General features: G+C 44.5%; 3 protein-coding genes and 2 long non-coding RNA genes across 8 annotated transcripts in view; 2 read left to right on the top strand and 3 right to left on the bottom strand.

The window, feature by feature from the left end:
• Positions 1 to 23381: 23381 nt before the first annotated feature.
• Positions 23382 to 27741, top strand: PEX10 (peroxisomal biogenesis factor 10). Of its 2 annotated transcripts, none has more exons than XM_026688149.2 (6): positions 23382 to 23584; positions 24732 to 24812; positions 24908 to 25314; positions 26103 to 26278; positions 27000 to 27135; positions 27577 to 27741. In XM_026688149.2, the coding sequence occupies exons 1-6, from the start codon at positions 23476 to 23478 to the stop codon at positions 27643 to 27645; spliced, it is 978 nt and encodes a 325-aa protein (XP_026543934.2). In that variant the 5' UTR covers positions 23382 to 23475; the 3' UTR covers positions 27646 to 27741. The 2 variants fall into 2 exon arrangements, with proteins under 2 accessions (XP_026543934.2, XP_087800556.1); XM_087944430.1 differs by lacking the exon at positions 23382 to 23584 and adding an exon at positions 24137 to 24224.
• Positions 27742 to 30590: 2849 nt separating this feature from the next.
• RER1 (retention in endoplasmic reticulum sorting receptor 1) lies at positions 30591 to 41333 on the bottom strand. Of its 3 annotated transcripts, none has more exons than XM_087944432.1 (7): positions 40862 to 41333; positions 36865 to 36950; positions 35809 to 35913; positions 34238 to 34337; positions 32740 to 32818; positions 31660 to 31795; positions 30591 to 30776 (listed from the first exon to the last, which is right to left on the bottom strand). In XM_087944432.1, exons 2-7 carry the CDS (start codon positions 36943 to 36945, stop codon positions 30687 to 30689), a joined length of 591 nt encoding a protein of 196 aa, XP_087800558.1. In that variant the 5' UTR covers positions 36946 to 36950; positions 40862 to 41333; the 3' UTR covers positions 30591 to 30686. The 3 variants fall into 3 exon arrangements, with proteins under 3 accessions (XP_087800558.1, XP_087800559.1, XP_087800557.1); XM_087944433.1 differs by lacking the exon at positions 40862 to 41333 and adding an exon at positions 37632 to 37766; XM_087944431.1 differs by lacking the exon at positions 40862 to 41333 and adding an exon at positions 37646 to 37755.
• A 570-nt stretch (positions 41334 to 41903) lies between these two features.
• MORN1 (MORN repeat containing 1) lies at positions 41904 to 107051 on the top strand. The gene is made up of 15 exons (XM_087944434.1): positions 41904 to 42232; positions 43501 to 43572; positions 44910 to 45008; positions 47123 to 47233; positions 48170 to 48260; positions 49375 to 49462; positions 63225 to 63321; positions 65098 to 65208; positions 67159 to 67273; positions 70607 to 70735; positions 81918 to 81925; positions 89508 to 89635; positions 90330 to 90409; positions 103061 to 103134; positions 106789 to 107051. Exons 1-15 carry the CDS (start codon positions 42010 to 42012, stop codon positions 106935 to 106937), a joined length of 1575 nt encoding a protein of 524 aa, XP_087800560.1. The 5' UTR covers positions 41904 to 42009; the 3' UTR covers positions 106938 to 107051.
• Positions 107052 to 115183: 8132 nt separating this feature from the next.
• LOC148129384 (uncharacterized) lies at positions 115184 to 120613 on the bottom strand. Its single transcript, XR_015745472.1, has 2 exons — positions 119851 to 120613; positions 115184 to 117652 (listed from the first exon to the last, which is right to left on the bottom strand). It is a non-coding gene; the product is annotated as an uncharacterized LOC148129384 (long non-coding RNA).
• A 16106-nt stretch (positions 120614 to 136719) lies between these two features.
• LOC148129385 (uncharacterized) overlaps positions 136720 to 142213 on the bottom strand; it is a 7423-nt gene continuing 1929 nt past the window's right edge. The window contains exons 2-3 of the long non-coding RNA XR_015745483.1: positions 139436 to 139518; positions 136720 to 136943 (exon numbers count right to left, since the gene is read on the bottom strand). This is a non-coding gene — a long non-coding RNA (uncharacterized LOC148129385). The remainder of the gene's footprint in view (positions 136944 to 139435; positions 139519 to 142213) is intronic.

Genomic DNA, 142213 nt, shown 5'->3' on the forward strand with positions numbered 1-142213 from the left:
AGGTAAGTTCAAATGCCTTTAGCCAGCGGCTTCTAGAAGTTGTGTCAATGCTTTTTTCTTGGAGTGTGCAAGACCTCAATAAAGAAAGGTTAGCCGCCATAAAAATGGATTAAAGTTGCTGGATCATAAACAAGAGTGTCCATTTCTTCCCACGTGGCCAGTGCCCTATTTGAGCCTGGATAGGTCTAACCAGAACAAGCCAGTTTCTGAGGTTACAGTCAGAGGGCAACTCCGGGAAGTTAAATTAGGTATGTCTCTAAAACCAGACCTAACAATATTGGGATCAGCTGCCACGCTGGATGAGAAAATTATGGAATAAATCCCTCAACTGCACAGATAGACTTATTATTATTGCTCGCTGTGTTATTTGCCAACCAGAATTCTTTGCCAAGCCCAGCCGGGTCTATCAGGAGACGAAAACAAAACCTTGAACTATCATCCAGAGATTCTCAGCTATTAAGAAGTGTGAGATTAAAATAATAATAATAATAATAATAATAATAATAATAATAATAATAATAATAATAATAATAATAATAATATGGATTATACAGATTTACCTGAGTGTAAACTCCAATATAAATTGAATAAATATACCTGGCATAGGATTATATTATTAAAATTATACATTGTAAAACCAAGGTTCAAGAAATTACAAACATGTGCAGAAGACAATAAATATGCAATAATTGGGAGAAGCAAGTTAAGAACCATTCGCCGTGACTAAGCTGTGGAAGTATAGTAAATAACACTCTGGTAAAATACCCTTGCTGAGTTAGGCCCAAAGTCTATTATAATGTCTAAATCTACACCCAACTAGCCTCCAGTGATGTACAAGTCTAACAGCATCTTGCTTGTTACTGGTTTATAGGGACTCTGATAGCTTTATCTACCATGAAAAATATTGCCTTAAGGGCTTTCTCGGAGCATGATATGATATATAGAGCAAGAAAGCTGTCCAACGTAGAGATTTATTTTCTAGAATTTACTTTAGCAAAAGTTGGCTCAGGAGCTAACTGAAGCGAGATGAGAGAGAATGTAACTAGGAAACACAGCCAAAATGTAGACCTTAATTATTTCTAATGTCATAATAAAACATCCAAAATTACACAGTATAAATTAATGGGATATTGGTTAAGACATCCCTTCACTTTCCCACATTCAAGGGATAAAAATATGCTGTACATAACCAAAATGGCATCATATACACCTTAGAGGAAGATTTATTTCCTATTTACTGCATTTTCATCTCATTTTTTTTTCTCCTTCAAGGTTCCCTTTAAGTTGAGGGAGCTTTGCAAAGTGATTGAGGCTGAGAGAAAAGGCCCACCCATCGTGTGATTTTGAAGAGAAGGAAGAACAGAAGGGAGGGATGTGAAGGATTTTTTTTTAAAAAAGGATGTTTCTACGTTATTCTTACTTTTAAAAAGAAATTAAGGCTGCCATAAATATAAACCCACTCACCGACTCAGATTTTACTCAATGAATTCTGACTGCAAAAAGAACTAAAAGAAAGTAAATGAGGAAACGGAATGGAGTATTCTGCAAAGGGCACAGTGAATAATGTTTGTTGATTTATATACCAGTTTTTGGCCCTGAAAAGTAGCTGATGATGAAACCTATTGTAAATACACAATTCGTAACACACACACACACACACACACACGCACGCACGTATCTCACACAGGCACACCTATAAACCAGAAGCGAGATGGAATTCATCTCCAGGAAATTAAATGGCGAAAGGGGGGGGAAACGTTAGTCACACATTAGAGCAAAACTTAGGAGAAACAACAGATACCACAGATATTTGCACAGCTGGCTGGGGAATTCTGGGTGTTGAAGTCCACTCATCTTACAAACTGTCAAGTGTGAGAAACAACTGCTAAAAGAATAGTTGTAAGAGAGGATCTTCTCCGCGCTAAGTGACACCGCTGGGAAGACTCTGCTTAATGTCCCAGGTAAGTACACCTGGATGCTACGTTATAGTGATGAATAACCCTGAGTGTGCATGAAAAAAATATTTTCAGATCCTGCACAGAGTAAGCTCCTTTTAACCTGCTTCTGAGCTTGTAGAATCTCTTGAGGAATTACACAAACCATGATAAATTACGGGCTGTTGAGAACTAGCAGGAGGAAGCCGTTCTGTTCCCCTCACCGGTTTTTTTTTGGGGGGGGGGAATGCAATCCTATACCCCAGGATCTCATAGCCTGCCGTGGAATGCAGGAAAAAGGGGTATTAATTCACACATATGGGTAGCCCTTGACTTACGACCATGATGGAGCCCCGAATTTCTGTGGCCAAGCGGGGTTCTTAAGTGAATTTTGCTCCGCTGTTAAGTTAGCAATAGAGCCATTTGGTGAATCTGGCTTCCTGCACTGAATTTGCTGGCCAGCAGGTCGTAAAAAAGGGGACCAAGTGATCCCAGAACACTGCGTCCATCATAAACACGAGCCGGTGGTCCGAATTTCCATCGTGTGACCGTGGGGAGGCTCCAATAATTGTTAAGTATGATAAATTGTCTACTTGCATTTTTTTACATGCTTTTGAACTGCTAGGTTGGCAGAAGCTGGGACAAGTAACGGGAGTTCGCTCCGTTCCGCGGCGCTAGGGATTCGAACCGCTGAAACTTTTTGATCGATAAGCTCAGCGTCCCTTAGCCGCAGAACCACCGCGTCTCATAATGAGAGGTAAAAAGAAGCCAATTGATTTACACCAGAAATGCTTCCTCCTGTTTTCCCCACCCGGATTTTTTATTTAAAAAAACAGTTAATATGTGCGTAAGATCGAATCGATTTACCTATTGTAATGACGTTTGTGGAAAGGAAGGAGCAGGGTTGTCCTGAATCAGGAAGCATCTTGTCCAAAGCCATCCCACGTCCCGCCTTACGATTTTGTGCCTCTTGGGTTTTGGAAAATGGAAGGGTTTATAGAAGGATCTTCAAATTCTGCCGGTCTTTATGTCACGGTCAAAAGGTAGACACCAAGTCTGTTCTTTGACCCATATTTGTCCGGTACTTTTCCTTCAGTTTGATAACAGCTGACCAAGTGACCAATCTTTTCTCAGATCTGGTCTGTAAAAGTCTTTAATAACAATTCAAGAGGTGGGATTCAAGGTTTTTCTGCCCAGAAAGTACATGTTCTACAATCACTGAATTAAGTTGCCTTTATGTAGTTCCCATTCAACCTCTGGATTCAGGCTTCTCTCTCCTTTTTAGCCAAAAGACTGCTCAGGATTCCCAAGAGATTCGATCGGTGCCTTGGTCACAATCTGTACCAGTCCCGGCGAAGAATCAAGTTTATATCCATACCATCTTTCAAAGCAGGAAACTTAGGTCGTGGTGTTGCATTGGCGGTCCCTGGATCTTTAGAAGCTCCAGGATTTCTTTCTTTAGGAGTTGGTAAAATAGCTGAGGAGGAAAACAACGTAAGATTAGCATGTTTACTTTCTTCTTCAATCCCGTGACATTCAGCAGAAAAATATCTATGTTGATTAGTTAAAAAAAATACATGAATGCGCTGAGATGGATAGCCTAACCAAACTATTCAAAAATAAACAAGATAGTGACTATTACAAAATATGGATCATTTGGTATGAGTGGTTAAAGAAAAGGTAATATTTGATATTTGGATAAGTTATGGAAATGGCAGAACATGTGCATTTAATCACAAACTATATAGAGACAATAAAACATTAAAAGAACGAAGGAGTTATTGTAACAAGGCAGATCACGTCAATGATAAAGATAAAGGAAAAAAAATTAACCATTGTTCAATATATGCTGTAAAATGTATGTATGTATGTATATATATTTATATTTATATTTGTCTGTTTTAAATGTATGTCAAATAAATGTTTTTTGTAGAATAAAAAAAATATCTATTTTGACAGCAGCTAAGATTCAGATACAGATAATCAGAGTTGGAAGGGACCTTGTAGGTCATCTAGTCCAACCCCCCGCCCAAGCGGGAGACCCTACACCATTTCTGACAAATGGCAGTCCAATCTCTTCTTGAAAGTCTCAACTAATGGCGCTCCCACAACTTCCGAGGGCAACTTCTGTTCCATTGGTTGATTGTTCTCACTGTCAGAAAGTTTCTCCTTGTTTCCAGGTTAAATCTCTCCTTGTTCACTTTCCATCCATTCTTCCTTGTCTGGCCTACAGGAGCTTTAGAAAATAGCTTGACCCCTTCCTGATTCAATGCGTGATTTGCTGTCTGGACATGAAACACATGATTGCTGTATCATCCTGAGAAATTTTGATCTAATTTTTTTTTCCAGCCTGCTTCTATGATGAAGTTATGTAATTACTTGGCTGGTTATTCGAACTTCCGAACTAGTTTTAGAGGGAAGAAGTTGATCAGAATTGATTCATCTCTAATCTAACTCATCCATTCAGTCTGGTTCCTTGACCGAATGACTCCATGACTCAATGAATTCCCTTTTAAAATGGTTCCCTTTTAAAACTGAACCTCTTGAGTTGAGGAGTCATGCGTTCCTTTGATGGATGACATTCTGAAGTCCCTGGAATGGGAACAGGGTTAGTTTGAAATGAAAACCACGATAAATAATTTCCTGCCCTGAATTTGACTATCCTTATGCGTCCGTGTAAGGATATTCTATTTTTTCAAATGACAAAATTTTCCCTTCCCTCTGCTACCTCCCACAAATATACCATAAATAAAGTTGCTATTATCATCTAAGCAAAATACTTTTCTTGATTACTCACCGAGCCCTAAGTATTCCTTCATATAACTTTTTTTAAGGGGGGGTGGAGAGACAGACATTACTGGTAGTCCTCGACCTATAACTGCAATGGAGCCCAATTTTTTTTGTTGCTGTGAGTTCATTTGCTAAGTTAGTTTCACCCCATTTTGCCACCTTTCTTGCCATGGCTGCTAAGTGAATCACTGCAATTGTTAAGCTAGTCACACGGTTGTTAAGTGAAAATGGCTTCCCCGGTGACTGGCTGCAAAAGATGATCACATGACCCTGGTACGCTGAAACCGTCGTAAGTGTGGGTCAGTTGCCAAGCGTCTGGCTTTTGATCCTGGGGATTCTGCAAATGGTCGGAAGTGTGAAAAAATAGCACTAGTAATAGCTCATAGACTTACTATACCGCTTCACAGTGCTTTCCAGCCCTCTCTAAGCGGTTTACAGAGTCAGCCTCTTGCCCCCAGCAATTTTGGGTCCTCATTTAACCGACCTCGGAAGGACAGAAGGCTGAGTCAACCTTGAGCCTGGTGAGATTCGAACTGGCAAATTGCAGCAGACAGCTGGCAGTCAGCAGAAGTTGCCCGCAGTACTGCACTCTAACCACTGCGCCACCCCGGCTCATGGTTGCAAGTCACTTTTTTCAGGGCTGCTATAACTTTGATCAGTCACTAAATGAATTGTTATAAAGCGAGGACTTGCTGAACTGTCCTACACTGCTGCATTTGTTGAAATACACAGCCTAGAATAGAATAGAATAGAATAGAATAGAATAGAATAGAATAGAATAGAATAGAATAGAATAGAATAGAATAGGAATATGGAATATGGAATAAGAATAGAATAGAATAGAATAGCAATTAGAATGGAATAGAATTAGAATTAGAATTAGAATTAGAATTAGAATAGAATAGAATAGAATAGAATAGAATAGAATAGAATAGATTTCTTTATTGGCCAAGTGTGATTGGACACACAAGGAATTTGTCTTTGGTGCATAAGCTCTCAGTGTACATAAAAGAAAAGATACATTCATCAAGAATCATCAGGTCCAACACTTAATATAGTCATAGGGTACAGTAAGCAATCCAATCATACTAGGAAACAGTCAATATAAATCGTAAGGATACAAGCGACAAAGTTACAGTCCTACAGTCACAAGTGGGAGGGAATGGGTGATAAGGAGTGAGGAGAAGATTAATAGTAATAGCAGTGCAGACTTTGTAAATAGTTGGACAGTGTTGAGGGAATTATTTGTTTAGCAGAGTGATGGCGTTCAGGGAAAAACACCCTTGTGTCTAGTTGTTCTGGTGTGCAGTGCTATAGTGTCGTTTTGAGGGTGGGAGTTGAAAGTTTATGTCCAGGATGTGAGGGGTCTGTAGATATTTTCCCGACCCTCTTTTTGACTCATGCAGGATACAGATCCTCCATGGAAGGCAGGTTGGTAGCAATTGCTATTTTCTGCAGTCCTATTATACAGATGCATTTTTATATCGATATGCAGAGAGATTGTACCCAAAAACCAGATCCTATTAATCAATTGCAATATGTTTTATTGATTTATGTTCTTTCTCCACGAGAAAATGTTGCTCCGCTTAACGATTGTTCAAGGGTCACGAGACAAGCCAATAAGGAAGTAGCTAAGGAAGAAAATGGCAACCGATTTAAACGTTTAATGTCATTTACATAATAAATGTGCAGTGATTGATTTTTGGCACGCCCTTCTTCCTGGAGAAAGTCTATCCAGTGGCTCATGCTTGGCACCAACTTTATGGCTTAACTGATCAACACATCGATAAATTTTCTTCTTTTCTCTGTTTTACTGGAATCTCTATGAGACAGGGAACGGTTTATAGCAGAGGGGAAGCTGGGATACCTTCAAAAATGGTGTGTGTGTGTGTGTGACACCAGTTCTCAGACTTCTCTTGGAAAGGCTGCAATTTCCCTGTTCGTGCTGCGTTTCTTTGTTTTAAAAAAAACAACTGCCAAGACATTTGAGCTGGTGTAAAAAAACAAACAAACAATCCCGTTGGAAGATATGAAGAACCGATGGACTGTTGCACAACTGGCACTCCCTTCTGCAACTTTTGTAAGTGCCATAAAAAAGAAGGACACATGAATAAAAATTGCACCAGTATTCTTGATAGAACGTAGAATAACAGGGTTGGAAGGGAGTTTGGAAACCCTATACTATCCCAGACATATGGCTATCCAGCTTCTTCTTGAAAATATATTCTTATACGTTTATAGAGAACAGAATAGAATAGCAGAGCTGTTATTTCGTTTCTTCTGGTTTGAAGCAATCAATTCAATCAGCCAGAGATTTAATTTGGAAGTAAGGAGAAACTTTCTGACAATGAAAACAATCAACCCCATGGAACAGAAGTTGCCTTTGGAAGTTGTGGGAGCTTCATCATTGGAGGCTTTCAAGGACTCCCATCTGTCAGAAATGGTGTAGGGTCTCCTGCTTGGGCAGGGGGTTGGACTAGACGACCTACAAGGTCCCTTCCGACTCTGATTATCTGTAATCTGTAATCATTCAAGGCAGCTGCTTTTCATTACGTCCTCCTCCTTAATTATGATATAGTGATGGTTCTTTCAACCAGCGCTCCTTTGTGAATATGGGGGATATGGGGAATACCCCCTCCCATGTCAATCCTGTCAGTCTTTTTAAAATAAATTATACGAATGTACAATCAAACGAGGAAACTGACATTTGCAATTAACACAAGACAAGACGCTGGGCCTAAAATGATAACGCTGGATTGTGGGGAAAGATTGCGTTCACTCAACGTTGTCAAAACTCAAACCAATGGCAGGATCCCGCCCTAACGTGCAGAGTTTCCCAACAAACACAAGGTTTAAAAAAAAAGAGGGGGGGGGGGAAATGAGTTACTGTGCCACACGTGTTTTCAAAGAAAAGTTATGCTAAGCTGGCATCACTCCTGTTTCTGCCCCCGCTATCCAGAGTTGACTGGAAAGGTAATTAAATCATAAAAACATTATATATATTATAACTCACTGTGCTATTCGTGGGGTGTTTTTTCCCCCCAGCAATTGTGTTCTGAATGAACACCTGACACAATTTCTTTTTGAAAATGCCATATGAGCATTTCAGTTGCCATTTGTTCTCCCCAAATGAAATTTATCTGGTGCAGCATTGAGGGCAAAGAAGAGGGAAGAGACTGCAGGTAGGAAATATTATAATATTTGCATTGCATTGGAACCCACGCCTGGATCAAAAATTGGTCTATAATACTATAATATTAGGCATAACAGCTGAATTACTGGCTGGTTCTTAATTTTACTGCTTTGCTTAGCCGTGCAAGCATTTCTTCTGATTGCTTGGTGGTTTCTTTTTTGGCCAGCCAGCAAAATATCTTTATTCCTTCCTGCATTTCGCAATGCAGCCCCATTACATATTTTACAAGCCACAGTTACAGGAAAGTCACCGTGATATTTATCTGTCCATATAATTTTAGTTATCCATCAGGGGAACAGGGAGAAATGATAGTGGCTGGCAAAAACGGGAGCTGAAGGTAAGTGTACAAAGCAACGTAAGGTTTTAAAGTACACATTTAAATAATGTTAGGTTTATTTCCCTGCTTAGATTACTAGCCTTCTGGCCATGGCAAAGGCCATGTTAAATATCTGTTGGTCTGATCCCCCCAAATATGGGTCAGACAACACAATAAACAGACAGGGAAATACATATTTTCTTCCGAATGTTTTTCCCCACAAATGTAGGATCTAATTTTTTTTTTCCAGATCAAGTGTTGTTCCATTGGTTGCGTCCGAAAAGCTTGTTGTTCAAGAGAGAGTCACTGACCCAAAGTCACCCAGCAGGCTTTCATGCTTAAGGCAAGCAAAACATTTATTTTTCTTCTGTTTCTCTTCTCTGACTCCCAATTCGGACAATTCCCAGACAGCCAGGTTGAAAAAAACAAGGGAGGAACCGCATGATGCATGGTAGCTCTGTAGCTCTGTCTTCTTTTTTTTCTGTTCATTTTTCCACTTTTAATTCAACATCTTTGGAGAACGAATCTGTTGAACTCAACACGTGGTGCTTTAACAAAAGGGACCTGGATTTTCTTATGGTTCCACCCCCCCCTTAAAGACGTTTCGCTTCTCATCCAAAGAAGCTTCTTCGGTTCCGACTGAATGATGAGGGAACACGAGGGTTTAAATTAAGTTTAATGAAACTGATTACAATGGATGAAATTGAATTTAAATTTAAGGATCCACCCTGCAGTCAGAAGTGAGGAAACTTCTTGGATGAGAAGTAAAACGTCTTCAAGGAAGAAGAAGAAGAAAAAAAACCCAAGAAAGTCCAGCTGCCTTTTGGGACAACTATGAATGATGGAGAATCTCCATCAGAGAGAACAAATCAAGAGTTGACATAGTGCAATATTAGTTCCATATTATTATTTTTTGAAACTCACTGTAGGCAAGAGATTAGAGACAAGGCTCTTCAACTTTTGCTAAACTTTTGAAACTTTCAGGGTAAAATTTGTGGACGTGGAAGATGGATGGCTTTCTAGTTTATTCGCAAGCTGTGAGTGCACAATCTTGGTCACCAGGCCAACACAGCTATTTTGCTCCATTGTGTTGTTTTCCTTCACACTCACCATCCTTGCAGCGCCCAGAACTCTTGTTATGAAAAGGGGGATACATTCCTCTGGTAAATTCCTTATCCAATTCGGTTCCAAGCTTCCAGCATTATCTTATCGTGGCCGTTCCCAGCTGTGAGGGCACCGGGGCGCTGTGGCAATTTGGCCTGAAGGCCACCGGAATTCTTTTAAGCCACCAGAATAACGTTCTCCAGTTTGCAAGGCCAACAATTGGATGGACGGCGTCTTTCAACATCACCCTCCCATCACTGATTTGACAGGAAGCTGCTCCATGGAAGAGGGAATCCTGGGGTTTGAAGTTCGCACGGGTTGATGTTTCCAAGGTTGAGAGGAAAAAAAAGAGTATTTTTCTCAAGACCTACTTACACCCCTTCAGAAGTTGTGGGAGCTTCATCCCTGGAGGCTTTCAAGAAGAGACTGGACTGCCACCTGTCAGAAATGGGGTAGGGTCTGCTGCTTGGGCAGAGGAGGGTTGGACTAGATGACCTACAAGGTCCCTTCCAACTCGGTTAATCTAATCTAAAATGGCTAGATACTTAGAGAATATTCCCTTTCCCCTTAGGAAGCTTTTCCAGTAGCCGAATTCCCAGATTTGAACCGTAAGCCTTTTGCATTACCTTTCTTACCTTTCGATTTTGCGCTGCCGCCCGAGAAAGAAATTTTGGGGTGTGGAAGACTCATAATCACTAACTGCCTCTTAGGATCTATTAGAAAGTTCATTAGGTTGCCTTCAGAAGTTGTGGGAGCTTCATCCCTGGAGGCTTTCAAGAAGAGACTGGACTGCCACCTGTCAGAAATGGTGTAGGGTCTCCTGCTAGGGTGGAGGGGTGGGTTGGACTAGATGACCTACAAGGTCCCTTCCGACTCGGTTCATCTACCTATCTATCTCTTCCTGCTGGGCTCCACTGTCAGTGCCACGATTGCTCTTTTCTTGCCCCTGCCAGTTTCAGCAGACAACACCCCCTTTTTTGCCCAATTCTAGTGTGGTAGGAGAGGGAAGAGAAGGAAAACAAAACCAAAAACCGGATCTGATTCTTCCTGGATGGCGTGAGCTGATAAAAGAACTTGGTTCGAGTTCCGCTATCATCAAAGCTTGTGCCCCAGACTGCATCTTGTGGCGGGAGGGAAGGGGGGGGCTGTTTCTGCTGACCCAAGAAATATTCCCCAGGCCCGGTTCTGCAAAGCCCAGCGTCAACCTGAGCCAAGAGCAGCTGCCCAACAGCCCCTTCTGCGATCGGGGGGAGTGAGGAGAGGGATGGACCTGCATTACTTGTGACTCGGTTTAGACAGATAATACAGATCGACAGAGTTGGAAGGGACCTTGGAGGTCATCTAGTCCAACTTCCTCCCCACCCTACACCATTTCTGACAGAGGGCAGTCCAGTCTCTTCTGGAAAGCGCCCACAATTTCTGAAGGCAACTTCTGTCCCACTGGCTGAGGGTTCTCACTGTCAAGGAAAATTCTCCTTATTTCCAGGTTGAGATCTCTCCTTGTATTATTATTTATGTATTATTTATGTACGGTTTGGGAGCTTTGCGGGCAAGAGGCACTTTGGGTTAGGGTTAGCCACACAAATTAAGGCCGAAATAGAAGTAAAAAGACCCAGAGAAGGGGTTTTGAAAGTGAATCCAGGGAAAGCTGAGGATCTAATAAGGGGAGGATGTCCTCACAACACTAGGATTTGGTTCCAGAGACGATTATAGGATACTAGACAGACTTTAAAGGGAATAAAAGACAGCAGGGAATGCCATAAAATCAACAGATTGTTCATTTATATCAAGAGAAGATCAAGAGAGTGTTACTTTTTTCTATGTCAAGGACCATATCCCAGCGTGAAAAGAGTATGCAGGAAGCTGTTACCCCCCAAATTATGTGTGGGGGGCCAGGACCAAAATTATTACTCTTCCTTCCAATTCACCTACACCTGTTATTAAAATTAAGAAAATGCAATTACTCTGGCTGTGGATTTAAGTCATTTCCCTCTCCCTGCCACAGTAAATATTGTTATTTGGACAATAACTTAGGGGCGTCTTCATCGTAAGTATGAACCAGTTGCCAACCGGCCAAATTTTGATAACGGGGATGCTGCAAAGGCTGTAAGTGTGAAAACGGTCATAAGTCACTTTTTACAATGCCGTTGCAACATTGAGCGGCCACTAAGTGAACCTTTGTCGATCGAGGAATGCCTGTAATTTCCCCGTTATTGTGAACCTCGTGCGAGAAAGCTTCCTTTCCACCCCCCCAGGAGTCTGCAGTCCTTTCCTAATTCTCCTCCTTCTTTGGATCCCTGAAGACAAGATCCTTAAAACTTAAAAAAAAAAAATGAAAAGTTTATCAGAAGCCGGGCCAAGAAAAAAAACACGTTATCGCCTTACCTCATCTCAAAACCTTGCTCTCTCTCTCTCCTTCTTGGGTTTCAAGGCTCTCCCAAGGAAGACAAGACTTCAAAAGGGCTGGCTTCTCAGAAGGAAAAAAGAGAAGAAGGAGAAGGAGAAGGAGAAGGAGGGGGTGGTAAGCCTGCCCTCTTCCCTGCAAAGAGAAAGAAGACAATACAGGGTTTTAAAAACGAAAGATTCTCGAGCTTCCTCGTGTTCCCAGCTAAAGTGAACGGGTTAGGCAAGCAAGAAACGGCATGCGAGAAATACCGAATGGACAAGGCATCTCAGCGGGGATGCTGTCTTCACAGTCTCATTTGCTATCAGATCTGGAGCAGAGGAAGAGAGAGAGAGGGAGACAGAGAGAGAGAGAGAGACTGAGAGAGAGAGACAGAGAGGCACAAGGTAAAAGCTGTTGCAACCTTCAAAGCTGCAGAACCGTTCCTGTAGGAGCTTGTTGGAAGTTGCCCAACTCGCTTTGGCTTCAAAGCCAGGAAGGAGCCCTACGAGACTTCGGAGACTGAGGAAGAGGAGTGGGAAAAGGAAGGAAGGAGCGTACCTCAACTCTCTTCGCTCTTCCCTTTGGACAGCTGCGACGTCTCGCGTTCCCCCCGCACCCTTCTCGCCGTCGGCGTGCCCGGTTTCTCCCATGCAGGAATCTCAAAGGCACGGGGCCCCTCCCACGTACACGCTTTACATAATGACGGGGCCCGGAGATTACAGAGCGGTGAAGGGGAGGGCGGGGGGGGGGGGGCTGTTTCAGCCTCCTTGTCCCAGCTCCAAGGTAACAAGTTCAAAGGGAGGAGGGCCCAAAGTGTGCTGGGAAGCCCGCTGGCCTAAGACGGAGGACTTTCCTGCTGCTGCTGGTTGTTGTTGTTGCTGTTGTTGTTGTTGAAACCACAGACACACGCACACACACGCACACATGCCAAAGAAACGGAAGGGAACTTGTTCTTCAGGTTGGAAACGGGAAAGAAATCGGTTGACGGCTGTGTTTGTACACTCCCTGTTTCTCTTGAAGGGACCGCTGATAGGGAAAGGTAGGCTGGACGAAACGTACCTGCGGAACATAGGTGAGTCTGGTTAATGATTAGCAAGCGAGTGAGTGGATCTCTACTGGCTTCTGGGATGCACTCATCCTGAAGAACACTGATTACCTGGGGCAGGTAATGACGAAGGTCTCCGAATCTGTCAGAGGGAGAAGAGGATGCAGTAAGAGAAGGGGGGTTGGTCTAGAAGACCTCCCAGCTCCCTCCCAGCTCTAGGAGTCTAGGATTCCATGCCAAGGTTTAGTCTGTGATGCCTGCAAAGGGTATCTTTGGCGGGTCTGAGCACAGAGGCGGTAGGGACCTCAACTTTTGATCACCTCTGGCCAGCACCCAGCCAACGTCCTCCACAGCGATGGGAATTATAACACTCCAAGGTCAAATTTCTCAACTGTAATGGGTGCAAGCCTTGGTGCAAATGCTCTCGGTGTATATACTTATATGTTTATACGTCATGTTCATACTTACACTTGTTTTCTCATACCTGCTTGACAAACCAAATTAAATAAATAAATAAATAAAATAAATAAACAATTTAAAGAAAAAGGACCACCTGGATAAAAGAAAAGTACACGAAGCACACCCAAGTTTAGGTCTTTCCTCCCGAGTTCCCTGTGCAACACGTATTCAAGATACAAAGAGGGGCAGAATGGTGAGTGGAGAGAAGAAGAAGAAGAAGAAGAAGAAGAAGAAGAAGAAGAAGAAGAAGAAGAAGAAGAAGAAGAAGAAGAAGAAGAAGAAGAAGAAGAAGAGAAGGAGGAAGAGGAAGGAGGAAGAGGAAGAGGAAGAGGAAGAGGAAAGAGGAAGAGGAAGAGGAAGAGGAAGAGGAAGAAGAAGAAGAAGAAGAAGAAGAAGAAGAAGAAGAAGAAGAAGAAGAAGAAAGAAGAAGAAGAAGAAGAAGAAGAAGAAGAAGAAGAATGCTCTTTTATCCCTAAGAGTTTTCCCCACACACTTTCTTCGGCAGGCAGCGTCTTGTCTACCACACGCCGGCTGCAAATTCTTAGAATTTCATTCCAAATTCCAACTTAAAACCCCGGAGCAGTTGAGGGGGAATACCGTGTGTGGAAGAAGGTACTGTATGTATGCTTTCTCAGAACTGAATACAAAATACAGTGATACCTCGGTACTCCTCGTGAATTGGTTGCGGGATCTGCGATGAGGAGCAAAAACGGCGAGTACACAAGCGAATTTTTCCCACGAGGAATAATGAGAGTGAATTGCGAGGCAGGCGACAGAGACAAGTTCTAGCTTGCGCGTCGACTACTAAACAAACGAGGAGTAGATAGGAGTAGATAGATAGAGATAGAGAGATAGAGAGTTATAGATACAGAGATATATAGAGAGATATAGATATAGGTAGATATAGATATAAAGATATAGAGATAGAGATAGATAGAGATATATAGATAGATAGAAATAGATATAGATATAAAGATAGATATATAGAGATAGAGATAGATAAATATAAATAGATAGATAGAGATAGAGCTATATAGATAGATAGAAATAGAAATAGAGAGAGAGAGAGAGATAAAGATAGAGATATAGATAGATAGATAGATAGATAGACAGATAGATAGATAGACAGATAGAGAGAGAGAGATGCAGATATATATATATATATATATATATATATATATATATATATATATATATATACACATATATATATATGCAGATGAGAGAGAGAGAGAGAGAGAGAAAATAATAACACTCCTTGGAGGTGATAAAATTAAAAGAGGAGGAGACGTTTCGCAGAGTGTCCTCTGTGACAAGAGCACATCCCTAAACTGGTTAAAAAGATATTATTTTCTCAGGAAATAACTCATGCTAGTGGAATGGATCATGTCAAAAGTCTTCCTCCTGGGCTAATTTCACTATTTGGAAATAGGAAATCAAGTTCCAGACACAATGATGGATCCAGCCAATTTTTTTTTTTAAATCTTAATCAACTCCAAGCTCAACAAAGCTTAACAGCTCATAAGAATTTGGCAAGGCTAATCCTAATAAATTGGTTCTTACGCTGTGCCTCTGTCACTTGAGGGAGAGAGAGAGAGGAAGAGAAAAAGAAAAAAAAAGAAAAAAACCCTATCAGCTTCAGTTTCTCTCGCTTTCTAATTTTTTCAGTCTGGAATCGTATTCCCTTTCACCCACTTTTCACATCTGGTTGCACATTTTTAAGGCCGCACAAAAATGAGTCTGTCTTCGGAGCATGGTTTTTTTTATGCGCTGGGTTTTTTTTTTTTTGCAAGCAACTTTCTCTAACGTTACACCTCTTGGGTTTTGATGTGCATTAATATGTTACGGTGGTGTTACATTTTTCTCTAACTTAAGCTCTTTTCTACACATCCTTTTCATCTGGCATGCTGAGCCTCCAAAGCCCACTTGTCAAAGGCCCCGTTTTTCTCCACATCTTGGTTCAAGGAGAAGGAAGAAGATCAGCGGGAAGGTTCAAACAATGTACCCCAAAACCTCCATCCATCAACCTGGCATCCCCCTGTCTTTGACTCTACTGCCATCACAAAGATACCAACCGTGGGTTGTTAAGACACAACAGCTTATTCACACACAGGGAAAAAAAACAAAACTAAGTCAAATCAACAAGAAGCACCCTTAAGGCTTGCTCCCATGTTATGAAGCCAGATGCAGCCACAATTGCAGGCTGCAACTGACAATGATTAGATGGTGGACAAAACATTTAAACTTGTCTGCCATTTAGAAATGACCTGGAAATTGGCAGCCCAGGTCAAGCAACGTCAGTTATCGTTGTCGATTTTTTTTCCTCACTTCTTTTATGAAATCCAGCTTGGAGGAATTGGGACTCATATATATGACAGGGAGTCTCTTCCTGCTCCTGGCCAATTCTGAAGCTCTGAAACAGCCACGCGGTTGGCCCCTCTGGCTCCGTTTCAAACTCTGCCAAATGGGGCCAGTGAAAAATTACTCACTTGCTTTTGTAGGAGACGTGGAGCCTGTGGTTAAGGAACACGCTCAGCCCTAAACCTGTTCTCTTGGAAGCAGGTCCTTAAAAACGTAACTTTTAATCACAGGCACTTGGCTGAAAACCGTGCAAGGATCAACATCTGCAGTGCCCAAGTAGGCTTCCTGTTCCAATCCCTGGGCCTAATCTGGATTTACCAGTGATGGAGCAAGCCACAACTTCTGCAGGTGAGTCATTCCACTGATGGAATTGTTCTCACCCTCAAGAAGTTTCTCCTTAGTTCCAGGATGGAGCCCTCTCTGACTTAACTCCTAGGATTCCCCAGCCAGCGTGCTTTAAGGTTGCTGAATAGACAATCCTAGGGCTAGAAGGGATCTTGGAGGTCTTCTAGTCCAACCTCCTGCTTAGGTAGGAGACCCTATCCCATTTTCAGACAAACGGCTGTCCAGCCTCTTCTTAAAAACTCCCAGTGATGGAGCACCTACACCTTCTGAAGGAAAGCCATTCCACTGGTTAATCCTTCTCACTGTCAGGAAATTTCTTAGTTCAAGGTTGGTTCTCTCCTTGATTAGTTTCCATCCATTGCTTCTTCTCCTGCCTTCAGGTGTTTTGGAGAGTAGCTTGACTCCCTCTTCTTTGGGGCAGCCCCACAAATATTAGAAGACTGCTGTCCTGTCCATCCCGGTCCTTCTTTTCACCAAATTAGACATCCCCAATTCCAGCCACCGTTCTTTATAATACTGCATTTTAGCCTCCAGTCTCCTAATAATATTTGCTGTCCTTCTCTGCACTCCTTTTTAAATGCTGGATTAAGAGACTTACATTCTAGTTTGCCCCTCGGCCATGGAAGCTCCCCAGGTGACTTTGGGACTGCCAGTCGCTCCTTCTCGGTCCAGCCTGCTAATAAAAGTAGAAGGAAGCTACGTTGTGCACTTCACCTGGACCTCAGGTACAAGAGGCAGAATACAAATCCAACAAACAACACCTCTTATTTTAATGCTGCTGTCTCAAGGATGGCTGTATTTGTGCTGTGGAGCACAAATTTTAGACTAAGCCAGCAATTAACAGGAGGGATTCTCACAGTGGGTCTTGAGAAACGCGTGTGTGTGTGTGTGTGTATGCGCCACAGATAATTAAAGTGAGAGCACTGTTAAAACATGCTACAGGCTACAGGCTCCTCGTTTTGGCTGCACAAGCCCTGGGGCCAGGGTTTGAGAACTGCATCAATATCTTGTCTTTGTGATTAAAAAATCTGTGCTGTTTTTCTTTCTTGTCCGGCCCCAAAGCCATCCAGATTGGCAGTGGAATACTCCACGCCTGGTTCTCAGAAAACGAAGCGGTTCAGAAGTTGGGATTTGAGGCAGGCCTGCCACCTAGTGAAATTTTTATTTTATTTTATTTTTGGGGAAGGAAGGAAGCAAATTGTCCGCGGAGATTCTCAATCCTCCAAATCATGGTGGTCTCAAAGGTGTTTTTCCCCCCACCAAGCTTTCGATATATTGGTGGTTTTGAGGGTTTCAAATGAAAAGAAAATGCTGCTAGCCATAGCAGACTTATATACCGCTTCACAGTTACAGTTCTCTCTTAAAACGGTTTATAGAGTCAGCCTATTGCTCCTCCTCATTTTACAGACTTCAGAAAGATGGAAAGGGCTGAGTCCACCTTGAGCCGGTCAAGATCGAATTCCAGGCTGTGGGCATAGTCAACCTGCAAGACTGGATTCTAACCACCGAGCCACCACTGATCGTATTCAACTCAGTTCAAATTAAATTAAATTAAATTGTTTACCTGGCTTCACCCTTTTTTTTCCCCCCTTATAATACACCCAACTACTTGGCTTCCAAGTTCCAGGATGTTCACTGGGACAAAATAAGTGGAACTTGCCTCCTGTTTCTTGTTGTTATGGTAGTCCTTTAGAGAGCGTTTTTCAACTTGGTAACTTTAAGACGCCTTCAGAAATCGTGGGCACTCCAACACTGGCGGTGTTTAAGAAGAGACTAGACAGTCACTTCTCTGAAATGGCAACAGCCCTTAAGACTTATATGCCGCTTCACGGTGCTTTTACAGCCCCCTCTCTAAGCGGTTTACAGAGTCAGCCTCTTTCCCCCAACAATCTGGGTCCTCATTTTACCCACCTCGGAAGGACGGAAGGCGGAGTCAAGCGAGAGCTGGCGAGATTCGAACTGCCAAATTGCAGGCAGCCGGTAGTCAGCAGAAGGAGCCTGCAGTACTGCACTCTCACCACTGCGCCATTGTGGCTCATAAATGGTATAGTTCTCCTGCCTGAGCAGGGCCCTCAAGACCTCTAAGGTCCCTTCCAACTATTCTATTCCATTCCATTCCATTCCATTCCTTTCCATTCCATATTTTCTATTCTATTCTATTCTATTCTATTCTATTCTATTCTATTCTATTCTATTCTATTCTATTCTATTCCATTCCATTCCATTCCATTCCATTCCATTCTATATTCTGTTCTATATTCTGTTCTATTCCTGAATTCTATTCCATTCTATATTTGTCCTATTCTATTCTATTCTATTCTATTCTATTCTATTCTATTCTATTCTATTCTATTTCTATTCTATTCTATTCTTATTCCTATTCTATTCCTATTTTCTATTCTATTCTATTCTATTCTATTCTATTCTATTCTATTCTATTCTATTCTGTTCTGTTCTGTTCTGTTCTATTCTGTTCTATTCTATTCTAATTCTATGACGTGCTGGCTGAGGAATTCTGGGAGTTGAAGTCCACACACCTTAAAAGTTGCCAAGGTCAAGAAACACCGCTTTGGAGTTTCAAAATAAGCTATTTTTACAAAGAGGAAGCGTTAAATCTGAGAGTGGTGCGGTGGCCTAAAGGTGGAGCTCTCACCTCAAAATCAGGAGGCTGTGAGTTCAATCCTAAGTAGAGGCAGGGCACAATGAGAATATATTTGCTGAACAAAAGCTCCACACTGGCGACAGGAAGGGCATCCGGCCAGGAAACACTCAGCTCCATTCAGTTGCCCAGACTCTACCCTGGAAAGGATTATGGGACCGTTGAAAGAAGACGATGATGAAGTGCTAAATCTGCTGCTTGATCACTTGATAGCAGAACAGAGACTTTGGTACCTCCTATCTGGCAGCGTGAATTCTAGCTTCCCCTCCAATATCACAGATATATCCAGTGTCACCAGTCTGGGACCATAATGGAGAGAGACTGGCCTTTAATTGTTTCAATGAGCCCTTCTGGCCTCACATCACATCGAGGGGGGGAGAAGGGTTTTTAAATCACTTTCCCGGAAGGCAGGTGTGTCCCTTCCTATCAGGTCAAAAGGGAGCTTACCCAAAGCCAGTAAATCACCAACATTTTTGATTTAGTGGCTTCGCTCTAACTGGGACTCTGAATTCAGCCCTCCACATGACACGAGAACCGAAGGGTTTAAGGTGTGTGTGAGAAAGGTAATTTGTCAGGAACAGGGCTATTTGCGGATTATGCTGCTGACATAACAATCATTTTCCTCTTTTGTGACTTTTGCCAGTGAGTCACAGGCAGTGACAAACTGTTCTTTTCCCAAGTTCCAGATGGATGCCAAAATGTATACATAGAACAAATTTCAGACAAGGGTTGTCTGAGGGGAAAATGGTACATCCACAGGCTGGCAAAGGCCTTTATTAAGTCTGACAGCATTACTGTATGTATAAAACTAGGGGTGACAGGATAGCAGTGTTCCCATATCTCAGGGGCTGCCCCAAAGAAGAGGGAGTCAAGCTATTCTCCAAAGCACCTGAAGGCAGGACAAGAAGCAACGGGTGGAAACTAACCAAGGAGAGAAGCAACCTGGAATTAAGGAGAAATTTCCTGACTGTGAGAATAATTAACCAGTGGAACAACCTGTCTCCAGAAGTTGTGAATGCTCCAACACTGGAAGTTTTTAAAAAGAAGTTGGATAACCATTTGTCTGGAGTGGTGTAAGGTTTCCTGCCTAAGCAGGGGGTTGGACTAGAAGACCTCCAAAGTCCCTTCCAACTATTCTATTCTATTCTATTCTATTCTATTCTATTCTATTCTATTCAACTCTCTGTCGGATGAGGAGCTGGCAGGAGATGCCACTGGCTTGAATTGCCCTGGATAAAGTGCTGAGTTTCTAAGAAGGTAGCACAGAAGCACCCCTGAGTGCAAATTCTAACTGCCACATTGTGGTCCTGATGGAAAACCCTCCCAGCAACCTTGTTCCATGTTTAATTATCTGGCAATCCTTTTCCCCCCCAGTGACACGAGCTTTGTCAATGCAAGCGCTTTGCCTTGTATCCCCTGTTGGACTTCTCACTTTTATGTGAGGCTGAATAAAATCCTTTGGCATTTTATGAGAGAGGAGAGGAGGGGGGGTGTAAAAAAAAAACAACCACCACCACTCCATTCACTGGGACTTAATTTCCATCTAATAAACATGCTGAGGGCTGCAGCCTAAAACATAAAAGGAATCCTACCCAAAGCCTGAGAGCACTTAGCAAGTCTATTTACCGAGAGCGGTCCTGTCATTTGGTCTATTCTTTTCTCAGCTTCAGGAACAAGTTGTGCCTGGTGGGGTTTTTCTCCTTTGTCAAGTGTTCCTTGCATTCTAATTCTATGGACAGGCACTCGGAGGTCTTACGGAGCTGAAGCGAGCCGGCCTCGGCTACCTGGCCTGAAACGATTTTTCGCTTGGTACGGTTCCATTTTGCCCTTCAGCCAGGAATGCTAAGGCGGGCAGCTTTTCAACGCTTAAGCGGGGCCCTTCAGATTCCTGCAACTTCCCCTGTATTGCTTCACAAACCTCCTGAGGTCGAATTACTCATCTCGTATGTGAGAGTGATTTAACAGCTTGCTTTTTTTTTTCTTCTCCTTCGCCCCTTTCGCTCTCGCTGAATAAAAAGGTAGAAGAATGGAGGAGGAGAACATAATGGCGAAGTGTGAATCAGCTGGGAAGGATAATTAATTCAGACTTGGGAAGAAACCCGCAGCATTAACTAACCTACCCCCAAATATAGTAAACTTTCTGAGACAGGTAGGGAGAAAGTCAGAAATTCTGCAGACCGTCATTTCTGTCCATTCAAGAAATCTGACTTCCATGGTTGACTTGCAATGGTTGTAAGTGTGAGGACTGACACTTCGTCACTTTTTTCAGGGTTTAACGATGAAAGATTGTTCAAAGAATATTTGTAAGGCAAAGATTACTTGTAAGTCAAGGATGCCTAAGATTCCCTTGGTTATCTAATGTATTTATGGATAAATGTAGAAAGAATACAACTTGCGGATCTGGAAGCCCATTCAAATGCTGCATTGTTGTCAGCTAAGAATCCAATGTTTCTGCTATACTTTATGATGAACAGTTCAGGTATGTCTAGTCTAATGAAGCGAAGGATTGGGGAGGCACGACAGCTGTCTCTGCTATTTGAGGGACTGTCTCACAAGGTAGAGTGGGGTCAACCTCGTTTCCAAAGCACCTAAAGGCAGGACAAGAAGTAATGGGTGGAAAATCATTAAAGACCCAAACCAAATCTAGTCTAGTAAGTAAAGAGAAGTTTCCTGAATAATCTGTGGAACTGCTTGCCTCCAGAAATTGTGGGTGCTCCATCCCTGGATGTTTTCCAGAAGAGATTGGAAAGCCATTTGTCTGGAATGGTTAATTGAGTCTCCTGCTTGAGCAGGGGTTGGACTAGAAGACCTCCACGATCCCTTCCAACCCTATTGCTCTATGTTCTATTTGCCATAAATGCTAGATGGGGGATAGGCTGCAACAAAGAATGTGGTTCTAAAAATCTTCGCTGCCATCTAGTGACTGCCAGCTTCTTGCCCTCAGACCTGGTAAGGCAAAATCCTCCAGAAATGTCCAAATTCAATCTCCAAGCCGGCATGGGCTTTCCGTAAAATACCAAGCAGAAATCTTACCCCAAATTTGGAATAAAACAGGTTGCTCCTCGGGCATTCACCTTGCTTCGTATCTCAGGGCAATCAAGGATGTGCTTTTGTTATTTTGGGGTTTGTTTCTCCCTCCTGCTGCTGCTGATTGTGTGTTCCTGTTCCATCACTGTGTAGGCTTAATTATGCTGAGATGAGGAAAAAGAAAGGCAAGCATGTTTCCCAAATTAATTATTATTGTGAAAAGGCGAGAGGAGCTCAGTTGTGCAATTAATTGGGGGGAATATAAATAGGTTTCTGTAAACTATTTTGTACAGGAAGTCCTCGACTTACAACAGTTCATTTAGAGACCGTTTCAAAGTTATAGCGGCACTGAAAAAAGTGACTCATGACCAGTTTTCATACGTAAGTCACTTTTTCGAGTGCCGTTGTAACTTCGGTCACTAAACGAACGAGGATTACCTGCATGACCTAATCAGTCAATAATAAGTAATTAATAATTAAATAATAACGTAATAAAGGCAGGAAAACGTGAAATACAAATAAGTATTTGAGCTCAAGGTAGCTTCCATGGGGGTTTTAGCCCCCACAAAGGACCCCATGAAGTCAGCATAACTTCCAGAGAGCAATAATGCACCTCCACGGAAATTCTCTTTTTTATGACCTTCCATAGACGTGGTTGAACTCGAATCCAAGCCTCCCTATTCCTAAATTAGCCCTTACGCCAAACTGGCTCTCCAACTGACCCAACTAACCTCATTTTGCAGGCTTCCCGAGGCCCTAAACCCCAGATAAGCACCAATCAACAAGCCTGCATTCCAATTAACCAGGGTTAGTTAACCCAATTTAAAGCCTTCCACAAGCCCAGCTCCAGGGAAAGGAGATAAAAGCCCTTCTGCTTCCACCTGCCTCTTCCTAGTTACCCAAAACAGGGGGGGGGGAAATGGCAGGGGGCCCCCTCGGCAGCCATTTTTTTGCAGGCCTTAAATGAATAAACACTTAAAATAAAACACTTCAATAAGTAAGAATTTGGCGGGGAAAGGACAGCATATATTTTTGCAGTGCTGGTGAAACTTCACCACCTTGTTGCTCTTAAATTTCCTTCCTTTCTAATTTTATTTCATTCACATTGACCAAAGTCGCACCTCCTTCGCCTCGCATAGGCTCTCAATTGGCGGGAAATTTTCAGGTTGCCATGGCAATGAGGCGACCGCGCGAGTGCGCAGGCGCCTCGCGGTGGTCACGGCGGCCAAGCTATTAAGGGAATCGTTTCGTGAGTTACCCCGAAGAGGGCGCTCTTTTTTTTTTAAAGCGATGGCTGCGCGTTTTGATTACGTCACTCAGCACCATAGAAGTACGAAATTCAATAGATAGGAGACTTTACATAATCACATTCCGAGGTCACTCGGAGAATATTGTTTTGTTACCACCGCAGAGTTTTCGCGCTGGGATTTGTATAATGGTCTGCATAATTTGAAGATTTTATATAGCTTAAAGCTTTAAAGGTTTTAAAGGTTGAAGTCATTTGAATGCGAGGCCCAATTATTCGAATTTAGCGGGCATCTTAAGGAATGCATCTATCTATGGGGTCGTGATAAGTCGACACCGGTTTGATGGGGCATAACCAATCAATTAATTTTCTAATAAAAATCCCTGCAGTTGATTTGCATTAGAAGAACGCTAAAAACGACATTCTTTTGTTCATAGAATGAAATTGATTCTTACACCCGGAAGTCATGTCTCTGAGCACCTCTCTACTTTCGTCACTCTACAAAGGAAAACCGTTTCTGACGTCAAGGGCCGCGCCGACAGCGGATGACGTTTGAATTCAGCGACGATGACAGAGGCGAAGAGGCGTCGGGCCGCTTTTTCATTTCGCGATGCCGCTGGAAGCCGGGCCGGCTCGCCTGGTCCGCTCGGCCCAGAAGGACGAGCTCTACCGGGGAGCGCTGAAAAGCAGGGCCGGCGCCGTCTTCTCCGGCCTGGCGGGTGAGGCGCCTCCGCCTTTTCTCCTTCCCCGAAGCCTTTTCTGGGCGTTTTGCCTCAAATTCGAATTTAAATTGAAATAAATACATATTTATACCTATTTTAATAGAATGCCAGGCGGGCTTAAGAAACAAAATTCAGGATCTTCGTGTGAGAAGGAAGAAGCAAGCCGAGTTTCACATTTTGCCATTCATCAGCAACGCCTAAAATGCATATTTATTTATATCCCTTTATTTTTATTTAAGTAATTCAAGGGGGCGAAACATACCTTCCTTCTTTTTCTTACCCACAACAACAGCCCTGTGAGGTGGGTTGAGAGTGTGTGACTGGCCCAAAATCTGGCTTTCATGGCTAAGGCAGGACTGGAACTCGCAGCCTCCTGTTTTCCAGTTAACCATTTAGAACAAACTGGCTCCATTATTTGTTATTGTTATATTATTTTGGCTCCATATTTTACTTATATAATTTACCTGTTATCAGCCAACGGATAAAAAAATTGTATAACAACAAATGAAAAGTTGAATGAAAAGTTGCATAAGCCCCACTAAGCTTAATTATACTTATATTCTTATGATTCTTGATGAATGTATTTTATTTTATTCTTTATGTACACTGACGGCTTCTGCACTGAAGACAAATTGGGGTGTGTGTGTGTTTGTATTTATTTTCATAGTTATAAATTGTACACTGAAGATGGTATTTAATTTTGTTGTACGAGGTGTGATGACAATACAGTAAACTAAATTCCTTGTGTGTCCAATCACACTTGGCCAATAAAGAATTCCATTCCGTTCCATATTTTCTATTCTATTCCATTCCATTCTATTCTTCCCTATTCCTATTCTATTCTTTCCTATTCTATTCTATTCTATTCTATTCTATTCTATTCTATTCTTTCCCATTCCTACTCTACTCTACTCTACTCTATTTAGTCCAATCAGAATAGAGCTGGAAGGGACCCTATGCTATTCTATTCCATTCCCATTCCATTCTTACATGCAGTCATACATACATATTTCTGCAGGGATGGTGGCAGTCATTTTAATGATAGAAATACGCCACCTGACTCCCCTTTCAAATGTCGGTCGGATAAAAATGGAACAGTGTTGCTTTTTCTTGTGCTTTAATTCCATATATTCTGGCTCCTTAGGTGCTAAAATTTGGCTGGGATGGCAGAAAGAGATCGAACTCCTCGCCGACGTCGCCTATTTCACCCTTACTACCCTTTCAGGTAATTGATTCCATCTGTTTATTTCTGCTGCATTTGTAATCACCTCTTCGGAGTTTCTGTCATTGGTTGCCTTTTTTTTCACCCCCCCATTTCAGGATATCAAACCCTTGGTGAAGAATACGTCAATGTCATCCAAGTCGACCCATCCAAGAGGAAGGTCCCTTCGTTGAGACGCCGGGCCGTTTTGGTCGCTCTGCACACTGTCTTGCCTTACTTGTTAGACAAGGGACTGTCCCTGTTGGAGCAGGAGCTCGAGGCGGCCTCCAGCGGGTTACAGATTCTGCACAGCCGGAATCTGAGCGTGTTCCATAGTCGGGCGCTCCTCCGAAGCTGGTTGCAGAAACGAGCCAGGCGATTAACCGAGGGGCAGAGAACGTTCCTCGCTCGGGCGGTTCATATCGTCAAGCAAAGCATCCCATTGCTGCAGAGGTTGCATTTAGCTGTCTTTTACATGAAGGGCATCTTCTACCATTTCTCTAAAAGGACAACAGGGATCACCTATGTGAGTGGCTTCCCCTGTGCTTCAGTTTCTCAATTTGGGCACCGTCACAGACGTAGAGAATCAACTTAGTCAAGGGTGCCATCATTGTTTTTTTCCTGGAAGGTTTGGTGTAGTGGTTAAGAAGGTGCTTGCTGGTCTAGAAACCAGGACACTTGTGAATTCTAGTTGCGCTTTACAAGTGAGAGCTAGCTAGGTAACTTTGGGAAAGTCTCTTTTGCCTCAACCCACCTCACAAGGGTGATGGTTGTATGGAAATGAGGAGAACGGAAGACTATTAGGTATGTTTCATCATCTTCATTTCATGACTCCTTGCGGGGTGGAGACTGGGCAACTGAATGGAGCCAGCAGAGTGTTCTAAATGGCCAGATGCCCTTCCCTGTCGCCAATGAGGAGTTTTGTTCAGCAGATAATATTCTCATTGTTCCCAGAGAGAAATAGCTGCCTCTACCTAGGATTGAACTCATAGCCTGCTGATTGTGAGGCAAGAGCTCCCCCTCTAAGGCCACCGCAACACTCTCTACTATTAGGGTCTGTTTGCTGCCTATTTAAAAAATAAAGGGACAAAATTCTAATAAATAAAAAAATAAAAATTTCCTTGATCGGGAGACATTCCACAACGCCTCAAAACATTAATCTATTTGCAGGCAGCTCGTGATTTTAAAAAGGATAGCCTTTCTCACACACAAAACATTTGGACGGAGCTCCTTCTGTAACAAAATCCTTCTTCAAGCATTTAAGTATGAATTAACCTTCCGCTGATGGTTTTACTTGATTTTTCTGCTCTCCAGTTACGCTCTGTGGGTTCCACCGAAGACGACCGAAGCATTCGATCAAGTTACAGGCTGCTTGGAATCGTTTCATTCCTGCATCTGGGGCTGACCCTTGGCATCTACGCGTACAACCTCCAACATCGGCAGAGGGCACAAAAAGAGTGGAAGCTACACCGTAACCTCTCCCATCAGATGTATAAAGTCTGGATTATTATTATTTTTTTAATGTCCAGGGAATGTAGAGAATTGATATCAACAAGTAGCACCTCACCAGCATTTGAAATTTAGCTTTTAACTAAATTAAAATTAACTCCCACCTGGGAGTTAAACGGTACAGTAGAACCTCTGGTCATGAACGTTTGTGACTACGACCAAATCGGGTTCCGACCAAAAAATTCACAATTTTTTTTTTCACAGCCAATTTTCCCTTCCGCACCATTTTTCTTTTCTTTTCTTTTTTTTGGAAGCGTCAAATTTTTAAAATTAGGTTCGGGTCATGACCAAATCAGTGTACGACCAAAGTTATGGAACAAATTATGGTCACGACCAGAGGTTCTACTGTATCAAGTTAAAAATGACTTTAAAACTACACCCCAGAAATATAGGTTTGTAGGTAATTCTACTTTAAAATGTATTATTCTAATAAGGCTTTTTATCGTAGTGCACAACCTGGACTTTTGGCCTATGGAATATTGAGTTTTAAAGTAGTAAAAATACATGACCGAAGCACATAATATTGTAAGACCGGGGAAAAAAAGTAGATCAAAGAAATGGCTATATTTATATATGACCATGTTTGTAGATTCTGTGCAGAGGGAGATTTGTAGTTTCCTAAAACTTACTTCTTGCAGAGATCTCTTTTTGGAATTGCCTTTCTCGCCGTAGAATAATGGTGTCTAATGTCATTTCCTTCAGAAGCCAACCCGAAGAGAAGATCCTTAGCCGCAATTCGCGTTGCTCGCTGTGCTTAGAAGAACGTCGACATGCCACAGCCACACCGTGTGGGCACCTCTTCTGCTGGGAGTGCATCACTGCGTGGTGTCACACCAAGGTGTGTGTTGCCTCCCTGAAACTTTGCCCCAAAGCATGCGGCTTTTTCTTCCTGTTGTAAATGTCTACAGCCATGTATACACCGGCGTTGAGGTTCTGCTTTTTCCTTGGAGGTTAGAAATTCTCTAGGATCAAAAGTCTTTGCTACAGGGGGGAAAAAAATTAATAGGTGATATTTTTTTTACATGCAGTTTTGATCCTCCCATACCTACAGCTCCAAGTTGCAAAGTTTATCTGTAGTTCTGAGCAGACTAATTGGCTGCAAGACCAGTTTTATAATTTATAATGCTTGAAACTTGAGAGCTACTTTGGTTTATACGTTAAATCATGTCAAAAAAAGGGGAATTATTTTATGCAAGGAGGCTGCCTTAAAGACAAGGATAGTTTTTAAAGCAATTTGAAGGGTTTACATTTCCTAATCCCTTTTTTTTCCTTCCCACAGGCTGAGTGTCCTCTGTGTAGAGAGAAATTTCATTCCCAGAAGTTGATTTATCTTCGACACTTCCGGTGAATGGGTGCAAACTGCGAAGAGACAACGGAAATGCAAGCTTTGAACGTGTAATGAGATTTTTATTTTGATAAATAAATTGCCGTGATCAAATGGAAAGTCAAAACATTCTGACTTTCACTGCCTCTACAAGAAGATGCAAATCTGTATCGGTTTAAAACAAACTGCTGCTTGTCCACTTTTATCTGAGAGGTTATGAGGTCAGGAAGGAGGGTCATCTTAAAAGCAGTTTGAAGTTCTAAAGACTTTTACCCATCCTAGTGAATTTTGAATTCTGCAGTTTTCTTTTAAGCATACCTTTGGCATTAATAGCAATCTCTACCCACCCCCCGCTTCCCAACTTACCTGACACACAACTGCATCACCCCACTTATGGCGGACCTGGTTTTTTAAAATGCTCCAGAAGGATTTAGTTATTGTTAATTTAGTCAATAACTAGATTATAACTAATCTAGTTCTTGTGGGATGCCGGGCTTGTAAAACAGGTTATACGGTGCTTTGGATTCAATTCTATTCAAGACTTGGCTGGTTTCAAAATCCAGCCAAGCCTTCCATCAGCACCTCTGAAGCACCTCTTAAAGTGTCTCTTGGCAAACCTCAAATAGCAGATTCAACAAGTGGTAACGAAGTTTACACGTCCATCCGTCTTTTTTTTTTGTATTACCAACTTTTTTAATGCACTTTAAAGCTGGGTGGAGCTTGAGAGGGAAATGCAAGTATTAAGAGAGTGCAGCTTTCTAGATACTTGTGATATCCTGCCCTGCACTCTTAAGGAGCTACCTTGAACATTCAGAAATGGCTGGAAGGCCACACCTGATGTTGCAACACAGCCAAGCCCAATAGAAAAACCCCACAACCTTGGTGAATTACGCTCGAATGTGCTGAGCATATACCCATATCATCAACCTAAGATCCATTGTGTGTTTGTCTGGTTTCAATAGTCTTTTCTTCCAAAAGCTTTTCAAGATCCTACTTTTAAATGGGGGAGGGGGGCAATGGCACTTAGTCCCTTGTCATCAAGCTGGAATAAAAGACCACTTTAAAAGGAAGCAGAATTTCCTATTCCCACAAAGAGCCCACGTCCCCTTCCTTTAAAAAAAAAAATGGTGTAAAGGAGAAATGGAGTTATTTGGCACAGAATATTTGAGTATGTTATCACTCTGCCAAATTTACTAGTCAATAGCTATTTGTCTTTCAAGATAATGTGTGTAACAATATGCAAAGGGCTGTTTTTTATTGAGACAGCTAAAATACAATATATGCCACAAGATTAAAATATACATATTTTAAGAGAACAGGGCAGAGAGAAAACTTTGAAGCATAATACATAGCTCTTTACATTTGTTTTATAAAGATGGCTGGACCCAAGAATGGCACAAGGTCTTCCTTTTAATAAACTTTTTTGGGAATTTAAAAAGTCACTTACTAAAACTGTCCGTAGCTATTTCACATCAAAAATGCTTTACATGCAGGTTGTTTTAGATTTCTCTCCATAGAAAATTAAGTTTGGGTGAAAGCTCCATAAAGTTCAGTCTGCCAGTCCAATCTAGTTGCATCTTGGAAAGGGCAATGAAGCAAACTTTTTTTAAAAAAACCCTTTATCAAAGAAATGTGTCAGAATACTCTTTACCTAATGTCATTCACACACACACACACACACACGTAATTTTTTTCCCAGGCTTTTTCCAAAATTTAGAGAAAAAAAAATCATGGAATAATTGGCATAATTACAAAATACGCTGATGACTAAACAAAAACCTTAACAAACAAAATTACCACGCAGCCCATCCTACAACCTCTTCATTCTAAAAGCCAAGCTTGATTCCGTCGGTCAATCTAGACAGGTTTTATCTGAAATGCCCAAGTTAAGTTAAAACTAGCACAGAGGTATTAATTACTTTCTGCATCCCATTTTATTACAATTCGTTCGTTTCAGCAAGCTACAGTGCGCAGATTGAGTGGAGGGGGGTGGGGGTGGAATTATCTATATTCTCCCTTCCCATACTAGCTGTTGGCCTCCCAAAGAATATTCAGATTCTACCGTGTTTCCCTGAATATAAGACCCTCTTATATATATATTTTTTCCACCAAAGGCACCGGGTCTTATTTTCAGGGGAAGTCATCCACTGAGTAACCTCAACTTGTGCATGTCACCCTCGGCCTCCTTTTCGCTATCAGAGAGGCCTTGAGGAACTTCTTCTGTGGCTGGCAAGGCTTTCCTGAAAGCCTCTGCGGCCAGCATCATAGCTGATATCAGTATCAGCTCCAGAGGCCTTCAGGGAAGCCTTAGCTGGCTGCAGAAGAAATGGGCTGGCGAGGCAGGTGTTGGGGTGTGCGAGGCCTGGCTACAACGGTCCAAAGGGAAATAGCAGGGAAGCTCCACCCTAGCTTAATTTTTACCCGTCCACTCTGGAGTGGGTGGGATCTTAATCAGGGCTTATTTTGGGAGTAAGGCTTATATTGGGCGCACGTGTAAAAAAAAAAAACAAGCTAGGCCTTACTTTCAGGGTAGGTCATATTTTCGGGGGAAACCGGGTAATTGCCTACCTACTTTGTTCTGCTTGGAATGCACGCAGGAGGCCTCCTTCCTGTGAAGCCACAGCCAGCCAAATTTGGAAAGCCAAAATCCCAGGGCCCTCGGATCCCAGAGAGACAGAAAGACACGTACCTATGTGTAAACGTGATAAATTCCAAAGAGGTGGTGGGGGAAAGAGAGAGAGAGAGAAGGGGGAAAGAAGCCGTGGACGGATAAAGCAGTTTGTTCCCAGAGCCACAAAATTCAAAAGATGTTTCTCCTGTGGACATGGAAAGGCATTTTAAGAGCCAGATACACACACACACACACACACACACACACACACACACACCCCTCTCCAATCCACAGAAGAGACAGAAACGAATCCTCTGGACCTCTTATGGATGACTGATTACCAAGAACAGAGGCATCGTTACAATGGTTCAAAACCGGTCTTTTTAATTATAACGCTGGGGGTAGGGGGGCAGTTGGTCAGCAAGGTTTTTTTTGGGGGGTGGGTGGGGGGTTTCTAGCTAGCAAAAGTCTTCCCTGGGTCTTCTTTTCCTTTATATCTCCTCTTGCCGTGGGTGAACGGTATATATCGGTATTTTATCATATGCTGGAACGACAAAAAAAAAAACACAGGTCTTAAAAAGGCGCCGCCTCCATTTTTTTTTCTCTCCTCCCCGTCTTCCAAACCGCGAGAAAAATGCCTGCAAAGGCCGATCTGTCAGACAAACAAGATTTAAGCCCTGTGTCTCCAACCTTGGCAAGTTGAAGACTTGGGGGACTTCCAAAACTCCCAGAATTCCTTGAGCTAACATGACTGGAGGAGGAATTCTGGGAGCTGAAATGCACAAGCCTTAAAAGCTGTCAGGTTTGAAGGCCCCTGCGTTTAAGCTATGGTTTTCCGAGCACCGAACGAGGCTCTTAAATTAAGCCACAATCGTTTGGCTTTACGTGCTCTAGGGACGCGGGCAAAGAAAGGCTCACCTGACAGATCGGGGTTACCACGATCTGCGGTTTGAAGAGCAGCTCCAAACAAGCCACCTTTTCGTGATCAAGGGTATTATCTCCCGTCACCCTTTCGGCAACGGGGGTGTAGCCGGCTCAATCTGCTCGGCGTTAAAACATAAATTTTATTACTTTGATATAATCCATCTCACCCTTAAAACGGGGCAGGAGCAATTGTGCTTCTTCTAGCGTGCCAAACCTGGTTAGTATTGTATTTATTTTGCTTCCCAGGGCTATGCTAGTACGGTTCCCCCCCCCCTCCCAAATGGGTGAGCATCTCAACTGTCTCGCCCCCTCATTTCACGGTCAAAAAGCAGGCTTGTCTAATCTTGTCCACTTTTTAAGACTGGTAGACTTCAATTCCCGGAATTCCCCAGCCAGGACATGATTATTGGTGATTGAATTCTGGGAGTTGAAGTCCACCAGTCTTGGAAGTGCCCAAGGTTGGACATTCTGGTCTCTGGAGTCACCTTGCACTCTGCACTCACCTTGATTTGCCTCTTCATCGTGATACAGAACAGCATAATGAAATACATCACCAGAATTGGCCAAAAAACTGGAACATTGAAAGCCTCAAAGAATGTACAGGTCATGGCAACCAGGATGCCTTTAGTGGCAGAATGCCTTTGGGGAAGAAAACGATGTCGGGGTTAAGAGATTTAACAGATTAACAGAGTTTGGAAGGGACCTTGTAGGTCATCTAGTCCAACCCCCGTACCCAAGCAAGAGACCCTACACCATTTCTGACAAATGGCTGTCCAATCTCTTCTTGAAGGTGATGAAGCTCCCACAACTTCTGAAGGAAACTTCTGTTCCATTGATTAATTGTTCTCACTGTCAGAAAGTTTCTCCTTTATTTCCAGGTTGTATCTCTTCCTGATCAGTTTCCATCCATTATTCCTTGTCTGGCCTTCAGGTGCTTTAGAAAACAGCTTGACCCCCTCCTCCTCTCTGGGGTAGCCCCTCAAATATTGGAAGACTGCTCTCCTGCCTCCCCTGGTCCTTCTCTTCCCTAGACTAGGCAGGCCCAGTTTCTGCAACTGTTCATCGTATGTTTTAGCCTCCAGTCCCCTCATCATCCTGATTCCTCTTCTCTGCTCTTTTTCTAGAGCCTCAACATCTCTTTTATAGTGTGGTGACCAAAACCGGACGCAGTACTCTAGGTGTAGCCTTACTAAGGCTTTACAGAGTAGTGTTAATCCCTCCATTGATCTCGACTGTATCCCTCTGTTAATGTAATTTAGGATTGCATTAGCTTTTTGGGCTGCTGCTGCACACAGTTGGCTCCTATTTAGCTGGTTGTGCATTAAGACTCCAAGATCCCCCTCCCAGTTCCTGCTATTGAGCCTGGTTTCACCCAGTCTATAGGTGTCCTTGTGGCTTTTCTTGCCTAAGGGTAGGACTTTACTTTTCCCTACACTGAATTTCATTTTGTTAGATAAATTAGCGGCTAGAGACAATTGCACTCCAGTCCCCGCCAGGGTTGAGAAAAACTGCTCTGCAGGAATGCCAGAAGAGCAAAGACGAGAAGGAAGGAAGGAAGCCCAATTTATTCGAAACCAACTCACCAAAATTTGAATTCTGGCAGCCTCCGGATAAAAGGCCGGAATTCTTCATTCTGTTTTGTCGGTAATGAAGGCCCTTCATCTAAAAAAATAGTAATTATTTGCTAATTTAGGAGCTGTTTAAAAAAACAAAACAAAAATTGCAGCTTGCTGACTCAGCCCATTCCGGCAGGCGAAGAGATGTTTTCAGGACTCGAATTTTTTTGCTTTCTTGCTTTGCACAACCGACGTTCCCTAGTCCCAGCTTCCAGGACCCCAAAGGGGTATCCGTGTCGCTTCGAAAGAACGACGCTCTAAAGGGCGTGAAGGGTAGTCCTTGACTTAACGACCACAACGCTGCGATTGTTAGCAGTTAGTAACATGGTTGCTAAGTTGGCTTGGCTTCTTGGTCGTTGTAAACGTGGGACATTGCAACCGTCATAAATACGAGACAGTTGCCAAGTGCATTTCGATCACGTGACCGTGCAACGGTCGTTAAGTATGAAAAACGGTCATAAGTCGCTTTTTTTTCAACGCTACTGTAACTAAATGATTGTAAGTCAAGGACTACACCTGTAGATTGTCCTGTAATCTATGGTTTACAGAATCAAGCACAAGTGGCTGTGATTGTACAGGACACTAAACCATGGTTTAAAATCCAAGGAGAGGGGTACGCACAAGATATTTAAACACAGTGCCAAAGGAAAAAAAATCACCTTAGATGAGGTGTATACCCCCAATCCACCCAGTCAAGGAACGAGCAAGATTTCTAAAAATGGAGACAATAACTTGGTCCTCAACACCAAAAAGACCAAGGAGCTGATAGTGAACTATATAGAAGGAACAGATCAGACCTCCAGCCCTTCCTTATCAAGGGAGACCGAGGGGAGCAAGTGGCCAGTTTTAAGTTTCTGGGTGTTACCCTAAAAGAGGACCTGACCTGGGGGGCTCACATTGCAGCCCTGGTCAAAAGGGCCCAGCAGAGATTATACTACCTGAGGCTTCTCAGGGAACAACAACTGAATGGGAAACTGCTGGTGACCTTCTACCGCTGCACCATAGAGAGCATTTTAACTTACTGCACCTCTGTATGGTTTGCCAATTGCACAGTGGCAGATAGGAAAGCACTCCAGAGGGTTTAACGTCATTGCCCAGAGGATCATGGGTTGCCCTCTCCCCTCTCTGGAAGAGCTTTATAGCTCCCGCTGCCTTAAGAAAGCTCAAAACATTCTCAAAGATCCATCTCATCCTGGGCACCCCCTTTTTTTTTGAACTATTACCATCTGGCAGACGGTACAGAATAATAAAAACGAGGACAAATAGGCTGAAAAAGAGCTTCTATCCCAGGGCAGGAGCTCTGCTGAATTCTGCTGTATAGTTCACTTGAAGATGGTATTTAATTTCCTTGTACGATGTGCAATGACAATACAGTACACTAAATTTAACCCAATCCATCCCTAAAGATCAACGGCCCCCTATAGCAAACGGCAGCACATTTGCCCAAATCCCAACTTGATCATACCTGAATCTTCCATGAGCGAGGGATCGACCTTTGGGGACAAGAAAGCTATGAACAGGTTTAGGTGGTAGATACCCAAGGCATACGTCACGATATACCAACCCTGGGAACGAGAAGAGATTGATTCAAGAACCGGGAGGTCAGAGGGGAACTTAAGTTTTAAAAAACAACAACCCAGAAGTTACAGACCCTGAGGGCCCATAATTAGCAACGCACAGGGGGGTTAGTCAGAAGTCAGGAGGAATCCTATAAGCAGCATGGTTGATAACAAGGGATTGCAGGAGTCGTACTCCCAAAATATCGGGAGCCCATGAACCAGGACAGGAGGATAACGGGTAGTAGTGTTGTGGCCTGTCGGCCCGCTGGAGGAGGAAGAGGAGGCATGGGAGTCAAGGTCAGCATCAGGATAACCTGGGGGCTCTGAGGGGGAAGAGGGAATGGAGCTGGCAGAGAGAGAGAGAGGAGAAAGAGAGAAAAAGAGAGAGAAAGAAAGAAAGAGAGAAAAGAGAGAGAGAGAAAGAGAGAGAGGGAAGGAGGGAAGGAAGGATCCTGGGCCATCCATCAGCCTTCAGATGGACTGTCAACAGCCCCCAAGTCTGTTGGCTAATGAGGTGGCTGATGAGAAAGAGAAGGAACAGCCAGGTCCAGTGGAGAGGAGAGGAGAGCCGTGGAAATCTATGGGCCGGTCCTTGGGACGGAAGTGCCACCACTGCTAGATAAAAGGCAGGGGGTGGGGATGAATAGATGTGGCAGGCAACTATTCATCTCCCAGCTGGATGGACTTGTTAGCCTGCGGTGAGAGAGAAACTGGTGCTGGTGCTCCTAATAAAGGAAGCATTGATTTAAACTTCAGAGGGTTTGTCGTGTTTGGGGAGCTGGGTCAGAACAAATAGCAGGAGATAACAGAAGAATCCACAGGGAAAATGTCTACGGAAATTCTCCATCATCCAGGTCATGGTTGTCCCAAAAGGGACTTTTTCCAAAAAAGCAACTGGTGTTTTTTCTTTTCTTTGAAGACGTTTCGCTTCTCATCCAAGAAGCTCCTTTGGTTCTATCTTCTCATTCAAGCTTCCTGGGTGAGAAACGAAATGCGTTTGATATCTTTAAAGGGGAAAAAAAAAAAAAAGAAGATAAGCCCAGTTGCCTTTTGGAAAACAACAACAACACATTTGGGACAACCCACAGAGCAGTGGTTTTCAGCCTTGGCAACTCGAAAATGCGTGGACTTCAACTCCCAGAATTCCCCCACCCAACAAAGCAAGGTGAGAATAAATGGCAGATGAAGAATGAGTGTGATTTACAAATCCATCTCCAAGCCAGCTGACAGAGGCAGTAGCAAGATAAACCAAGAAAATTCTTTGTGGATTATTTCTGGGCTAATTTTCCCCCCCAGCTTTAAATAGGTTATTGGGCTGGGAGGCCAGGCTAACGGGCAGAGAAATCCATCTTTTAACTGGCCAAAATAAAACAATAAACATTAATGGGGCTAATGAGAGGCTGCCAATAATTGGCAACGTGTGGATTCCTGGCGGGGGCTCCAGAGGAAAGCCAAGAGCCTCAGTTTCTTTCCTTACCTGCAGTAAATAAACTCTAATCATGTAGATAAAACTTAAACCCAATGTTGTGACCCATCGGATTGTTGTGTATGGAGTAGATTTGTCTAGCCAGGACTGGTAAATCTAAAGGAAACACAAGATTTTCAGCATATTAAGTGAGGGTTGAACATAACAAGCCTGCAGCATAGATTAGATAGATTGGATGGACGGATAAAGATTAGATAAATAAGATTAGATAGATAAGATGATAAGATAAGATAAGATAAGATAAGATAAGATAAGAAAGAAAGAAAGAAAGAAAGGAGGGAGGAGGGAGGGAGGAGGGAGGGAGAGGGAGAGGGAGAGGGAGAGGGAGAGGGAGAGGGAGAGGGAGAGAAAGAAAGAAAGAAAGAAAGAAAGAAAGAAAGAAAGAAAGAAAGAAAGAAAGAAAGGAGGGAGGGAGGGAGGAGGGAGGGAGGGAGAAGAGAAGAGAAAGAAAGAAAGAAAGAAAGAAAGAAAGAAAGAAAGAAAGAAAGAAAGAAAGAAAGAAAGAAAGAAAGAAAGAAAGAAAGAAAGAAAGAAAGAAAGAAAGAAAGAAAGAAAGAAAGAAAGAAAGAGGGAGGGAGAGGGAGGGAGGGAGGAGGGAGAGGGAGAGGGAGAGGGAGAGAAGAAAGAAAGAAAGAAAGAAAGAAAGAAAGAAAGAAAGAAAGAAAGAAAGAAAGAAAGAAAGAAAGAAGGGAGGGAGGGAGGGAGGGAGGGAGGGAGGGAGGGAGAGGGAGAGGGAGAGGGAGAGGGAGAGGGAGGGAGAGAAAGAAAGAAAGAAAGAAAGAAAGAAAGAAAGAAAGAAAGAAAGAAAGAAAGAAAGAAAGAAAGAAAGAAAGAAAATTTTTGTATTTGTATATTTAAATAAAATAAGCCATAGCTAGAGGGATTCATCCAACACACTCCTTCCCACAATCCAGCAGAGGCCGGAGAAATCCCTTCAATATCAACTGTTTTTCTCTTTCGGCTCTAATTGGACCAAATGCTAATTTAGTCATTCAGGCATGCACCACCCTGGAGCGGTTTATGGATCTGTACGTGCGTGAAACTCACCTGTCCAAGTCTCGTGAAAAATCTATAGACCACGGACGGTTTGCCATGGATAGACTCACCGCTACTGTCCCCTTCTGACATTGTGGCTGTGTGGGGGGAAAAAAACCCACAAAGAATTCAGCACATCATCCTTGCATATTACAAACTCCTAGGAAATCTCCTAGGCGACGTTACAACCATTCATTGAACAACCATTGGAAGTCACAATAGCATTGAAAACAGCGAGTTATGACCGGGTTTGTTTGTTTTTTGTTTTAAACATTTGCAACAATGGCAGCATCCCAGTGGCAAGAGCGGTTGTAAAATGGGACAGAACTCGCTTCACAACAGTCTCACTCAGCCGCGAAAATGTTGGGCCTGGCTGTGCTTGTTAAGTCAAGGATTAGCTATACAAAGCTTTCCCACTTTGGGTTGTACAATCGACGTGGGGAGGAAAATTGCCGAGGAGATGGGATTGCAAGGCCGGACAGAAAAGCCTTCGAAAAGCCCAATAAATCATGCACAATTCACACGGGGCTTTCGCAGACCAGATAAAACCCCAACTCAATATTCTATTGCTAGCTATATTTTACTCAGAGGTGGATTTGTAGAGTACTTCCTCTTTGGAGCACGATTGAAAGCCAAACCCCCTTTTCGTTCAAAAGGGAGATGACACTTAATCTACAACCTCTTTTCGGGGCTCTCATCTTCTCTTTAACAGAGAAAAAGAATCTTTTTTATAACTAGCCTTTGGACCGCAAATAAAGATTTAAAGACTTAAAAAGGACCTTCTGGTTTCTACCATGGTTCGTTTCGGTGAAAAGCTGCATGTTCTCTTTAAGCCACACACAGGGAATCGCTGGAGCTGCGGTGCCACATCAGCGAAAGCATGACATAATTTCCTGGTACATCAGGCTCGGAGGGCGGAGAAAATGGAAATTCAGTTTCGTTCCAGGAACAGGAAAGCAAGAGAGATTTTGCCAGGACAGCGTGAGAAGTGCTGCCTTCAAGGAAAAGGATGACTGGGAAATCAGAGAGGGAAAACAATCTTTGACCCGTAATTTGGAACTTGCTGGAAGATCAGCAAGAATACGAGTGATATTAGCCTAGGAAATCACATTTGGAAATGATAAGATTTTCAGCGAAGGTGAATTTGCGTCCAAGGGAAGAGAGCAAGTTTTATGATTGCTAAACCACCTCAAACAAATTCCCTCGCCAGCCATCGGTGAGAATATTCTCATAATAACAGCGATGAAGAACCACAACGCGGCAAAAAGGAGAGCATTCCAAAATGATAAACCGCACCAATATAACCAAGAATCGAATATAAAAGATCTTGGCTTGATATCCAGTGAAACAACCAAGCCTAAAGTTGCACATCACTCCAGATTACAATTTAACCGTGGCTCTTGGTCCATCAACCGCTCAATACCCCCCCAACAAACCGCGTTCGCAAACCAGAATAGCTGGGTTAAACTGAAGTTAAGCTTTAGCACAGCGGGAAATCACTAAGGATGAGAATAAAACATGCATGCTATTTGTTAGCCCGGGACAACGTTAAGTTTTAATTCGATCCTAAGGACTTTTCTGGATGTTACTTGGATTCCAAATTGGAAAACGCAACCATGCAGCTAGGTTGGGGGAAAAAGCAGGAAGGAAACGAAACAGTGTTTCGGTACACAAAGTTCCACTTTTAAAACAAACTGAACTAAAAGGTGGAAGGGCTACCACAGTGTTAGCTTTCAAGGAAGCTGTCGAGTAAACCCAATACTTGGCTTCACATGTGGTTCACTAAATACTTGTAGCAAGGATGCCCAATCTTGGCAACTTTAAAACCTATGGACTTCCATTCCATTCATTTCATGGCTGGTTGGGGAATTCTGGGAGTTGATGTCTATCTTAAAGTTGTCAAGATCGGACACTCCTTGGTCTTCACATAGCACGGCCTTTTCAGTCCAAGGGAAGTCTGGCTTTCCATATTAATTTGGAGGCCATTCAGGCCAGTGACTAACTATGTTTCAGTTTCATTCTCCTTTAACTCTTTATTATAAACGCACCAACCTTTTTCTTCTCTACCAGTCAAGCAAGCTGCAGAAATTGTAATTCGCCGACCATGCCGATTCTACAAAATCGAGGCTAGAATTACAAGTTCCTAACAGAATAGCAGAGACGGAAAGGACCTTGGAGGTCCTCTAGTCCAACCCACTGCTCAAGCAGGAAGCCCTGTGCCATTGCAGACAAATGGCTGTCCAGTCTCTTCAAGAAAACCTCTTGTGATGGAGCACCCACAATTTATGGAGGCAAGTTCTCAATAAAAGCATTCGAGCAAAGCATGAAGCAGAGCGACAAGAATCATAAATTTATGAACATTGCAGGAAAAAAAGATTCAGGTTGGCCTAGAGTTTCAGGTTGACGTTTGCTTCATACAACATCCAAAGCAATTATTTAAAATTTATGAACGCCAGTGGCTGCATTTTCACCTAAGGTGGATTAAAAAAAAAAACCTTAAACATGGCTGTTACATGAACACACGTTTCCTAAGGGGAGCAAAAGCAGAAAGCATGATTGACAATCTACTAGGCACGCCTCGAAGAAAAATTCAGGGGAAAAATAACCAAACCTCCACAGGGTGTGTAAACTAAAGAAATGTCTCCTGGCTAATGTCATTCATACCATTCAGTGACTTGATTCAAGGAGAGAATTTTTTAAAAAAATTATCCCCAAATTCAGCCAACCTCTGAATTGCTTCCATGAAACCAATGGCACACAACTGGTGGAAAAAATGAGGATTTTTCTCAAGAAATTTGTTATCACAGCTGAACACACGGTAGTAGTTACACCCCTAACCCTAACCTAATGGTTTATCTCATTCCTTTGAACCCTTTAATGTTGGCTGATTCCTTTTCTTTGGGCTAAGCCACGATTGGGGAGGGAAAAGGCACCACCAGGTGAGCTAAAGCTTCAGCTTTCACGGGCTAGAAGATTTGGACGTGAATGGGGATTATCTTGAATTAAAAGGACCAGAAGAAGAGACAGAGAAATCCACCCCCATTTCGGCTAGCATTTCGGCGGGATAATGATAAGCCTCCAATCTCCCTGTTAGACACTCAAGGGTGGATCTGGGTGCGAATCTTCATGCTCTCAACCTCACCGGGGTATTGTAGGGAAAAATGAGGGACAACACCCCCTTTCCCCCAAAATAGATTGCCTAGAGGTCTAAGGTGAATATGTGGCAATAATACAGGAAGTCCTTGCTTTACGACCTCAATGGAGCCCAGTGTTTCCGTTGCTAAGCGGGATGCTTGTTAAGCGAGTGTTGGCCCCATTTTGCGACCTCTCTCGCCTCTGTTAAGAAGTCGGTCGTGGCTTTCCCCCGTTGATTTTGCTTGGTCCAACCGTCGCAAAAAGGAGGAATCCTGCGACCACTGCCACCGTCGTAAGTCCGAGTCCGTTGCCGAGCGGCTCCAATTCTGATCACGTGACCAAGGGGATGCCCAAACATGTTTGTCCAATGTGGGGGGAAAAAGGGTCCCCAATCCCATCCTCCCCCCACTTTTTTCCACCAGCGCCACTGTACCCTTCGAACGGTCACTAAGTGAACTGCTGTAAGTCGAGGACTACCTGTACCCCGACCACAGCCAGCTCCCTAATTCAAACCCAGCACTCAAAATACCACCCCAACCCCCAACTCCTCCAGTTCCCATTGTCCCGGCTGGGAATGATGGAGGTCGGAGTCCAAGAGAATCAATGGAAACAACGCTTCTTTATCCCCAAAAGGAGGACGCAGAACCATCACCCGGCATCCCAAATGGCGGGACCCCATTGGGGGAAACTGAGGAGGGGACAGAAGAGGTTCCAGTGACGAACCCCCCGAACAGACACACCCGCCCTGAGGGGAGTAATTAAAGTTGGGGGCCTCCCAAGCACCACCACCCCATCTCTCCCCCGAACTGGAAGGCCTGGTTGCCAAGGCAACGGCCAGGCCGCGGCCTAGTCGGGCCCAAGGGGGGTAACTCACCAGGCCGCGCCGGGTGTCCCCTCCTTCCGCTTCCCGCCCCGCCTGAACAGGCAGAGGAGCCGCCGCCGCCGTTGCCGACTCCTCCTCCTTCTCCACCTTCCGAGATGGCGGAACCGCGCGGCCGGCAGGAGAGCTTCCGCTACCGGGGCGAAAAGGAGGAGGAGGAGGGAGAGTGGAAGGCCAAAGGGGTCGGGAAGCCCCCACACAAACTAGGCCTCTGTTCTGTGGGGAAAGAGGCCTGCTGGGTTGGAGGCAGCCTCGCCTCAGTTAGAAGGCCCTCACATTCGGGGAACTACAGCTCCCAGAATGCCTCAGCTACCCCCTCCAGCCGTAGGTGCGCTCGCCAAGGAGAAACTACCGCTCCCAGAATCCCTCAGCCTACCGCTCCCAGAGGCCTCAGGCAGCCAAGCCGCTTGAGGCCTTCTGGGAGCGGTAGTTTCCTCCCCTCCCCGCATAAGCGCTGTATTGAGCCCTAGGGATGGGCGCTCCCGGTGGATTGCAGACCTTTGGCCTAGCTGGCACGAGGGTGGGACGGCAGCAGGGTGATCCCCCGCCCGGCCTTCCTGCTGCGGCTTAGGGGATATGTAGTCCCCGGTTTGCCAGCAGCAGGTCCACTCTTACCGGGGTGGGGAGTTGGACAGGCAGATCAAAGGGTTTTTGATTGACAAGGGCTGCTTTCCTAGATCCAGGTCGCAGCCACAGCAGCCAGGATCGAGGAGATCCAGCCTCTCCGGCAGGGATGCATTTGGGGGGGGGATCTCCCCCTCCTCCCGGCCTACCTATCAGGGCTGTTGTGTCCATAAAGTGGCTAAAAGAAAAACACCAGCCACCTATACAGACATAACGGGTTTTTTTAAAGTACACTCGGGCCTCCAGCTAGCGCCACGGCCCAGCCTGGGTGGGTAGGTGGGGACTGCAGACTCCATCATCCCCAGCAGCCCCAATGGTTGGCTCAGCAAGGCATTATGTGGAAAACCCGTGCGGCGTTTTTTTCCCGGGTTCTCCTCCTCTAACTGTCCGGACCGTGCGGGGCTGGGGATCATGGAATCTGCAGTCCCTCCTCGACTCCTAAGTTAAGGAAAGCATTTAAAACCGCCCCTACGTACTTCCTTGTTTCTATTCCCTGGGAAACGCCACTTACTCCGCGCATGCGCCCCGCCGAGCGAAAGCCCGAACTTCTTACCCCCCTCCCCTCTGGGGGAGGAGGAAGGAAAAAAAAACAGCAAGAAGCCTCGTCTCCTAGCAACGCGGCAGCCAATCCGCGGCTGGGGTTTGATGGCGGCAAAACAGCGTCCCTTGAGGGAGACGGGAAAATGGCGGCTGAGGGAGCCGCTTCTTACTGTGGGGAGATGAAGGATCAGCGGAGGAATGGTGAGGGGGGGGAGGGGGGAAAGTCACGGCTTTGCTGGGGAGGAGACGGCGGGAAAAAAAAGGAGGCCAGGAGGGGCGATTCCCCGCGGAAAGGGGCTAGATCGGGTCCTAAGTGGAGCCTCCTGGGGCAGGAGCAGTCTACCAGAATGCACGTCCGAAAGCGGGAGAACCAAGGCCGCGGTTGGCAGGTGTCGCCCTGGAGGAATTGCATATTCTAAGAATTCCCTGACCTTATTATTATTATTATTATTATTATTATTATTATTATTATTATTATTATTATTATTATTATTATTATTATTATTATTATTATTATTATTAATTATTCATCGAAGAATTCCCTGACCCCACTTATTATTATACACAATAATAATTATAATTATTATTAATAATTATAATTATTATCTAGTATTCTATTATTATTATTATTATTATTATTATTATTATTATTATTATTATTATTATTATTCATCAAAGAATTCCCTGACCCCATTTATTATTATACACAATAATAATTATAATTATTATTAATAATTATTATTCAGTATTCTATTATTATTATTATTATTTAGTAATAGTAGCAGTAGTATTCACTGCAGAATTTCCTGACCCACTTTTTTATTATTATTACTATTATTATTACTATTATTGTTACTATTATTATTGTGTAGTATTCATTGCACATTATTATTGGTGTTATTATTATTATTATCATCATCATTATTCATCGAAGGATTCCCTGACCCAATTATTATTATTATACACAATAATAATTACAATTATTATTATTATTAATAATTATTATTATTTAGTATTCATCACTTACTATTATTCCTATTCCTATTATTATTACTATTATTATTGTGTCGTATTCATTGCACACTATTATTGGTATTATTATTATTATTATTATTATTATTATTATTATTATTATTATTATTATTATTATTATTAAACTGTCAACTGAACATTTAAAAATGTATCACAAATACCATTGACTGGTTCTAATCCAACATTTAACCATAAAACCACAATTTTTCTCTATTACAGTTCCTTGCGTACAATAAAACACTTTAGGTTACATCAAGGAATGTGAGGTTTTGTTACTTTTCTCCCACAAAAACATCATATATTGTAACCAAACTGGAGATCCAAAACATTCCCATCAGAAAAGTATTGGGAAACTTCCTAGGTTAGTTTTACTGAAGTGTCTATCCTAGTCTTTTCATTATTGTATTTTTAATATTTTTGACTTCTCTTGCCTTTAGGCTATGGACGTTATGTTTACCCCAATTCCTTTTTCAAGTATGAAGGACAATGGAAGCGAGGGAAAAAACATGGTAAGGAACCAGAAGTTTTCTTTCTTTGCAGGTATACTCAGCAGGTATTTTGTGACCACCTTTTTTAAATAAATAAGTTTATTTTTAAATAAATAAGTTTATTTTTAAATAAATAAGTTTATTTTTAAATAAATAAGTTTATTTTTATTTATTTTTTAAATAAATAAGTTTATTTCCCACCTTTATTATTTTTATAAAAAAAAAACCAAGGGAGCGGACATACCTATTACTCCTTCTTCCTCCTATTTTCCCCACAATACAAACAATGAAATGAATAGCATCTTATCTAAGATCAACCAATACGCTGATCGGTTAAACACATTTCTAGACTCCCAGGCAGGTTCTTTGAATATTAATTGGATGCACCTGCATTTTTACTATTGTTATTAAATACAGGTAGTCCTCGACTTACGACCACAATTGATTATGGGGATGCTGCAAAGGTAATAACTGAAAAACGGTCATAAGTCACTTCTTTCAGTGCCATGTAATTAATACATTTTAATTATTTAATAAAAAAATATGGAGAATGATCAGCAGGTTAAGAAAAACACTGACATATTGTGGTTTCTTTGTATAAATCTTTCATCTTTCATATAATCATTTTTTTGCAGTTGATCAAATTCCAAATGCCTGATTTGTCCTCAAAAGGAAGCAAAGAATGGCCCGGTCTTATCATTCAATATTTCCAAAACGAGATGTATTTGATGGAATATATTTATACATACTTTTGACCATTAGATGGCATCAGAGTGATAACTTTTCCTACAGTATTTCATAATCTACACTAAATGGGCTGATAGGATAGTTTTTAAAAGGCTATGAAACTTTTTTTTTTGCCCAATAGGGTAATTTGACTCCCTCGCTGGAAATTTGGAAAGCAGGTCCTTGCAGTATAAAGTAGGAAGTATCAACTCACTCCTCTCTGTGGCAGCCCCTCAAATATTGGAAGACTGCTATCGTGTCATTCCTAGTCTTTTTGTACGTTAGACTAGATATACCCAATTCCAGTAACAGTTCGTTGTATGTTTCAGCCTCCAGTTGCCTAAGCATCTTTGTTGCTGTTCTCTGTACTCTTTCCAGAGTCTCAACCTCTTTTTTTTTTGTATCGTGGTGACTAAAATTGGACGCAGTATTTCAAGTGTGGTCTCATCAGTGCAGTGTAGAAGGGTGCTACCGCTTTCAACTTTCTATATTAACTATCTGCTATCAGCTTTATTAGTGACTTCATCCCTAGAACCTTTACGAAGCTTCCCCTTTGCAAAGAGAGCCCAACAATTTTTAAAATTCCAAACCCATCCAAGGCTCTTCTTTTTTAACTGATCTTTCTTTTCCAGGACATGGGAAATTACTGTTCAAAGATGGGAGTTATTACGAAGGTGAATTTGCGGATGGAGAAATTGTTGGCCATGGACTCCGATACTGGGCATCAACAGGTTAGATTTGTGATCGGTGCCTGTTACAAAACAGCAACAACAAAAATGACACACGGTCTGTGTTTGTTAGTGTTCCATTCAGTGCCTCCACCCACAGCTTGGTATGTTTTGTTCCATTCTCACCTTTCATCGATTTGCCCTCTTGGTCAGCCAACTTAAGCAATTTTTAACTCACGTCCAATATTTTGGAGTCTTTTTTACTGTGATTATGGTTGCCCTAAATTTTGGCATTCTGCTGAGTAAGTCAACATTCCCCTCTTGAAGGAACGATGTGATGGGGGCGGGGGGCGGGGAATGGCCTCTTATTGCATCAAGTGGATAGGATTATGTGATATAAGAACCTCCCTGTCATGTCTCTGTTGGAGACTGACTCCGAGGGAGAGAAAGGAGAGAAGGAACAGCCGACAGGGAGTGGAAGTGTGGAGTGGAAGTGTGGCTCCGGAGGTTGTGGAGGAGGCCGGCTGGGCAGTCAGAGGAAGACCCAGGCCCATCCTCTTTCCATCCTAGGGCACACAGGGAGGAGAGGATAAGGGAGAGGCGTGAATTGCGTGGTCTACGGGGGAGGAAAGGGCCTTGATCCTCTTCCCAGGCTGCAGCTGTGAGAACTGGTTAAAAGGACAGACATGCATATGGGCCAGTGCTGGAAACAAAGCATGGAAATATCTCTAGTCTGTTGTTCCTCTCTGAGTTTGGCGTCCTTCCCAGGGTGTATCCCGATATCTGTGGATGTCTTCAAGCCCTTATCTTGCCTGGTTCCCTTAATTGCTTCAGTGTGGTTTGTGTTGTTTTTACTCTTTATGATTTATAGGCATTTGTAGATTAAACGGCATTTCCTCCTTTTCGTAACTGCTTGCGGGGGAGTTTTTTTTGTCTCCAGTCAAGGATATTTGGAGCTTTGAAGCAAAGTGAAGGAATAAAGGGGGCTTCACCTGTTTTTGTGACTGTGTTTATTTTGTATCCGCTCCCCTCCAGGTGTGATAGGTAGAAATGGTAGGACATACAGAGCAACACAACTTGGGGAAGACTGACTTATAGAAAAGGGCTCCAGGGTAAGAGTTTGTGTTGCTGTGACCTAATGATAAGTATTGAAGCACACACACCCAAGTGTACATGTTATTCAAAACCAAAACTGAACCTAGTCAAGTCACACAAAAGACCCAATTTTCTTGCCTTCTAGCTAGAAATGTGAATGTACGGCTAGTCCATGGCATTTAGCAATGATTTAGAGGCAAATGAAAAAAGTGACCTTACGATCCTCACACTTACGACCATTGTGGTGTCCTCACAGTTGATCAAAATTCAGGTGCTTGGCCACCGGCATGTAAGTATCACAGTTGAAGCATCCTGAGGTCACGTGCTCGCCATCTGCTAACCTTCCCAGCCAGTTTGTGACAAGCAAAGCCAATGGGGGGGAAGCCAGATTTGCTTAACAACCTCATGATTCACTTAACAACTTAAGCACCGTAGCATAAAAATGTGGGCGTGGCTCACTTAAAACTGCCTTGCTTAGCTTTTCTGGTCCCAATTGTGATCAGAACTGAGGTCTGCCTGTATACTGCGGCATGTGAAGTGGCTAAAAAGCAACCTCATCCTTGTTAGGATTAACTTGATAGACACTCCAGCTTTGTCCCAAAGGACTTAGGATTCTCTTTTAATTATATTCAGCGTACCTCCTCCTCCGTAAGGCATTTGAGTGAACGTACGCCATCAAAAAGCTGTTAAGTTGTCTATGAAATAAAAGTACTTCTTCATCTCCTGAACTATTAAAAAAAAAACAATATCTGAAATCTCTTTTGTTCTTTTCCTTCTTTTTTTTCCTTCCCCTACGCAGTAGCACTAACGTCTTTTTAAGATACCTTAGTATGAAAGACCTGAAGGAATAGCGGCTCTGATTCCATTAGTTTGTAAAATAAAGACCTAATGAACACTTCCTTTGTTCTTGAAGCTGTCCTGATAATAATAATAAAAAAAAAAGCAGCTGGTAATTACTCAGTTGGAATGTCTCACGCTGAGAAAGGCACCATCAAAATCTTTATGGGAATAGCAAGGATTATTAAACTGCATTTGCCACAGCTTCCCCTGAGTTTCACTGTATTGTGTTTTTTGGATTCAAGGGAATACTTATTCCGGCCAATTCCTCTTCGGGGAGCTTCACGGACACGGAGTTTTGCATTATGGAAATGGGAGCAAATATGAAGGAGAATTCTCTTACGGGGTACGAGAAGGTAAACAGGGGCAGAATCCGTGCAACTAGGGTGGGATTCATATATCACGCTAAGCTGGTCTTTATTTAAACATGCTGTGATGCCCAGGTTTACACACACGGGGAAGAATTGACACTGATATGTTGACCCCACCCGGTGAAGCTGATTCCAGTGGCCTGAACCCAAATTCACTGAAGTGGGAGGCTGGGAGAGAAATCTTCTGCTCACATTTATGGGTGGGTTAGTTAATTAGTCGAGAAATAAGAATGTTGAATTCTCAAAAATAGTTTTGGCCTAGGAGCATTGCATTAACGTTCCAGTCTAGTCCAGATGCTGATTTGTAACCAGGGTGCAAGGAAACACAGAAGAGCACAGGGTTGGAAGGGACCTTGGAGGTCTTCTAGTCCAACCCGCTGCTCAAGCCTACTTCCCAGGCTTGCCGATCCCTTCCACCAGCCGTATCCCAGACTACAGCCAGGGTCCCACAACTGTTAGGGACAAACAGGCAGCAACTTCTGTCCCAAAGTGGAAGGACACCAAAACAGCGACACAAGGGCAACGTTTTGAGGCAAGCGCACAAGTTGTTGTCTTTGCCTTATGGTGTGCGTGTGTGATTGTTGGATCCACCTTTGCATTGTCCAGAGGGGTACAGTTGCTGCTTTCCATCTGTGCTTGGGATCAGTTCAGTTGCGTAGCTAGTGTTTTTCTTGTGTCAACACTTCCCCTTTGCACAAATGCTTGTAACTCACAAGAGCAAAAGTCGTTTTCTTCCAGCAACAAAACGTAAAACAATCACAGCAGGTTTTCTTTATTCACCTTTCCCCCAACAACTTTTAGTTTTAGCTTTCAAATCAGCCAAGAAAATGACAGTGTTTATGCAGTAATTTGTGGTTTAAAAAAAAAAAAAGCTTTTGGCATTGTTTCTCTCTCTATAACGCAAAGTCTTCTTCTTCATAGGCCATGGGTCGCTGACGGAAAAGGATGGAGAGACTTACCAAGGAAGCTTTCATAACAACAAAAAACACGGAGGAGGAAAAATGACATTCCCGTGAGTTTCTCTGATTATTTTGCTGGCCCTTTAGTTGGATTCAGCCTGAAAGCAGAACTTTCAGGAAGGAGCAATAACCCAAGATCCATAATTGGTTGCAGAGCCCTAGAAGAGCCAGAGCAGAAGAGAAGCTGAATGTGGTGTATAATCAATTAACATGGCTTCGTCTGGCTTATTAAAGCACACTCTTTCCCCTCAGTTCCCATAATTGTGTCTGTCCTACCACCATGTGTGAACCAACCTAGAGGGGCTTCACGTGTGAACAGGACCAGTATGACTTAAGTAGCTAAACGGAGCTTGACTTTTTGTGTTCAGATACTGCCAATGTGTTAAAAACAGTAAATTCTCCAAATTAAACTTCACTCTTGTGGACTTCCTGGGGATGACCCTTGGTTTTTTTGCATGATAGTCTGGGAGCGGTTTTCCCCCTTGCCATCTTTCACGATATCTTTTCAATTTCCTAATTAAGCTTACAGCCCTGTAATTTCTTGGCCATCCAAATACTTAATTAGGCCAGCTTAGCTTTTGAGCTCAGGTAAGGCTGGGAATTGCTACGTGATGTGGTACCTAGCTTATTATCAGTTGTTCTTCAGGCTACATCACTGATTGTTTTTAAAAATTAGTTTTTTAAACAGCTCATTGCTGTTTTAAGAAATGCACTGTCCTTTAATTGATTTTTACATGACTTTCCTTATCTCTGTCCTATTTTCCTCCAAGGAAGCCCAGATTCATTGTTTTCCTCTTATTTTATTCTCACAGCACTCCTTTTGGCCAGTGGCCCCAAACCTTTGGGCACCAAGGACTGGTTCCATGGATTATATTTTTTTACCTGGATCAGGGGGTGGGCGTGGTTTCATGCGCTACCTAGATCTCACACAGGTTCGCTTGCTTGGTTCCTTGATAAGGACGGCAACAGTGAAGGTAGAAATTTGAATCCAGGTATTTCTACCTCTAGTTGTCACCATTATAAACCTGGCATTCATTTTTGTATTGTCATCCAGATAGGGGTACTGGACACTTTTTGTCAGAAAAACTTGCATGCCTTTCCCCCCCCCCCCTTTAAAGTTCATATACCAAATCACCTAAAATTATTCTCCTGGCTCTTTATTGTTAGAAATGGAGATAAATTTGAGGGTGACTGGATCCTGGATCAAAGACAAGGCCATGGAATACTTCAATGCCCTGATGGAACCGTGTATGAGGTATGAGAATGTGTCCCTTGGTTTTCCTTTAAGTTCTTTCAAGTTTAAGCTATTTAAACACCTTTCCCGTGGCTCCATCGACACAGCATAAGCTCCCAGACACAACTGAATATGGCTACAATATCTGCAATCCTGTGATGTAGTACAAAGCTAGAAAATTGAGTCACTTCACCACAATTCAGCTTGATAGGGGTTAGCCTGATTCATGAAACCAACCATTGCTTAACCTGCTCTATTCTGTTCTATTCTGTTCTATTCTATTCTATTCTATTCTATTCTATTCTATTCTATTCTAACCGAGGCTATTTCCATGTTTATGCTAAGTTAGGCAACTCCATTCTCTTGCCAGGTTTTAGACCACAACACCCCATCTTCCTATGCCATTCATCCTGCTGGGTGGGTCTGTTGTGAGCTGGAGACCAAAGTTTCCTGTTTAGTGCCGAGTGATCTAGAAATTCCATTTTTTTAAAAAAAAAATTTTGGTGAGGATAAGATTCCTTTTCTTTGGCATCCCCGTGCAACACATGGCCTGTCTGGTCTCATTACTCGGAATGTGCATAAATGGCAATCAGGCGTGATAATGCAGGAAATTAAAAAATAGGCTCCCATCGATGATCTGTCTGCTAAGATGTCGGAGGCGTTCAGACCGGTGCTTCCTAGGCCAGCTGAGTATCCATCGATCTAAGCCGACAGAATTTCACAGCTTGGTGTAGCTTCCCTTTGCCAACACGGAAGGGCTTACTCGACTGATTGGCAGCCCTTCCCCAAATTGCCCTCAACGTACCGGATTGAAAACGGGGCTGCTTTCCTCCCTGACCAGGTGAATAAATATACAACAAGACAGTTGAGGCTTTCTAGAGCAGAGGTACCCAACCTCTGGACTGTTGACCAGCTCTGGGCCTCAGCAAGCCAGAAACTGGTCTACGCAAAGAAGCGAAGCCCCATTTTGCATTGTTCTCAAAGATAAAGGGGAGAGTGGTGGAACGTCCATTGTATTCTTCTTTGGCATCTGATGCTGAGCGCATAAGTCAATCCCCGCCGAGGATGCCACAAAACTAAGATAAACATTGTGGCTGAAATTCCAATAATAGGACAGGTTTGCCCAGGGTTTTAATTTCAGTCGTCTTTTACCCGTCGGTTCTTGGTTTGGCAAAAACAACCATTTTTTTTCACCACAAACACAATTTGCACATCGAGCCCTTCTCGTTGCAAATGTGCCCACGGCATCTTGCAGGACAGCACTGGGCTATACCTACACTGCCATTGTTCTGATGTGGGAGTGCCAGATTCTAGTTAACTGGTTTAACTAGAATCTGGAATTTCTCTTCCTCTGGTCCACCTTGCAGGGATGTTGCTATGGGGAAAAACGGAGGGAGTACTATGGTAATAACTGATTTTGTGTTCAATGAATCCAACCAGCAACTAAGGCTTCCATAAAAGTAAAGACTTACTTTTTCTGTCCTCCAAAATGGAGCCTGTTTGGTTCTTGACAGTCTTCAGATGTTAATTCAGAAAATCAGTAGGTTGTGACGGTCAGAACTCTGAGGAAAACGTTCTGGGTGAAACGTTTCATGAATCTTTACCTTGCCCCTCAAATAATTCAAGGAAAGAGTTTTCAAGAAGGTTGGGGAGAAGTTCAACAGCGGTGCCCCATCTCACAAGTTTCATTTCACACTGTGGTTTTTGTTGCTGTTTGGCTTAGCTCAATACCTGCATCAGTCCATTAGGATAGATAAGTCATGATTTACGGCTTAGCGTGATGTCCGAAAGGGTTAAAGGAAGTTTCCACATGAAAGGGCAAATCAAACCCTTGACCTCGGTTGTGGCAATGAGAAAATAGTATACTGCTCCTTATCAAGACTGCTTCTGGGTCTGTTTAGGGCACTGAAGCTGACTCATATTTTGTTAAACTTACCTTTTATATCATGCCTGCCTTCTTCCTGAGCTCCTCACACTTCTTGTAAATTCTCAGACCAAACACTGCCAGTAATTATAGATCTGCTGTTGCAAGATCAATCTACTGACTTCTTAAAAGGCTGCAAACATTTCCAGTATTCCCGCCATAAGCCGTTAACTATGCATGAGAAAGAATTCAGTTTCAGACTCCATTTTCTACTTATTACCCTTATGAATCCTGGAGGTTCTTGCCTTTGGCTTTTCTTTTATCTTTTAATTTTAATGTAATGTTATCAAACACTGCAGATGTTGGTTGGTCTTTTCACAGCCACTCTCGGTGTATAAGGAGGTAGATTGGCTCTATTGATAGCTCTGGCTGTTTCTTGGCTGTTTCTTTTCAGTGGGTCTGAAAGCTTCAGTGTCATCGTTCTGGATTTTGGCAGTTTGGTAATAAATAAATAAAAAAGAGGCTGAGGCCGTTTAGCCATCATGACCGTTAGCCATCAGGAGGAATTTCCTGATTGTATAGACCAGGGGTGTCCAACCTTGGCAACTTTAAGACTTGTGGACTTCAACTCCCAGAATTCCTCAGCTGGCTGAGGAATTCTGGGAGTTGAAGTCCACAAGTCTTAAAGTTGCCAAGGTTGGACACCCTGGTATAGACCGTTAGCCAGCAGAACGGGATGCCACGAGATCTAGGAAGGCCTCCTTTGCTACAGGTCTCTAGGGAGAGGCTGTAGGGAGAAATGTCCTGATTGATTTTGCACTAAGCAGGGGGAGAGTCAAGATGACCTCTGGGTTATTTTCCTGTTTTTTTTATTTATTAGATTTTTAATTCCACCATTATTACTGTATGAGTAACTCAAGGTGACAAATGTACCGAATATTCCTCCTGTTATTTCTCCTGCTTTCCCCATGACGACAATTCTGTGAAGGGAGTTGGCTGAGAGAAAAGGAGTGGCCCCCAATGTCACCCAGCAAGCTTTCATGCCTCAGGTGGAACTAAAACTCCCTGTCTCCTAGTTTTTAGCCCAGCACCTTTAACAACTACACCTACCCTTCTGCGTACTTCTAAATCCATGTTTTTCAACCTTGGAAGCTTTTAAGATGTGTGGGCTTCAGTTTCTAGAGTCTCCCAGCTAGCATGTCGAGAAATGCTGCTATAAATCCTTTTTTTTTTCCTTCTGTTCCTAGCCTTTCAAATATAACATTGTGTGGATGGGATTTTTGAAAGCCTCATTGTGTTTCTGATTTTTTTAAAAAAAATATTTTTCTACATTCTTGTTTTCATGGCAGCCCCAACATTGACAGTTGATTTTTTTTTCCTCCCCTATTGGCCTTGTACTACTGAGTTACGCAATATTTTGTGACCAAACGAGGATTGTAATCCTTATAATCTAGTGAGGATGAGTTATTTGCCAGCTTGAACTCTTGGAAAGACATAATAAAAATAATTTTAAAAAAATTAATAAGCCAGGGGATAATGATCCCATGAATGCACTGTTGTGTTTGTGTGTAACACAGCAGTGGTGACATCTTATTTGCTGAAATACTGTGTTAGCTTGTGGTGAGATGACAGCAAATAAATTTAATTAATAAAGAAGGCTGAAGCATTGCTAAACTGGCAATGGCGCCATCAGATTTAAACTATCCCATAGTGATGCTGTCTTGTTTTCTACCACTTGGTGGCTCCCTCACAATTTGTTTGAAAAGTTTTTGAATGAAGTCAAATAAACAAATGCCATATCTAAATTCCTGGGATCTTTCTGTATTTGAACCTGAGACTGGAGGCAGGTAAGGCCAGGGAGGAAGAAGAAGAATCTCCTTTTTAGAGAGCTAACTTAAATTACCTCATAGCTTGTAAAATTCCAAATCAAAATGACCATTAATGGAGGAAACCTACGTCAAGGAAAAAAAGAACATCGGGCAATGAATAGAATAGAACAGAACAGAACAGAACAGAACAGAACAGAACAGAACAGAATAGAATAGAATAGAATAGAATAGAAATAGAATAGAAATAGAATAGAATAGTCTCTATCTGGGGACTCTCTTCCCATAAACCACAGCCTGAAGTGACCGAGTGCCCCATCTTCCACATTCAATAGATAAAGGGGGGGGGAGCGTTGATGCTGGTAGGATAATAGCAGGGTAAAACCCAACGATCAATCAGAGAAAGGACGGTCAATTTAAAAACCGCTGGAGAACTTCCCAAACTGTTATTTTATCCCATTGATGAGTTCTGTCACATCGTTATGTATGTAAGCTAACTCTGCCAACAGACATACTTGCAGGATTGCTCATCGAATACTATACATCCAGTGAAGGCAACCCATCACTTCTCAGCTAAAATTTCCCAGTTCCTTCAAATCCTCTTTATAGGACTTAGCTTCCAGTCTCCTGCTTATATATATAGGACATCTCTCTCTCTCTCTCTCTCTCTCTCTCTCTCTCTCTCTCTCTCTCTCTCTCCCTCTCTCTCTCTTTCTCTCTCTCTCTCTCTCTCTCTCTCTCAGCAGTTAGAGTGTGTGTATTTAATATATAAATATATACTGTGTATGCATGCACACACACAGCATATGCCTATAGCTAGGCAAAATTTTAAAGGACAACCTCCTCCTATGCCTGAAGATAAAAGTTTTCGATCCGTGTGCTACCTGCTCTAACTCATGCCGGCGAAACACAGATGCTAACCTCACAATCCATACAAAAGCTCTGAGTGGCACAAAGAGCCACGGAAAGCTCCATACTCAGCATCACAAGGCAAGATAGAAAGACCCTGCGTGCGGATTAGAGAACAGACGAAAGTATACAATGCCATCCAAAGAGTAAAAGGATTGAAATGGAACTGGGCCGGTCGTGTAGCAAGAAGAACCAAGGGCAGGAGGACCAAGGCGGTCACAGAATGGATCCCACTTGATCAAAGGCATCGGCAAAAGAGACCTAAATAAGACAAGATGGAGTGTTCGGCCATGCCATGCAGGGGAATTCACTGGAGAAAGCCATTTATGCTGGGGAGAGTTACTGGTAGAAGGAAACCAAGCTGTCAAAGAAGACGGTGGCTGGACACCCTCAAACCTGACACCAGCCAGAATATAGAACAAACTCGAAGAAATGTTGTAGGATCAGAAGATGTAGCGAGATCTGGCCCATCGAATTAGCAAGAGTCGGACACGACTGGCTGGATCACACCCATGTCATCATCTGTTCCTGGATGAGCCACCCAGAATAGGACAGGCCTGTTTGGACTCAATTCACTGGGAGTATAGTTTCCCAACAATTTTGAAAATGTTATTTCAATTGCCGTTGGCTTTATAACCGCCGCGTCTCCCTCTTGGCTGTTGTTCCCAGATCCTTTTTGCAACTAGCAAATAACCTCACACCTCCATCACACCAGCTGTTCAGTTCTGCAGATACAGCCTGTCTTCTTCCAGCGCTCCGAGTCGACATAAAAGCGCCAATGCTTTGATTACTATTAGCGCGTTTTTCCAGATGTGTTTGAAGTGGCACAGAGCGTCGTCGCTCCGTTAAAATGTCGCCCTTGTTTGCCTTTTATTTACGTTTGGAGGGTTGAGCATTTCATAGCGCCGTTAGTCTTGCCGCCGTCGGTGTCTTCGTCTCCTGCCTCCAAGCGTGAGCTACAACTCTGAACAGCTGCCAAACACGCTAGCCGTTTGGGATAACGGAGGAGGGAGGCTACCACCGAAAACCTTTCCCTTTTGGAAATCAGCGTTCATGTCGCTGGACAAACTTCCAGATTGTAGGTTTTGCTTCTCTGTAGGCTTTAGCAGCTCGGAATCTGGTACAGAGGACAGACTTCCTGTGGGATGTTTATTTAAAACTATATCTGGCATCTTTGTGATCCGCTTGACTGGGAGGAGGTGGGGAAGATGGGCCGCTTTGAGTGCATCGGTTTGAACCTAACCCTTTGCCTGGTTCGGTCTAAAGCAGGTTTCTCAGCCGTGGCAACTTAAGAGTTGTGGACGTCAACTCCCAGAATCCCCCAGCCAGCCTGCTGGCTGGGGGATTCTGGGAGTTGACATCCACAAGTCTTAATATTTTAAAATAATATTTTCTTTCTAAAGCATCTTTTGCTGGGAGCAGGTAGGAAAGGTCCTTCCCTGCTGAAAACCAGGATAAAAATGGAATCTAGCATTCTATACTTTCTCCATCTTCTCCTCCAAGAATAATGCTCTTAGCTTAACCCTCCCATTTACCTTCCCAAAGACCCCTGAGGTAGACTACACTGGGCAGGGGAAGATTGAACAACTTCAAAGACGACCGGTTTCGGGATCATAAAGTGAGGTGGATTAATACCTATAAAACCTATAACACAGTTTGTTTGCCTTTAGCCTAGTTTATTGTATGAAGTTAGCCCCTGGATTTTTCTCCGCATAACCAGTTGGAAGAAACCAGTTTAGTTTCCTTCAACAACTGTTTAATAATAACTGGGTTTTTTTTATTTTTTTAAAAAATCTACTTTGCCTGAAATGTAACTTTAATTACTGGGGCTGGTTTAACAAAGCAGAATCGCATCAACCAGGCCTACAGCATAATGCATGAACCAGCAATTCCCTACAGCAGAATTTAAACAGCGTTTTCAAAGCTTTTCCAAATTCCATTCCTCGCTGCGGATTTGTTCCTTCGGCAGAACAAATGATGGGAGGTTCCCCCTCCCTCCCTCCCTCCCCCCATTTTCTGACAACATTTCTCTCCTCGCAGGTGGGAAAGGAGCCCATAAGGTGATCCACCTGCTTTGGTGTTGCTAACAGGTGTCTCGAGCAGCGGGTCTTCCTTTGGAAGGGAAAAAAAAACAAAAATTAAAAAAAAAGACAAACGCGGCATAGCCAAAATACACAACGGTGTACAAATAACCACAAAGAAGCAGCACACAGGAAAATGCCCCGGAGCATCTGCTAATGGAGAATTGCACGCCGAAACCAGCAACGAGCACAATCGTCTCAGGCAGGGGGACAGAGAGGTTGACAGGGGACAGTTTTTAGGGGACAGGCACCTGCTTCTGAATGGGGTCCCTGCTGTCTCCAAGCCTCTGGAGACCTCAGGGAGGAACTGACAGTTGAAAAGCCAGGGTGAAAATTACAGGGTCGTAGCTTCCACGCGCCCAGAAGGCAGCCGGAGAGAGGGCAGGCTTTTGAGACCTTTGTGCTGGGGAAAGGCGAAGGTGTGACAAGGTCTCAGCCAGCTAACGACGCCTTGTTTGTGCTCAGGATCAATCCGACCCACCTTATGGAAATGATACCGCCGTCGGAGGCTTCCAACAAACGATCCAAAATTAATTGCAATAAGAGGTATAATAGCTGCTCGGCTAGGAACAGAAATGCTGTCAATTAAGTGAAAATTGCTTCCTCAAAAGTTAAATACATGTTTCTTGCCTTTTTAATTTCACAACACCTTTTTCTTATTTGTAAGCAAGAAGAGACTCCCAAGCTGCTATTCGCAGTGCTCATTTCCGAAAGATAGCAATATATGTATGTATATGTGTGTGTGTGTGTGTATATATATATGTGTGTGTATATATATATATATATATATATATATATATATATATATATATATATATATATATATATATATATATATATATATATATATATGATCAAAGGCATCGGCAAAGAGACCTAAATAAGACAAGATCAGGCTAGTGCTTTCGGCTTAGTCGGATGTGTTTGGCCATGCCATGCAGGGGAATTCACCGGAGAAAGCCATTTATGCTGGGAAGAGTTACTGGTAGAAGGAAACCAAGCTGTCAAAGAAGACGGTGGCTGGACACCCTCAAACCTGACACCAGCCAGAATATAGAACAAACTCGAAGAAATGTTGTAGGATCAGAAGATGTAGCGAGATACTGGCCCATCGAATTAGCAAGAGTCGGACACGACTGACTGGATCACACCCATGTCATCATCTGTTCCTGGATGAGCCACCCAGAAGAGGACAGGCCTGTTTGGACTCAATTCACTGGGAGTATAGTTTCCCAACAATTTTGAAAATGTTATTTCAATTGCCGTTGGCTTTATAACCGCCGCGTCTCCCTCTTGGCTGTTGTTCCCAGATCCTTTTTGCAACTAGCAAATAACCTCACACCTCCATCACACCAGCTGTTCAGTTCTGCAGATACAGCCTGTCTTCTTCCAGCGCTCCGAGTCGACATAAAAGCGCCAATGCTTTGATTACTATTAGCGCGTTTTTCCAGATGTGTTTGAAGTGGCACAGAGCGTCGTCGCTCCGTTAAAATGTCGCCCTTGTTTGCCTTTTATTTACGTTTGGAGGGTTGAGCATTTCATAGCGCCGTTAGTCTTGCCGCCGTCGGTGTCTTCGTCTCCTGCCTCCAAGTGTGAGCTACAACTCTGAACAGCTGCCAAACACGCTAGCCGTTTGGGATAACGGAGGAGGAGGCTACCACCGAAAACCTTTCCCTTTTGGAAATCAGTGTTCATGTCGCTGGACAAACTTCCAGATTGTAGGTTTTGCTTCTCTGTAGGCTTTAGCAGCTCGGAATCTGGTACAGAGGACAGACTTCCTGTGGGATGTTTATTTAAAACTATATCTGGCATCTTTGTGATCCGCTTGACTGGGAGGAGATGGGGAAGATGGGCCGCTTTGAGTACATCGGTTTGAACCTAACCCTTTGCCTGGTTCAGTCTAAAGCAGGTTTCTCAGCCGTGGCAACTTAAGAGTTGTGGACGTCAACTCCCAGAATCCCCAGCCAGCCTGCTGGCTGGGGATTCTGGGAGTTGACATCCACAAGTCTTAATATTTTAAAATAATATTTTCTTTCTAAAGCATCTTTTGCTGGGAGCAGGTAGGAAAGGTCCTTCCTGCTGAAAACCAGGATAAAAATGGAATCTAGCATTCTATACTTTCTCCATCTTCTCCTCCAAGAATAATGCTCTTAGCTTAACCCTCCCATTTACCTTCCCAAAGACCCCTGAGGTAGACTACACTGGGCAGGGGAAGATTGAACAACTTCAAAGAGACGACCGGTTTCGGGATCATAAAGTGAGGTGGATTAATACCTATAAAACCTATAACACAGTTTGTTTGCCTTTAGCCTAGTTTATTGTATGAAGTTAGCCCCTGGATTTTTCTCCGCATAACCAGTTGGAAGAAACCAGTTTAGTTTCCTTCAACAACTGTTTAATAATAACTGGGTTTTTTTTTTTTTTAAAAATTCTACTTTGCCTGAAATGTAACTTTAATTACTGGGGCTGGTTTAACAAAGCAGAATCGCATCAACCAGGCCTACAGCATAATGCATGAACCAGCAATTCCCTACAGCAGAATTTAAACAGCGTTTTCAAAGCTTTTCCAAATTCCATTCCTCGCTCATGGATTTGTTCCTTCGGCAGAACAAATGATGGGAGGTTCCCCTCCCTCCCTCCCTCCCCCATTTTCTGACAACATTTCTCTCCTCGCAGGTGGGAAAGGAGCCCATAAGGTGATCCACCTGCTTTGGTGTTGCTAACAGGTGTCTCGAGCAGCGGGTCTTCCTTTGGAAGGGAAAAAAAAAACAAAAATTAAAAAAAAAGACAAACGCGGCATAGCCAAAATACACAACGGTGTACAAATAACCACAAAGAAGCAGCACACAGGAAAATGCCCCGGAGCATCTGCTAATGGAGAATTGCACGCCGAAACCAGCAACGAGCACAATCGTCTCAGGCAGGGGGACAGAGAGGTTGACAGGGGACAGTTTTTAGGGGACAGGCACCTGCTTCTGAATGGGGTCCCTGCTGTCTCCAAGCCTCTGGAGACCTCAGGGAGGAACTGACAGTTGAAAAGCCAGGGTGAAAATTACAGGGTCGTAGCTTCCACGCGCCCAGAAGGCAGCCGGAGAGAGGGCCGACTTTGAGACCTTTCTGTTGGGGAAAGGCAAAGGTGTGACAAGGTCTCAGCCAGCTAACGACGCCTTGTTTGTGCTCAGGATCAATCCGACCCACCTTATGGAAATGATACCGCCGTCGGAGGCTTCCAACAAACGATCCAAAATTAATTGCAATAAGAGGTATAATAGCTGCTCGGCTAGGAACAGAAATGCTGTCAATTAAGTGAAAATTGCTTCCTCAAAAGTTAAATACATGTTTCTTGCCTTTTTAATTTCACAACACCTTTTTCTTATTTGTAAGCAAGAAGAGACTCCCAAGCTGCTATTCTTGCAGTGCTCATTTCGAAAGATAGCATATATGTGTGTGTGTGTGTGTGTGTGTGTGTGTGTATATATATATATATATATATATATATATATATATATATATATATATATATATATATATATATATATATATATATATATATATATATATATATATTTTCATATATGTTTTCTCAAGTTTTCACGGGTACTTACATGTATGTATTCATATATGTATATATGTTTGTATATATTAAATATTTCACACGCATCTTACCCATCAGAACCAGGAAGGGAAGAGAAAAAAATCAGTATAATTGCCCCAAATACAATACCGTAACAGCTGCCTCTTGATAAGGCAGTGTAGTAGTTTCCCATTCATGGCTCTTAATGCAGTTAGTTGTAAATATGTATTTATATCTCCATTTAAGGATTCAAAAGCCGAACTAACCAAGGCAGCTGGCCATCTTTTCTTTTTTCTTTTTTTCCCCCCCTAAACGGTTACATATATTTGGAACAAAGGAAAATGGCCGCTTTAAGAAAAAATGGAGAAGAGAATGGGAACAGAGGACATCCGTGTCCATTTATTTCTGCCCCACTTGGTAAGATTAGGCAGGTGGGGGCACTCCCATGTCCTAACACGTCCAACAGATTGGGATCCAATAGATCCCAATACATCCAGTGCAGGGAATAAACCATTACGTGCGTTGGGAAGCAGATCTTCCCTTTTGCAGCACCTACCCTCTACGGATAGGATTCCCCCCTCCCTCATATTGGCTCCCCCCCTCATGATGTCCCCCAAGTCTCTAAAACTCAGGCTGTTCTTCTGGACTTTGGGGAAGCCTGGTTTTAAACTCCCATGTGTGTGTGTGTGTGTGTTTTTTCACTTGAAGTGTATGTTCCTTTTCCCTTGTGGGTCATCGCATTCCTTTTTCCTGTTTCAGCTTTCCCTCCTTTTCAAAGCTTAAGCCGGCTAGAGTGGTCCAGAGCTAGGCAGCTTCTAATCCATTATCGTTTTAAACAACCCCATAACCCATGGAATAGCTTTTGCCTCCTGCAGTTGTGGGCGCTCCATCACCGGGGGCTTTCGAGAAAAGATCGGACATCCACTTGTCCAGGATGGTGTAAGGACTCCTGCCTTGGCTAGGGGGTGGACTAGAAGACCTCCAAGCTCCCTTCCAGCCCTATGAGCCGTATGTTCTGGTTGAGCCTGTATAATTCCCGTCGCCAACTGGGATTCTGTCCCAGGTTCGGTTCTGGACAGTCAGCCCCCTTTTGACATTACCTCCTGCCCCATCTGGCTTTGTGCTCCTCGATTAGACGGTGTGTGTGTGTGTGTGTGTGTGTTTGTTTGTTTGTTTGGAGGTGGGGGGGGGAAGAAACGTGCTTTGGAGCCCAGCCCCAAGCGGATAGCAGCGTGCCTAGAGCCTTCGCTTGACCTTTAATTGGTGTTGGAAAAGACCAGATGGAAACCAACGATTGATTGACTTTAATTGGAAATCCGCAGTGGGAGATTGCCAGCTACCGAAAGGTTGCGGCTGCTGCTGCTGCTTCTTCTTTCTTTCTCTCTCTCTCTCTCTCTTTTTTTTCCTGTCCGGAAAGAATGAGGGCCTAAACCACCACCCCACCCTGTCCCAAGGGGCCTTTGGTGAGCTGTGGTTGCTTGTCCATTCGGCGCCCTTTCCCTCCCGCACTTCTCCACGCACGGGGAGTGCCCGAGAGGATGCTTCCAGGAATGTCAGCCTTTCCAGGCTTCTCCCTGTGTTACATCGCTAAGCAACTTTTGGGAAACATTCGCCCCTCCCCTCTACCCACCCACCATCTGGGAAAAGAAGGCAGGCAACCGGGCGGGCGGGAGCGTGTGGATTTAACCCGCAAGGGGAGCCACGTTCTACGTCGGGGAGCAGCCCGTGATTCAACTAATATACGAACGTGTGAAGAAGTGCAAAGCCAAACCATGGTGTGTGTGTGTGTGTTGTTTTTTTTCTCTCTCATCCTTTTTTTCTCAAAGGATGATGCAAAGGCTTATGACAAGAAGAACACCGGCGATGCACCGGCTGGCTCTTTTCCCACAGACAGTCTGTCGCTGATGGGTGTGTGTCCCTCCGGTCCAACTGGCTGGCTCGTGAGGAGGCAGCCACCCTCCTTTCAGCGGGCTAAGGAGGGTCTCAGAATGGATTGGGACACAAGCCCCCCCCCCCTTCTTCCTGCTGGTCTTCTCATTCCAGGATTGCCTCATCCTAACGGAGGCCTTCAGCCTGTCTTGGACTACACCTCCCCTCGTCCCCAGCCAGAAATCCCGCCCCCACAAGCCATCCTAGTCCATGGGGCTGTGGCAGCTACCTGACTGTATGGCCTCTTAAGAGGCTGGGAGGTTGTCTGGCTTGCAATGCTGATGTAAAGACCCCGTTTCTGGGTGGGAGGGATGGATCTCATCCCTGCCCTGGGTCCATTTCCGGTCTGGGGAAAGCAGCAGATGTTGACCCTGGGTTTCCACAGGCGGCCTTGGGCCTGGTTCTCGAATTAACCCACATCCTGGGATCACCCAGCATGTTGAATATCTTAAATTAGCCACACGGCTTGAGTCCCCCTGACTCTCACAGCTGCTAGCCAGCAAAGGAGAACGCTTTACCAAAATGGGGAAGGGGGGGGAACCCACAAGGATCCCACTTGCTGAATCTTCTCCCCCGCCGTGGCACTTGCTTTTCAATGGCTTGGGCAGCTGCTCCCCTCCTCCCCCCCCCCCTCGCCTCCCCCCTCTCTCCTCCCACTATTTTGGGCGACAAACTTGTTGTGAGCGTCAAGAAGAGAGAGCGGGTGGCAGAATGGTTGAGTCTTTTGGGATCCATCTGGGATTTGCTGGCAGCTCGGATAAATTTAGAGTCATAGTAGCACTTCGTTCCGCCCTCCCCGTCAGCCGTCAGCGCCTGGATCCCGGCTGTCACACTCCTCCTGCACCCACCCATGCGCCAGCCCGCCCCCGTCGGCCTTGGGATTGCCACGTGCCGCCTGGACTCTCCCCGCAGCTGACCTCCCCTCTCCTGACCGGGGAAGGGACTCGCCCATGGGAGGCGAAGAGGGTGTCGCCTCCCGTGCTCAGGTTTTTCTAACGTGCCATTCGGGCCGCGTCACAATCTCACAAGGGCCTGTGGTCGTCTTCCGTCTCTAGACTTTTTGCAATTTTGCCGCCGGGGTCTTAGGTCCTCTGAAGTTATCAAGAGTCATAATCTCCAAGGACAAACACACCAAGTTGCAAGTTCAAGTCGGGAGTCCTGCACCCTGGCCTTCCTGTCCGTCCCCCCCACCCCCCCACCCCCAAAGCAAACCACCCCTCCAATTCTTCCCCACTCCCTTTTGGAGCCCACAAATGTGTTCCTCTTCGCTGCCCTATCACATCAATGGCATCATTTGGGAGTTTCTTTGGGTGGCCTTCCCCCCCCCCCCCCCTCCCCCATGCATCCTTCCTCACCTGCTTTTCCCACTTGAAGATTTTCACAGGGCTAAAACCACCCACCCACCACCCACCCCTCTCCAGGCCTTTCCACAGCCACCCAGTTGGATATCTTTGGCCTAATCCTTTATATATATATTTTGTTTTCCTAGAGTCTCCAAGTTTGAAACCCGATGCTCGCTTTCTTTCTTTTGTCCTGTTCCATTCATTCATTCCTTCATTCATTCCTCCTCTCCCCCCCTTCCCCTTTCATCTGTTTGAAGGGACAATGGAGAAACGATATGTTCAATGGACAAGGCTGTATGATCCATTGTTCGGGCGTCATCTACGACGGGCTCTGGCATAACGGCTCCCCTCTGGGTACGTGCTCCAGATTTGCGCAGTTCAGTTCGTAATGAGACACCCTCCCCTGGAAGGATGCCCTGCCTTTCCCTTGATTCGATCCGGCCTCAACTCCGCTCTCTCGACTTGTCTAGCCAAAGAGTTTGAAAGCAGCAGCAGCGAATCCAACGTTGGGGGTACGGGAGAGTTCTCTGGGCCGGGGAGAGGCAGCTGTTTGCAGCAGAACTCAGAAGCCCCCCTTGAAATGCTGTGAGGGGGGAGGGGGCAGGCAGTCCTCTTTTCACACATGATCCCCATTCAGGCCTCGGGAAAAGAAAAGGAAACTTTAGGAAAATTGCCAGAAGTTTGTGGTGATCTTGGCTGGGGATCCCTTGGATGGACAGTACTATAGCACAGGCAGGCAGGCAGATAGAGATGATAGATAGATAGATAGATAGATAGATAGATAGATAGATAGATAGATAGATAGATAGATAGATAGATAGATAGATAGATAGACAGAAAGATAAGATAAGATAAGATAAGATAAGATAAGATAAGATAAGATAAGATACATAGATAGAAACATAGAAACAGATAGATAGATAGATAGATAGATAGATAGATAGATAGATAGATAGATAGATAGATAGATAGATAGATAGATAGATGATAGATAGATACATAGATACATACATAGATACATACATAGATACATACATAGATACATACATAGATACATACATAGATACATACATAGATACATACATAGATATGGGTGGATGGATGGATGGATGGATAGATGTAGATACGGTAGATGATAGATACATAGATAGACACATAGATACATAGATAGATACATAGATATGGGTGGATGGATGGATAGATAGAGATATATAGATAGATAGATGATAGATAGATAGATAGATAGATAGATAGATAGATAGATAGATAGATAGATAGATAGATAGATAGATAGATAGATAGATAGATAGATAGATAGATAGATAGATAGATAGATGATTTATTAGAGCTAGGGTCTTAAAACTTGACAGCTTTAAGACTTGTGGGACTTCCAACTCCCAGAATCCCTGAGCTAACATGACTGGAGGAGGAATTCTGAGAGTTGAAGTCCACAAGTCTTAAAGCTGTCAAGTTTGAAGACCACTGTGTTAAACCACAGTGGCGCAGTGGTTAGAATGCAGTACTGCAGGCTACGTCTGCTGACTACCGGCTGCCTGCAATGTGACAGTTCAAATCCCACCAGGCTCAAAGTTGACTCAGCCTTCCATTCTTCCGAGGTGGGTAAAATGAGGACCCAAAATTGTTGGGGACAAGATGCTGACTCTGTAAAACCACTTAGAGAAGGCTGTAAAGCACTATAAAGCGGTATATAAGCCTGTGCTTTGTGGTATCATAAAGGCATAGGATGAGGTCTTCACTTAGTGGGACAATTGTTTAAAAGAAAGGTCACATGAACGCCTAGTCAGGTTGGCCAAGTCATCTTCTGTCTAAAAAAAAAATGATTTCCACAACCCGGCGGAAGTTGCTGTGAAAACTAATTTAATTTCCTCCCCTGAACTTAGAGAAATGAAACTTTCTTTGAAGTAGACCAGAATAGACAACGATGCATGTCTTTGCTTCAAAATATGCTCTTATTAATTGCCTGCGTTTCGAGGCTCCCTCTTGCGGGAAACATTTTGCCAATCTCCTGTCCCTGGATGCCTATTTTTTTAGGAAAGAGAATGGTGTTTAAATGTCCCAGCTTGTCTTTTCAGGAGTGGTAACCACCAAATGTCTGTTGAACATTTGCAGGGCAAGCGAAGACCATGGCAATTGTAGGACCAGAGGTGGTTGACCCAAGTCAAGGATCAGTTCTTACTTTTCACGTCCAGCTGCAGACCGATAATGGAGAGCTTTCTAAAAGTAAGAATGCCATTATTATTTTTTTGGAAGCTTTGCGGCACTCCGTAAAATAATATCTGTGGGTGACAAGAAAAATAGCCCCTTCCATTTCTATGCCATTTCAGACAGATGGTTTGTTCAGTCTCTTGTTGAAAATTTCCAGTGATGGAGCACCTAAAACTTCTGGAACAGTTTATCATTCTCCCTGGCAGGAAATTTCTCATTAATTCTAGGTTGCTTCTCTCCTTGATTAGTTTCCATCCATTGGTTCTTGTCCTGCCCTCAGGTGATTTGGTGAATAGTTTGCCCCCCTCTTCTTTGGGGCAGCCCCTCAAATACTGGAAGGCTGCTATCATATCTCCCCTAGTCCTTCTTTTCACTAGACTAGACAGACCCAGTTTCTGCAACTGTTCTTCATCTGCCTTCATGAAAGTTGACAAACTTCTCAAGCCCATAAAAAAACTTTTTGGGGGGAGTATCTGTAGCCCCTGTCTCCATTCTAGAACAGTGGGAGACATCCATTCCCTAGGCAAGAATGCAAAAGGGTAGCTTTGTGGGGAAATCAAATCAGGAGTACTTTAATGTGGGCTGCCATTTTAATTCAGACCTTTTTAGACCTTTCAATCTCAGGAGCATCCAGGTTTCTAGATACAAATCTCTTCTTTCCCCGTCTCTTGTTTTCCTGCCCAAGTTTCATTCTTCACAGGTAAATAATTCCACAGCTTTGCACTTCCTAAAATCGGAGGAACGATGACCCTGTACAAGCTACCAGATTAGACACTGGGCAATTCAAAGCCAAAATCAACTTAAATCATCCTTTTTTTAAAAACAACAACAAGATTCTCATTTTTCTTGCGAGAGGCTCCAGTTCTGCTCTCACTCAGCACCTAAGAAAACCCCTTTCTTAAAGACTCTGTGTTAGGATCCCATGGTGGTTTATCCTTTAGACGTCCTCATCATGTTTCTCCATGTTGCTAATATCCTCTTAATCCCAGATAACCACAGCCATGCTTGTTCCGAAGAGTCCATCTTAGCTCTTTGCTAATGATTGATTACTATTTAAAAGAGAAAAAAAAGAACCTGTTTAAAGCTTCAAGGGAAGCCCTGATTTTCGAAAAGTGGGGAAGGTTTCTGTTGATTCTCGAAGACTCGCGTGGACTTCTAACCCATTTTGTTTCAAATTACTGCCAGAGAAGTCAAGGCTGCCTGCAGCAGGTGGTGGTAATTAAACGCCTGTACTTGCCTACGGTTTTTCCGGGTGTTTGTGGGCTTATCTGAATGTGCTGTTTGTGTTGCTTTTCCTCCTCCTCCTCTCCTCTCCCCTTTAAATAAAAATTAAAAAAAGAATAAAAATTGGACCACGTTCTGATTTCGTCCCGTGGGAGAACGATTCTTCTCCCATCGTGACATAGAAATAGAGACATGGTAGAAGCGGAGGGAGAATAATGGTTTGTCCCTAAAAGAGCATTGGAAACAGGATGTGGCAGGATAGAAGATCGTCCTGGGAACCGTGGGGTTTATTCTGCCCTTGTGCTTGGATTCGGTTGCATGTGTCTTCCAGACAGAGCATGGCAAACGGGGCCTTTTTTCTTTCCTCACAACATTGAGAGCATCTGTTGAAACTCAGTAAGAAGAAATTCAAAACCAATAAAAGGCGGAAATTGTGGGGCCCATGGTGCTCTCCGAGTTTCATTGTTTTTCTTGCAAGACGTTTCATTACCAAACGAGGTGACATCATCAGTGCTTAGAAGGAGTGGGGTTTACTCTCTCTTTATATAGCTAGTACTTGACTTACAACCACCCAAGTCTCTGTTGCTAAGCAAGACAGCTGTTAAAATCAGTCAGGCCCCATTTTACCCCCTGTTTTGCCAATCGTTAAGGGAGTCACGGAAGTTCTTAAGTGAATCATCCTGCGGTCGTTAAGCAGATGAAACCATGGTTTTCTCTTGGCCTTCTTCTTTGATCTCTTAGGTGAAAGGGGCCGACTGCTGGAGATTACGGCCAGGAACAGAAAGATCACCTGTCCCGAAGGCTATCAAACCAGCTCCCAGGAATCGGTGGAAGCAATCAAGAAGCAACCAATTTTGTAAGTGGCAGGGAGAAAGCCCGGCGTTGGTCTCTTTCTTGAGCCTCCAGTTTGGTTTCGTTTCTGGTGCACCTCTTCTGGATCTCCAGGACTTCCAAGCCATGTTTGGCTTAATCAGAGTCAGGCGAATGCGATACGGAGGGTTAATTCAGGGAAGCCTTTTGTACCTGATTGGCAGACATCAGTCATGGAATTTGAGTCAACCATCGGATGGGGAAAGGAACCCATCTGAACCTCTGCGATAGGCTCAGGGTGGGATCTCCTTAAACCCTCCTGTTTTACTCCGATGTAAAAAAAGACATTGAGACTCTAGAAAGAGTGCAGAGAAGAGCAACAAAGAGGATTAGGGGACTGGAGGCTAAACCATACTAAAAAACGGTTGCTGGGATTATGTGTGTCTAGTCCAAGAGTCTTCAAACTAGGCAAGTTTAAGACTTGTGGGACTTCAACTCCCAGAATTCCTGAACTAACATGACGAGGAGGAATTCTGGGAGTTGAAGTCCACAAGTCTTAAAGCTATCGAGTTTGAAGACCTCTGGTCTAGTCTAATGAAAAGAAGGACTAGGGGAGACATGATAGCAGGGTTCCCATATCTCAGGGGCTGCCCCAAAGAAGAGAGAGTCAAGCTATTCTCCAAAGCACCTGAAGGCAGGACAAGAAGCAACGGGTGGAAACTGATCAAGGAGAGAAGCCACCTGAAATTAAGGAGGAATTTCCTTACAGTTAGAACAATTCATCAGTGGAACAACTTGCCTTCAGAAGTTGTGGGTGCTCCAACACTGGAAGTTGTTAAAAAGATGTTGGATAACCATTTGTTTGAAGTGGTGTAGGCTTTCCTGCCTAAGCAGGCGGTTGGACTAGAAGATCTCCAAGGTCCCTTCCTACTCTGTTATTCTATTCTATTCTAAACTCCTTCATAACCCTGTTAAGCTACTGCACCGTTTGTTTAAATTTAACAGAATAACAGAGTTGGAAGGGACTTTGAAGGTCTTCTAGTCCAGCCCGCTACTTGAGGCAGGAATCCTTACATCATCCTGGTCAAATGGTTGTCGAATCTCTTCTTGAAAACCTCTGGTAATGGAGCATTTACAACTTCTGGAGGCAAATTGTCCCACTGATTAATTGTTCTAACTGTCAAGAAATTTCTACTTGGTTCTAGGTTGCTTCTCTCCTTGATTAGTTTCCATCCGTTACTTCTTGTCTTGCCTTCAGGTGCTTTGGAGAATAGCTTGACTCCCCCTTCTTTGGGGCAGCCCCTCAAATACTGGAAGACTGCTATCATGTCACCCCCCCAGTCCTTCTTTTCATCAGACTGGACGTACCCAGTTCCTGCGACCTTTCTTCGTAAGTTTTAGCTTCCATTTGGGGTATACCTCACCCTTATGGCCTGTAAGCTGTGTTTGATGGCTTAGCTTCTGCATGAACTAGGCTGCTGTCACTTTGCCAACAGGCCACTCTTCAAACCCACCATTTGATTTCCACAGGGTGGGCAACCTGGCGCCCACGAGCCTGCCTTCCAAAAAGGTTTTGAAAATTAAAATAATTAAACAACTGGAACCGTGCCAAGCAGTGCACTATTCTCTCGCAATATTTGTTTCCAAGAATGTTTTCCTGGCGGGTGGCTGGGAACTGTGCTCAATGTGATGGATATTTTATGAATAGAAACTTCTCCCTTGGCAGCACTTTGGGTCTGCGCTCAACCCCCATGCTTTCCAAATTTCTGAATGTGCTCTCAGTCCAGAGGACTGACTCCCTTGGCTCAATTTGCCGTATTATCCGAGTTTCCTTTGCCACAGCCAGCTTGCAAATCTCTCCTACGATCAGAGCCACTTTGGGTTGGGGCCTCTGGCTTTGTTTCCCTCCGCTGAATTTGGAAATCACTTCCCTGATACCCAGAGGTGGGAAGCTGAAAACCTGCGCAGGCTGGAACACCAGAGAGACATACTTTGAATGCTTTCCCGAAAATAAAAGACAAGAAAAAAAGCCTGGACTGCCAGCTCAAGTAGACAAGAAGCAACGAAGTGGGAACTCATCAAGGAGAGAAGAAATGGAATGAAGGAGAAATTTCTTGGCAGTGAGAACAGTTAGTCAGTGGAACGGCTTGCCACCAGAAGTTGGGGCTTGCTCCATCACTGGAGGCTTTTAAGAAAAGACTGGACAGCCATTTGTCTGGTGGTCTGTGAGAAAATGTTGGTGGTCCTCAGAGAAATGTCCCCCCCCCCCCAAAGCACTTCCCCCCAAGCAATTAATCCAGGCTGCATGGGAACACAAGGCTGTGCTGCCCACATGGCCCGCCTACCCGCTGGCTCCCACCCTTCAGCCAAGCGCAAACCTTATCTTGAGTAGAGCCACGCAGCTGGAACTGGAAGGTAAGACTAATGGCGGGGGAGGGAAATCCGCCCCGGCATGGTTTTTGCTGACGTTGGTGGGAAAATTGGTCCCATATTCCAGAGCTGCAGGAGTCACCCAGGACTGGCCTTTTAGTCATCCCGGAGCAGCTCCTCCAGTCCATCGCAGGCCGGTGCATCTGGGTGGAGAAGCATCTGCTCCAGGATGACCCGTCTTGTCACCACTGCAGCTCTGGAATAGGGGACTGACTTTCGCACCAACGTCAGCAAGCCACCGTCAGTCAACATTCCTATTAGTGGTCCACGGGATTTAAAATTATGAGTTGGGTGGTCCCTGTGGTCCAAAAGGTTGCCGACCCCTGGACCAGAAGACCTCCAACGTTCCCTCCAACTCTTGTTCTTCTGTATGGCAGCACTCTATCTCAGAGGTCTCCAAACTTGGCAACTTTTAAGACTTGTGGACTTCAACTCCCAGAATCCTCCAGCCAGCTCTACTCCATGAAGTAGAAGGCTCTGCCAGAATGATGGAATTGTGTTTTTCTGAGGAATACCTGGAGAAGGGTTAGGCCTCACAAGGTTCTCACAATTGTCTGTCTGTCTGTCTGTCCAATGTAGGGATTGCCCATCGCTCGGAGCAACGATGCTTTAGCCAACATAATTGGATCCTTCTGCACAAGAGACCGTTTAGCCCCACCGCCTTCTTGGAGCCACCTACCTTGTTTTCACCTACCTCATAGGGGAAGCCCTAGCTGTCCTTGGTGTGTTTTACTCACAAAGAGGCCACCACCAGCCAGCGAGAACGTCCTCCCACTTTGCACAAGACTTCTTTTATGGGAGAAGAGTTTCCTGAGAAAAACCTCTCTAGAACTGGCCAATCTCCCTCTTCTAGCTCAGGGAACGTGGAATCTTTCAGATCCTATCAGCTGTCTTGCGTTTGTGGTTTGCAACCCCAAGTCAGCCTTGGTTCTGTTTTCTTTTGGGGCAGGAAGTCTGGGGATTCCAGTTACTCTTTGTTGACCGTCGCATCTGCAAGCCAACCCCCGCAAGCCATCCCACCAGTTGCCAGCAAATCAGGACACGCCAGCCCTGAATTGGTCACCTCCCACGAAAGAAAGCCAGGGCATGAAACAAAGAGCAGTAAGTAACCAACGATGAAATTTAGTTTAGCTTAGCTTAGCTGAGTTTACTTTGTCACTGCACCTCGTACAACAAAATGAAATGCCATCTTCAGTGTACATGATGTAACGATAAAAATAAAAGACAAACACACCAGTTGGTTTGAGCGCAAGGTTTAAGAAACGAGTCAGGGTAGAAAGGAAAAGAAAACCTGTGGTGCCTTTTGTACACTAATGGACGGCTGTGAGAACATTCAAAGTTTGCACTGGCATCCTTCAGAAGAAATTAGAGAGTTTGATTTCCAAATTCCTGAGGGGGGGGGAACCCATGTATTAAACAGCTTCGGGGCAGGGGAGGGGAGGGAATTCTTGGATCAATCCGAGCCTGCTTTTGAAACAGAGAAAAGCACTCATTTCATCTGCTCTTTTTGCCAAACAATGATGCCCCGTCTTCCAAAAGGAGAGAGAGAATAAAAACCACTTAGTGTGGTTGGTCGCTGACACTTGAGTTGCAAGCTAAGGCATGACAGCCTCTAGACCCAACCCTGTCCTGTTTTGGCAGTCTCCCCAGCTTTGTGTCACTCAAACTTTGCCGCGGCCTGGTTTCTTGTCACCGAAGGAGGCAAGACGTCAATTGGATAATTTCCTCTGACTCTAAACCTTCCTTTCACTCCCCTTGCATCTCCTCTCCGCTCTGCTGCTAGATGCTCAAAACCTTATCCGTTTCTGTTCCAGGGCCTGCTTTATAAGATTAGGGCGAAGGAAACAACCCTAGGGGGCTTTTTAATCTCTCGGGACTTGAATCCAGACCAAAGGAAGGTTTACTTGAAGGCAGGTCAGAGGGGAGAGTGTGGAAGAAGATTTCAACCTGTGCGAAAGGGGCTGATGAGAGCTCTTTTTAGACTTGGCCCACGAGTTTGAAGGCTGCCTTGTATCAGGGGCCAAGTGAGCTTTGCACAGCTCGTCCTCAACATGCAACAGTTCATTTAGCGACCGTTCAAAGTTACAATGGCACTGAAAAAGTTACTTCTGTCAGAGCGTTTGCAACGTGACTACTATTATGAGACAACCCAGAAGCAAAACACAGCACACACATACTTAGACATTTAACAGTGGTTTATATACAAGACATATACAGAAATATACCTGGTAGGCAAATGCCTTACAAGCAATCAATCTTCTTAACTCTACACTGAGAACTCTGCAATGGATACAGGACACAAGGAGAGAGAACACGCCCTCTAATGGCTGCCTTTATATCGACACCTTTTAAAGAGGTACCCATATATAGTCTTAAAAAGGCAATATCAATGCTGATTCATCCTCATTGCATCAGCCTTACAGCAACTGGTCAGCTCTTAAATCTCAATACCGTAACAATCTCTAACTGTTTTTCACACAACCGCTGCAGCATCCCCACAGTTCAAGTGCTCAAAATTCAGACACTTGGCAACCAATTCATATTTATGACAGTTGGAGTGTCCCGGGGTCAAGGGGGAAGTCATATTCACTTAACAACCGTGTTACTAACCTAACAACTGCAGTGATTCACAACCACTGCGACAAGAAAACTTGCAATTTTGGGGGGAAAAGAGCTGTTTCTTTCCTCATCCCCTCCTCGTCTCCACCTCGTACGGGCCTTTCTCTTCCTTTCTCTCCACCTACTCAGAATTGTGACTCAAGGTTTACTATAATCCCAGTGAGTCAAAACTGCCAACTCATCTTTTGTATAAATATACATTCACTACCTATATTATTATTTTGGCTTCCTCTGAAGGGCTTTGTTGACAGATGAGGTGACATTTTTCCTTCATAAATACCCGGGTATTATTTACAGGCCAGCGATTTCTGAAATTATTCAATGGAAACCCGAACATTGAGATCTTGGGAGTTGAATCCGAGTTTAATCACCTTGGTTTATTGCGAGCCATAATATTCAATCCACCCATATCACTTGATACATTGTAAATACATGATCTGAATCTTAATTTGCTCGGCTCACTAGACAAATTAGGGAGAAGCCGAGCAGTTGTAAAAACAACCTCTATATTCGGGCTCCGGGAGAGTTTATTTTGATAGCCCCAACGTACACAAAATCCTTTGCTTTTATCCTTTTTGCCATTTCTGTTTTGGTCATATTAAATTTAGTTAGGCTGTTGTTTCTATTCTTCCAAGCAAAATAAATGTTTATAAGGCCCTTACGTAACACCTGACCCTCCCTTGCTTTAAGTCACCAGAAGATTTAGAAATAGTAAATAAACAAGCCATCTTTGGAGTATTCCCTTCGGGAGTGTTTCTGTTGTAATATTCCTGATTTTGAATGGAAAGATATTGGAGAAAAATAGGTTGAAGCCAGCCAAAATGGGTCAGATTCCCTTATCCAGCTGGTACTACAGTAAAATGACATTTGTGGAGCAGAGGGCCTGTAACGAATCCTTGAGTGCCAGCTTGTTGTAATAGTGAAGTAGTTGGACCAGAAACAGGGTTGAGCTAGTTATAGTCATTCTTGAGGCATGAAAGTCACCCAGATGCCTTTGGGGAAGTCATTCTCTCTCAATCCAATCCACCTTGCAGGGTTGTTGTTGTTGCCGGGGGAAACAGGAGGAGGGAGCATTAAGTACATTAGTAAGGTCATACATAAATCGAATGATAATAGTAATTCTAACAGCTCCAAAAGTTTTAACCAATATGGTCCATAACAGTCCTGATAACATCTGAAGAGCATCAGGTTGGCGACAGTTTTGATGTTAGAATGAGATTTTTATTATCTGGTAAAATCTTTCAGCAGTCCCTTCCTTCCTTCCTTCCTTCCTTCCTTCCTTCCTTCCTTCCTTCCTTCCTTCCTTCCTTCCTTCCTTCCTTCCTTCCTTCCTTCCTTCCTTCCTTCACCCATTGCTCCTTTGACCCTCTGCCTTCTTCCCTCCCTCCCCTCCCTCTTCTTCCCTCTTTTTCCATCCATCCATTGCTCCTTTGACCCTCTGCATTCCTCCCTCGCTCTCTCCCTCCTTTCCTTCCTTCCTTCCTTCCTTCCTTCCTTCCTTCCTTCCTTTGTCCATCCATCCATCCATTGCTTCTTTGACCCTCTGCCTTCTTTCCTCCCTCCCTCTGTCCCTTCCTTCCTTCCTTCCTCCCTTCTCTTCCCTTCCTTTCCCTCCCTTCCTCTCCTTCTTTCCTTCCTTCCTTCCTCCATCCATCCACCTATCCCTCCTTTGACCCTCTGCCTTCCTTCCTCCTCTCCTCTGCACCATTTTCCTCCCTCCTTTCCTTCCTTCCTTCCTTCCTTCCTTCCTTCCTTCCTTCCTTCCTTCCTTCCTTCCTTCCTTCCTTCCTTCCTTCCTTCCTTCCTTCCTTCCTTCCTTCCTTCCTTTATCCAGCCATCCAGCCATCCATTGCTCCTTCGACCCTCTGCCTTCCTCCCTCCCTCCCTCTGTCCCTTCCTTCCTTCCTTCCTTTCTCCCTTCCCTTCCTTTCCCCTCTCTCCCTCCCTCTCCTTCCTTCCTTCCTCCATCCATCCACCCATTCCTCTTTTGATACTCTGCCTTCCTTCCTCCCTCCCTCCCTCTCCCTCCCTCTTTCTCCATCCATCCATTCTTTTTCCAGCAAGATTTCGTGGCTGGCTGCTTGAGCAAAAGGTTGGCCCAGAATCAAAACACCTCAGGAATAAGTTCTGCTGATGGGTAAATTACGAGGTCCTTGAGGCTTTTGTTCACCCGGTTCTTTTAACATGGCGGTAATAACCCAGTGATGGAAATGAACTATTGATGAACTGCCAGCAAAATGGAATCCTGAGAGGTTCTGAGCGCAGGGGCCTTTTTCCCTTTCACAAATGGATGGGCTTTTGCCTCTCTGGTTTTGAAGCCGTAATGACATCCGAAGCCGGATTAAAAGTCATTTCAGGGGACACTCTCACCCCACCCCACCCCACCCCCAACAGCAATTGACTCCTTCCCTTGACCATGTTTGTTTCTTTCATCCTGTACCGTGGAGGGAGATTCTTAAATAAAGGCGAGGTGCACAGAATGAAATTTATTACATGTTTTTCCAGGGAACGCTGCATGCTACAGTAATCTGGTCCTCCTCCCTGTTATTTTTCGTTAGCGTCTTCATAATCCCAAGTGAATAGAAGAGGCCCAAGACCACTCCTAGTTTCATTTATCTTAGACCTAACCACAAGGATTGTTCCTGCAGTTGGCTCCAGATTGGACTGAAATTCCTACCCAGCTGGGATATACCAGGATACATGCTTGGCATTGTGGGGTTGAAAGGGCAGCGACAACCACTTTGATGCTGGCTTCCTTGCAGACTAGACTCTGGGCAAGCATCCAAGGATGGTGATGGCTACAGGGCCCAGTCACCCAGCCATCACATCTCCTCAGCTGCCCTTGTGAACGCTTCTGGCCAGGTACATCAATCCATTCGCAAGTTATCAAAAGTAGCATGGTTCTGTTTTATCAAGTTCCTTGTAAAACTACCCGGAGTCTTTACGGAGTTGGGAAGCCTCTAAATTGTTCCAATAAACTAGTATTTCTTAACTCTGAAGATGTGTGGACTCCCAACTCCCAGGGTTCCCCAGCCAGCATGTTAATCAGTGGAACAACTTGCCTTCAGAAATTGTGGGTGCTCCAACCCTGGAAGTTTTTAAGAAGAGCGAGCAGCCACTTGAATTGATATAAGGCGTCCTGCTTGGGGTCGGGTTGGACTAGATGATCTCCAAAGTCCCCTCTGTCTTCTTTAAGAACCAAATGCTTGCTTGCCTACCCACCCTAAGTGAAAACGAATGCCTTGAATCAGGTTGTCTCCGTCACAGGCAGAGAAGGCGCTTCTGTCCAACAGCACAAAAGAAGATACCCAGAAATCTGCACTGGAAACAAATATAGGAGATCAAAATGTGCCACGGTCTTCACAGTACAAAAAAAGCTTTAATGAGAGAACAAGATTTGCAATAAATAAGAAAGCAGCAGCTTTATTAACAATAGCTTGAGCTGTGGTGGCTCAGTGGTGAGAGTGCAGTACTGCAGGCTCCTTCTGCTGACTGCCGGCTGCCTGCAATTTGGCAGTTCAAATCTCACCAGGCTCAAGGTTGACTCCGCCTTCCGTCCTTCCGAGTTGCGTCAAATGAGGACCCAGATTGTTGGGGGCAAGAGGCTGACTCTGTAAACCACTTAGAGGGGGCTGTAAAAGCATTGTGAAGCAGTATATAAGTCTAAGTGCTATTGTTGTTGCTATTTAATAAGGAAACCAAGATTTTTCTGCATGGAAAGTTCATATCTTAAGCTACTGGATTTCTGCATTGGGCATCCAGATGCCTTGCAAGACTTCAGCCCGTGCTGGGTATAAACTCCGCAATTTTCCAGAATTTCTGCATCCTTTCTGATCAACTCTAAGCACCGGCCAATTTTAAGCAAAGCTTCTTAACGTCTGGACTCCAGGCAACCCATACAGGCGTATCTGGCTTAAGCCTGACATCGCTACTGTGGAATGAGACGCCTGTTCCGTGAGGGCCGATTTCCCCATGCAGCCCTTGTGTTTTTGTACAGCAAAGTACAACAACTCAGCCCGTTTCCAAGCACTGACAATAGCAACCTTGTCGTTATTGGCTGCCGGGTTCCTCCTCGCCCATCTGTTTTTAAAGTTTGCTTCCTATCTGGCCGTGTTTTTCTGCCGCTTCAGCTCAAAATGCTTCTCATTCTTTTGGACAAGAAGTTGGCTATTTCGTTATATGTCTTAAAGCGGGGTGGAATTTATGAGGTGGGGAAATAAAAGCTCAGCGGGCCTTCGAAACATGCGTAGATTCAAAAATCCTCTTTTGGAGCTGGATTTCGTAGATGATTTTAGAGGCAGGCAGTTGGGGGAATGTTTCCCAAGGAACGTAAAACCCTCCAGATGGCCTCTGAGCGATATCAGCCACGGTGATTTGGTCCTTCTACCTTCTTAAAAGGCGAAAAACGTGCTTCTTCACTCCTACCAGGGATTGAAAAGTCACAGGAGCATTTCCTCCCCTCCGGTCTCAAATGGGGTAATCGGCCCTAAAAACAGTTTGAGAAAGACATCTAGAATTGTGAGAGTTTTGGTGACCTTGAACACAGGTGGTCCTCGACTTAACAACAGTTCATTTAGTGACTTAAAGTTACAACAGCATTGAAAAAAAGTGATTGATGACCATTTTTTCCACACTTAATAACATTGCAAAATCCCCACGGTCACGGGATTAAAATAAACGCTTGGCGACTGACTATGATGGTCACGTTCTTGCGTTGACAACCAGGCTGGGTTTTCCCAGGGCAAGTAAAGAATAACTGGCAAGTCTTGCACAATAGCCTGAGCTTATCAAGCGTTAACTTTCGGTTGGACTTTTTGGCAGCTTAGCCAGTTGGACTAGTTGGATGATTCAGTTCATGCAGTGAATCCAGAACGTAGGTTAGTTCAGGAACCCAGCAAAACGCATGAGACAAATGGGACTGTAATGACTGAGTTGCCCGTGGATTGTTCTGACCCAGTTCCCCGAACGCGACAAGCTCTCTCTAGTTAAATCAATGATTCCTTTATTAGGAACACCGGCAGCCCCCGGTAAAAAAAGGTTTTTCTCTCGCCGCAGGCTAACAAGTCCATCCGGCAGGGAGATGAATAGTTGTCTGCCACATCTATTCATCTCCGCCCCCTGCCTTTTATCCCCAGAGCTAGGTGGGGCTTCGCTAGCAGCGGTGCCTTTTCTGTCCCAAGGACCAGCCCATAGATTTCCACTCCTCTCCTCTCCTCTGCCTTCTGTGCATCTGCAGTCAGGCACTGGACCCAGCTGTTCCTCCTCTTCCCCATCAGCCACCTCCAGACCCAGGTCTGTTGACTCTCCATCTGAGGGTTGACAGACAGCCCAGATGGAGATAGTTGACTGCCCCCCCTCCCTCTTCCTCTCTCTTCCCCTCCCTCCCTTCCTCCCTCCTCCTCCCCCCTCTCTGACAGCTCCATTCTCTACTCTGATTTGGCTGCTGGACAGGCCACAACATGGATTTTCGTCAACTCAGGCTTGCTTCGCTGAGCCCTGCCCTTTTAATTTGAGAAACGGACGTCATCAGTCCTGATCCACAGGATGTCCTCCCCATCAGGTCGATCATTAGCAGACAGTGCCTGGAAATGGTCCATCACAGACGACCAGAAGGGTGGAATTCTTCTAGGTAGGAGCTACCCTGCCTAGGAGTCAGCCAGGCACAAGTCTTTCCAACTCGCAGCGGCTTTGGCTGAATCTAATCCGGCTCCCAACCTGTATGGGGAGTAGAACAAGAGTAGGGTGACGATTTTGGAGGGGAGCCCAGGAGAACCCATGCATCCCAGCTGCAGCTGTCAAGGCTGCCGTAAGAACAAGACAACGTCAAGTCAACTGAACACACGCCAGGGACAATCTGCTGGTCAACACCAAGACTTTGTAATAATCATTGAGTGTTGGAGAACGTGTTGCATTCCTGGGACTCCTACGAAAAACCCAAGGCTTCGAAGACCAGATGGGAAATTTTGGGGGGGTTCAGCCGCCTTCCAGATCCTTCCGCGGAGCCCTCCGTGGGGACCACGACAGGATCAGCTTCTGAAAAAACGTACAGTCGTGGAACGAGAACATCTGGATCGCACACGTACATGTCTATGACTTGGAACAGATGACTTTCTTCCCCATTGGGCCGCTCGAACCTCGACAAGTCTCTGGCCTGCGTTTGCATCCAACTGAACGGGCGGCACGGCCTGATACTCAATCCCCTGCCTTTAATTTAATACGAATATTTTGCCGTCGGAGGTCTGAAGCCTTCGTCACAGGTGGCCTTGTGGTGTCAGAGCCCCAGTGCTTCTTCTTTTTTTTTTTTTACTTCCCCAGCCCGTCCATCTGCATTTCTTCTGTTTCTTTTCCTTAAGCCTATTCAAGGGTTAAGAAGTTCAGCTTCCATCTGCGGTTCACTTGGTGGTGACATTTATTTAAGTCGGGACAGCATCGTGCCGGGGAAATCTCTCCCCGTAGCAGGCAAGCCATCTGTCCAGAGAGGGAAGGGAGAACGCCAGCATGCCAGTTTCGGTCTCGAAAAGGCCAGAGGTCTCGCTGGCTTTGTCCTTCTCTTGCTGATCTGTCTGAAGGGATTAAACCTGTTGAGGCCCAGCGTGGTTCTCACAACACTGTGGCTGGGCTTGTGCTTGTACTTTTCCCTTTGTCTGACGAGATGTCTAAACAAGCTTGCAAGACTTCCCCAGCCTGCAGCCTTTGATCTGTTTGGAGTGACCTCTTCCCCCCCCCCCCCCAAAAAAAAACAAGGCCAGAGAGAAAAGGGGGGGGGGGAAGGAATCGGTTTGCTAATTTTCATAATTAAGATCGTGCTGCTCAGACTGGTTTCTGTTTTAGGCTGGCTCGACTCCGAGGCAGAGAAACATACGGCGACGGCAGGACATGAGAGCCTGAGATATAAGTAGGACATTCATGCAACATGCTTCGTTTGAACCCAGGGTGAGGTTGGCACCACGGGGGTTGAATCCAGTCTGTTTTGGCTAGTTTGTGTTCCAAAAAACGGAACGCCAGTAGCTAAATCCTAAACCCAAGGTAGCAAAACAATGCCCACTGCACAACAGTGCCCTCAAAACATGCTTAGGGCTGAGTTTCCCATCCCACACAAACCCACAAGCTACCAAACCCTGCTTAATCCTTAAGTCTAGTGACCCAGGAACCAGAAAAATAGGTATTTAGAATACTAAACTAACCTGCTAGCGGAGTTAAAGCTTCTGGCAGGAATCCAGTTTTGGTTCCACAGGGAGACCTGTTCTTATTTAACACCCTTTAACGAAGGATTATCTTTACTGGTAGCTTACAACTAAAACCCTCACTCAGCTTGTTGAGATGGGAATCAGGCCGATGGTCCGTTCAGATGCTTCCTCCGCTTTTTTTCTAGGAAACTTCTGCAACACAGAGACTGAGTGTTCGCCGTACACTGAGCCAAGATGTAGTTTGTTTGTGGCTTAGTTGTAATTTATGCACTAAACCATAGTTAAACAACCCGGGGCTTTCATGCGCTGTACATTCACACGGTCTACCGCCTGCAGAATTATTTTAAAAGATCTTGCATTGTTTGTCCTTAGTCTCAAATCTCCAGCCCAAAGGATTTCCAAGTTCTTCCTTTTGGGGTGCCCCAAGACTAACCAGAAGAACAATGGGTCTGTGCTAATATTTCTAGGAAGTTGGGAGAGTTGGGGAAGGTCAAATAACCCGGGAGGATGGAGTAACCTCTTAGTTTTGTTCAAAAGTTGATGGGAAGTTCAAGGAGAGTTTTAAAAAAAACACGATACAGAGTACGTAATTCCTCTCCCCGCTCCTTAAATCCAGAATCTAAATCTTAAATCTTGAGTTAAGAAAGAATGGAGGTGTTTTTTGTTGTTGTTGTTGTTGTTTTTTGGGGGGGGTGAAGGTGGATGGCAGCGCTTCTCTCTCCTTTGAGACGAGCATTAACACGAAACACATCTGCCAGCATCTCTGCAAAAAAAAAAAAAAAAAACACCAAGCCTTTGGAATTTAATGCCCCCAATGACTCCCACATCTGGCGCAGATCGTGTGGGTGGGTTGTGGATACTTGTGCCACCCTCAGCCTTACCCAGGTCTCTATCTATCTATCTATCTATCTATCTATCTATCTATCTATCTATCTATCTATCTATCTATCTATCTATCTCTCCTGCCAGTCAGAGAGCACACCAGCCCACCCCAGAAGAAGAAGTTAATGGCGCACCAATCAATTCTTCCTTTTTTGTCGTCCCCCCCCCCCCAAGCAGCGTTATTATAAATAACATCGGAAAGGACGGGGGTGGTTGCTGCCAGCATTAAGGGAAGAAGAACCTCTGCTCGAAAAATCCTAAATAAACAGGATGTGATAGGACGATGATGATGATTAATTAGCTTATCTCTCCTCTCTCTCCCTCCCTTTTCCAGCAGAGGTTCTCCTGATTGGTTCTCCCACATCTGGATCCTCTCCAGATAGTTTAAAAAACCCATATTTGGTTAAATTACAGTACCCGGTTTCCACCCCCCCTCCTAACAAAACGCATTGATTTGATATTCAGAAACATTTTTTATATTTAGTCTGTTAACCTTTTGTAATTCCCACCCACTGCTTTTAAGCTGCAGAATGTGGTGGGGCTTTCTTTTCTTTTTTTTTCTTTCTTTCTTTCTTAATGCTAATTGTTGTCAGTAGGGTATCAGCCATCAGCCCTTAGCAATTTAAACGCATTGAATTGTAATGCAGGTGCCGTTAATTGGAACGCTGCTATTGTTTTCCTGGCAATAGCGAATATGTTTCGAACAATTCCTTGCAAATTGGATTTGAGGACCGGTTGTTGTTGGGTTTTTTTAAAGAAAGAGAGAGAGGAAGCGTTTAAAGATAACTTTAGCTTCCAATTTAGCCTGGAAAGGAGGCCAAGGGGCTTCGTCTCTCCCATTTAGGCTGACCCTGCAGTGGCGTCTCTCAAGCCACAAAGACACTCCTTGCACAGATGCAAATTTGCACGCTCTCACTAGCATAGAGGCTGGTATCTCAACAGTTAGCCCAATTGTGTAGATTCAATGGGCATAGTGGGAAATCCGAACCGGTAGTGTAATGCACACCCAGTCGGAGTTACACCTCCGCGTTTCCACAAAGTAGCTCAGTGCTGTTTGGGGAAGGACTCAAAAGGATTTTAAAAAATTCTATTTTTGCAGTTCCTTTCATTTGCCTTAGGGCAAAACCCGGTGCCTTTGGGTTAAATGCAGCCAGAAAAGCTGCTAGCGGACTTCTAATTGTTTGCCAAGGAGCAAGAAGTAGCAGGGATGTCCATGGTCCTCTTCACATTGAATCACCTTAATTGAAACTGGAGGCTTTCTTAGTGGGAACTCCTGTCTGAAAAATCACATGGCGAAGGGGATGCTGCAGCTATCATAAGTGTGAAAAAAAATGTTCATAAGTCACTTTTTTTTGTCACTTCGAATGGCCACTAAGGGAACCATTGTAAGTCGAGGACTTCCTGTGTATCTCTATCCTGAGCTCGTGGACCTATCCTAACTCAAAAAAAAATAAAAGAGAAACAGAAGTGTGGGCTTGCCAAATTCAAACTGGAAAAGAGGCACTCTGAAAATGACAGGGGTTGCTATTTGCTGTAAAGGCTTCCACAGCGATGGAGCTGATCGGCCAAAAGTGAAAAGGGTAGATTGAAAAAAAATAAAACGGGAAGGAGGGAAAAAGAATAAATAGAAACTGGAGTATAAGTGATCCTAATTGCCCGTCAGAGGAACTAAAAGTCTTGGCAATCGGATAAAGCACCGAAGAACAGCAAGCAGCTCTCGGGGAGTAAATCTCTTTTATATTAATAAATGGGGACCAGCTTTTGGGATAATGCGGCTGTTGTTTTCGTAGTAGTTTTAATAAAACATTACAGATTTTAAAAAACCTAATACAAAGAAATGAAAGGAGAAAAACAATAAAGTGTTGAAAAGAACACATCAGTAGAGACAATAGAAAAGAAAGAAAAATAAGAATATATAAGAGAAAAAGAAATGAAAGATTATCTATCTATCTATCTATCTATCTATCTATCTATCTATCTATCTATCTATCTATCTATCATCTCCTCTCTAGAACACTAAAAATCACCACAGACCGTTCTCATCCTGGACATTCATATTTTGATCTGTTACCATCAGGGAGGCGTTTTATAGGTGTCTTAAAATGAGGACTAATAGATTGAGAAACAGTTTCTTTTCCAAGGCAGTCATGGTCTTGAATCAAACAGCGCATTTGTGATTTAGTCCTATTATTATTATTATTACAATTATTTTAATTTTTAAAACTCTGTAGGGTGATTGTGATGTGGTGTTTGGGGCACTGTGCTGGAATAGCTTTCAAATTTCATTGTATTTGTGGAATGCAATGACAATAAAGGTATTCTCTATCTATCTATCTATTCTATTCTATCTATCTATCTATCTATCTATCTATCTATCTATCTACCTATCTATGATTTCAATGAGGGGAAGGCAACTTAGATGAGGGGATAAATGGGGAATTCATTAGATTTGCCGACAGCATCAAGCTGACAGGAATGTCCAACTGTCTAGAACAGTGATCCCCAACCTTTTTGACGCCGTGCCCGGTACCGGCATCAGCTGGGTGCCGCGGCCCGGTACCGGCATCAGCTGGGCGCCGCCATCTTTTTGATGAAAAGTGCTTCCGGTGACCTCACCGGAAGCACGTTTCATCAAAAAGATGTGCGCTTAAACGCTCGTGAGCTTTTCCGGTAGAAATGGCTTTCTACCCGGAAAAGCTCACGACTTCGCGCCGCCATCTTTTTGATGAAAACGTGCTCCGGTGAGCTTTCTACCCGAAAAGCTCACCGGAAGCACTTTTTCATGAAAAAGATGGCGGCGCCCAGCAAGCCAGTGGCCCGGTAGGAGTTGTTCCATGCCCGGTACCGGTCCGTGGACCGTGGTTGGGGACCCTGGTCTAGAAGATAGGCTTAAGATACAGAAGGATCTGGAGAGACTTGAACCTTGGGCCCTATCGAACGAAATGAAATTCAACGGTGAGAAAAGTAAGGTTCTACATTTGGGCCAGAAAAACCAAATTCACAGGTATCGTATGTACCTGGTATAGGTGTGGGTGGTACCTGGCTCAATAGCAGTAACTGTGAGACGGACCCTGGGAGTCCTAGTGGAGAAATGATTCATTTAAATTTTAAAAAAAAAAAAAGATTAAACTTTTAATAAAAGCATAAATTTATTTAGTTGTACTCCAGCGCCCACATCAGATGCACAGCTGGTCTTTGCTGTGGCATCTAATACCCAAGATCAGTCTGACCCACAAATTTTAAGCCCCTTTGCTCTGCCTGCAGAATGACAGGCCTGTATTTTAGATTAGACACATAACTTGATCCAACATGGGTGGACTTTTTAAAAGTGTAGCAATCTCCCAGATCCCTGGAGTCGGCTGAGATCTCATTATTCAGAGAGGGGGTGTGTGTAAAGGGAGCCTGGCCTCTTCTCACTCAAGCAGTTGCTTTTTTAAAAAAAAAAAATATTTCTCCAGATGTGGGAAGATTGCAGGGTGAACGCATTCTTGCAGAAGAGCCAAATCTCTGCATTTAAAGAAAAAAAAAATCTATCAAGTCAGCGAAAAACTTTCTCCTGGGCATTGGAGGTTTTAAAATACAGAGGAGGGGTTTCTTTCTTTCTTTCTTTCTTTCTTTCTTTCTTTCTTTCTTTCTTTCTTTCTTTCTTTCTTTCTTTCTTTCTTCTTTCTCTTCCTTCCTTCCTTCCTTCCTTCCTTCCTTCCTTCCTTCCTTCCTTCCTTCCTTCCTCTCCATCTTCCTTCTTCTTCTCTCTCTCTCTTTCTTTCTCTCTCTCTCTTTCTTTCTTTCTTTCTTTCTTTCTTTCTTTCTTTCTTTCTTTCTTTCTTTCTTTCTTTCTTTCTTTCTTTCTTTCTTTCTTTCTTTCTTTTGTGTTTGACCATACAGAAAGTGTTGATTTAATCTCCCGCCTTTGCTTGCAATCTTGCATGTTATGTATACTTCTTCGTTGAAGTCTGCCAGTTGTACATACTTCACCTGTAATAGATTTCCTCTCCTCCCGTGGTTTCCGATTTCCAGATGTTAGCACTAAGATCCACACAGACCGAACATTTGAGGATGGAACAGAAGCATTCCTGTTTTCTGGCCCTCTCTCCTACAAATGGGGCTGCCCCTTCGCTCCAATATACCCCCGAGGCGTCATTTTAAGTTTATAGCTGTCGGTTGGATGGATGCGACCGAAGACAGCATTTGTAGAAAGACATTGGACTGATACCTTGGCCTTGATTGCTTTTGTGGGGAGCAGGGTTTCAGCCAGCACTGAAAAGCCAAGGGTTTCTTAAATCCTTACTCTTATATATGTTACACTAGTTTTTTTAAAAAATTATATATATAAACACTAGCTCGATACCCGTGCTTCGCTACGAAACTTATGTGGTCGGGCTTAGTTTTTGGGGAGGAAAACAAGGGGGCAAAAATTCTGCCTCTGCCTACCAGCATCCATCGGTATTCATCTGGCTAGCGTCCTGTCAGTGTGAGAGAGTTGAGGGCTGTTTGGAAACTGAAACAGTATTTGCTGTGTGAGCAAGGAAGAGACAGCAAGGAGCCTGGGCGTGGCTTAGCTCAATTGTTCTGCACTAAAGCTGCTTGGTGCTCTGAAACTAAAACTGAAACTGAAACTCCTCTGCTTGTGTTTTGCATTTGGAAGAGATTTCTTTTTAGGTGGGGAGGGGGAGTAGAACTCCTTAGCATCTGAGCGTGTTAATAATAATAATATAGGAAATACTAAACGCTCTGATGGTCATTTGGAAAAATGCTTTCTTAGCGAGCCCCTAGAAGCCAAGAGGAACATAGGTGCCAAATTTCAAGTTTGTAGGCTTTACGGTTCTGGAGGTTTTGTGATGATGCATGAGGGGCATTTAGCTTTTCCTGGATATATATTGCGTTTACCAACTTAGCATTTTCCAGATGAGCTATACGGAGACCAAAAAGGCAGCTGCCTCAATTTATTCCTTGTTCTGAGGAAGGGTGAGCCAGCACATATATATTTTTTCACTTGTTTCTGCAGTTCATTAACATAGAATCGTAGGGCTGGAAGAGACCTTGGAGATCCTCTAGTCTCACCCCCTGCTCAAGGCAGGATGCTTGATAAGATGTTTCCCAATCTGCCCCCTGTCTGATTTTTTTCCTTGCTCAGTTTTGCTGGGAACTATTGATGGCTGGTAAGTTGATAATCGTGGCCTTCTGGCTTTTTGGGGGGGACCCCTGTGGACATTGTTCAGAGTTGCCCTTTCCAATCAAAGATGCTGTCAAGAAATAGAATAAAAATCATTTGCAAACAGTCCTTTTTTTTTTTTTTTTTTAGGATTTTTCCCAGCTCAAATTCAATTTTTTTTTTTCTACAATTCAATTATCTTAGAAAAGAAAGAACACCAGCCCCTGGCAAATTTCTCCAGGTTATGCTTATTTCAAGGGTTGCCTTTTAATCTCGGTAGCATCATGTCATAATAAGGCCTTGCGATGAAGAGGTCTGGAGGCAGCCAGCATTGCAGTTAAGCTCCCTCCCTCCTTCCCTCCCTTGGGGAAACATTATTTGTAGGTCCTGGAGCCAGAGGGCAAATCTAATCTCCTTTGTGGACGGCAAGTTTTAAAAAATTGCTCAGGAAAAAGATCTAGTGCTTCCCGTCGCTTTCTTGGGCAATTTTTAAGGGTTTTGTGCTTTGAAGCTAGAATAGAATAGAAATAGAAATAAATAGAAATAGAACTGAAAGGAATAGGAATGGAATAGGAATAGGAATAGGAATAGGAATAGAATAGAATAGAATAGAATAGAATAGAATAGAATAGAATAGAATAGAATAGAGAATATACAGAATAGAATAGAATTCTTTTTATTGGCCAAGTGTGATTGGACTCACAAGGAATTTGTCTCAGTGCAAATGCTCTCAGTGTCCATAAAAGAAAAGAGACATTCGTCAAGAGTCAAGAATGGTCAGGTGCAACACTTAATGATAGTCATAGGGTGCAATAAGCCATCAAATCATACTAGGAAACAGTCAATATAAATCGTAAGGATACAAGGAGCCAGATTCCCTTAACCCCACTACATGACAAACTTAACCACTACAACCGCGGCAAGAAAAGGTCGTGAAATGAGGCGAAACTCCACCGTCTCGCTTAGCCACGGAAATCCGGCCCCTCCATTTTGGTTGTCAGTTGAGGACTACCTCTATAAGTCTGCTGCCACCTGATCGTTTTCCCCCAGGACCCTGAGACCCAGGAGGGAAGCTCAGACCATCCAAAACGGCCTCACATTTCACATCCTGCGGATGTCTTGGCTGTGTAAAGTCTCAGCATCTTCCCCGCGCCTGCCTTATTAATTACTGACATTTATTGGTAATTGAACTGAGAATTAAAGGCTAATGAACGGTGTCTGGTCACCTTTACAGGGAATACCGTTGGCAGCGCTAAAAGCACCCCAAGCAATATTTTTTTCCTTCTTCTCCCCCCCTCCCCCCCCCGCCTCCCCCACTGAAGAGAGAACACTGTCTTCTGGCACCGAGGTCAGCCAGGATGGGCCCATAACTCTTCGTGCCCGTGATTAGAAGCTGGTCCTGCAGCTTGACAATAATCCCCTTTTGTCGTTCTCAGTTATAGGTGCTTAGGGCTGATCCTGTGTATCCCCTTCTTTTCCTTCCTCTCCTTTTTTTTTTTTTTTTCTGGCAGTGCCCTACACAGGCGATTAGCGCCTCGTAATTGAGCTAGTCGTTTAAAAAAAAAAAAAAGATAATTAATTGGCATTCCACTCCTCCAGAGGAGGAGGTCAAACTGCCCCATCTTCGGTCATTACCCAACTAGTCATCCCGCTCCTGACTCTGCTGTGTTCTTCCCCAAGGTGACGAGGTGATCTTTCTCTTTGCTGATCGAGAACACATCGCTGGTCCTCATTAAAAAAAGAGGCACGCAGGGAGGATTTGAGGGGTGACACCCGAGTGGCAGGATTAATTAGATCCACGTGCCTGGGCTGATCTTAAAAAAAAAAAAAAAAAGAACACTACAGGTAGATCACAACTGAGCCCAAAATGTCTGTGGTTAGGACGAGAGATTTGTTAAGTGAGTTTTGCCCCGTTTTAAGTCCTTTTCTTGTTCTTAGGTTGTTAAGTCAGTCGCACGATCGTTAAGCAAATCTGGCTTCCCTGTTGACTTCCCTGCTTGGGCAGGGGGTGTTGGACTAGATTACCTACAAGGTCCCTTCCAACTCTGATCATCTGTTATCGGACTTCGCTTGTCAGAAGGTCAACCATGGCTGTGACCCCAGGGACCTAATCATGGTCATAGCAATAGCCCTTAGGTTTACAGAGTCCACCTCTTGCCCCCAACCATCTGGGTCCTCGTTTTACCGACCTCGGAAGGAAGCAAATATGAAGCAGTGGCCCATCGTCTGGACTTTGATCCCCCGATCGCGAGGATTCTTCAAAGGTCGTAGTTTTCTCGGTGCTGTAATAACTTTGCACAGTCGCCAAACCAACTGTTGTAAGTTCGAGGACCACCTGAATTAGCCATCATACGGGAGAGCTATAACCCGTGTCAGGTTCCAAGCAATACACCCGTAGCAAGCAGAACTCCGAGGCGAGTAGATTTCTTTAAAGAACAGTTTTATTGGACGTATCATATTGGCACAGACTGGTGAAAACCGACTCTGAAAGTTCCGGCGGTTTTTACCTCATTAAAAGTAAACGGTTTTCCCCCCCACAATTTCTCAATCAATCAGTCACATGGCCCAATCAAGGAGCCATTCTGGTTGCCGGGTAACGTCGCTCCACCTCTCTTCAGCCCCCTGTGCGAATGTCCTTGGTTCTCAGGGGAAACTATTTTGCTTTGACCACAAAACCCCAGCTATCTCTATTCCCTCCCTCCCTAACCCTCATCCCCAGGGTGGCAACGCCGAAGCCTCCAAGATGGCCTCAGTCAGGCCAGCTTCAGAGTTGACAACGCCTGCTTCGACTCCATATGGAAAGATGGGGGAGAGGGGGGAAGCTACAGCAGCAACTCGGGAAGAAATCTTGAATTCTGTAGCTTTTGAGGTCGGGCTCGGCAGGCGGTGAGTGGGCCGGGAGAACGTCGACGGAGCTGTCCATCCGAGGTCACGAAACACCCCAGAAATTCCCCTGTGTCGACATGCACTTTCCATGCCCCTCAGCTCACCCGGCAGGTCAGCCCTTGGCAGCTGCAGTGTCATTATTGAAATCTATTAGTGCATTAAGAGATTGGAAATGATGCTGTAAGCAGCATTCTTCTTCCCCTTTGAACGTCAATGCGCCAGTGCAGCGAAAGCTAATGAAGAGAGAGAGAGAGAGTGTTAAGAAACCGACGTCCTTTGTCAAAGGCCCAAGGCCAACTCGCTAACCCGAAGGCCATTTTCACCATCCGATGGAAAGTGCCGGAGGAAAGAAGCACAGCTCTGGACAAACACAATTGTCTTTGCGTTGTGAGAAGTCCTTGACCTTAACAGCCTCTCGTTTAGTGGCCGATCAAAGTTAGGAGGACGCTAAAAAAAACTCACGACCTAACGACCCGTTTTTCACACTTCAGACCGCTGCAGCAATCCCCAACGGTTACCTGAATCAAATTCAGAAGCCTCGGCAGCTGGCTCGTATTTATGACTCCTGACCAGCAGAGTCAACGGGGCAACCGGATTCACTTAAGGACCGCGTTAGTAACTGAACAATTTGAGCACTCTGGCGAGAAAGGTCGTCAAATGAATTAAAGCCCACTTAAAAACAGGGCCCGATCATCTGTCTCGCTTAGCAACTTCAGCGTCGGCTTCCCTTGTGGTCGTAAGTCGGGGCCTACCTATAATGGGAAGCCATCTAGGTAAACGTTGAGGTAGATGGTTTCAAGACCCGGGCCTTTTGCAATGTAGCTCTGGATGTCAGTCAGATGACCAATGTAAGATGGCTCTTTGCCCCCAGAAGATCGGAGCTCTTCTATTCATAAACCACAAAGAGAAGGAGAGGGAAGGAAATAGTAGGAAGAAAATACGAAGCACGCAGAAGCAGACTGTATTTGCAAGGGAATCCCACAGATACCTCCTCAGTAACATGTTTTATTCAGAGGTAAGGTTAAGGTTAGGATAGCGGAACGGCCACTAAACAAAACAAGGTGAGAGATATGCCGCCTTTAACCTCAGATAATTCTTTTTTCTTTCTTTTTTTTCCATTGAAGGAAGCCATTGCTTCGGTCTCCCCCGTCTGCAAAGGAGCAAGCATGGCCTGGTCATTTTCAGAAACATCCCCTTCATCTCTCTCCTGGTCGATCCGCACCCTGACCCACAGACTGGCCAACTGCCTGAAGTAAGAAAGGCTCAATATTCAAGGGGGGCAGGGTCTAGCCGCAAAAGCCGTTTCCCCTTTTCTCGTCTCCCTGAATGCCCCTCGAGTTTTCCTACTTAGGAGGGAGAAGCCTGATTCCCTCCCTGCCAGGGTCCTCTCCCAGGTGTGTGAGGAGGGTCTGATGGCCTTAAGGAGTCCCACCAACCCAACATCCTCAGAACTCTCAATCAGGACAGTTTCTGGCACCTGCCCTCAGTCCTCCTGCCTCATGAAACAGAAAGAAAAAGAAGCTAAAATCCAGCGTTTGGCTCCATGTGATGTGAATGGGCCAAGGTATCGTTTCTCCAGAATATCTGAGAATATCCGAGAAGAGCAACCGAGACAATAAGAGGTCTGGGAAGCTAAAACGATAAACGGTTAAGGTTAAGGTGAAACTAGATCTCTTTAGCCTAATGAAGGAGAAGGCTCAGGGGAGACGTGATAGCAGTCTTTCAGCACTTGAGGAACAGTCATGGAGAAGAGCTTTGGGCCAGGGGTTGGACTAGAAGACCTTCAAGGTCCCTTCCACCCTGTGCTTATACAGATCTCCAGACCTAATCAATCAGTTAACGAATGCTCCCCCTTTTTTTAAAAAAAAATCTGCGTTGTATTCTAGTGCAGCACCTCTTTAATACCGATCTACCGTTTGTCTTCCTCACAACTCCCATCCCTACAGAGAGAAATGGAAAAGCGAAGTTCCAGGGCCTCCTCAGAGCAAATAGAAGTTTCCACCCCACTTACAGCCAAGCGTAGCAGGTACGTTCGTCTTACCTCTTTCTTAAAAATTGGAGCCGGCCCTGCTTTTAAGGCAAACAGGCTTGGGTGGGAAGGAGGTGCAAATCTGGCTGAAATATGAAAGGATCAAAACGTACTTTTATTTATTTCTAAAGCTTAGTTACTTACCGTTTTTTTTATTTTATTATTTTTTATGTTCGGTGAGTCATACTGTGTTTATTGATTTCTATAATAAGTGTGTCTTTTATCCGTGTGACTTTTTGCAAAGGTCAAGTAAGATTCTTATGAAGCGTGTTTGTGGCATTTCTCCATCTTTATAATCGCTCTTTCTTTCTCCCTCTCTCCTTCCTACATTTTTTTTTTTTTTTGGCCCACAAGCTTGTTGTCACTCCGTAATATTGATGATTAAATACTGGGTATGCTTTTGTTAACATTTTCAGCTGAAATCTCAGCTTCTTGCACACAAAACACAACCTTCACCTTTTCTTCGCCGCGGAACCTTTTGTACTCATCATCCTCGGTACAGCGGAGTTTGCCAGAAATCTAGAGGAACTGTCTGGGGAAAGGGTGGAAAAAACATGATGAAAGCAAGACAGGTTCACTTAACTCTGGTTCTCAACAAGCCGACATGTGAAACGAGGCAGCATGGCAGCAGCACAATTAATTTCTGAAGTGGAGACATCTTTGTAGAAGTTACGTAGTCAGATCCTCGACCCGCCTAGGATCTTCTCAACTTAGAAAGCTCAAACTACACAAGGAGCTGCTTAATCCAATTCTACAGAGGAATGATTAAGTCTCATCTGCACCTCTATAACTGTCTAGTTTAGCTCTGCAACCCAGCAAGTCAGACGCAGACTTTAGAGAGTGATTAGGACTGCAGAAAAAACCATGGCTACCAACCTGCCTTCCATGGAGGACCTGTATCCTGCACGAGTCAAAAAGAGGGCTGGGAAAATATCTAGAGACCCCTCACATCCCGGACATAAATTGTTTCACTCCTACCCTCAAAATGACGCTATAGAGCACTGCACACCAGAACAACTAGACACAAGGATGGTTTTTCCCCTCAACGCCATCACTCTGCTAAACAACTAATTCCCTCAACACTGTCTCAAAGTCTGCACTATTATTACTTGTTTGGCTGCAGTTTTCCAGCATTTCGGAGCAACAGCTTCCCCATCTTTATAACTTGTGATGTCCAGGATGGAACTTGAAAGCATTTGGTAGCATGGTGATGTTGACTCAAAGCCCAGTAGTAGGCCATGGGCTCAGAACCCTTTGTTTGGACAGGCCTCTGTAAAGCCACCCACCTGTCAGGCTCAAAAGAACTCGAAACACTCGCTGAGTTCAAACCACAGAGGAGTTTATTATTGCTACCTATAATCAAGAACCTGGTCAACTCATGGTCAAAGCTAAATTGGCACTAGATAAGGGTCAACAGAATTCAGGGAAGGTTGGATTTGGGTCTCTTGTAGCTGTGCAATGATTCCAAACTGATGAAACGTTTAACCCCGCCTTCCAGCTCAGCCTGCTCGTCTGCTACGCCAGTGGTTCTCAACCTTTCCTTTACCACGGACTCCCTTTAAATACCTTTCGTGGCCACGGACCATGGCCACGGACCCCACAAGACTAAACTCAAGATTTAAATCATAACATTTCTTCAAGCCTTTGCGCTAGGCTTGTGATGATATCGTGCCTTCCCCCACCCCAGGGGTCCAGGAGCCCCAAGTTGAAAACCACCGTCCTACAACATCCTTACAAACTAGTTTTTTCCAAAATTCTGCCTGTTTGTCCTAGCAATGCTCATTTTGGGATTGTGGATGCAACGCAATGGAATATTTTTCTTTTTTTGATTCTAGTCTCTCCCTTAGAGATGTCACAAAGAAGTCTCGTGTCCTCCTCTTCCTCCTGACAAGTTAATCTTCTAAAGGGAGGGCGATTCTTTAACTTATCACATGGAGACGCCACCTTCCAGGGCTGCCTTGCAGCAGGTTGAGCCCTCCAGAGAGACCCTGGGGCTGGAGAGGCCTACCCCCCTCCTACCAATCTTTCCTTGAGCCCCATTGCACGTTGCCGGGAGCATCTAACTGAACTAGGACGAGAGAAGCAATTTTTGATCCTGATACCCACAGGAAATACCAGCTCGCGGCCCTACAGCCGCACCAGCAGATACCGAGACCAATTGGTTTAGAAGGCCAAGGGAACAGCAGGAAGATTAGCCATTATTGCTCTCTTCGGGAGGAAGAGAATGAGTGACTGGTGTGGCTCCAATTAGGTGCCTGCTGGAAGAAAGAGAAGGAAACCACCAGGGAGATCTAATTGGTTTCTCATTTGAGCGACAGACGCTGTTGGAGAGGCCTCGCTTTGGCATGAGCGAACCCAGTGGTTTGGGCTCAGCCTGCCGGGGGTGGTGGAAGAGAGCCCTCTGCTGAGATAAAGTGAAGAGTGGGTTGCGCGTCAGCTGTTGAAGACACAGGGAGAGTTCAGGGTTGCAGGAGAAAGTCAGTATCAAACCCCTCTGCGTGCGCAAAGCCCCCGTGTGCCCACGAAGCGTGCCCTCCCCAAACCACGCCCATAGAACCCGTGGTACCACCTGTCATACCTGGACTAGCGATATCAATTAGCTTTTCAACTAGGTTGACTAGAACCCAATAACAGTCTAGATGTCCGTGACAGCGCAGAGAAGAGCAACTGAGATGATTAAAGGCCTGGAGACTAAACCATATGAAGAATGGCTGCAGGACTTGGGGATGGCCAGTCTAGAGGGGGGAAAAGGACCAGGAGGGACATGATCGCAGCATCCCAGTATTTGAGGGGCTGCCACAAAAAGGAGGGGGGTCTATTTGTTTTCCAAAGCACCAGAAAGAACGGGTGGAAACCAATCAAGGAGAAAAGCAACCTGGAATTAAGGAGAAACTCCCTAACAGTGAGAACAATTAATCAGTGGGAACACCTTGCCACCAGAAATCGTGGGTACTTCCTCACTAGGGGCTTTTAAGAAGAGACTGGACAGTCACTTGTCCAAAATGGACTAGAAGACCTCCAAGGTCCCTTCCAGCTCTATTCCATTGACCTTGTGTGGATCAAGCCACTTGTGGCTTACTACCCTCGTTGCTTGTGTTTGACACATGCAGTCCTTGTGCAAGCTTCTCCCAAGAGCTTGACAGAGTGGAGGATCCATAGAACATCACTCAGAGTTGTGATGTTTCGAAGGGTGGAGGGACTGCTGAAATAAATGTCCGTCCCGCTTCGTAATACGTTAAACAAACTATGAGGAATAAGCCCTAATTTGAGCCTTTAAATCTGCTTAAGTTGAGATAATGCTCAACAGCTGGGGAAGAAATGGAGAAGGCCTACAATAGAGGAAATGACCAAATCCATGAGCTCTCCCAGACCATAACAGAGAGGAAGAAACCAAGTTGCAAAGGAATCTGGCCAAGAAGATTAAAAATCGCTGGAAGAGTGATCCCGGCTTTTTTTTTTTTTTTTAAATCACATGCAGATTATCCCACAATGGTTTAAAAGCATAAAACATGCACCACAAACGCAGGGGAGAAGATGAATAGGGAGAGCATAAATAATTCAGAAAAAGCAGAAACATCACTAAGAGCAAGAATGTTGTTTAAACCTTTTTTTTAAAGGAATGTCGAACATTGGGAATTTTAGACAGGCTTAAGTCAACCTTCTTCTCTCTCTCTCAAGAGAGAGCTGGTTTTTTTTATTTTATTTTATCCCTTTAGATCAGAGGTCCCCAAAGGTGGCAGCTTTAAGACTTGTGGACTTCAACTCCCAGAATACTCCAGCCAGAGGAAGAAGAAGGAGAGGAGGAGGAGGAGGAGGAGGAAAAATAAGAGGGAGGAGGAGGAGGAAGAAGAAAGGGAAAAATAAGAGGAGGAAGGAGGAGGAAAAGAAGAAAAGGAGGAGGAGGAAGAAGAAGAAAGGGAAAAATAAGAGGAGGAAGGAGGAGGAAAAGAAGAAAAGGAGGAGGAGGAAGAAGAAGAAAGGGAAAAATAAGAAGAGGAAGGAGGAGGAAAAGAAGAAAAGGAGGAGGAGGAAGAAGAAGAAAGGGAAAAATAAGAAGAGGAAGGAGGAGGAAAAGAAGAAAAGGAGGAGGAGGAGGAGGAAGAAGACACAGCCTTTGAAAGCGGCCCCACTTCCCAAAACAGGCTCGCTCTCAGCCCTCACCATCCCATTGTTTTCCAGTCCCCATTTGGAAAAGCAGGCAGGGTCCTGACGTCGGTCACAGACGGACTGGGCCATTTGGCGTCGAATGATTTCCCCCAAGACGTCTCTTCACCCTCCCCGCTTTCCCCCTTTATATATGTATTTCTGGATGGGAAGAAGGTTGGGGAATTCCCCACCCCTCCATATATTGTTTTAAGAAAATTGGATGCAGCTGTGGCAGCTGAGGGCATTTGTTGTTTTTTCCATCACAACGATCGCTAAGCATCAGCCGTTGCAAAACGTGGAGCCAATAACCACCACCACCCCACGAGCCATGGCTCTCGGCTTTACCCTGACATCTTATTTTGCCTGAAAATGCGATCTCTCTCCCTCCCTCCCTCCCTCTCCCCGTCCCTCTCTCCTTCCCTCCCTTTCACCCTCTCTCTCCTTCTGTCTCTCATCCTCTCTCCTTCCCTCCCTCCGTCTCTGTAGAGTAGAATGCAGAATAAAATGCAGAATAGAATAGAATAGGAATGAATACAATAGAATGCTGAATAGAATAGAATAGAATTCAGAATAGAATAGAATGCAGAATAAAATTTAGAATAGAATAGGAAAGAATAGAATAGAATAGAATAAAATAGAATGCAGAATAGAAAAGAATTAGAATAGAATGCAGAATAAAATGCAGAATAGAATAGAATAGAATAAGGAAAGAATAGAATAAAATAGAATGCAGAATAGAATATAGAATAGAATGCAGAATAAAATGCAGAATAAAATGCAGAATAGAATAGAATAAGGAAAGAATAGAATAGAATAGAATAGAATAGAATAGAATAGAATAGAATAGAATAGAATAGAATAGAATAGAATAGCCGAGTTGGAGGAGGCCTTAGAGGTCTTCTAGTTCAACACCCCTGTTTAGGCAGGAAACCTTATACCCTTTCAGGCAAAAGGTTGCCCAATCTCTGCTTGGATACTTTCAGTGTTGGCGCGTTCACAACTTCTGGAGGCTAACTAACTAACTAAATAACTCAACAACTGCAGCGATTCCCTTAAACAGCCGTGGCAAGAAAAACTGGGGGCCAAACTCCCTTTAACAACTTGTCTCGCTCAGCCCCAGAACCATCGGGCTCCCTGGTGGCCGTAAGACGACGACTACCCGTATCCCGATGACGCATTTTAACCCGCCCCACTCATCCGCCCCTTTCTTGAGGATTTGTCCGTTTTTTACCGAGGCAACCAGATTCCCTCGACCTGCCAAGCCCCAGGCCTCTCGTCCTCCCTCCAGCCAAGATCCACCCTCACAAAGCTTATGCTGGTCCTTCCAAGGGCTTCATTCCCCAATCCTGACCTGTGTGTTGTGTGAACACTGCCAGGGAGTGGGAGTGGGAGGGGGGGGCTTTTGAAGAGAGCTCACCCAAGGGCACCTCCTGTCCTTTCTCCCCGCTCGCTTCAACGTCAAACCCTCTTGGCAAGGACAGCTGTCTTTCCCAAGGCTGCAGGGCCAGCTGGCTCTCGACAGCCACGGAAGATCCGCTCGTCCTTGGCAGACTCTGATTACCTCCTTTTACTTTGGGGAGGTTGGGGGGGGGGCTTTTGCAGCATCCCCAGGGTCTCATCCAGCCTGCTGACCCACGTTCCCTTCGCAGCCCCCCGAAACCAAATCCAGAAAAAAACGACCTCATGGGATGACTGCTGCGCACGAAAGAAACCCGACCCCGCGGCGTTAAGGTGTTATTAATAAGGGCTTTTCTTCTCCCTTGTCCCTTTCACCCCTTCCTCAGGCTCTTCCTTGCTCAGGGGGACGACGAAGAAGAAGAAGAAATTAATTAAGACTTTCTTGATTAGGCATTTAATCAGTCCTTAAATCAATACAGATGGAGTCAATTAGTTGGGTGGTGGGTTTTTTTTTCCCCCTTCCTCTTTTGAACATTTGAATAGATACTTGATGCTACCGTGAAATGATGCATTTCTTCTCCCCCCACTCCATTCCCCCCACTCCTTTTTTTTTCTTCCTCCTCGTTCATTCTGCTTAACTCTCAGCTGCTAGGCTGGAAGGAACGGAACAAGGCTTGTTTCTGCTCCGAATTGCTGAACTGAAGTCTCGTGGTAGAGCCATCTTCCATCCTCTATAATGGATGGAAAGTGATCCAGGAGAGATTCAACCTGGAAATAAGGAGATATTTAATGACAGGGAGAACGATCCACCCATGGAACAGAAGTCGCCCTCGGAAGTCGTGGCAGCTTCATCCCTGGAGGCTTTCAAGAAGAGACTGGACTGCCATCTGTCAGAAATGGTGTAGGGTCTCCTGTTTGAGCGGGGGGTTGGACTAGATGACCTACAGAAGGTCCCTTCCAAGTCTGTCAATCTGTAATCTTCCATCTGAGACCGGAAGAGTTGATGTATTAACAGTCTCACCCTAACAAGCTTTGATCCACATTCCCTGTACTTATTAGCCTGCTCTTTCTTTCAGAAATAGAATAATAAGAGTTGGAAGGGACCTTGGAGGTCTTCTAGTCCAACCCCCTACTCAAGCAGGAGACCCTACACCATCCTGGTCCAAAGGTGGTCTAATCTATTTTTGAAAACCTCCAGTGATGGAGCACCCACAACTTCTAGAGGCCAGCTGTTCCATTGATTACAGCTGGTCCTCAACTTACCACAATTCACTTCACGACTGTTAAAAGGTTTACATCGGCCCTGAAAAAAAATGTGATTTATGAACGTTTTTCACACAACCATTGCAGCATATATATACACAGACAGTTTCAGTGTCCCCCGAGGTCACACGACCCCCTTTTGCGACCTTCTGGCCAGCAAAGTCAATGGGGAAACCACTTGATAACAACTGCAGTGATTTGTTTAACAACTGTGACGAATGTCTGTCCAATCTCTTCTTAAAAAACAAACAAAAAGCATCCACAATTTCTGGAGGCAAATCGTTCCACCGATTAATTAGTCTCGCTGCCAGGGAATTTTCTCCTTAGTTCTAGGTTGCTTCTCTCCTTAGTTAAGGAAGCTTTCGCGTCTCCAACTTGTTTAAGGAACTTATCCAGGGCAGCGCCTATAGTTCACGTCCTAGATAAGCTAAGCACCTTGGGCAGCAAACACACCGCACAATTCTCGATGCCAATAGACAGGGCAAGCAAAAAAAACAAGGAAGAGGGTGTTTTGTTTTTTTTACAATTTAGAATATATGGTACAAATGGTTGTATAAAAAGGAAGTAAAGATGTCTAGTGAAATTGATTTTAAAAAAAACAACAAGGGAAAACGGAAATAAGGATAAATGTATGTATAGCTATGTGTATATGTAAAGTAATATAATTAAATAAATTATTATAATTGTAATAACATAAATAAGTGAGGATTTAGGAAACACGTTATAGAGTTACTTGTAGCAAGTGACTTTAATTGACACGAATAGAAATGGACACTGCTATGAAAACGTTGCAAAAATGTGAGAACATGTTTCTCTTTTTTAAAAATATTCTTTTGTTTTGAAGCTTTCAATAAACATTATAAAAATAAAAAAAAAGACAGGGCAAGCAATCAACAACCATAGACGTTTTGAGAAGAAGTTTCAAGTGGTTATTCCAACCTACTTTTTTTTTTTCCCCTGCAGCTCAGGGGAAAGGTTTCCTTAAATAAAACCCAGTTGTGTAAGAACGTGGAGGATAAACCTTGGGAAAAGAACATTTAGATAACCCCGAAGTATTCTGCTGCCTGGACTAGAATAGTGAATAATTCCTTACTTAAATCAAGGTGGACCAAACCAAAGAAAGCCAAGTTATCTTAGCACGTGGGGCAGAAGAATGCCCCACAAAAGACTTTTCTCTCTTATATAGATATAACCATTATATCTTCATTTCGACAACGATAAAGATACTTCTGTTTTGGGCCTTTTCCCAGACCACCACCTGGAGCAATCCTCTTGCGGTAGGACTGAGGTGAAACACACACACACCCTGGTCTAACAGGGCCGAAGGAACCTTCCAGAAGGAAAGCATGGTGTGTGTGTGCTTCTCATCTTCCTTATTGGGATAAAGAACTGGAAATGTCAGGAGGCGGGGGGAAAACGCTGGGGGAAAAAAAAAGTGATCGGTACGACTGTGGACATTGCCAGTTGCCTCAACGGATGTGTACAAGAAAGTAGCCAGTCATTCTTTCTCTCCATTTGTTCACCCATGAGCAACGCATGTTGTTTGCGGATGCCCATCTGCTGTGTTCTTGTTTCTGAACAGAAAATAATACTATTTTAAAAATAAAAATTTGGATTTTTTATTTTATTTTTACCAATTGTTTGGGATCTTCAAATGCAGCATCTCTTTCTTTTTCCTTTCTCCGTTTTTTAGGAGGAACAAATCCACCTTGGGCGGTGTGGCGGCCTAGAGGTGGAGCTCTCGCCTCACAGTCAGGAGGCAGTGAGTTCGATCCCAGGTAGAAGCAGATATTTCTCTCTCTGGGAATATATCTGCTGAAAAAAGACTCCACACTGGTGACAGGGAAGGGCATCCGGCCAGTAAACATTCATCTCCATTCAATTGCCCAGATTCCAGCCCCACAATGAATTATGGGGTGGTTAACAGAGGATGATGATGAAGAGGATATCCAGTTACCTTCTCAGAATAACAGAGTTGGAAGAGGCTTTCTAGTGTCTCTAACCCTTCTCAAGCAGCATTTCAGGCAAATCCCCTCTTAAAAACCTCCAGTGATGGAGCATTCACAATATGTGGAGACAAGTCATTCCGTTGATCAATTGTTCTCCCTGTTAGGAAAATTTTCCACAGTTCTAGGTTGCTTCTCTCCTTGATTAGGGTCCATCCATTGCTTCTTGTCATTATCATTCTTGTATTGCTTCTTCTTTTTCTTGTGCCATATCAGGCTTCTAGAAATTCCCTAGTGTTTTTGGACTTGGCCTGGTCTGGTCACATCCTCCCAATTGAAACTTTGGTTAAATCTACCTATAAGTTGTGAAATTAAAGGATTTTCTTCATGTCTTGTGACTGCCACTTGGCATTCATGGATGCCTTCTGCCAATCTTCTTGTCTAGTTCGTCCTACGCTGTGGTTGCTACAGTTCTGACATTGTGTGTTGTAGAATAGACGAGTCACGTTTTTTCTTCTTCTGGGGTTGCTGGGTCTTTTTGGTTTGCTAAGGATGTTTTGGGTTGTGAAACGTCTGCAAGGAAACAAGCAAGCTTTGAGGTAGCCCCAAGGACCTCTCATTTCAACCCAACAAAGGTTCTCCTTTATTGGGACCATCCTCAGTGCTAGCATGGCAAGAAAACAAGCGCAGAGAGCACCAAGGACCGCTAACTTCAGCGGAGTTGCACTGACCCAACCCACTCCAATTTATTCCACCGCTCACTGGATCCGAGCACCCATCGTGTCAATCATTCTCAAAATCTCTTCTTGGGAGTTTCGTCTTCAGAGCGAGGCTGAAGAGAACTTGGAAGAATAGATGATAATGATCCTCTCTCTCTCTCTCTCTCTCTCTCTCTCTCTCTCTCTCTCTCTCTCTCTCTCTCTCTCTCTTTTAAAGAAACTCCTGCCTTTATATGCTTTCCTTCAGGAAGGGAGGGAGGGGAAAGGTTGGAAAATGAGCCGTGTCTTGTCTAAGCAAGGAATAATAAATACAAGCAGGTGTGAAAGGTTGGAATCGAAAACAGATGGATATGACGGATATGATCTGTGTCCCCTGCACAGCTTCGGTCTTTAATCCCTGTGGCTTAGTGCAAATACTTCCCTCCTGACGCAATGCAGAAACAATAAATGGAGCGACTCTCAAGGAGTGAGGTTCCCTTAATGGTGGCTGGTCGAGGGGCAGGGATTATTTGGTGAGGGGCAGGGTGGGGGGGAATCGGTCTCAGTTGACCAGCTGCTCACTTCCCCTCATCCACACAGTCATTTTCCTGTCGTACCTCTGGCTTCAGTCTCCCAAATCCTTGGGGATGCACAAGCTGGAGAAGTGAGGGAGGAAGGCTCCTCGTCACGAAATCAAGAGATTGCAGGTTTTTCCTGGTTTCTCTTTTTAATTATGGGTGGGTTTTCCTGGATGGGAAGCAACAGAAGAGTGCTGTGATTAGAGCATGGAACACGGCTGAGATGAAGTCCTTTATCCAAAGGAACAGATAACAGAGTTGCAAGGGACCTTGGAGGTCTTCTAGTCCAACCCCCTGCTTAAGCAGGGGATCCTGTACCATTTCAGGCAGGTGACTGTCTAGTCTCTTCTTAAAAAAACCCCAGTGATGGAGCACCCACAACTTCCGTTCCACTGATCAATTGTTCTCACTGTTAGGAAATTCCTCCTTAGTTCTAAGTTGTTTCTCTCCTTGTTTAGTTCCCACTTGTTGCTTCTTGCCCTGCCTTCAGGGGCCTTGGAGAATAGCTTGACTCCCTCTTCTTTGGGGCAGCCCCTCAAATGATGGAAGACATCTATCATGTCACCCGTGATCTTCCTTTTCACTAGACTAGACATATCCAATTCCTGCAACCGTTCTTCGTACATTTTAGCCTCCGGGCCTCTAATCATATTCACTGCTCTTCTGTGCATCCTTTCCAAACTCTCTTGTATAATGTGGTGATCAAAGCTGGATGCAATTAAAGTAGCAATCAAAGGAACTCCCCTCAAGCCATCCCTTAGGATGAATACTTACTGAGTAGAACGGCTGGCTTTGTGCCACATGCTGTCCAAAATCAGGTTGGTTAGTTCCTAGGAGCGTGTCCGCCAGCGCATCCAGTCATTCCCCCCCTGTGAAGTCATTTATGTTCTCAAAAGTTGACATAGAACATTTGATGAAACACGCAAGCCATGCTGCCTTGTAGAAGGTGGGTTCCTGCTTAAGCTCTTAGGGAAAGAAGCAGATGCTTTGCTTAATTGTTCGAATTGTATAGCTGTTCATAAATAAGGACCCTTGAAAGCCTCATTCTCATTTGACGTAAGGAGCAGAATATGGAAGACCTCAGCCACTGTTTGGAGGGGGGCGGGATGAAATTCTAGAGCCAGTACAATCTGAGATCCAGTTTCCTCACGTTCATAAACCGATAAGGAACGACGAAGCCAACATCTCAGATTCTTCCCTTATCCAAGTGAATGTGTTTGAACCAATTTCTTTCAGCGATGCTCCTTCCCAGGATTGGGATGAAAGTTTAAAAATAATAATAATAATTTAAAAAAAAACACCTTGAATCGCTATGAGGTAGATAAGTAGATGCAATTTAGGGGAAACCTAAGGATTTTATTTATTTTTAATCCTTTATAGTCCACTAATTCACGTCGCTTTTGAACCCTCCCTTGTTTTGTATTTATTATTTTTTTGATCCCGGGAGGTTCTGTTTGTTAAAAAAAAAAAAAAGCACTTTCACATAACTTTATTTTTCCTAAGGTTGGCAAAGTATGAAGCCTGGGTTATTCTTTCAGTGCTAAATTATTTATCTTTGTTCCTTTCCTAGGCAGGATTTCTGATTCTTTTATCTGTCCCCCCCAGGAGACCAGGAAACCCTATTCCTTACCTCCTGGTTTCTCTGGTCACCTTTTAAAAAAAAAGACCAGGCAAAGGGCCTGTGTTGAGAAAGTCCAGATAAATATTCAATATTGCCACAGTTGGTAAGTGAACCAGGAGTCAGTGGCCAAGCATCTGAACTTTGATCACGTGAAAGGTTGCAAGTGTGAAAAAATGGCCATAAGCGGTCACTTTTTTTCAACGTCATTAAATTGAACTGTTGTAAATCAAGGATTATCTGTATTCCTACAATGATTTCCAAAGCAGCAACACCACAAAACCGATGCAACAGATTGATCTCATTCCCTCGCTTACCTTTGTCTCTTCTAAACTGCCCAAGGAGCTGCTGACCCAGTTCTACGGAGGAATGATGGAGTCTGTCACCTGCACCTCTATCACTGTCTGGTTTGGTTCTGCAACCCCAACAGGACAGACACAGACTCCAGAGAGGAATTAGGACTGCGGAAAATAGCAATTGCTACCAACCTGCCTTCCATGGAGGACCTGTGTCCTGCACGAGGCAAAAAGAGGGCTGGGAAAATATCTACAGACCCCTCACATCCCGGACATAAACTGTTTCAACTCCCACCCTCAAAACGACGCTATAGAGCCCTGCACACCAGAACAACTAGACACAAGGATGGTTTTTCCCCCAGCGTCATCTACTAAACAAATAATTCCCTCAACACTGTCCAACTATTTACTAAGTCTGCATTACTATTACTATTAACCTTCTCATCACTCCTTATCGCCCACCCCCTCCCACTTGCGACTGTATGACTAATTTTGTCGCTTGCATCCTTATGATTTATATTGGCTGTTTCCTAGTATGATTTGATGGCTTATTGTACTCCATGACTATTATTAAGTGTTGTACCTGATGATTCTTGACTCTTGACAAATGTATCTTTTATGGACACTGAGAGTATTTGCACCAAGACAAATTCCTTGTGTGTCCAATCACATTTGGCCAATAAAAAGAATTCTTTTCTATTCTAGATCAGGAATGGCCACTGAAGGATGGAAATCCAGGGTGAATGAAAGTTCACCGAACGTCACCTCACCTCCACCAGGTAAGATTGGTTTTACCTCACCTTAGGTAGCTGCAGGTGTTGGGCCCAAAGTCACAAAGGACCGAATCTTCCTCGGTTAAAAAAAAACTTTCTTTTTTATCAATACAAGGAAGCTCTAGGGCTGTGTTCTGCAACTTGGTGGCTTTAAGACGGGTGGAATTCTGGGAATCGAAGTCCACACATGAGGGGCTGCCATGTGGGAAAGGCCTGAATGAAGGATTTGTGGGGGCTCATAAGAATGGGAAGTCACAGGGTAGTCCTCGGCTTAAGACCACAACTGGGACTGGAATTCCAGTTGTAAGCCACTGTGGTCATAAGTTGAGGCACTGCATGATCAGATCTGACGTTTCAACGGTTGCTATGATTATTAAGCCAATCTCGTAGCTGTAACTGAATCTACTCAGGGCATTATTATTTTTTTTGCCATTAAATGGCTGGTCGTAAGTCAAGTATACTCTGTCGGGCTTCTTGTCTCTCCCTGGGCTCGCAGAGACGAATGCACACAAACACACACTCGCCAGGTTTGCACACAGAGCAAATGCCATCCCTCCCCAAGGTCATGTCAAGTGAGGAGCCAGATTGTTGGGGGACAAGAGGCTGACTCTGTAAACCGCTTAGAGAGGGCGGTAAAGCACTGTGAAGCGGTATATAAGTCTTAAGGGCTGTTGATATTCTTCTGCTCTGTTTGGGTAGAGCTCCGAACCGTGGTTCGCCTGATCAGACCGAAGGAAGAGAGCTTTTCTCTTTCCCCTTTAATGACACCTGATAACCCCTTGTCCCATCCCTTCTCTGTAAATGCCCCTTGAGGATTCCAGCATCCCTCAAAAGGTCATCAGGAAAAGAGGACCCATATTCCACACTCATTCTCCGCCCTTCAGATTCTCAGCGGTATAGCAAATTTCATAAATGTTTCTCCCCCCGCCTCCCTTTTCATCACAGCCATTTTTCCTGTTGATGGTGCCGATAGCCTATTCATTATCTAGTGGTGTCCCTTATAGGGGAGGGTAGAAGAAGAAGAGTTCTGGGCACTGGATGTAGAATCTGTAGATCATTTTAAAGTCAAGAGTTTTTCTGCATGGGAATTTGCCAGTCCTGGGGGTTTTGTAGCCCCTGGTGTTCTGGGCTCAACAAATCTTGTGCAAAATGGAGCACGTCAAAGAAAGTCATGCACAGACATTCGCATTAAAAGAGTGCATTTGATGGGTAATCGTGTTTAAAGGAGTTTATGTTACTCAACACTGTATATCTTCAGGGCAGTTCCTGGAATGAAGATATTAAGGACAGGAGTATGTAAAAGAAAAGGGGGAGGGGCCACATTTAAGGAATCCTGTGCTATTCATGTGTTCGTGTACAAATTTGGTTAAAAAGTGCACAATGTTGTGGTGATGCGTAGCGGAAAGGGGAAACATGAGAGTTCACAAGCTTGATACTTATATGGAAGAAAACAGTGACTGAATCTGGATGTTCTGCTTCGGATGCTACGAAGCCTCTTCCCAGAAGGTAACAAGGAAAAGGAAATTTAACCACCAATACCTGCAGAGACAACAAAGTTGGGGACTTGCAAAAGGATTTTAACACCGCAGCTTTGAGTGGGGAGAATGGGATGAGCAAGCGGGTGACAAGCAGTGGTATGAAATATGTACGTGGCTACTCTGACGATGCAAATTCCTGAGGGAAGCCTGACTCCTGGTTTTGAAATCCCAACTTCTAAATGTTCAAGGCAACCTACAGTACAAGCAAGTGTATAAAAAACTTCCTTTCTTCCTCCCTCCCTCACTTCCTGGCTGCGTATAGATAGCTGTGACTTAACGTTTTCCTCTCCCTGTTTTTTAAATGTCAGTCTGTTTTGGGGAACAGATGGGTGGGGAAAAGAGGGAGGGGAAGGCTTACTGCAGAATGGGAGGTGAAACAGTTGATAAGAAAGACAGACAGACATAGTGTGATTGGAAAGCACCGTAGCTCCACTCCGGATCTGGTTCCAGGGGCTTTCTCCAGAGTCTTCACAACACTGCGTAGGATCATTTGAGCACGATCGCTTGCGCTTCGAATAAGAACTCTGGGTGGATTTATCCGATGATCCATTAGTTTGCTATCTCATCTCTCCACGGCCTTCTCAGTTTTCCAGTTCAAAAGTGCATCTACTGAATATACCGCACGGCGAATCCATTTCCACCTCCAGGTGGCTGTGGCATCAGTTCCCAAGTGGGTCTTCTGGCACAGGTGTTTACCTTCCCAAGACACAAGGAACTGCCCACACCTCACCTTCCCTGGAAACAAGAGACCTTCCTCTGAAAATCAGAGCTTCTAGGGGCCAAATGTAGTTCCTCCCCACGAAAGGCTAATCTCTATCGAGCAACTTCATGTAGGCTTTTCCCTCTGTTCGATCGGGGCCTTGTGTCAGGCTGGGCCTTCATGTGCAGAACAATGGCAGAATCTTCCCAAACTTGACAGAGCGACCTCTCTTTGCAATTTCACCCTAGACAGAAGGAGGAGGAGGAGGAGAAGAAGAAGGAGAAGGAGAAATAGAAAAAGAAGAAATAGAAAAAGAAGAAATAGAGGAACAAAAAGAAGACAATGAAGAAGAAAAAGAAATAGGAGGAGGAGGAGGAGGAGGAGGAGGAGGAGAAGGAGAAGGAGAAGAAGAAGAAGAAGAAGAAGAAGAAGAAGAAGAAGAAGAAGAAGAAGAAGAAGAAGAAGAAGAAGAAGAAGAAGAAGAAGAAGAAGAAGAAGAAGAAGAAGAAGAAGAAGAAGAAGAAGAAGAATCTCCTCAAATGATTCCCTTTTAAATCCAGGTGTCCTGGCCCCAGTCCAGCTCCGTAACAACCCTGCTCATCATGTTAATCCCTCCGAAATATTGATGGCGTGCTGTCTTGCCTTGGCTTCACAGAAGGTTGAGAACCTTCTGTAACGTTGCTTATTGCACCGACGTTTCACCCTGCGCTTAAACCTCTTGTCAAAAAAGGTTGTGAACCTTCGTCGTAACAGCGGCCATTGATCTCTCTCTGGAGTGACTGGTTCCTTCGGTGCCCGTTGGCAGCTTGGAGAGCTGCATGCCAGGCACCTGGGCGTTGGCCGTGCTCCGTTGGTGCAAAACACCGCATCTCCTTGGCCCCGTGGCATTTGAAAGCGAGTGGGCAGCTTAAGCGAGAGAGGCCTCCATGAAACGACCTGGATTTTCAATGATCAATTAGCAGGCAGAGTTGGGTGTAGATTTGAACCCAGCGCCTTCCAGACACCAGAATGTGTCACGGAGAGATGTGATCCGTGCTTGCTTACACAGGCCTGGCGTGGTCAGTCCACCAGGGGTGGGATGCCACCGGTTCTGCCTGGATCTATAGAACCGGTAGCTCTGAAGAGCAGCAGACACAGAACCGGTTTGCGCAGCACAGCTGAGGTTGAAAAAGCAGGGGAAAGTGGCTTTTCAAAGGCTGCGCACCCGTGCACAGCTGATTGTGTGTATTGCACGCGCAAAACGTAATTAACGAACCGGTAGTAACACCGGTTGAATCCCACCCCTGCAGTCCACGGTCTAAAAACCTCCGTGGTTTTCCAGAGAGGCGTCCTCCTGGGCCCCGTCCCCTAGCCTGCTCTTAGGGTTAACCGTTAATCCAGACCCCCCTCGGCTAATTCCCAGCTTTCCTTTCTATCTTTCAGGCGAATATGTAATTACGGTTCGTGAAGTGACATCACCTCCGTTTCTAGGCCAACTTCTCCCACCTGTTTTCAAGCTTGTAAAAGTCCTGCCAAGGAAAGAGATAGTTATGGGTTCCAGTAAAGAAATCCAGAAAGATCTTGGCAGTTAAAGGGAGAGGAAATTGATGGGCCGCAACCAAGCTCTTTTTCCCCCCCTCCCCTCCCCTCCCCTCCCAGAACTCTGGGGGGCGGGGGGAGATATAGATATATATGCCCTTTGCTGACCTGGGAATTATTCATCTAATTTCACCTCTCCATAACGTCTCTCTTCATTCTCTCCGAGAGGATCTACACAGCATGGGAACCAAACAGCAAAGAAACGAAAGCCAAGCATCTGCTTTTGTCATTTCTTCCAGCCCACCTCAATCCCAATGAACTCTAGATAAAATTTAATTATTCTCTTGACGGAGGCCAAGCTTTCGATCCTGCTGGCATCGAGGCACCCTCTCTCTCTTTCTCTCTCTCTCTCTCTAAATCAAAATGGACTTTGCGCCTTCAACAACAACAGCAGCTAAATAAAAAAATAAAAAAAAATAAAAACCCCACCGATGCAAGCGAGGGAGTTTGTGTAATAGTTTCGCCGAGAAAGCTGATGAATCAGCCAGGTCATCTAATGACCGAAAACGCACATTGCAAAATTATATTTATAACTGCAGAGCTCGTTGGCCGGATGGTCCGTTTATGATCGGGCCACTTGGCTTGGCTTTTGTAGAAAGCCAACGCTTCTCCATCCAGTACATTAAGAAATAAAAGAGAACGCATTTTAAAAAATCCACCCACCGCAAGCAGGAAAACGGCCTGCCGCCTTTGAAAAGCATCTCAGTTGATTATTTGCAAATAAAAGCTTGAGTGGCACGTCAGGTCAGGCCAGCAAAGCTGGAAAGGGGGGAAAGGAGGAGGAAAGGGGAGCGGATCTGTTGGAAAGACAATTCTGACTGGTGGCAAACTGGGATTGTAGCCTGATCCACCCTGTGGGTTGAGCATCTTAAACTGCCCCGGTGGCAAAGATTCCCCCGAGGTGGGCTTACTTTCCCCCACAATGCCTTTCAGCGTCGCTGAGTAGGGGGATTCTGGGAAATCTCTTCGAAGGGTAGCGTCGTCCTGGAAGCCCTGCCTCCTTCATGAGTCAGATACCCAGTTTTTCTCACTCTTTCTTTCCTTTCTTCCTTCTCTCTCTCTTGAAGTCTGTTTCCTTCCTTCTTTCCTTCCCTCCCTCCTTCCCTTCCCTCCTCTCTCTCTTGATGTCTCTCTCCCTTCCTTCCTCCCATTTTTTTCTCTTTCCTTCCTTCCTTTTCTCTCTCTTGAAGTCTCTCTCCCTCCCCTCCCTCCCTCCCAGTTTTTCTCACTCTTTCTTTCCTTTCTTCCTTCTCTCTCTCTTGAAGTCTGTTTCCTTCCTTCTTTCCTTCCCTCCCTCCTTCCCTTCCCTCCTCTCTCTCTTGATGTCTCTTTCCCTTCCTTCCTCCCATTTTTTCTCTTTCCTTCCTTCCTTTCTCTCTCTTGAAGTCTCTCTCCTTCCTCCCAGTTTTCTCACTCTTTCTTTCCTTTCTTCCTTCTCTCTCTCTTGAAGTCTGTTTCCTTCCTTCTTTCCTTCCTCCCTCCTTCCCTTCCCTCCCTCTCTCTTGATATCTCTTTCCCTTCCTTCCTCCCAGTTTTTCTCTTTCCTTCCTTCCTTTTCTCTCTCTTGATGTCACCCTCCTTCCTTCCTTCCTTCCTCCCTCCCTCCCTCTCCCTTCCCTCCCTCCCTCCCAGTATTTCTCTTTCCTTCCTTCCTTTTCTCTCTCTTGAAGTCTCTTTCTTTCCCTCTCTCTCTCTCTCTCTCTCTCTCTCTCTCTCTCTCTCTCTCTCTCTCTCTCTCTCTCTCTCTCGATGTCTCTCTCCCTTCCTCCCTTCCCTTCCCTCCCCCCTTTAGATCCCCCAACCCTTCGTATTTCTTTTCGTGCCGGGGCTGTCTTTAAAACCCAAACGAGAAGAAAAGATTTGTCAGTTTTACAAGACTTCTGCAGGATTTCAGGAATGCCGAAGGGAAGCCAAATCCATTCACGCCCTTCGGAGGCACAAAAGAAGAGCCGATAAAACATTCTTTGGCAAAACATTCTTTGGCAAGAGATGGAGTTTATCCCACCTCCCGTAATAATGGCGTGTGGCAACCTGTAGGCTGTGAGCCTTAACAGGTGGGCTCCCCTTTTGTGGTCCACCCCCCACCCCACCCTGCTCCCTCGTGAGTTATTTGCGAGGGTGTTTGGGGAGAAAGGAACACCTACGATATTGCCTTGGTAGTTGTACATGTTTTTCGGATTCTCCTGGCAACCAGGTTGGGGTGGTTTTTCGGTTGTCACGCATGACTCGTTGGAAACAATGGATCTTTCTTTCTTTTTTTTGAAGGGGAGGGAACTTTACCCCCCCCCCTGACTACTAGGTGAAATATGGTGAAAAAACATGGGGGGAGACTATCCAAAAAAAAAAATATCTGTAACTTTTTCTTGAGTACATCAGAGGAGACAGCTGCGGTGTCGATTCATTTTTGTGAAAAATGCAGGAGGTAATTTCCTAAACGTTGTTATTTCCGTCCCTCCCCCAGGAAGGCAAGTCTTAATCTCTCAATCGTGTTCGATTTTTTTTTAAAATTTAAAATTTAAACCCGGCCCCACTACAATCTGTTGTTGGGTAGTACAATGGCAGAGGCTGATGAAATGAGGGAGGTTTCACCTGACAGATTTTGCTCAAGTGCTTTACGAATACAGGTAGTCGTTGACTTAAAACAGTTCATTCAGGTCTTCTTGACTATGTCACACCCTACAGATAACAGATAATCGGAGTTGGAAGGGACCTTGTAGGTCATCTAGTCCAACCCCCCGCCCAAGCGGGAGACCCTACACCATTTCTGACAGAGGGCAGCCCAATCTCTTCTTGAAAGCCTCAAGTGATGGCGCTCCCACAACTTTCAAAGGCAACTTCTGTTCCGTTGGTTGATTGTTCTTATTGTCTGAAAAATTCTCCTTATTTCCATAGTTGAATCTCTCCTTGTTCAGTTTCCATCCATTCTTCCTTGTCTGGCCTTCGGGCGTCATGGAGAATAGCCTGACACCCTAATGAAGATGGTCTTAGTGTCGACTAGCCCAAGGGGTTTGCTCCTCCTCATCTTAACCCTGATGTAAGGGATTGCTATAGGGGAAAAGGGACGTGGTGGCTCAGTGGCTAAGACGCTGAGCTGGTCGATCAGAAAGGTCGGCAATTCGGCGGTTCGAATCCCTAGCGCTGCCTCACGGAGTGAGCTCCCGTTACTTGTCTGCCAACCTAGCAATTTGAAAGCATGTAAAAAAAATGCAAGTAGAAAAATAGGGGCCACCTTTGGTGGGAAGGGAACAGCGATCCGTGCACCTTCGAAGGCATTTAGTCCTGCCGGCCACATGACCACGGAGACGTCTTTGGACAGCGCTGGCTCTTTGGCTATGTAACTAGAGCCGGAAACGACTAGCACATATGTGCAAAGGGGAACCTTTACCTTTACCTTTTCATAAGGAAAAAAAAAGTTTAGTTCTCTGATGATGATGGTAGCGTTCAACTCTCCCAGCCCCTGTTTCATACACGGAAAAAAAGAGAAACGTGGAGGAAAAAAAAAAAAGAGGTCGGAACAGGGAAGATTGTGTAGCGAAAGACAACATCCCACACCTACAGCTCTCAAGCCACTTCATCACAACATCAAAGCAACAACTCCAGATTCTTTTTCTGATAATTTTACTTTTTTTTCTTTTTCTATTTGAGTGGGTGAGTGGGTTGGAGAAACGAACAAGAGATTTAAGGAGATGAAAGGTTTGCCACAGCCAGCCAGAAGAGATCAATAATGGGGTGTTGATTCATAAGAAGAGAAGGTATATTTTAAAAACTTAGTAAACAAGGTGTTCCAAAACAAAAATCGATTTTGTGTGTGTGTGTGTGTGTGTGTGTGTGTGTGCTTCCTACACGGCAAAGCTTTTTGTTCTCTTAGGTAGCACATGGACACTGTGGTTGCCATGGTAAGGTACATGATACATGGGCTTTAAAAAAAATATATATAAGCACTATAAATAGGCATCTCTTTTCTTGGCCAGGAACAGAAGCGAGAAATTTTAGTCAAGCATTTTGCCCCAGCAGTCAGAATTCGGGAAAGGGTACATACAGCTATTTACCAAAAGCCAGTGATATTGGATGATGGGTTTGTCAGCTGGTGCTCCTTCTGATGGAAGGGCCTGGAGGAGCACCATCAAGGAAACTGCCAGTGCCTGGCACGATGTTGTCATGGTGGCACATTGATGCTGAGACTCTAGTAAGAGTGCAGAGAAGAGCAAGAAAGATGATTCGAGGCCTGGAGATTAAACCATACGATGAATGGTTGCAGGAATAGGGTATGTCTAGTCTAAGAGAAGGCCTAAGGGTGACAATGATAGCATCTTCCAATATTGGAATAGTTGTCACAGATAAGAGGGGATCGATCTATTCTCCAAAGCGGAAGGAAGGAAGGAAGGAAGGAAGGAAGAGAAGAAGGAAGAAGGAAGAAGGAAGAAGGAAGGAAAAGAAAGAAGAAAGAAAAAGAAAGAAAGAAAGAAAGAAAGAAAGAAAGAAAGAAAGAAAGAAAGAAAGAAAGAAAGAAAGAAAGAGGGATGGAGGGAAGGGAGAAAGAAAGAGGGAGGAATCATTTAAAAAGTGATGCAATCATTTTTAAAATCTGCCCAATTGAATAAGGCACTTTAAAAAAAGAATTATACATTTCCTATGTATAAGAAAGAAACAAGGAACAAAAGAAAGAGAAAAGGAAGGAAAGAAAGAAAAGAAAGAAAGAAAGAAAGAAAGAAAGAAAGAAAGAAAGAAAGAAAGAAAGAAAGAGAAAGAAAAGAAAGAAAGTTTGAGGTTTGTCCCCTTTATCCAAGCAGAGATTTGGGGATCTTATTTTTTCCTGCTATCATTCCAAGACTGTTTCAGATAGGCGCCTCCTGCAAATCACATGCCACCTCCAGCAACATCTGTAGAAAATTTGAGAAAAGTATTTGCTACAGAAACATCGGCTTAAATCGTTCCATCTCTCTTTCTCTTCCCTTCCCTTCCCACCATTGAAGACGTTTATGAGAAAACAGCTTGCCTCAAGACCGTGAGGCTGAGGATTGCGGGGGGCACAGGAAAGGGGCCCCCCACCCCAAAAAGAATTGGATCCAGTCCCCTAATCCTCCTGGTTGCTCTTCTCTGCACTTTTTCTAAAGTCTCAACATCTTTTTTATAGTGTGGTGACCAAAACTGGATGCAGGACTCTAGGTGTGGCCTTACTCAGGCTTTATAGAGTTGTATTAGTACTTCCCTTGATCTTGATTGTATCCCTCTGTTAATGCAATTTAGGATTGCATTGGCTTTTTTGGCTGCTGCTGCACACGGATGGCTTCTATTTAACTGGTTGTCCACTAAGACTCCAAGATCCCTCTCCCAGTTCCTGCTCTTGAACCTGGTTTCATTGCCATAAAGTCAGACTGATAAACTGGCTCGATTCCCACGTAATGTTTAAGCAGTTATGTGGTTCCTCAACTTACAACCTTCATTTAGTGACTGTTCGAAGTTACAACTGCCGCTGGGGGTTGGGGAAAGTGGTGGGTAGGTGAACTAGCCACCCCAGTAGCTGGGATGACCGTTATGTTAAATTTTAAATTCAAACTTTCTGTCTGAAACATATTCAAACCCTCAGCTTAGAGGTTTCCTGTTGATTCTTACAGTTCTAACAGATCCCAACTAGTTTCCTTTTAAAAAAAAAAAAAATCAATAAAAGCCCAACAGAATTATTAGTCACATATTTATTTTGTCACACTGAACCTTTTTTGTGCCAGTGTAAATTTCCCAAATCTCAAAAAAATAATAATAACACAGGACGTGAAGATTTATTTATGCAAAAGGGGGCGAGGGAAACCTTTGGAGCACGAAGATCATTTTCCATGTTCCTTTCTAGAAATTTTTGATTTGTCTGAACAAATAGCTTTAGCATGAGTCAACAGGCTGCAGCGAGGTTTTTAAGGGGAAAAAATTATTATTATTATTATTATTATTATTATTATTATTATTATTATTATTATTATTAATTATCAGACTCTGTTCCTGGAAAGATTGGCAAGAGTTTGTTCGCTTTTTGTGCTTTCGTAACTGTTTTGGCTCACCGAGCGATGTTGTTAGAAAGGATTGTATAATATTAACATTTCAAATCAAAGAGATGGTTATGTATAATAAAACATGTTCTCCAGCAGTTCCGATGATATATGAATTGTAACCAAATAGAAGAACACCTGCAGGAGACAACGAGATAAATTTTGCAACTTTTTTGTCTTTGGAGGGGGGAAAAGAAAAAAGAAAATCCCCTCCCCATTTATTCATTTTTTTTTTTGTCTTTTAAATTCTTCTTCCAAAAAATATGAGGGAATAAAGGAAGAGTGGGATGCCCTAAGCAAGCCTCCAAGAACCCATAAATTTAATCTCTTATAACTTTCTCTCCTCTGTCTCCATCATCTTGCATGGACTCAATTTTCAAGGTGAGATCAAAACACTATTTTTTAAAAAAAAAAAAAAAAACATGGCAATCTCTCCCCTGTTCCGCCGAAAACCAAGAAATTATAGAAAATCAGCCTTGGTACAGAAAGCCACGCTGGCAAAAAATGGGGAACAAAGAGCAGCCTTGGATTTGTTCTCCTTTTAAGCCACATCCATATTTTTAGAGCATTCCCCTGGCCATTGGTAGCCCTCTTGCCTACAGATAGGACCCTGGACTTTTGCACACACACACATCAATTTGTTTTTTTAGTTATTGCATACCAAACTGTCATCATCTTAGGGGCCGGCTGGAAGATCAACCTGCCTCACGGTTGGATTGTGAAAATCACAAACGTCACCAATACACAGTTCTACAGGCCTAAGCAACCCCCATTTTGTAGTTGAATTTTTAGAAATTCCATTTCTTAACTAGCGGGACACTCTTAAAACAATTCACAAAAGAACCACGTTGCTTTAGCTGGGATCTTGTTTACCACACAGAGACAAACGTACATATGTGCCTATTCGCGGACTATAATTTGGTGACTTTTTTGTACTCTATAAGCTGGAAAGTCAGAAAAGGCTGTTGCCTGGTTTGTAAGCTTATGGTAATATCCCTTGGCTTTTCCTTCCTTTTCTTTTCTTTTTTAGACACGCCCCTTACATTTTTCCAAAAGGTAGAAGGCATTTTCTAAACTCTCGAGGTTAAAATCTGATATATATATATATATATTGGGAGTTGCCATGGATATTAATGGTTTTCTCACATGTGGGCATGTTTTTTCCCCCAAAAAAATTAGCAGGAGGGAGGAGGGAGGGAGGGAAGGAAGGAAAAGAGAAAAGGGAAGGAAGGAAGGAAGAAGAAAGGAAAGATATGGAGAGGGGAAGGAAAGAAAGGAGAAAGGGGAAGGAAGGAAAGACATGGAGAGGGGAGAGAAGGAAGGAAGGAAGGCATTTTACATGTCATTGTTCTTATGCAATATGTCTTGGATCCATCTCTTTGTGTTTTCCTTTGCCATTGGCACTAGATTTATGTGCACATTGTGTGTGTGTGTGTGCAAATCTGCACATCAGGGAAAATCTCTCATTCACATCCAGCTTGGCTTCCTATTTCTCTTCCCCCCCCCCCCCGCCCCCTTTGGCCAGGTTATATAAGCTCATCTCTGGAAAAAGGCATTCCGCTTGCCATCTCTGACATCTTGAACCCTTCAAACTGAGCTGCCAAGAGGGAGGGGAGAGGAAGGGTGGGATGGAGCCAAGGAGACAAGCCCCCTCATGCTTCAAACATCCTCAGATGGTTCCCATGGATTCCTCCGACAAAGCATGCTCTGGTTTGCATTACCAACCTGCAGTGTGTTTTTTTTTTCCTTCTCGACTTCTCCAGCTCGCGGTTTGGATTTTCGAAAAGCGGCAATTCCCCTGCACTCTTACTCACCTGGGGTGAAATGCTGAGGCTGGGAGAAAGAGGAGGGGAAGGGTCACTTTCCACATGATCAGCAGGAGATAAGTCCTTGGGGAGGGGGCAAGAATTCAAGGACATCTGCCAAAGGCCTGTCCTCCCACCGGCGTCCCCCGCTTCTAACCGAAACCAAGTCTTACCGGTTGAGAATCGACTGCGGTGCCAGAGAAGTCTCCCGCATATTTCTTGGACAGCAAATGTGACTTAACAAGCAACAGAAGGCAAAAATCATGAAACTGCATCTCACTTATTTTGGCCGTGTCGTGTGGGAAAATTCGCCGGGGAAAGGAATTATATTTTAGCGGTAAAAGGAAACCAGGTGTGATGACTCAGGGTGAGATACAAAAGCAACAAAGTCACAAAAACAGGTGAAGTCCCTTTAATTCCTTCAACTTGGCTTCAAAGGTCCAATTATCATTGACTGGAGAAAAAACTCCCCCACAAACAGTTGCGAAAAGGAAGAAATGCCGTTCAAACTCAAAATACATTTAAATTATGAATAGAAAAAGCAACACAAACCACACTGAAGCAATTAATAAGACTAGGCAGGATAAGGGCTCAAAGACGTCCACAGTTATCGAAATACACACACTGGGAAGAATGCCAGAACTCAGATAAGGACTGAAAGAATAGAATTATTTCACTCTTTGCTTCCAGCACTGGGCCATGCCCAGTTTGTCCTTTTAAACAGTCCTCACAGCTGCAGCCCATGAAGGGGATCAGGGCCCTTTCCTCCCCCATAGACCATGCCATTCACGTTTCTCCCTTATCCGCTCCTCCCTGCGTGCCCTAGGATGAAGAGGGGATGGGCCTGGGTCTTCCTCTGAACGCCCAGCCGGCCTGTGCCCTTCCCCAGTTTCCTCCACAACCTCCGGAGCCACACTCCCACTCCCTGTCGGCTTGTGGACTTCAACTCCCAGAATTCCCCAGCGAGAATCGAAAGCCCTGCTGGGGTTCCCATCCTGAAAGCCGCACTTTGGGAGATGCATTTGATGCGCGATGGCTTAATCATGTGCCTGACTGCAAAAAAAAAAGCCTTCGCTTCCTCACTTTTTTCTATTTCCCATTTAAAACAGAGTTTGCCCCCCCCCACAAGGCTTCCTGAGAGTTAAAAGGGGGCTGGAGGGGAGGAGGGGGGAGAAAGAAACCCAGGCAACATCTGCCAGCAGAAGTCCTGTGTCAGCAGACAGCACCAATTAAGTGCAGCCTGCGCAACAGCTTAATTACTGATGAGACGGTTTTCCTGACAAAAGGGAGCTGCTGCCTGCCGTACGAAATCTCCAGCCCTTGGGAAGGCGGAAGGGCGGAGGGAACAGCATTCTCACTCGGGAAGTGGAGCCCAACGGAAGACAAAGACACCCCACCCGGATCTGAAAGGCATGGGACCGCGAAGATAAAACAGCTGGCGCCCAACTTGCAGAAGACAAGGATGCTGGAATTTAATACTGTCCAAAACCCGGCCTTCTTTCTCTCTTTGCATTTTGGTCAAATTGCACATGAGTAATTTGTAATTTACGTTTGTCGTGTGCTCTGGCATCTCGGCTGGGTTCTGAAGCTCCAGAGATCATCATCATCTTTTAAGGGCCCCATCATCCCTTGCGGGGATATTTCTGGGCAATTGAATGGAGCTAGCAGAGTGTTGAATGGCTGGATGCCCTTCCTATTGCCAGGGCGGGAGTTTTGTTCGGCAGATATATTCTCATTGTGCCCAGAGAGAGAGAAATACCTGCCTCTACCTAGGACCGAACTCATAGCCTCCTGATTGTAAAAGCTCCTGAGATGCCCCCAACTGAATTCCTGCAAGGTTCATTCGTGGCTGCTATTTTTTCACTCTAGGAGAAGACTTCTTGAAAGCCCGAATCAAGAGAATAGCAGGGTTGGAAGGGATATTGCAATTTGTCCAATTTCTTCTTAAAAATCTGCCGTGAGGGGGACACCCGCAACTTCTGGAGTCAAGCCTTTCCATTGATTAATTATTCTCACTTTCAGGAAATGTCTCCTTTAATTCTGTGTTGGATCTCTCTTTGATCAGCTTCCATCCGTTGCTTCTTGTCCTGCCGTCAGGCGCTTTGGAGAATAGCTTGACTCCCTCTTCTTTGGGGCAGCCCCTCAGATACTGGAAGATTGCTATCACGTCAAATGCTTTGCTGGCTGAGGAAGTTGGGGAGTGCAAGTCCACAAAGTCTTAAAGTGGCCAAGGTTGGAGACTCCTGGTTTAGAGGCCTTTATTTTTTCAGATGGATGGCAAATAGAGCATCTACAAATAGTCCTCAGGTTACAACAGTTCATTTAAGGACCATCTGAAGTTAACAACGGCACCGAAAAGAGGGATTCGTGACCGTTTTTCACACTTAACAACTGTTGCAGCAAACCTCGTGGTCACGTGATCAAAATCCGGGCGCTTGGCAACGGACTCATATTTATGACGGTTGCAGTGTCCCGGGGGGGCGTTGGGGTCCATGCGATTCCCCTCTTGCAACCTTCTGGCAAGCCACATCTACGGGGAGGCCAGCTTCACTGAACACCCGCGTTACTACCCGTCAAGAACCCCAGAGATTCGCTTAACGATGGCGAGAAAGGTTGTAAAATGGGGCGAACTGTCACTGAACTGTCTCATTCAATAACCGTGTAAATTTTGGGCTCAGTTGTAGCTGTAAGTCGAAGACTTGCCTGCTCTTTATTGTATTGCTGTTGGTAACCACATTGGAAACTTCTGGAAGGGATTGTAACTAAATAAGGATGGCTTCAAGTGGTCTCCCTCTCCCTCTTCTCCTTAAAGAGTTGTCTAATGTGAAGGGGCACCGTATCTGCCAAGAAATTGATAATCCATGCCTGGAAATGAGCAGAGACAAGAAAGTCAATAGATTAAGCAGCCAACTTTATGCTGGTCCTAAAACACTCAAGCGCGCTTCATCCTTTCCTGAGCTAAATGCCTCTCCCGGCCCCCTTCTCTTTGGCTAATCCTCACAGCAGCAATTACTCCTGGGTAGAAATAGAATGGAGTGGAGGGATGGAATGGAATGGAATGGAATGGAATGGAATGGAATGGAATGGAATAGAATAGAATAGAATGGAATGGAATGGAATAGAATGGAATGAATGAATGGAATGGAAGAATGGAATATGGAAGAATGGAGATGGAATTGAATGGAATGGAATGGAATGGAATGAATTAAATAGAATAAATGAAACTGAAAATAGTAAGAGTAGAATAGAGTACAATAAATAGAATATGTTCTTTCTAACTCTGTTCTGTAAATGAAGACTAAAATAGTTAAATGAATAAATTCTATTCTAAAATGAATCCATTCCATGAGAAATAGAATAGAATCTATGAATAGAATGAATCCAGTGGTGGCTGGAATAGAATAGAATAGAATTCTATGCCAAAGAATTGCATAGAATAGAATAGAATAGTGCCAGACCCAGAATAGAATAGTGGTGGAATATATAGATCAGATGCCCTCTGTAAGGTTGTGTTCATTAAATTGAAACACAACTGACCACCCACCCACCTTACCTGCACTGCGCATGGTTGTTCTGCACCTGCCAGCTGATTTTCAGGCCATTTTCGGCCTCCCAGAGGCTCAAGGGAAGCCCCTGGGCCTCGATGCCAAAAAAATCACGCTTTGTCACAATACAGGAAGTGCCCTCGAAACAGGCCCATTTCACCCCCACCCTGCAAGGCTGCAGAGGCTTCCAGAGCCTCTGGGAGGCTCAAGTCTGAAGCCCTGCAACCTGGGAGACAAAAAAGGACCCCAAATCAGCTGGGAAGCAGCCACGCATGCGCAGTGAGGTAGAATTTGTCTGGGGCTCGCGTGCCACAGAAGTCGCCATCACAGCTATATTCTAGTCTATATTCCATTCTATATTCCATTCTATTTCATTCCATTCTGTATTCTATTCTATTCTATATTCTATTCTATTCTATATTCTGTTCCATTCCATTCCTTATTCTATTCTATATTCTATTCTATTCTATATTCTGTTCCATTCCATTCCATATTCCATGCTATATTCTATTCTATTCTGTTTTCTACTTCATTCCATTCCATATTCTATTCTATTCTATTCTATTCTATTCTATTCTATTCTATTCTATTCTATTCTATTCTATTCTATATCCTCTTCTCTTCTCCATTCCATTCTATCCCATTCCATCTCTGGCATGCTCATAAGTGCCACTCCGTCCCGGAAGAACTGTAGCTTCTGAGAGATGGTCAAGGATAGCCCGTATAATATAGGGGGTTGTAAACCTAGCAAAAGCACAGAGAAGAGAGAGCAAAAAAAACCCAAAATCTATTTGATAAAATGCAATTGGAATTAGAAAGGGGGCCCTGAGTTGCATTCAAAGGCCTTTTTTTCCTCCGCCCCCCCCCCCCCCCCAAAATGCACAAATGCCTCTGGGTATTTATGTCACTTAGATAGGTAGAAGTCACTCTGTGACCAGACACAAATCACACGGGTGTGATTCCCTGGAGGTCTCCTTTTGTTTTCCAAAGTGCAATTAGAATTGATTCATTCATTCATCTGGGATTAAAATACCCCCCTTTCAAAAACATGAAAGTCATAGCTTGGCAAGCAACAAAAGCAGTTTATCTGTCGGTGCATTAACGTGAGCTATTTCTTGGTCAGCAGATTAAAAACAACACAGCGGCAGTTCTAATTGTGGTAAAAAAAAGTACAGGTGGAAAGGGAGATCCTCCTTTGGCGGGGGAGGAAGGGAATTTGCACAACCCTTTACACCAGAGATAGAAACCCCAATGGTTCTGAATATTGATCTTATAAAACCCAGCCCTCCCTAGAATCCAGTCACTATGCCTTCATAACTTTTCTTTGGTAACAACCCCTTATAGGAATTCCCTGGTGAGCTTGAAATGCTAGTCCTGGTTGAAACCCAGCAAGTGGCGATTAGGGGCAATCTTGGGCGTCCTGTGGTTGTGGTACCAAATTTGGTCAAACCTACGAAGACACTCCCGTTCTCTTTGAACCTCCCCAGCCCTTTGGACCTGTCCCCTCTCCCGACTTACCTGCCAGGAATGCAGTCGAGATAAAATCAGAGGAGGCTCCGAGATAAGCCGCTTTGAGAGGTCCTTATCCACAGCTTCAGTCACAATAGAGCTGGAAGGCACCTTGGAGGTCGTCTAGTCCAACCCTCTGCTCAAGCAGGTGACCATATCCCATTTCAGACAGGTGGCTGTCCAGTCCCTTCTTAAAAACCTCCAGTGATGGAGCTCCCACAATTTCCGAAGGCAAGCTGGTTAATTGTCCTCTCTCTTGGGAAGTTTCTCCTTAATTCCAGGTCACTTCTTTCCATGATTAGTTTCCATCCGTTGCTTCTTGTCTTGCCTTTTGGTACTTTGGAGAATAAGTTGACAACACACCCCTCCTCTTCTTTGTGGGAGCCCCTCAAATACTGGAAGACTGCTATCATGTCTCTCCTAGACCTTCCATTCTCCTCTAGACTTGGCCATACCCAGTTCCAGCAACCGTTCTTCATATGTTTTAACCTCCAGTCCTTTAATCATCTGAGTTGATTTCTTCCCAGGTCCTGTTTAGAGGAAATCTTTGGGGAACGTAGAATAAGTTGACCCAAAGAGCTTCAACTTCTACCAAGCTCCAGCTTTTCCATTTTGGAGCAATAGAGACTGGGATTGCCCAGCAACTGAGTCTCTCCCGGAAGTCAAACTTGTCCTTTCGTCGTAAAAGAGAACAGCAAACTGTCCTCCAACACCGTTCCTTCCGCAGCTGCACGGGACAATTCTAAGGAGCAGCAATTAAGACAATTCACCCAGCTGGCACAACGCCTGGTTTCCGGATTCCAGCATCTGAGTCATGAACATTATGGATGGAGGGCGAAGATGCTACACAGAGGGAGGGGGAGGAAGAGGAAGGGCAGTTCTTCGTAGCAAAAAATAATAATAATAATAATACATACAGCCAAGAGAGAACATTGAGTTTGAATCCCCCTGGGAATCTGGAAGCAACCAACTGGAGGGAGAAAGAGAGAAACCTTCAATGACCGTTCAGTTTCCTTTCCCATTCAAGACTCAAAGAGAGAGAAGCTGAGTTGTTTGATGTTTCTTTTTTAAAAAAGGGAAGGAGGTCAGGATTGCCAAGGGTGGAAATGGCAGGAGAAGAAAGATGCTTTCAGGGAGAGAAAGAAGGGCAGGTTGGGCAGGTCAGCTACATTTGGACTTTCATCCTGGGCAAGAAAGCCGTGCTAGAGACGAAGGAAGACGTGGCAGGGAGAAGGGTACCTGGTTCCAGATTGAGTCCCTGGCATCTCCCCTTAAAAGGATCAGGTCAAGAGGGAGCGGCGAGCGTTCGGCCTGGCTTAAAGCCCCCAGAGAGTCCTGCTGGAAACTCCTGGGCCAGTGGGGAAATGGACTTTAGCAGGAGACAGCTTCCAGTCTTCTGCTGGATCTATTCATGGAGAAGAGCCAAGGATCAATGGCTGAGCATCTGTTCCGCCGGCAGGAGCTCCCAGCTTTCTGGCTAAAATCTCACTGAGCGTCTTGTAGAGCCCAGCTAAGGGAAGTGCGAGGCTGGGAAGTGGCGTTGCGAGAGAAGCTGGCAGAACATCTGCTCTGAGAAAGCAGCAGGGGGACTGCAGGAACGCAACTTCCCTTGGCTAGAAGACGACGGAAATCCTGGTCCGATCAGACCGTCCGAGTTACGGATCTCACCTTGGGGACAACGCTCTACAGTGTTGGATTGGCCAGGTTGCAGAGTTTTATCAAAAAAAACAACAACCCAAGGAGTTTTGGAACAAGCCAGAACTGGGTTCAGACATCCCTTGTTTAAGCCCTGAAGAATATGACTTAAGAGTGGAAATACTCTGGGCTTCACAATGACAAGAATGTCAGACTAAGATCATCATCATCATCATCTACCCATCAACTGCTCAAGCCACAATAGGAAGTGTATTTAACCACACTGCCAAAATACGAACTGAAATAACACATACACACATATACAAAAGGATCAGAAGAAAATTAAGAAATTTGCAGGTTGGTTCCCATCACCGCGCTTAGCTGTATTATGGTTTGTTTCCTTGTTTCGGCTTGTTAGCTCGAGTGAACGAAGATCTTGCGAGTTTTTCTATCTGGGGTTTAATATTTTCCGGGTTTTGCACGTCCAGCCACGTAACTGAAGTTCGTCCCAGTTTCTTCCATCAACCAGGGGATTAAACCATTAGCATGAAACATGTAGGCACCAAATACTCCAATATTTACAGTTACATTTGCCTTCAAGTCGAATTGAACTTCTGGTGATTTCGTGGATGCACCTGAATAATAATCTTGGCGGTATTATGGGATATTTTTCTCACCTTCTCAATCTAGTCTAGAGCCCAAGGATTTCCTAGTACAGTAACCTCCTATCCAAGAACTAATCAAATCCAATCTTGCTTAACTTTAGAACGATTCCTCAGACATCCTCTGAATGGACAGGTGCGACACAAATCCAGGAATAGCTTTATGGCAAGAACAAACATTCTTGAAGGTACTCAAGAACAAAATTGAATTAAAAGATGTGAAAAGGAGATTATCGAGCAAGTTTCTTTATTCCACCTGCCTTTGTTGAAAAGGACAGATGTTCTACGATGAGGTAGTGAATGATATTACAGACTGTGTGGTTTTTCAGTAGGAACATACCTATTTAATGCATCTTTAAGTTTCTTGGCCCTTTTCCGAAAAGAACCAGTTCATGGTTCCTCATTTGAAGGTGCAGTTAGGACTATGCGAACGAGAAAATGTAAATACGTTTTTATTTTTTTATTTTTGCTTCCGAATGTTGGCATCGCCATTCCCCCCCCTCTGCAAATGAGAAACATATGGCCTTGCCACTAGAATTAGCAATATTTGGAAGGAAATAGCTGAAGTCCTAAGACAAACAATATCTGGATGATATTCTACCAAACGCAATAATTTTTCTTGTTAGAATGCACGAAGACCAGAGCGCCAATAAAAACAATTTCTATACGCCGGTTCATTTCCTCGTAGCAAAAAAGTTAACCAGATTTGCAAGCCAACGAGGTCATCAATCTCTGGTTAAACCAGAGCTGGAACAATCTTGGTTCCTTGGATACATGCATGCATTTCAAACCCAGGGGGGAAAGGGAAAAAAAAGAAGGGATTTCTCCGTGTAGAATTTCAACTTGGATCTGTAAAAAAAGAAAAACAAATTGGGGGAAAAAACAAACCCCTCAACTTCCTGTCAAAAATCCTGCTTTGTTGATTTGGGATGATCAGCAATTCAAAGCAAGAAGACACCCAGTGTTAATACGGCAAATCTTCAACGTTAAAACAAAAACATGGATCCAAATTTGGGAATTCTTTCTCTAGAGTCTAGGCATATATATTTCCCCCCAATCCATTCATCCTCCCTTCGAAATTCTCTGGTTGCTTGGGGTCCAGTTTCCTCTCTCCCATCATCTGTCCTTCCTTGTGTTGGGATTCTGTTACCTGGAAGTAGGGGTGTCACTTGTGACCCCTGAAATCTGAGCCTTGTGAGATAAAGGAGGTACCCTTCCGGTATCCAACGTCTGGGAGATATTGGAGCTTGGGGTGGGGGTCTCATTTTTCCCCCCCACTCCCCGATGAAAAGTTCCATTGTCTGCATCCCAGCACTGCGAAATATCTACTTGGCAAATGACAGTGAGTGGAGGAACAGCTGGGAGAAAGAATCTGTTCTCCCTCACTCCCACCATACATGCAAACGGAAACCCGCAGGGTGGAAGAGAAAGTAAATCTCATCGGGAAAGATCTGTTGGGTTGAGCGATTCTCAGCCTTGGCAGCCTGTCAATGTGTGGACTTCAACCCCCAGAATTCCCCAGACAGCCTGATGGGGTTTCTATGAATGCATCGTGAAGTGGGGAAGGGAGTGGGGGCTCTTATAATGGAATTGAAATGAGTACCAACCGAAGCGGCTCAGATTTCCTTTCTTCCTAGCCGTTCACTCGCGGCAGATACCCAGAGAAGCCTTCCCAAATTGACCTCGGTGCTCTCTGAGTTTGGTTGTTTTCTTCTAGACATTTGACGACCCAACTGGGTAACATCATCAGTGTTAGAAGGGAGCAGGGTTCTCTCTGGGTTTATGTACAGTTGATGGTGGTTCCTTGACTAAGCTGTGGTTTATTGTTTGATTGAGAGTCTTAAGTTTGGCAATTCTTAGTTTGGTAATGAAACATTTGCAAGGAAACAGCCAAGCTCAGAGAGCATCAAGGATAATTTGGGAAGGATTCTGGATACAGTTCAACCCTGAACTACAAATTTTCTCTTCAGCTGGCAACCTTTTGCCGCGAAACATCCAGACATCCTAGAATTCACCAAGAGGGAACAAACTATGATTTATTGTACCAGCATCAGCAAATAGGCAGAAAGAATAGAATAGAATAGAATTCTTTTTTATTGGCCAAATGTTCTTGGACACACAAGGAATTTGTCTTGGTGCAAATGCTCTCAGTGTACATAGAATAGAATAGAATAGAATAGAATAGAATAGAATAGAATAGAATAGAATAGAATAGAATTCTTTATTGGCCAAGTGTGATTGGACACACAAGGAATTTTTCTTTGGTGCATATGCTTTCAGTGTCCATAAAAGAAAAGATACATTTGTCAAGAGTCAAGAATCATCAGATACAACACTTAATAATAGTCATAGGGTACAATAGGCATCTGACAGTAGAAACCACCGAAAGAGGCTCAGTGTATTGTGTTCCTCCGTTTCATTTCAGGATATTTATATTATTTATATAAATAAAAAGAGGACCAGCAGGCCAATGGCTAGAGCTTTGTGATCTCGTAGGCCTCGATCTAACATGCACCTATACACAACTGCACACACACACACACACGATTGTCTACTGCATTTTTGGGAAATATCTGCCTTTTGGGTGACATGCAGTTGTAGTTGTGTCCTTAAGAATGCAAACTTGAAAATAAGGCCTTCCTTCCTTCCTTCCTTCCTTCCTTCCTTCCTTCCTTCCTTCCTTCCTTCCTTCCTTCCTTCCTTCCTTCCTTCCTTCCTTCCTTTTTCTGAGATCAGGCCAAGTTGGCTTGGTGCTGCTACCTGCTGTGATGATCTTCTTCTTCTTCTTCTTCTTCTTCTTCTTCTTCTTCTTCTTCTTCTTCTTCTTCTTCTTCTTCTTCTTCTTCTTCTTCTTCTTCTTCTTCTTCTTCCTTCTCCTTCTCCTTCTCCTTCTCTTCTTCTTCTTCTCCTCCTCCTTCCTCCTTCCTCCTTCCTCCTTCCTCCTTCCTCCTTCCTCCTCCTTCCTCCTCCTCCTCCTCCTCCTCCTCCTCCTCCTCCTCCTCCTCAAACCATTCTCCCTTTTTGCACTGATGATGTTACCTAGTTGGGTCATGAAATATCTGCAAGAAAACCACCAAGCTCAGAGAACACCAAGCACATCACATTCCTCCCCTCCTTCTTCCTCCTCCCTTTTAAAAATTAAGCTAAAACTCCATGTGTCGTAGGGGGCTGGTTGGTGGAAAGAAACCCAGATATCCACCATCGCCTGGCCCTGCCTCTCCCTTTTCACTGTGGCTAAATTGCTTGATTAAAAGCCAGCCCTCCGAAGAAAAAAGGAAGGAGGACGAAAGAAGTGGGATTAGCTTTCCTTCCATCTTCTCCCATAGGTAAATCTCCGGGGATCTATTACGGCGCAGAATGAGCAACTGCCTCTCATTCTGGGTCCGTTTGAAACCATAATCCATTAATCTCCCTCGTGCCTAGTTGGTTGCTTTGCCTCCCACGGCACACCTTCCCTTCCAGGTGAGCTGCGCAAGCATTGGGCGTTCCCGGGATCGCTCCCTGGGTGGCCAGCAGACCACAAAAAGAGTGTCCACTTCTTTTTTCTCTCTCTCTCTCTCTCCACGCTTAGCCCTGATCTCCCCTCCCTTTCCTCTCCAACTTATTATTTTTGCATTTCATATTTCCACCCCTATCCCTTTGGTGCAACGCCACCAAAGAGCTGCCTAAGGAAAGGATCCTGATCATTGCTTGTTTTCCAAACGCGTCCATTTCCATTCATTCATTCTTTTTTGGGGGGGGGGAGTTGGTTTTGGGGGAACGCTCCGTTTTGGATGCGCGAGGCTGTGCTTTCCTGGTTATTTTATTGCCTCCGTTGGATAAGTGAGGATTTAGGTGGTGTTTCAAGGTGTCACAAAGCAGAAAGGGAAACAAACCCGGCCAAAAACAGAAGAAGGATGGGGGAAAAAAACTCGGTTTCTTGTATATGGCATGGGATGAGGAGAAAGGACACTTCCTGATGGCATTATTTTGGGGGTGGGGGCGTTTTAGGGCCCCCCGTAGCAAGCATGATGAGGAAACCTGAGGTCTGGGTTGGGAGAGGCATCATCTTCAGAAAGAGGGTGTTTTCCCATTTTATTTTATTTTATTTATTTTGTCTTTTATTTTAACTGTGTTATGGCTGCCACAGGCATCCCTAATGCTTCCCATGTGTGCCTTTGACTCAAACCCTTTGGAGGATGGCAGGAGGAATGGTTTCCAGCAAGTGCAGTGGGGGTGGGGGGGACAGGGAGGAGGAGGAGGAAGAGGAAGAGGAGGAGGAAGATTTATGAAAGGCTACTCCAGAAAAATCACCCCATTCCTTGCAAACACATCCGTTAATGCTCAATTGTCCATGCTAAAAACAAAACAAAAGTTAAACATGTCGCCCCATAAAAAGAAAATAAACTTAGAACAGATCAGAGCCCCAGAGATCAATCAAAAGGCAAGATCAAAAGAGTAAAAAAAAAAACAATTGAAAGAATAGTAGCCTAAAGCCCCTTCTAAAAACTCCCAGAAGGCCATTTTCAAGGCTCTGGGCCTTTGTTTCTAAAACTTGGGAACTTTCAGAGGGGTGGACTTCAACTCCCAGGATGCCCCGGCCAGCATTACCTGGCTGGAGAATTCTGGGAGTTGAAGTCCAACCATGCTCCGGGCTGCCATATTCCAAATTTTTTGCATTAACAGGGGGTCAACACTATGTTTGTCGCCTTCAAATTAGAAACAAGTCACCACAGAAATGCCAGTTTATTTTTGTAGGGTATAATAGTAGAATTTTAAAACCCTGGGCCAAGTTTCTCTCTGCCCCCTCTTCTGCCAAACAGAAAGGGTTGGGGGTGTATTTTGAGTTTCTTTGTCTCCACTCTTATATTCTCATTTAAAATGTCTTTTTATTATCCCGTAACGATTCTACTAATGGTTCTTGCCTTCCTTTGTCAACTTTATTTCTGCATTCCTCCGTAACGGGATACAGGATGAGCGTTATGTTACATTATAGCACATGACATGAGATTATATTTCATTTTTCCCGTAACGTGCCTCCAGAAACGGTGGGCGCTCCATCCCTGGAGGTTTTAAGAAGAGGCTGGAGAGTCGCTTGTCTGAGATGGGATAGGTTCTCCTGCTCGACCAGGGGGGCTGGACTAGAAGACCTCCAAGGTCCCTTCCAGCTCTATTCTATTCTAAATTCTAACGTACCTTCTCAACTTATTCGTCTCGAAGGTGCCATGGGACAGTTGCCCTCGCTTTTCGTCCTTTCCGCCTTCTGACGTTATCTCGGAGGCCCCGTGGCCTCTATTATCCCGCTGAAATCCCTGCACGTTCTCCCACGTAAACCCCTCGCTGGCTGGGCGCCATCCCGGAGGCTGTTTTCAGAAGGAACATAAAGAGGGAAGCCTTACAGAGATTTTCTTCTTCTTCTTCTTTGAAGCTTTGATCTCCTGGTGGGGACAAAACGCAGCTCCCTTCCAATAGGACCTCATAACTTATTCAAGTGCCACATAAAATAACAGCACACCAGGAATGGAAAGGAGGAAGTGTATAGAGGCGGGAACCGCTGAGGATGACAAGGTGAAACCCTATCAAGAATTCACATAATAAGGAACACGCGGCTGGGCTGTTTGCTCTTGAGCCGATGCGTTTCAAGCTTTGGTAAAGGTGATTATTATTATTTTTTCCCAAGAGGCAAATGGACTTTCTGGTTTTTCTTTGAAGACATTTCGCTTCTCATCCAAGAAGCTTCTTCAGCTCTGCCTGGATGACGGGGCATGGAAGGATTTATATTCCTTGCAGACAGAGCTGGTCATTTGCATCCTTTTAGAGAGCCGTTGAAGCCGCTTGGAGGTTTAATCTGTGCCTGCCTGTGAAGGCAGGGCAAGAAGCGATGGATGGAAACAATATCAAGGAGACCTCCAACCTAGGATTCAGGAGAAATGTCCTGACAGTGAAAACAATTAAATCAGTTGGAAGGACTTGTCTCCAGAAGTTGTGGGTGCTGGACAGAGAGACTGGACAGCCACTTGTCTGAAACGATATATAGAAGACCTCCAAGGTCCCTCCCAACCTTGCTATATTCTGTTATTCCTCTAGCAGGCACCCAGACTGCCAACAGAAGCTCTTTTGAAGATTGGTGGCAAGCGTTGAATGGGTGGGACATCTCAGCACAGGGCAGGCAGGGTTGTGTAGACAATAGAAAAGGAGTGCCATTCTTGAAGGCTTATCTGGCTTGATTCTCTCCAGCCAGAGCCTGGCTTCCAAGAAAGACCACCCAACCCAAGATGGGGGAAATAGGAATCTATCCACCCTGCTTCTATCTGGAGCTTTGAGTGTGGTCCAGATGGCAAACCAGTTCTTTGGCAAAGAGTGGGGGTCTCTCCCAAATCTTAAGGAAACGCTCCTTCACTAGCCCAGGGGGAAGCACTCCGCTTTTCCCGTCCCCCTCACCAATTCTTCACAGACAGGAAAGAAGAACCTGGGAGCTTTTAAACTGAGTTATGATTCCCAGTTATATCCCTTTTATTTGACCCAATGGCAGATAGGTTTTCCAGCAACCTCCGGAAGGAAAGGGAGAGAGGCCCCAAACGATGAAGGCCATCTTTAATTTCCAAAGAGGAGCCAACGCAATATATATATATATATATATATATATATATATATATATATATATATATATATATATATATATATATATATATATATATATATATATCGGTTAGTGCCAGTGAAGCAGGTATATATATATATATATATATATATATATATATATATTCTCTCTCTCTCATCTCTCTCTCTCTCTCCTTCTTCTTCTCTCTCTCTCTCTCATATCTCTCTTCTTCTCTCTCTCTCATATCTCTCTCATATCTCTCTCTCATATATATATATATATATATATATTTCATCTCTTTCTCATCTCTCTCTCTCTTTCGTATCTCTCTCTCTCTCTCATCTCTCTCTCATCTCTCTCTCGTCTCTCTCTCTCTTCTTCTCTCTCTCTCATCTCTCTCTCTCTTTCTCTCATCTCCCCTCTCTCTCTCTTTTCCCCAATCGCTTCACACTTCGGTCTCTTGGCAGCCTCCCTGTTTTGAAAATTATACCAAGCTGGAGACATAAGGCAGACATTGCCAAGAGCTCTGTGTTGCATTCCTGCTGAGAGGCTTGCCACAAAAACTGCCAGAATGCACCGTGTACAGTCGGAGCTATGAGACACTTGTGGTTTGCAGGGTGGGGTGTGGGGTGGGTTTTCTTTCCTCCTCTCCCTCCACCCACCCACCCATTTTTTCCGGGTTTGCCTTTTTCCGACGCTTCGTCAGATCGCGGTTGGATGCCGACACTGGTGCCCATCGTGGACACCCCAGCTCTGAACCTTCTAGGATACAGGGTGTGGTTTCTTAGGTCGGGGTCAGACAAACTGCAAGGATTTTGCTTCCTAGGTTTAGTAGAGTGGAGAGATGTGGTGGCTGAAGGAAGCAGGCAAGATAGATATCGGGTCTTTTTCTTCCTAATTTCTTTTTCTTTTTTCTTTTCTTTTTTTTTTTTTTTTGAGAGTGAGAGAGAGAGAGACTATGAAGAAGAAAAAAAGATGTTGAGATTCTAGAAAGAGGGCAGAGAATAGCAACTAAGAGGATTAGGAAGCTGGAAGCTAAAACATAGGAAAAACGGTTGCAGGAATTGGTTGTGTCTAGTCTAGTGAAGAAGATGCTGGAGAAGACTCCTGCGAGTCCCTTGGACTGCAAGGCGATCCAACCGGTCAGTCCTAGAGGAGACCAACCTTGACTGCTCTTTGGAAGGCCAGATCCTGAAGATGAAACTCAAAGACTTTGGCCACCTCATGAGAAGGAAGGACTCCCTGGAGAAGAGCCGAATGCTGGGAACGATGGAGGGCAGAAGAAGAAGAAGAAGGGGACGGCAGAGAAGGAGGGGGCTGGGACGGAGTCGCTGAAACAATTGGCATGAGCTTAAATGGACTCCGGAGGATGGTAGAGGACAGGAAGGCCTGGAGGAACATTGTCCATGGGGTTGCGATGGGTCGGACACGACTTTGCAACTAACAACAACAAGTCTAGTGAAATGTAGGATCAGGGATGACATGATAGCAATCTTCCAGTATTTGAGGGGCTGCCCCAAAGAAGAGGGAGTCAGGCTATTCTCCAAAACACCAGAAGACAAGAGAAGAAGCAACGGATGGAAACCAATCAAGGAGAGAAGCAAGTTAGAATGAAGGAGAAATTTCTTGACCGTTTGATTAACCAGTGGAACAACCTCCAGAAGTTGGGAAGGCTCCAACACTGGAAGTTTTTAAGAAGAGATTGGACAACCATTTGTCTGAAATAGTCTAGGGCTTCCTGCCTGAGCCAGGGGCTGGACTAGAAGACCTCCAAGGTCCCCTCCAACTCTTGTTATTCTATTCTATTTTCCATGCTAGTTCTTACTTATTTCGCACGTTTTCCTCCTCTTGATCACGTTCCTTGAGTGCAAACCACTCGAAAGCCGGCTGGGTGGTCATTTGTTTTGACCCGAGGAGTCAAACTAATATGTCATATGATGACTAATATGTAATATGACATGATATCAATCATATGAGCCCATTTGTGCCCAGCGGTCCGAATCAAATTATACTTACCATCCTTCTCTTGCCTCTTAGCCCAAAGCTGGGCCTGATCTCTAGTTTTTTCTGCCTTTCAGCCCTAGCCAGAAGTGTGGTAGGATCCCCTCCAGATCTCTCGAGAAATCCACTGGATTTTAAGCTACGAAAATCAGAAGCAAAGCGCATCTTATTGATTGTGGCGGGAGGGGACTGACTTAACTTCCTGTTTGTTACGGGCAAGAACGCAGGGGCTGACTCTTAGAAACATACGGCTACTCAACCGCAACTATAACCTTGCTCTAATTTGAATTTGATTGCCTATTGAGAGCGTCTGATTATTCTTTAAGAGTCACTTTGGAGCGGAGCCTGAAGGTACAATATAAAATAATTGAAGGGGACATAAAATCTCCAGCTGGCAGCTTTGTCAGACAGTCGAGTGGAGGACTTCTCTTGCCTCCATCAATTCAGAGAGTCCCAGATGTGGAAATTGGAGCCCAACAACTTCTCCTCCTCCCCCTCCTCCTCCTCTTCCTCCTCCAGGCTCACCTTTCGTGACGTCCGTGGGATCCGTAGAATCTCCTGACCCAAAAACAGATATTTTGCCACTGAATTTCCCAGTGCAGATTTGGAAAATAATAATAATAACAACTCTCCGTAGATGAACCGGAACGTTATATGAAAATGTAGCCACAATGATGCCAAACGAAGGAACGGATTTTCTTCCCATCCCAACAGATCTACATTTGTTATTTATTTATTTATTTATTTATTTATTTATTTATTTCAGGGTAGGGAGGGGGCTTTTGCATTGGTTTGGATTGAGGGCAGCTGTGTGTGGAAATGGTCCCGTCCCCCGTCCCCCCATCTTGGCTAACTTTGGGAGTCTCGTAAACTCTTTAATCTCTCCCCTATTCACCTTATCCATTATATTTCCTCAACCTTGTGAAAAGACAGTGATTGTTCTAGACCAGGGATGCCCAACCTTGGCGATTTTAAGACTTTTTTGGACTTCAACTCCCAGAAATCCCCAGCCGGACATTTTAAGGCTCATGGACTTCAACCTTAAGAGTTTGACAGCAATATAATCTGTCGATCAATAAACAGACCTACGGATAATACTACGCATGCATGTCCGAACATCTATTTGGAACCTCTCCCCATTCAGATCCTACGGTAGATTCTTCTTCCCTTTCGACGTTTCCGCAGGGGGATCATCAGATCTGCCATGCATAGAAACGGATCTTGTTGACACAGAGCTGTTAGCACTTTACCGCGTCTTTGCCTGTAACCTTAAACAATTCAGCGCATATTTCTTCGGTGTCTCATCCTGTCTTCTTTGACAGCTGGCCTATAGCTTGTCATGCTTCACTTTCTAATGGCATCTGTCCCTGAAGATTATCCTTTTTCTTTCTTTTTTCTTTTTTGTCTTAAGACTTTTCATACGCTTTTTGGCAACCCAAAGTTATCACCCTCTTGTCTTACGCTGATAATCTTGAAAGCTTATTCTAAAAGCCACTGGACGTTTTCCTCTTTGAATTTCCCCCCCATTACAGTCTGTAGATAGTCCTCTACTTACAACAGTTCATTCAGTGACCGTTCAAAGTTACAACGGCAGTGAAAAAGCGACTTAGGACTGTTTTCCGCACTTACGACCATTGCAGCATCCCCGTGATTGTGTGAGCAAAATTCGGACGCTTGGCAACTGATTCATATTTATGACGGTTGTAGGGTCCCCAGGGTCACGCAATCTCCCTTTGTGACATTCTGGACCAGTAAAGTCAGTGGGGAGGATAGATTCATTTAATAACCATGTTATTAACTTAACAGCCGCAGCGGTTCACTTAACAACGGTGGCAAGGAAGATCGTAAAATGGGGAGGAAAGAAGGAAGGTGAAGGGAAGATGGGAAGGAAGGAGAAAGGAAGAAAGGAAGGAAGGAAGGGGAGAGGAAAGAAAGAAAGAAAGAAAGAAAGAAAGAAAGAAAGAAAGAAAGAAAGAAAGAAAGAAAGAAAGAAAGAAAGAAAGAAAGAAAGAAAGAAAGAAAGAAAGGGAGGAGGAAGAAGGAAAGAAAGAAAAAAAGAAAGGAAAGGGAGGGAAGAAGGAAAGAAAGAAAAAAGAAAGGAAAGGGAGGAAAGAAAGAAAGAAAGAAAGAAAGAAAGAAAGAAAGAAAGAAAGAAAGAAAGAAAGAAAGAAAGAAAGAAAGAAAGAAAGAAAGAAAGAAAGAAAGAAAGAAAAAGAAAAGAAAGAGGAAGGGAGAGAGGAAGGAAAGTAAGAACAAGGGAGGGAGAGAGGAAGGAAAGAAAGAGAAAAAGAAAGGAAGGAGGGAAAGAAAGAAAGAGAGAGAGAAAGAGGACGGGAGAGAGGGAGGAAGGGAGAGAGGGAGGAAAGAAAGAAAAAGAAAAGAAAGGAAGGGAGAGAGGAAGGAAGGAAGGAAAGAAAGAAAGAAAGAAAGAAAGAAAGAGGAAGGAAGGAAGGAAGGAAGGAAGGAAGGAAGGAAAAAAAGAAAGAAATTGATACAAACATCTAACTACCGAAAGTTTTCTACAAACTGCAGGTCCAACACTGCGTTACTATGGTGTTTTTGGATGCCTCCTTATTTAGTAAAAACGTTTGGTGGGTTGCTAAGATGCAGAACTGAAACACAGAAACAATTGGCCCGTTTTGGCTGGCAGAAAGAAGGTTTTGCGACGGCAAAATAGGAAGTAAGTGGGTGCGAGGGGGGGGGGAAGGAGAGAATTCTGCCCCCAAATCGCCCCTCCGACAAGAAGAAAAGCCTCCTCCCCGTCCCCTCCTCCTCCTCCCAGTTTGGTTTTTCATTCTCTCCTTCTCCTCCCTTCGAAAAGCCCAGACTGCCAAATGCATGCACAAAGGCACGGCTCTCACGGAAAAAAAAGGAACATTCTGTTTTTAGGCAGAGATTTCAGCTTTCCCTGGCCTCTCTTTGCTCTGCAGAACCAGGAAACAGACTGTCAGCTGTGCTGTGTGTGCTTCTGAGTTTAAATCATTGCCCATTGTTACTTTTCTCTTTGATGCCTCCCTTTTAGTTTAGTTTTGTTTCATTGCATTGCACATTGCATTGCACTTCTATTTTATTGCATTGCATTTCTAGGTTATTTTATTTGATTAGTTTGTCTTGTTTCATTTATTTTTTATTTCACAGTTCTTCCCTCCCATTTACAGCAGGTCCCCCACAGTTTGTGATGGCGGGGGGGGAGGGGGGGAAACGACACACCAAGAGACTAATCCAAGAGGAATGGAAAGAAAAACATTTGATATCCATATCAAAATATACAGATAGTCCTCAAACATATGACCACAAAATTGATACCAGAATTTCTGTGGCTAAGCCAGGCAGTTGTTCAGTGGGCCCAATTCTGCAACCTTTTTTTTTGGGGGGGGGGGTCAGTTATTAAGCAAATCACTGCAGTCATTAAGTGAATCACACGGTCATCAAGCAAGTCTGGCTCCCTCACCTCCTTGACTTCGCTTGTCGGTAGCCGGCTGGGAAGGTTGCAAATGGTTTGACACTACATGCCAGTTGCCAAGATCTTGAATTTTGATCACTTCGTAAGTGTGAGGACTGGTCATAAAGTCTCTTTTTTTCATTGCCTTTGTCAATTCACTCAATGAACGGTCGGAAGTTGAAGATTACCTGTATCAAAAGCCCAGAGGAGCTAAAACGATTCGGCTAAAATGTCCTGCCTCCTTCCCTCCCTCTCCATCTCCCTTTAAATAAAAATAATTGACAGTTCTTGGCACTTTTATCATTTTTTTAAGGGATGATGGATATATTAAGACTTGTCAGGTATGTGGAGGGAAAGGCAGAGGAGGAATTGCAACTGGAAGAATACGAGAGAGAGACACAGAGAGAGAGAGAGAGACAGACAGACTTGTCTTGTCTTGGATTTTGGCCTAAGATCAACTGCACCTAAAGGCAGGACAAGAAGCAATGGATAGAAATTAATCAAGGAGAAAAGCAACCTAGAACTAAGGAGAAGTTTCGTAGCAGTGAGAACCGTAGAATAAATTGCCTCTAAGAAGGTGTGGGTGCTCCTATCACTGGAGGCTTTTAAGAAGAGATTGGAGCACCCTTTATCTGAAATGGTACAGGTTGGACTAGAAGACCTTCAATGCCCCTTCCGTTATTCCTTTTAGCCCATCGTGGTCATTTCCTCGGCCTCAGCGATCCGAAGGTGGTCAGCCTATCAAGGAATGTCCCTCCCATTCCATTTGAAGACCACTTTGGCCGCCGGCGGCTCAGTGGCTAAGACGCTTTCTGAGCTTGCCGATCAGAAAAGGTCGGCAGTTCGGCGGTTTGAATCCCTACCGCCGGGGAACGGAGTGAGCTCCCGTTCCTTGTCCCAGCTTCTGCCAACCTAGCAGTTCGAAAGCAGGTAAAAAAAAAATGCATGTCGAAAAATAGGGGCCACTATTTTGGTGGGAAGGGAACGGCGTTCCGTTTTCGCCTTCGAAGGCGTTTAGTGAGTTTTGCCGGCCACCTGACCACGGAGACATCTTCGGACAGCGCTGGCTCTTCGGCTTTGCAACGGAGAGGAGCAGCGCCCCCTAGAGCTGGAAACGAGCAGCACGGATGTGCAAAGGGAACCTTGGCCGGCCAACTCCGGCGGCGTGACAGTCGAAGCCACAGAGAACAGCTCCCGTAGCCCGTCAAACCAAACTCCGCTCGTGAGGTTCCTGGCAGCCTCGTTGTTTTGGGTTTTTTTTTTGTCCTCGTCTCCCCCATGGATGCCCTTCCCGGCCTCCATCCCTGGACATCCGAAGAGCTTCCCCTGACATCTGAATCCCCTCCGCCATGACGGTTCGAGGCCCCTCTTGAATTCGTCCTTGCTTTGCTGGTCTCCCAGCAGCTCCACCTTCTTCTTGTGGGCTGCCAGAGACCTTCCCTCGGAGGCTGTTAAGCCCAGCCCACCCCTTGACTGCCCCAGCTGGCATTTCTTGGATCCCTGCCCTGGGACGCCTGCCACGTCTCCTTTGTTTCCGCTGCCATTTGCAAATTCCTTCCACAAGCCCATTCCATTAGCCGCTATTGTTCTCCCTCGCCATTGTTAACTCCAGCTCGTTGGCTGCCTTTCTCCTTCTCTTCCCCCCTCCCCTCCCCTTGCTTCCTCCTTTCCTCCCCTCCCTTCAAACTCTCCCCTGCAAAGGTGGGACTTCCTTTGGACATTTGGTCCATGGGTTCGTTCGTTAGTTCGTTCGTTCAACCACCCAGAGTTGCATCTTCTGGCCGTCAAGCTGGGAGACTGACAGCCGACGTTCGACAGGCCGCCACCGGCCTCCAAATGCAAAATTCCTTTTTCGTGAGAGTGGAGGGAAATAATTTTATTTTTTTTACAAAAAGGACATTTTTTTAAAAAGCAAGAGAAAGAAGATGGATTCTTTCGCCCTCTTCCGCTGTCTTTGCCGCGTCCACTATGCTAACTTTTTCGTCTTTGAGGGGTCCCTGGTGCTCTCTGGCTTGTTTTCTTGCAGACGTTCTGTTACCCTAACTACGTAACATCATCAGTACTAGTAAGGGGTGTTAGTAAGAAGTGGGAGCAAACCCCTCTCCTTCCTAGCACTGATGATGTTCCCTAGTTGGGTCATGAAACGTCTGCAAGAAAACAAGCAGGGAGCACCAAGGACCCCTCGGTCCTCCTCCTTCTCCTTCCCTATCACTCCTTTTCCTTCTTTCCTTCCTTCCCCTTCTCCATCTCCTCCTCCTCCATTTGCAGACCCTCTTCTAGCACTGATGATGTTCCCTAGTTGGGTCATGAAACGTCTGCAAGAAAACCACCAAGACCCCCTCATTTCAACCCTGAGCTGCCAATATTCTCCTTTATTTCAAGTCTTTCTCGCTGTATGTAGGGCAAGACTCCGCAGATACGTGGATCCTGGCCTCCTCCTCCTCCTCCATCTGCTAGCACCCTAATTTCCGAACTAATTTGCACGCCGCGCTAAGCGTTTGCACGTGGCATCCGACACACACACACACACACACACACACACACCCGTCTGTCTGCCCGAGCTTTTATTCCTGGATAATTGCTATGCATTGAAACGCCTTTTGCAGCTGGAGTTAAGCTGGGAGAAACAACCACTTCTGGACTCCAAGACTTGAAGACTCCTTTCTCTTCTTGGCTTCTCGTCTTCCGCCCCTCGGAGAGATTGCAGTGCCAGCCAGGGTTGAGCATGCAAAAGGAAGTCTTGAGCGTGGTGAAATGAGAGCCAGGCGTGGCGAAAACACATCTGGAGGAGGAGAGGGAGGGAGAAAAGATGCTTGTAAGGGTGCAAAGAAGCCGAAAGAGAAGAGAAAACCGGTATCTCCCCCAGCGAGTCGCGAGCTACGAGATCTGTGAAAGAATAGAAGCTCAAAGAAAGAAAGAAAAAGAGCAGCTGTTCTTTAAAAGGAACGGATTTTGTTCTGGGTTGGGTTTTTTTGGGGGCAAATCCAACCACCTGCTTTCTCCTCCTTTTCTTCCATGCCATGAATTGGGAATGGCTTGGCCTCCTCATCCTTTTGGGAAACCTGGAAAAGCTTTTCAGATTGTGGTGTGATCTTTTCGGGGCCTTAAAAACGCGTCTTTTCTGGGTTTTTTAACAGCTCCCCTGGTTAAACCGATCGGTTAGCCCCACGTTTGCGGATTCTTTTCTGAGGCATCCTCAAGCATGAAATTTTTATTATTTTGTTAAAAGTAAGCAAGGGGCAAAGTAAAGAGGGAGAAGGGTCCAGGTTTAGCCTTTCCGATAGGAATACGTCCCAATTTTACAACTGAAGCGATGTTTCTCAACCAGGTCTCAATTTTAAGATGAGTGGACTTCAACTCCCAGAGTTCCCCAGCCAGCTGGCTGGGGAACTCTGGGAGTTAATCCACTCATCTTAAGGTTGACTAGGTTGAGGAACATTGGATCAACTAGTTAAGCTCTTCTGCCTTCATCCCATTGCTAACGTCTTCATTAGACACCCCCACCCCCAATATTATGGATATTATAAGGTGGCCCTGATGCCGCTTTGATGCTAGAGAAGGACGGGTCATGGCCGCATGGAAAGGCATCCTAAGACAACACTTGTCTGGCTTTTCCCCCAGTGAGGATGGGAAGCCCCTTCCTTCTCCCCTGCTTGGGTACCAGATCCCACTCTTGGCTTCCAAAGCGATCACATCTTTCCTCTCTAGAGAGAAATGTCTTGTGTGAACTCAGCGCAACCTGTCCCTCTGGCACCCCTTATCAGCTCTGGAAGTCAACTTCTGTGTGTCTGTCTGTCTTTTTCCCTCTCTGCCTCTCTCTCTCTCTGTGCCTCTCTGTCTCTCTCTCTCTCTCTGTGTCTCTCTTTCTTTCTCTCTCTGCGTCTCTTTCCCCTCCCTTTCTCTTTTCCTCTCTGTCTCTCTCTCTGTGTCTCTCTTTCTCTCTCTCGCCCTCCCTCCCTTTGAATGATGAGCGATATCCATGCTTTGGCAGGCCCCAAAATGCCAACAGATGCATAGGATGGCGAGGGACAGGTGGTGCCGGTGCGTCAGGAACGTCCTCCAGAAATATGGCGGCGTCTCTCCATCTTCCTCAAGGGGTGGCTGTCCCCTGCTGTGTTCCACAGGCGGTGCCTTTCTCCTCCTCCATCTCCTCCTCCTCTACCTCTTTCTCCTCCTCCTCCATCTCCTCTCACCTCCTCCTCCTCCTCCTCTCCACAAACTAACATTCCCTTCTAGCACTGATGAAGTTACCTAGTTGGGTAATGAAACGTCTGCCAAAAAAAAACCACCACCCCACCAAGCCCAGAGAGCACCAAGGACTCCACATGCCCCCTCGTCCTTCCCCTCCTCCTCCTCTCCCAGGTCTTTGCTCTTCACCTTCTCCGCCAGCCACCGTTCCCGGAAGGGGCTCCTTCTGTCCTAGCAGCTCTTGTTTTACAAAGCCCACCGGCTCTCGTGGCCTTGAAAGGTTCCAGGCACTGTAATTAACAGCAGAGGACTAATCTCCCCTTGGAGCTCTCTGTGTCGTCGTCCCCCCTACCTCTCTCTCTCTCTCTCTTTCTTTTTTTTCCCCTCCTCTTCTCCCCAAAGCTCTCCATTCTTTTTTCCCCCCATAAAGTTGTTTTTTTAAAAAAAAAAAATCGGTTGCTAAGGCAGAGGCTGGTCTGAAAAAACACGGTGTTCTTTCCCTTTGGCTCTCTCGCTTCTTATGTTTGTGAGTAGGTGGGGTGGAAATAGCTTGTTTTCCACACAAATAGGTAACAGGAGAGGGAGGGTTGGAGGCTGGCAGGGAAATAAGGGAGAGAAGTGGGTGGGGGGAGGTAGTATTGAGAGAGAGAGAGAGGGAGGGGGGAGAGAGAGAGAGAGAATCGAGAGAGGGAGAGAAAGAAAGAGGAAGAGAGAGAGAGAGGAGCCCCCTGGCGACTCCCCACGGGAGAAAAAGTGGGCCTTGAGTGGCTAGAACATCCCACGACTTCAACGGGCATCAAAATCAGGCGAGCAAGGAGGCAGATGAGATGCTCCAGCCGGACACGAGAGGAGAAGAAGAACGAAGCATCTGCAGCAGGAGGAAGGACAACCAGTGAGTAGCAAGGCTTCGTTTGAAGGTCAAAGCTGTTCTGGAGAGGAAGGAGAAGGCAACATTGCTTTTCTCTCCCCGAGCAAGGCCAGGGCGAGCGAACCACCGTTCTTTCTCTCTCTTCTCTCTCCTCCTCCTCCTCCTCCTCCCACCCCGCACTGCGCCCGATCTCTCATCTCTGCCAGCGACGTCATTACCTTGACATCCGTGTGTGTTCCCAACAGCTCCGCAAGCTGACGTTTGGCACTGCGTGTTTTCGCCATGTATTAGACACATTGCGCTGTGGAGGAAAACAAAAGCATCTGAGGCGTGTGGGAGGGAAAATGAATCAGGGGGAGCCCAAGTGGGTGCCTGTTGGTGTGAGTGTGTTTGTGCGAGTGTGTGTGTGTGTGTGTCGGGAGGCTTGCAGGAGAGAGAAGGGAGGGCTTAGCTTTTTCACACAAAAAAGGAGGAGGATCTGGGAGCCAGGGACAAGTTCCCTGTTTGAGGCCTCCAGTTCCTACTTTGGAGACGCAGTATGGAGAGCCAGCTCTCTGGAGAAGGCTTTGATGGAGCCTGCATCTGGAGAAGATGGATGGATGGATGGATGGATGGATGGATGGATGGAAGGAAGGAAGGAAGGAAGGAAGGAAGGAAGGAAGGAAGGAAGGAAAGAAGGAAGGAGAGGACAACCAACCGCAAGGTGAAGGGACTCAGTTACGGTGCTGATGAAAGCATCCTTGGAAGATCTGAAAGACACGTTAGATCATCACGGAGGAATTCTGTGTGGTCGTGAAGAATTGACAGGGACTTGATGTCCATCAGTCAAACAGGGACTTGATGTCAATCAGTCAATCAATGCAAAGACCTAGCTCTCTGGAGAAGTCTTTCGTGGATCTGGAGAAGATGGAAGGAGGAGAAAAGGATGACCAAGGTGAAGGGACTCCATTTCAATGCTGATGAAAGCATCCTTGGAAGATCTGAAAGACCAAGTTAGATCATCACGGAGGAATTCTGTGTGATCATGAAGAGTTGACTTGATGTCCATCAGTCAATCAATGCAAAGGCCCAGCTCTCTGGAGAAGGCTTTGAGGGAGCCTGGATCTGGAGAAGATGGAAGGAAGGAGGAGAAGAGAACAACCAACATCAAGGGAAAGGGACTCAGTTTTGATGAGAGCACCTTTGGAAGATCTGAAAGACCAAGTTAGATCATCCCCAAGGAATTCTGTGTGGTCATGAAGAGTTTGACAGGGACTTGATGTTAATCAGTCAAAGAGGGACTTGATGTCCATCAGTCAATCAATGCAAAGACCCAGCTCTCTGGAGAAGGCTTTGATGGATCTGCATAAGATGGAAGGAGGAGGAGAAGAGGACGACCAACAGCAAGGTGAAGAGATTTAGTTACGGTGCTTATGGGAGCACCTTTGGAAGATCTGAAAGACCAAGTTAGGTCATCACCAAGGAATTCTGTGTGGTCATGAAGAGTTGACTTGATGTCCATCAGTCAATCAGTGCAAAGGCCCAGCTCTCTGGAGAAGGCTTTGATGGAGCCTGCATCTGGAGAAGATGGAAGGAAGGAGGAGAAGAGGGCAACCACTCAATTCAAGGGAGGATAGGGGACATTGCTGGAAAACCTGAAGGACACATTTGGGAACAGATCATCGTGGAGAAGGCCCATCTATGCTCAAAGATGCCTTTTTTCCCCCAAAAAGGCAACTGGACTGTTTTATATTTGAGGAATAAGAAGAAGACGTTCCACTTCATCGGTTGTAATTGGGGGAAACTATGACCTGGATGACTGAAAATCTCCATAGACACCCATCAATGTCAGGGCTGGGGAACTATGGCCCCTTTATGACTTGTGGACTTCAATTCCCAGAATTCCCGAGCCAGCCATGCTCAGAATTCCATGCTGGCTGAGGAATTCTGGGGGTTGAAATCCACAAGTCATAAAATGGCCATAGTTTCCCCCATGCTGGCTCAGGGATTCTGGGAGTTGAAGTCCACAAGCGCATGTTTGCTTTCCTATTCGTTTTAAAATTTATCCAAAACTCACCAAGTCAGACGGCACAGGACAATTTGGTGTGGAAGTCCATGGTTACCTTTTTACCTTAACACAGACAAACACGTGTGGCTCCATTGGCTGTACTGGCCGTCATAAGGACTAGCAGCTTGCTTTTAAAATTTGCATTCTCTTGGGAGAGGCCCATTGACAAAAACGTCGACGTGAAATGAAATTGGGAGAGAAAGAGAGCAGAATATAGAGTTCCTGTCCTTAAAAAGATATAAGAAGAATTATAGGGACAGAATTAGAGGGAATTAGGATAAGGTTTGCTAATTTTACTCCTCTTCCCCCCTCCCTTTGGTTTTTATACAATTTTTATTAAACATTTTTAAAAGGAAGGAAGTACAAAGAAAAAGAAACCAAAGAGGAAGCTAAAAAGTACAAGAAAGGAGCAAACTAAAAGAAAAATTGAACAGGAAAAAGCGACGAGACACAAAAGTGACTTCCAATCTTCTTTATAGCAGTTATAAAAATTCACCTGTTACTGTAGGGTTACACTATAATTCTCTTCTATTATTTATCCTGTCTAGTCATCAAAACCATGTATCACAAATGCATCCCCCCCTCTTTTACACAAAAAGTCTATAAGGGGCTTCCAATCAGTGATAAACACAGATATTGTGTTCTCTCTGAACAAAAAAGCCAATTTAGCCATCTCAGCAAGTTCCATCATCTTCACCAACCCTGGGTAGGGCTGAATCTTTCCATCTTTGTGCACATAATAATCTCGCCGCCATTATGTTCAAAAACAGAAACCCATGCCTTTTTCCCCCAACTGTTTCTTCGCTCCTCCCAATTAACCTCCTCTACTTCTGTCATTTTAACGCTCTACGAGTAAGCTCCTACCAAGGAGAATAATCCACTCTGAAGTACTGGCTCGGCTGAGCCATTAAAATCCTTTCGTTTATTATTTTGCCTGCCATTTTACCAA

The sequence above is a fragment of the Notechis scutatus genome, chromosome 16 (genome assembly GCF_049901735.1).
Source record: "Notechis scutatus isolate UNSWTSFEM ecotype Mainland chromosome 16, rNotScu1.2, whole genome shotgun sequence".
In the NCBI taxonomy this organism is placed as follows: domain Eukaryota; kingdom Metazoa; phylum Chordata; class Lepidosauria; order Squamata; family Elapidae; genus Notechis; species Notechis scutatus.

Excerpts from the sequence above, each read along its gene's own strand:
- PEX10 (XM_026688149.2), top strand. The coding sequence starts at position 23,476 with ATGCCGCTGGAAGCCGGGCCGGCTCGCCTGGTCCGCTCGGCCCAGAAG. Across the intron at positions 23,585-24,731 it reads CGTCTTCTCCGGCCTGGCGG|GTGCTAAAATTTGGCTGGGA; the intron begins GTGAGGCGCCTC and ends CTGGCTCCTTAG. Across the intron at positions 26,279-26,999 it reads CGTAACCTCTCCCATCAGAT|AAGCCAACCCGAAGAGAAGA; the intron begins GTATAAAGTCTG and ends CATTTCCTTCAG.
- RER1 (XM_087944431.1), bottom strand. The coding sequence starts at position 37,673 with ATGCAGCTTTTCACCGAAACGAACCATG. Across the intron at positions 31,796-32,739 it reads CTGCCAGAATTCAAATTTTG|GCATTCTGCCACTAAAGGCA; the intron begins GTGAGTTGGTTT and ends TCTTCCCCAAAG. Across the intron at positions 30,777-31,659 it reads CGATGAAGAGGCAAATCAAG|CATATGATAAAATACCGATA; the intron begins GTGAGTGCAGAG and ends TTGTCGTTCCAG.
- MORN1 (XM_087944434.1), top strand. The coding sequence starts at position 42,010 with ATGCGCCCCGCCGAGCGAAAGCCCGAACTTCTTACCCCCCTCCCCTCT. Across the intron at positions 63,322-65,097 it reads GCATAACGGCTCCCCTCTGG|GGCAAGCGAAGACCATGGCA; the intron begins GTACGTGCTCCA and ends GAACATTTGCAG. Across the intron at positions 89,636-90,329 it reads AGACTGGCCAACTGCCTGAA|AGAGAAATGGAAAAGCGAAG; the intron begins GTAAGAAAGGCT and ends CCATCCCTACAG.